The following is a 133,601-nucleotide window of genomic DNA, read 5'->3' on the forward strand; positions in this document are numbered from 1 at the left end:
CGTTGCCCTTGCAATGGTCTGCAGGAGGCGTCATCCTAAGGATATTCTAGAGATGACTAAACACCTTTGGTGGAATGGGTATATGCGTGACTACGACCCGCCGGTCGACTTTTCTCGGCACGAACGTGATAGAGGTGAGGTGATGCGGCAGCAGATCGATGGCAATGAGAACGATGGCATCTTAAACTTGCTAGATGATCTTCGGGATGCCGACATGCCGTAGTTACCATGGGACGAACAGTCCGAACCGGAGGAACCGCCCGAACCGGAGGGACCGCCACAACCGGAGGAACTTCCGTAGGAGGAACCCGAGCCAACCGCGAGGGCCTTCATTGATATGATGGCCTCAGCCTAGGAGGCCTCTATACCCGGGTGCAAAAATGTCTCAACTTGATGGCATCACGCAGTTGCTAGCCGACAAGTGCATGTTTGAGAGTACTCGAGCATCCTTTGAAAAGACTCGAGCACGTAGGTAACATGTTGCCCGAAGGTCATTGCTTGCCCAAGACCATGTACGAAACGAAGAAAATCTTGAAAGCATTGAAAATGGATTATGTAACATATGATGTCCGTCCAAAACTTTGCCTTTTGTTTTGGAAAGACTATGCGGATGACAAGTACCGTGCCAAGTGTGGTCACTCTAGGTATCATGAGGTAGATGTAGGCAATGGTCGAAGAGGCGGACAAAAGTAGCCATAAAGATTCTTCGTTATCTCCCATTCATCAAAAGAATCCAGACGGCTTTACATGTTCGAGGAGACTGCCAAGCAGATGACATGGCATAAGACCGGGATAAGATTGCAAGACGAGCAGAAACGGGTACCCATGGTACATCCATCTGATGGTCAATCATGGAAGCGCTTCGATCAAAAGCACCCAAATGAGGCAAGTGAGGCTCGGAATGTTAGAATTGCGATAGCAACCGATGGATTCAACCCATATGGTATGTCGACCGCCGCGCACAGCCTGCTGGCCCGTGTTTGTTATTCCGCTCAATCTCCCTCCCGGAGTCGTAATGCAAAGGAAGAACATATTCTTGTCGATGATCCTTCCAGGGCCCGAATATCCAGGGAAGAAATTGAGTGTCTTAATGCAACCACTTGTGGATGATTTGCACCACTCGTGGCATCACGGTACATTGACATACGACCGAGCATCAAAGAGAAACTTCATCATGAAAGTTTGGTTCCACTATTCGATGCATGACCTACCCGGGTACGCCCTATTCTGTGGGCATAGTACAGCTGGTAAGTTTCCATGCCCAATGTGCAGGCACGAACTAGAATTCAGGCACCTAAAAGCCGGACACAAATATGTTGCCTTTGACAAACACCGCAAGTTCCTCGATCCAGGGCATCGGTTCGGATCCGACAAGAAAAACTTCACGAAAGGCGTAGTTGTGCTTGAACATAAAGAAATACCAAAGTTCAATGGTGCAACCGTTGATGCCGAGCTACGTGCTCTCCAGCCTAGTAAGGAACCCGGCCACCAATTTGAGGGATATGGTAAAACGCACAACCGGACTCACATAGCGTGCATAACGTAGCTCGAGTATTACAAGGACCTTGAACTTCCCCATAATATCGATATGATGCACACCGAAAAGAATTGTGGGGAGGCATTCCTTAACACCCGCCGCAACATACCAGGCAAGTCAAGGGATAATGTTTCAGCCTAGAGTCGATATTGAGGAGATATGTGACAGGGTGGCTCTACACATGCAGCCTCCTGAGGGCAATCGAAAAGGTTGGTTAAAGCCGCATGCCAAGTACTGTCTTGATAGCGCCGACAAGAAGGAGGCATTTACGTGGCTCAAATATGACGTGATGTTCCCTGATGGTTATTGTTCGAATATGAGTAAGGGAGTCAATCTTGCTACAGGAAAAATAAACGGGCTCAAGAGTCACGACTATCATATATGGATTGAGCGGCTGATGCCGGTGATGCTTCGAGGGTATCTCCCCGATCATGTCTGGCGAGTGCTTGCGGAGGTGAGCCATTTTTTCCGCACGGTCCGTGCTAAGCGTATATGTACCGAGGTGATTGAGAAGCCGCAGCAGCAAGTGCCGGACATGCTATGCAAGTTAGAGATGATATTCCCCCTGTGCTTCTTCACTCCGATGTTACATCTCATCGTGCATCTCGCCAACGAGGCACTCTTGGGGGGACCGGTGCAGTATCGTTGGCAGGTTTGTATTGAGAGGGAGTTCAAATATATTCGGTACAAATGTGGAAACAAAAATAAGATTGAAGCATGCATAGCTGAGGCAACTCTCCTCCATGAGATGGCAGACGCCACGACAATGTACTATGCCAATGATGTGCCCACTAAGCATAACCCGGTCGCTCGGTACAATTCCGATGAGCCCAACCGTGACCCAAAGCTCTTGCTCTTCAAATATCCCGGTGGCAAGGCCGGTGCCTCAAAAGTGGAGAACATTTCGCCGTAAGAGAAGGATTGCATAATGCTTTACGTGCTTATGAACATGGAGGAAGTGGTCGATTTCATGAGGTAAAATGATGAACCAATTACTTTGCAACCAGTAACTTGGTTTTGGTCTAATACGTATTTTCTCCTTTCAGCCAATTCCATGATGAAATGTGGTCGGGAAGAAATGGTCCCACTCCCACGCAAGTGGTACACTCTTCTCGAAAGAGGGTGCCCCGCCCTTAAATAAAAGCTTCGTGAACTCGGTTCCATGAAAAAGTAATTTCTCAAATGTTCCTCTTACTTTGCAATCCGTGACTTGTCTTATTACACGTAACTAATGCACAAAATAATCTGAACCGAACTTGTAGGGAGCTGATCCCAACGTTGAGATGACAGATGAGTTGAGATGCGTTTCCCGTGGTTTTAACCGTAGAGTCCATACGCATGAGAAGTATGATGTAAATGGGTATCGCTTCCATACGGAGTTTCACCGAAGAACCGGCCTAATGCAAAAACAATAAATACCGGGGTCTACACCCGCGGAGCCGATAATCTTGATTACTATGGAAGGTTACAAAAGGTATACGAGTTGACGTTCAACAACGCAAACATAGAACTCAAGCTCTTTGTGTTCAAATGCCACTCGGTTTGACCCACACGGTGGAATGAGAAGCACCCCTTCCATTGGTTTAGTTGAAGTTAGGCCTACAACCACCTACAACTGGATCCGACGTCTATGTTGTGGCTCACCAAACCAAGCAAGTTTATTATTTGTCCTACCCATGTCGAATGAGGAACTCATCGGGCTGGGAAGTCGTGTTCCGTGTATCGCCACATGGTAAGCTACCCATCCCCTCCGAGGACGATTACAACAACATTGACCCGGTAACATATGAGGGAATTTTCTATCAAGAGGAAGAGCAGTTCGGGGCTCTTCAAATAGACATAGGTCTTCGGGATCTCCACAACGATGTACAAATGCGTGGTGAGACCGTGGTGGACTCGAAGGACATAGCTATGCTCACCAAGCGCCATGCGAGCAAAGACAACATTGTCGAGACTCAACCGGAACCCAATGCCGACCATGAATACTCATATGATACTCGATTTTGATAGTGAGGCTGAGAACCCAATGCCTAGAGATGAGAGTGGTGATGAATGGTGAGGGTCTTTTATGCTTAGTACCTACATTATCATTATGCTTAATACATACATTTGTCATTATGCTTAGTACCTACATTATCATTATGCTTAATACATACATTTGTCATTATGCTTAATACCTACATTTTTCATTATGCTTAGTACCTATATTTGTCATTATGCTTATTAATTTTCAACATGCTTATTAATTATTTTCTCTTTTTCTTATGCAGTGTAATTGCCCAATATGAGCGGACGGAAGGCATCATCGAGATCCTTGCTTGATCGGATGCATCGGCGGAAGCCGTGGCCGGGTGCTTCCAGACGGAGTGCAAGACCCATTATTCCCACCCGGCGTTACGAAGACGCAGACGGAGGACGGGGAGGACGAGGGGGAGGACGAGCTGGAGGACGAGGGGGAGGACGAGCTGGAGGACGAGGGGGGAATGCACAGCTCCTTCTAGCTGACATTCCCTCTGCTTCTGGCTCAGTGGCTTCACAGTCGCTGGACGAGGAGGAGGACACTAGGGAGGAGGAGGAGGACACTAGGGAGGAGGAGGAGGAGTCTAGGGACGAGGAGGCTTCGACGGAGATGGCTCCGAAGAAGTTGCGGATTCGTGGGGAAGCGCAGGTTCCCGATGAGAGTAAGGAACCTGCTACGGAGGATGAGAAGTGGCTCCTTGTCCCAGGAAAGACAGAGTAAGTAGTAAGGTGATTTCATTTTCGTTATGACACTTAGCATTTTCTAATGTTTGATAATTGTGCAGGAATTTCACATACACGGGGAATGTCCGCGTGCCAGGGAGTCTGATTGGAGCTGCTATTAGGAAGTACCGGCCGGGGATGTACACTCCGGTCCTTGGGGGCGAGTCCAAGCTAGCCTACACTTGGGAAGACTTTGAGATAGCGCCTTACCCTGGCTTTACTTCCGCCGCCGACGCCGTGATCAAGAAGTTTTGGGTACGTAATGCATACTCTTTGGGTTTCGTTCATATGTAGTTGATAACCCCACCGTGATAACTCATGCCTCTCACACTTTCTCGTTATGCTTGATTGCAGCGCAATTATAGGGTGGCGACTGAGCATAAGGAGAGGGCGGACGTGATCCTCCGTAGCATGTGTCGGAAGTTGACACGGCAGCAGTGGTACAACCAGAGGATCACGTGCATCGGCCACTTCTATGCTGAGCAGGGCGTAAGGTACACAAAGCCTGAGATTGTGCGGGGACTCGCCCGGCTATGACGATAGAGCAATTCATGTCGGTAAGTAATTGTCAATGCGATTCTATGTACTGCGGCTAACTTGCAACTATATTGTTTGTTCTTCAAATGAGTTTTGATTTTGCGAGGTTGTACCACATTGGGCTGATAATAATAAGAGGGCCGCCTTCATGGAGTTGGTCAAGAATTGGGTCGGCGAAAACCCCGATTTCAAGGCCGTGAGCGACCGGAACAAGGCCAACCGTGGGAACCGGGGAACACACAGTGCGGGGAGCAGCAGCACCGATCGCTATCGGGAGCGTTCGGTACATATAAAAATGGAACAAGCTGCATTTTTTGATTTTCGATGATATGCATAACATTTGTTTTGTGATGCAGGGGAAGAAGCTCGGGAGGGAAGTTGGTGAGATGGAAGCGTGGACGCACATGAAGCCGGTGACGCCCGGTCCGAACGAGCCTCGGCCCGCGCCTCGAGAGGTACTACGGCAAGGCCAAAGAGAGCAAGGAAAGATACCGCGAGGAGTACGCCAAGCTCCATCCGGAGGTGGAGGACCCGATGACCGAGCCGGTCGACGAGGTGGTGATGATGTCGGCGGGTACGGCCAGCCGCATGGACGTCCCGCTCCGCCTTGCTCGGGGGTTTCAAGCCTCGGAGGAACTTCACGCAGATCAAGGCTACCCTCCCCCCCGGCAGCTACGCTACCTCCTCGCGGACTACATGCCGTTCTCGGGTAGAGGTAGATGTAAGTCATCCACACTTTCATCCTCTGTTTTGACTCTTGTTCCTGAATGGCTATGTTGATGAGACGCATTATTTCTGAAATTGTAGACTCAGCTCGAGGAGGCATATGCAGTAGCTTACGAGGAGTATCTCGAGAAGGTTAAGGAGCATGACCTTGTGAAAGATGCCTATGTCCGGTGGACGAGCAACCGGATGGCGGTAAGTTTCAATCTCTATGGTTGCAAAACATCATAAGTCCCCATGTTTGAATCTCGAGCTATCTCTCCCGTTTCTTGCGAGTTTCACTCGGTTCATGATGACCGGAGTGCGAGAGGAACCACTCCCGCAGCCACCTCATCCGGGGCCGACGCCGGTGTTCCCGTCCAAGGAGGAGTTCTATATCATGTACAAGCGTCGGCGTCGCTTGACCCCGGTAAGTTGCTAACTTGGCTAAGTTGCTAACTTGGTGTGACATGGCTAAGTTGCTAACTCCCTCCAACATGTAGGGATTGGGAGAATCCGGGAACGACACTCCTTGTGGTACGCCGATGCACCCCGGTCGCCATTCTCCTGGTGCTTCGCCGAACCTCGGCATTTTTCTCGGTTCCGGTGGCTCTCGTCGTGGTTCTACCTCCCCGAGCACCGTCGAGATACGGCGGCCTCACTTCACCGACTCGGAGCTAGCTCGTCCACTGTAGCTAGATCGTCACTCGGGTGGTGCACCACCATAGTTTCTACATTGTACTAGCACATGATGACACGCTCCATCTTTGTAGTGGATCCGGTGTATGTACCATGGTCTTGTATGCTATATTTGTGCTATTTGTGAGATTTGATGCTATATTTGTGAGATTTGGTGCTATACGGTGATATCTTTGTGCTATATGGTGCTATATATGTTACTGCATATTCAATCCTATAATATGTGCATTTTGTGCGATTTTTCTGAGCAAATGAGGCCAAATTGGCAAAAAACAGAAAAAATCTGGGCACTGGCTGTGCCGACGGTGTCACCGTCGGCACAGAGCCCGTAGCTGTGCCAAATGGCAGGGTCCGTGCCGACGGTGTCACCGTCGGCACAGCCAGGCCCGGTCTCGCGCGATTTTCCGGTTTGAACAGCCACCGTTTTGCCGCCATTCCGGAAAAAAAAAGAAAATTGTGCCGACGGTTACACCGTCGGCACAGCTTGGGACGTTGACGGCGCCGGCGTGACGGCTGGTTGGCTGTGCCGACGATGAGGCGGCCGACGGCCACCGTCCGGCCGTCGGCGTACGGCTGTGCCGACGGTGAAGTTCTCGTGCCGACGGTGCGCGCGCAGACCCCGACGCCGACTGTGCCGACGGGGAGACGCCGACGGTGACCGTCGGCAGAGACTGTGCCGACGGTGATCATGGTTGTGCCGACGGTGCGGGGCCGTCGGTGTAGCTGTTCGTCCCCGTAGTGTAGTATAGCTACACAAAGTTACATCTCCGAAAAATTCTAGTATTCGTGATTCAAATTGAGGATGTAAAAAATAGTAGCGGCGGATGTAGAAAAAAGAAAAAATTACATCCAGATCTATGAAAACCTACTATTGTTCTTGGGAAACCTTGGTCCATTCAGCATTTTAGATGTAGAAAAATAATAAAAATTACATCCAGATACATAAATTCCACCTAAATTTAAGGAAAAACACATGGAAACTTGCATCAATCTGGATGTAAAAAAGGGTAGGAAGTACATCTAGTAACAGAAACTGCACCCAGAATTGGAGAAAAAATGCTATACTTACATCCATTGTAAATATTACAGAGAAATTGAGGAAAAGAAGTAGATAAGTACAGCCGGATACAAAAATTACAGCCTGCTTATTACACCATCTGAATCCTCAAGAGAGCACACAGCAAAGAACTAGATTATTCAGGTGCGGCAACAAGCGGCACTGGGCTGGAGCGGAGAGCAAAATAGAGCAGATGCTACATGCTGGTTCCTGGACCAGAGCAAAACAGAGCATCAAACGAATGCAGAGCACATATGCCTTGGGTCGGATACGAGCAACTGCTGCTACTAATACTGGACCAACACCACACTGACCAAACAATTGGATGTAAAATCAAATGCGCATCTAGCAAACACGCTGGGGAAAACCAAGCGAGACCGAATCTTTTACCAGCAAGGCGTTGCCTCGAAGCTACCAGTGCGGCCACCCAGGTCGGGCGACTCGATGGGCGAGGACGGGCTGCAAAAACTCTTTGCACGACTCCTCTGATGCCGGCCGTCCGCCTCGCCGGCGTCGAATCGCGGGACGCCGCCGCCGAAGAACCCCTCTCATCACATCCACCCTCCTTGGATGCATCGATCCCCCAGTCCGTACTGTAGAGAGTCCGCCTCCACTGTTACCACCAACCAGGACAATCTCTAAGGGCCTTCCCGCTGGCACGCTCGCCGCCGACGAGGAGAATCGCAGGAGGAGATCGGGGGAGGGGAGAAGCTAGATGCGGAGGAGACAGGAAAGGGGAACGGGGAGATGACGAACCAAACGAAAAAGTCGTGAATTATGGGGGAGCTTTCCGCTGTCGTTCTTTTGGACGGTAGCGCCGCTTGGTCCAGTCCGCTTGATCGTGATCGAACGCGCGAGAAAGGTGGGCACCGTGTAAGACTAGATGGTGCCGTGGCATGAATTAGATTAAGGGCAATATATAGTACCAGCATGTACAAGTAGAAAATAAATACACTAAAGATTTTTGGTCTGCTAGCTTCTCTTTTAAGTTGGCCAAACTTAAGTGAGTTTGAATTAAGTCAAAACTATTAAAACAACGATTAAGTGTTGGATTACATGACTACTTTATATATACAAGAATGTGCAATAAAAAACATACTACTATTTCTACAAATCCTAGACCTGTACCGTTCTTCCCCATGAACAAGATCGGAGTGCCCACGTGGTTGATAAGAGTCTCTTATATTAGACATCACTTGCCGTTTAGAGAAGGAAAAAAGAACATGTTACACAATGGCTTATTTCTTAGTGATATATATAATATATCGTTAATAATTAGTATTTGCATGCTTCTAAGATCATAACATGATTAAAAAATATAGTAAAAAAATGTAACTAAGAGCATAGCTAAAACTTTTCTTTCCGGCGAAGTGGGTTCCCGTTTTTGTCTCCACAAAATCTGCATAAGCATCGGAAATATTAATCATTGTTGCATAAGCCACTATAGGAAACCGATCATATGCTGACGGCACCGTCGGGACATGCCTATGCCGCTGGCAGCGTATCGCCCTCGGCAAAGCCCCTTGACGACGCAGCACAAACACCGTCGGCACAACAGATCTATGCTGACGGCTTTGCGCCCTGTTAGCATCTTTTTGGTTGTCACTGTAACAATCTAACAGACGGCCAATTGATGGCGCAGGACCTATGCCGATGATTAAACCGTCGGCATAGGTGGACATGCGCCAATGATTGGTGTGCCACGCCAAACTCTCGGCGTACAAGACCTATGCCGACGGTTAAACATGCCAGGGCCCGAAAGCCGTCGGCATACCTCTGACGTGCCAGGGCCCAACGGCCTTAACGGCTGGAAAGTTATGCCGACGTTTATACCGTCGGCATAGAACAACGCGCCGCCAGTCGGAGGACCGCAGATCCACGTGTCGCACGCTAAACCGACGATAGGAGATATGCCGACGGCCACCGTCGGGTACCTCTATCTATGCCGACGGCCATTGTCCAGTCGTACCGTTTGGTGACTACCCAACGGCCCCGAACTTTAGCCGTCGGCATAGCTCCAGGCCGTCAGCAATTAAGCGTTTTCCTGTAGCGAGCATAAGCATCACAAATACTAATGACTAACAATAGACGTGTGATAAACCTTGTTTGAACTGTAGGCTGCTCATGCACAATTATTAGGAAATGAATGGCTCATTCTTTTAATGATGAACAATTATGACTTATGAGCAACACTAAATCAAGTGCCTATCTTACTCTAGTTCCCACTGAGATATGCGTTCTTGATTCCGTGCAGCATTGCAGCCACTTCTTGCATGTTGAGGCGCTCGTTCGGGGACAGCTTGGTGCAGAAAAGTCCAATGTACATCATGTTCAGGGCTGAAATTGAACAACCCAGGTCGTTTTCCGGTCCACCGGATTTTCTTTAGGAAACTCACGCTGATCTTGCAGTAGTTCAGGTTTAACAAGAAAATGCCGATGCCGCGCTCGCCGCCGCCGTCGCGCATAGCAAATAATCCGTACAACGCATTCAGCCAGACCGTCACGCGTCAACGCCGGTTTATTGGTGGCTGGGGACGGGCGGCCGGGATCTACCTGCGCGTGTTCAAGCTAGGGATAGAGTTTGAAAAGGATATAATCGTGCGGTCTAGTATTAGCCACCGTATCCTACATACGGAGTATATATGGGATTGGAGGCTCGTATATAGTATGACGTATCGCAGGCGCAGCAGTTAACCCTATCTGCTCCAATCTGCTACCCCTCCTCATCTCATGGAGATCAACATTGTAGTAAGTAGCCCTACGATCCTTGTTAATTGGTCCATCTACGATCTTTCATCTTCACAAGAGCTCTACTAATCAATCATCCTCTCTTCTGTGCAGCAGCATGCAAAAGGTGGGGATGATGGAGTCAAGAAGAATCTCGACAGGTTCAGCGCGCTCCCTGACGACGTCCTCCTCGCCATCCTCCAGCTACTCGACCTGCGAGCCGCCGTCAGGGTCGGCGCTGTCGGGCGACGACTGATGCGGCTCCCCCGTCTGCTCACTGATCTCGTCATCGACGTCGCCGACCTGGTACCGCACTCCACGGATTTCTCTCCCCACACGGTGGACCATGTCATGTCGGCATACGCCGACGCCACCAGGTGGTTCCTTTCGGCTCCCGCTAAGCAGCGGAGCATCAAGACCCTGCGCCTCGCCTTCTACCTCATAGACCCTCACCTGCGCTCCATCGGGGACGCCGTCGCTGAGACCGGCGGCGCGGAGCGCCTGGAGTTCGCCATACGGGCACACTTGTACCCCATCAACAGGGTCAGGGATGTGCAGGACGACGTGTTTGCACGACGCCTCTGGGCATTCGTCGCCGCCTGCCCCGTCGCCTTCGGCTGGCTCACCAGACTCACGCTGCAAAACATCAGCTTCAGCGACTCGGACATGCTACATCTTCTCAACGCCTGCAACCGGCTAGAGCTCCTTTCCTTGATCCGTTGTTGTGCCGTCTCTAACTCGAGGTGCTCCATCCTACGGATAGACGCTCCCAGATCGCCGCTCCTGGCCTTGGAAATCCGTGAGTCCTTCTACCCAGGAGTCGAGCTGACAAGCCTCCCGAAACTGGAACGGGTCTTTTGCGATGACAGATTAGATATCTTCATCGGGGTCTTCCCGGTGCGGTTTGGCAATGTTCCTCGCCTGCACCACATAAACCTCGCGGCGCCACATCTGATGTATTACTCCTATAGGAATCCAGGACAGCTCTTCCCGGCGCTCAGTAACCTGAGAGTTATTCATCTCAGCAACCTAGACATTCAAGAAATGTTCTGGACTCTTCACATCCTCCATGGCGCGCCTTTGCTCAACACACTATCCCTTAAGGTACGCAGCCTTTTACTTCCTTATTACAATTTTCTACAAATCTATGCACTTTAAGCCCTTCTGCCTGCAGCAAGAAGATTGATATCACTCTCTCAGCCCAAAATAAATGGATTCCTAAGTCTGTCCTGTCCAAATTAAGTATATCTTTGATTTGACCAAACTTATAGAGAATAGTACAAACATCCACAATTAATACCAAATAAATACACTATGGAAACCTTGAATTTTGTTTAAGATAGTTTGCCTTAGGTCAAAACTAAAAAGCCCATCCATTTTGCTTCAGAGAAAGTCATGGAGTTGTATAACTACTTTATACATACAATAATGTGCAATAAAAAAACTTACCGGTACTATTAACTTAGGGCATAAATATGTATATAGTGATTGATAAGAAAGTTTTATCTTAGACATTGCATGTCGCGCCATTTAGTGAAAAAAAAAATTATATATAGAGAGAAGTTTCTCTTAGTATGTGTTGCATCTAATAATTATGTTTGCTTCTAAGATTGTGGCATGATTAAAAATATACTTGAAAACTAAGATAAGACATCTCGTATAAGTGACAAAATACCTTATCTTATGACAAAATCATCTCTTAGCTGAGATACGGTAGAGACCTCTTTTCTCTGTTTCTTTCTCCTCAACTCAGCAACCAGCTTAGTTGGAATTGATAGGAGAAAAATACCATACATGCCCCTATGATCACCAGTTTTATGATAAAATGTATTGTTACCCTTTAATTAATGTGACATATATTATGATGTGACGGGTCTTATTTTTCTTCTTTTTATTTATTTGTCCCGTGAAGGTACTTAGTCCTCGCTGTTACCTGACCAATGTGGTGGAAGAAGCACAAGATTTTGAGCACCTGAACTTGAGTCTGCTGGAGATCAAAGGCTTTGCTGGACTTAGAGCCGACTCTGAGGTGGTGCGGTACATCCGGATCATCATGGAGCATGCTGTCTATTTGAAGAAAATCCACTTAGTTGAACAGCACCCCTTTCTTAGAAGTTGTGGTGGTGTCAGCTGCTCACGCTGCCAGGTCATCGAGCAACAAACAAATCTATTAAGCAAGCTATTTGTTGATGCCGGTAGGGCACCGGAGATAGCCATAGATTTGATGTCCGGTGACACTGGTTTCTGAGTTTTTACGGAGTTTGTAGCTCATGCAAAGGTGCTCATTGATATGATGAATCTAGTGATATTGATTTGATATTCTAGATGTTGATAAGTTCTTGTTTAAATTTGGTCAAAGTTAACATGGTTTGACTTTGAAAAAAACCTAATACGCACTATATTTAAGCATAGAGGGAGTATCGAACAATCAACATATTCCATCCATAGAAGGTATATCCTTCAATTTATATGGAAAAATCCAGGGCTGGAACTCAATCCGTCGACAGAAATGGAACAAAAAAGGCTGCTGAATTGGTCGTATTTCTCACGCATACCAATACCCCAAAATGAGTAAACGTTCTGAGAAGAGTTTGAACAAATGTTGGTAGCTAATGCACATATTTCATCTGTATATTGCCATGTGGAAAGTATATACCTTGTATGGTTCTCTTGGTGCTGGAGCTCCTCCTTGCTCAAGGTTTCTGCTTTCTTCAGCTTTACTTGCTACTTAGTTACTGGACAAGATGGACCATCCCTTGATTTATATACTACTCCATCCTAAAGCATAAGTTTTTTTTAAAAAAGTCAACCCTAAAGTTTGATTAAACTTTTAGAAAAATCTATCTACGTGAAACTTGATATAGTTTGACTTTTTAAAAATAATATAAGTTTAAGCTTTGAGATGGTAGTACACATTTCCCTATCATCTGCTTTTCCATAGATTTGAACCGGGTAGCCTTTTCAAAATATCAAACCAAGACAGCTTTTAAGCTAGAGAGAATTCGTGCACCTAGATATTCACCAGTCGGCTAATAAAACATGGTCTTTTGGTACCGGCGTCATTTTCTAAGCATTCAATGTTAATGCTCATCCCACCGAGCTTTTTTTTACGGTTAATTGACACCCGCAAAGGTCAGCGGCATTTTATAATTATAAGCATCCCTACGCTAAGGGCATGTACAACCTGAAAGCTGAAGCGCTTATAGGAGCGCTTATAAGCACCCCCTGCGCTAAGGCCACGCGTTCTTTGCTACGACGGAAGCCTCTAATTGAGCCGCCAAGCATGATTCCTTTTTTTTCCGCTGGACAGCGCCCCGATCGTTGGGAAAAAATGATCTGAACGGAGTAAATCATGGAGCGGCCGACGTAAACTCAAGCCTCAACGCAAGGAGCAAACCTACAATCGATCAGCAATGAAGCAAAACTGCCAGGATTTATTCCCTAGCGTCTGCTGCTAGCGCTTCCACTGTGGATGCCCTAAGGCGCCTCGCCAAACATTGCAACTCTCATGTAAAAAAAAAACATGAAACTCATTACACGTTTAACATCACCAACAGTACGTAGTTGATCGATGCGGCAGCATTAGTTTTAATTTAGCTAGTCGATATGTTCTGCCTTGAATGTCTCTGTGCTCATTTAGGGTTCTGGAAAAAAGGTTAAGTAGTTCGTTTGGGGTTCAGGGCTGCAGGCAAGTAACTCAGAAGGTGCATTCGGAAAGTAAAAATACAGAAAGAAAACACGTGTGAAAAGTTCTATTTGAGCTCCTTCCAAGAATCATCTAGGTCCCGACTCGAGAATCGTGTTTGGCTAGCCCATTCTTTGACACGGCGACCTGATTCCATTAAACTTGTTTGGTAGCACGGCTGGAAATCGCATACCACGTGATTCCGGCCACCCTCCACCTTAAGAAGACCGCGTTACCAGAACACTTTGAGTGAATCGAGCGACGACTCGTGCGAATCCTCCGCCATATCGGCCCCCTCCGCTTGTTGTTTTCTCTGTAAGTCTAGGTAGCACCAATCAGGTCTTGTAATTCAGCAAGGCACTCATCAAGTTCTTTATACTCCCCTGTACCTACGAAGTCCATTGCCTGCATAACATAAGATCTTACAGTTAGTTGTTTTGGGGAAGGAAATGAAACATAAGAACAGCTGATGTTCTCAATATTTTAGTATCAGTTTAAAATTCTCAACTCGCAGTAGTGAGATAAATAGGCCAGCTACTATAAATGGCGTGGTTTTCTTTTCGTCGTGTCAACTCGCAGGTTGCTGATGCTATGTGTTCCACATGTCCATAAACTAAGCTTTGTAGTTGAAGATAACTAAACTCTACATCCTTGCCTTCACTCAGGAATTAAGAGTAAATATTGGAAAACCACAACTGTTGAGGTATCCACATCACTTCACCACCAATCTATGGGCAGCCTGTGTCTGAAAGCTGAGATTTCACACTTGGGGGCTCTTAACAGCCTTACTGACCGCTTGCTCCCATATGACAGCGCTGACGAGGAAGAGAAGCACCAATGAGTATAAGGCGGATGGACGGATGGATAAATCGTGGTTTGAGCCTGACCTAGGCAGTATAAGGCGCAACCTCACAAGTCGCTCGAACTCAGTTCAGCCCACTTCACCTTTCAACTCAACCAATTACAAAGCAAATCTCCAGTGGGGATCAAACCCTCGGTCCTCAAATTTTAAAAAAGTGCGGAGTGAAAAAGATAAACAGCGGCTAAACTTTCAGTTGCACATGCAAACTGCCAAACCAGGTTGATAGCAGCATAATTCATCGTAGTCGTCGTAACAGCGTGATCCCACACTGTAGGATAGCACAAGGCAATGATCCTATGCAGCCGTACCATCATCGGTGCCATTGCTTTGAACCACACCTCAATGCTTAGTGGTGTTCACACTTCACATGGACTTGTTTGAGAGCTGCTTCAGTTCCTTGGCTACTCACCAAACATTATCCATTCTTCACCGCTCCATTATGGGGTGCTCGGATGAGGCGGACAGCAGTAACAACGGCAGCAACCAGAAAGCTTTCTTGCAAGAAAAACAATAGCAGGATGGCGAGAAGGGGCGCGCGAGACTGTGAGAGCATGCTCTATACCAGCTGGTCAGCCTCAACTCGTGCTGCGTTCATCTGCTACATGGCTGAGTTACAGAATGTTTCTTTGCCTCATCAGCATTGAAATGTGGGTGCGGGCGGTTACAAAGGCTGTGAAGAGCCCAAGGGGTAAGATTTGGGTTTCCGACACACAGTCCACTATCATGGTGGTTATATGAACTTTCTTTTTCAAAATTAGCTGTTAAGCGATATAGGTGCTGGAATGGTTAAGATTTTACGACTTTTCCTCAAGAACTAGACATAGTGGGCAGTGAAACAAAAAGTCAGGTACCTGTTTCAAGGAGCTTTTAAGATGCATCTCAGCTAACAATAGTTTCCGTTTGCTTCTAGTCGTGGAAGAAATTTCCATGTAGACCTTGCAAAGCTGCACAGAAGCTTGAGCAAACTTCGTGAACTTCTTATAGTCATGAAATAATTCTGATCCCTGTGAGGACAGCAATCACTAAGATGATGAGAAAAGATAAGGGGTAACAGAACACAAACAATACGAGACACAAGCTGTTATAAGTAGAAAGTAACAATGAAATAGGATTACCTGGAGTCAACAAGAAAATAACAGTCAGCTCTTGCAGCATTCAAATTTTCAAATACTTTTTGTACGAATTAATGGCTATTGTATCCATCAAAGTCAGTGCTACTTAATAGATAGTGGACATATACATCTAACATTAAGGGAGCAATTCAATATTTGCCCAGTACAAATGTGTGTACCTTACGTGAATAATCACATACCTGCAATTGCCTAAGCAGCCTACTGGATAGAAATAATATGTACCATAATTATAACATTAAAACATATATAAATCAAGAAGAAAAGAGATAAAAGAGTATATAATCATATTAAAACATTAATTCATTCGGTGTGGACTTAGTTTATGAACCTGGAGATATTGAACTTGCGTGAACAAAGCATTAGAACATTTCGTGAGGTTGCCCTTGCTTTGCTGGCATCTAGCATATAATCCCCATATCTCCGGATTGCTAGCCCCACTTTCTACAATCTACAAACACAACCAATCAGATAAACTGCAGATCAATGTGGGAATAAAGATGAAATCCAACTAGTAGCTTACGAACCTGCTCAAGGATGTTGCCAATTATATCAAACAATTGACTCGATTGCCTGGTCTCTTTATTTGAATCATCTGAAGTGTTACCTCCGGATTTTTCGTCTTGAGTATCATTCAGATGTGTACCTTGTTCTTCGAGGGTGGTCATCACCTTGTCCAATAAATCAACATTGAAGTGCTTGTTGAAGGACAAATTTAATACCATTTTAATAGCTTCAAGTGTCTGCACAGGATACTATGCATTATTTTATGTCATTCTACAACACATTATATCTGGCGTCTAGGCCTGAGATATTCAGATATTCAAATGAGAGAACATGTCCATCCCACAGGGAGACATGGAGGAAAGCTATCTACTTCATGAGATTAACAAACTTGGTATAATATGGACATCTACTATTAACCTCTTGAGTACCATCGTTTACAAATGGCATTACACTGAACAAAGGAAAAAAAACCATTACATATCTGTAAGTATGATAATACAAGCCAAGTTTCCAAAGGCCACGGGAAGAGCATTGCAGCAAGTCAGTTTTGACTTCACCCAGTGGCGGGAGTAGTTTCTTATCTATTTTTGTAATTATCTAGTATAGTACAAACCTATTTGCTTATTTAGATATATTATACTAACAGCAGGGTTCTCATGTGCCCTATTCCCGTCAACAAAAACAAAATATAATTAAGGAGTATAAAGTCAGGATCAGATCGCATAAAGGTGGGTGTACTGATGTGTGTGACCAGCTGAAATTATAACTGCCAGCTTCAACTGAGAAATCTAGAAATCTTGAGATCAATATATTTCTTACCAGTTGAATATTGCCTGTGTCGAAAGCAACCTTACTGTAATTTTCCCAAAGTTCCCAGCTAGTCCTCCTATAAATGATTTAATTTTAATAAGAAACAATTTACTTAAAAAACATATGTAATAGGAGCTGATACACACTTGAATTTAACAGCCTCCCTGAATGCCTGGACTGACGCTTGACTCTTTCCTCTAATCATGTGCCTGGAAAATTGACTATATTAGATAATGATAAGAGAAAATCTTGTGAGAAAATTAAACCTTGCTTAGGATTTAATCTAGTAGGTTTATTTATTGTCATTAGTAGTACTTAATCAAGATGTAAACCTAAGAACTAAGCTATGGTACCATTAGCAAACTTTATTTTGTCATCTCGGTTAGTAACTAGCGGGCTGTCAGGTCCAAACCGACTTACCTATGTACTGATCTTGTATCCTATATACCACTATGCAATACAAGGACTGAGGCCTTTGCAGCACACGTAAACCATCTAGCCACGTACCAGCGTACAACAGGAAGAAAGAATTTCCAACAAATCTATGTCACAAAAATAAAAATTGTGGTGGTTTCATAATAATCAAAATATCACGAATGTTTCTTGACTCAACAAGTACACAAAACCAAGAAGAGTGGTTCTTCCTTCTCCAGAACATGTAACCCCACCTTAGCATTACATCTTATGTAGCAGCTTTGACTTGCATGTTGGTACACTATAATTTCCAAATAAGCCTATACACAAGTCACTATGTGCCTTTTTTATGAAAGCTGGCTATTCTTAGATCAAGATGCAACATAGCACTATCCAATAAGGTGAACATGTCAAAATGAACATTGTTCTGACGCTAGTTTGACCTGGTGAACTGAAGTGTTCAATTGAAATAAAGAAACATCAACAGTGCAAAGGGAGGGAAGCGAAGTGCAACTATGAGGTGAATGAAATGAAATACGGACATAGGACACCTGAAGCCATCACCACTACAACATAGTAATGAAGGAATAAATATAGAAGGGTGAGCATACAGGCATGCTATATTGTTCCATGCTTCTCCATTTTCAGGATCTATCTGCACAGCACGACTAAAAGCATCCACAGCCTTCTCAAGATCTTTATCCTGTATGAACAAAACAAGACAACAGCTGATGCCTGTTCAACTTGGTTTTTTTTGCAATAATGAATATAAAGAATGTTCATCTGTTATGATATGAGCAACCAAATATATTGAAGCACCTGCAAAGGAAAAATCCAGACACGATGAAATGCACACAATTATTACGGTGGACAGAAGTTCGCGACCAGGCAGAAGGATAAATGGTGAGAACAGAAAAACATGTTGTCTGTGGGCACAATCAACATTAAGGCAAGCACTGCATTGACTAGCCCTGCAAGATGTCACTTTTCCAACTCAATTTTTCGATCGCTTGATCCAGAGACATGTAACCTAGCATATACATGGGCTTACCCTAGACTGGCCCTAAGCTACACACATACAATGTATATAATTCTAACAGAAGAAACCTTCGTCTGGCATTTTCGCGGATTATGATAATCCCGTTCGCCTAACTAGCATCTTCCTATCTTACAGATTAGTTAACAAAAAATCCTGTTTTCGTGGCTATTTTTGTGCAGCAGGTCATAAAATATGTTCGCAAGTCCTCCCTCATTCATCAAAGCAAATAACTATAAAATAAAATTATCTCATGATGCATGTCCCAGTTGATGCCACTGGCAAAGAAAAGATAATTGTGCAAGGGCAGAAATACTATAATATGTGTCATGGGATCTAAGAAAATAAATTAGAGCACAATGAGGGGCGTGGGAACCTAAATCAAAGTAAGAAATTGCACAGTACTGGCTATACTCCCAACAGACAAATCTCTGATAGTAGAAGAATACATTCTTGTAGTGACTTACTGAATAATCACATATCCATATCACCCGGCAAAATATATTTATATATAGGTAGTAAGAAAACATCCATACAAAACTGTTTCAAAAAAGTTACCTTCCATGCGGATGTACCATAGGCAAACCAGCCATCTGGATGCAACGAATTCAATGCCAATGCAGATTCCCTGCCCAAAGCTCTAAAGTAAGTGATTTTCAAGCAAGTAACAACTGTAAACATACATGTAGCTTAAATGTATTATTTTACCAAAAAAATTTGGATGCATAGAAGTCATTTTTGTTGTACGCACTACGAGCCAGAGAGCGCTACACCAGAAGACAAGAGAATGTAAGACCACTTCCCATGAAATTATGCACTAGTAACACAACAAGAGGCTGGTGAGCAAAACAAGAGAGAAGAATACCAGAGCTCGAGCGGATTTTTTATTTGAGACTTCCAATGCTTTCTTATAATGATCGTCGTTATTTGTAGCATCACCAAGTGAACACCTAAATAAAAATAAAGCTATTCAACAACAAACAGAAATTACCTATTTGGTGCCAAGAGAAATACAAAATAGCACAAGCTTGAGCAGAATCATCCCACATGGAAATAACCCTAAGTTACCAGAAAGGCGCACATGACCGCATGGCACAACAACAGGACATGGAGCAAGATGACGACGGAATGAAGCAAAGAGAGGCCACCGAGTCAAGGATGGATCCATGGGGATGAATGATGCATGTTTTCACTTCCCACTTGTGGGGTGACTGATGCATGGTGAGAAAAGTATCTATAAAGTGCATAAACAGGGACAAGTCTGCCACCATACTAGTAATAATATCATTTCTGTTCTTTTTTGTAGTGGAAAATCAAGAAAATCAAGAAAAAAGTAAATAAATACAAAAGCTGATTTAAGCATAGCAAACTCTGGAAGAGGGGATGAAAAATATTATCTGCAACTCTTATTAAAAATATAATATATCCCACCCAAATAAATCCAAAATAATCTCCAAATCTACTTACCATAATCTTGGGTCATTGGGTGTAATCGAGAGCCGAGTATTTATTAGACTAACTGCATCCGCAAGTTTGCCCGATAATCTGCCAAATATCGAAGACTAAGTTATTACAGGGCGGTTTCAGCTGGAAGAACTTGAGCTACTTTGCACGTGGAAATTCATACCGATAGCAATAGATGAGATTATCCCACAATTCGAGATCTTTGAAAACGTTCAGAGCTTCTCCAAGTAAACCACAACTTATCAACAGTTCCCCATATTCTCTGAGTTCACAAGGTGCAAAATAAGTCACATTTAGTGACTGGTGTTACTGAAATATGTAAGAAGGCTTGGGCATGTCAATACATACTTTCTTAATGCAGGGAGAGTTGGCATATGGACTCCAAAAATCAACCTGGCTCTTTCTGAAGCCACAGGAAATTCTTTGCTGATATCTTCAACCTAAGGAATGCATCAAGTTTGCATGTTAGTAGCAGCATATGTATCGAACATATTAGCACGCAGACAAATACTTTGCCATAACTTCTTTGGAATAAGATCCAGCACTTGTTATGATCAATGGACTAACACTCAGACAAATCTAATCTGGTCATACCTGGTGGTCCTAATTAATACATGCACTACATGGCCTACAGTAGTTTGAGCTAAGTAGTTTGGCATACAGTAGTTTGCACTTCATGACACTACATTAGTATATTATCTAACAATAATATGATAAAAGAAAATACTGGCCTACAGTAGTTTGCGCTAAGTAAATAGTATTTTCAAGGAAATTCAAATGTACCAAATGTCACAAGTTAAGACATGCAAACATCCAATTCTTTTTGTGTGGTTTAACGCTTTTGTGGAAGTTCCGTTCCTTCCCCATGTAAAAAAAACTTTGGTCTTCTGGAGAATCAAAATTTAATTTATTTCTCGGGGCACAAATGTGTTCTTGGTTCATGGAAATTTATAAGTGCTCAGAACACATGAGTTCATCTGAGTCTCTAGGATATAAGGGCATCTCCAGCGGCCCAACCCATATCGTACACCAAAAGTGACAGTTCTGGTCTGTTCGGGTCGTGTCCTCCCCATTGTATGCAGCTAAACCTTTTGTTAGACAATCAACGATCTGTTGCCCTCTGCTCACATAGTTGATCTGATAATTCTAGCATCTAACTTCTCTTTAATGAAGAATCTGTGAATCTCAATGTGCTTTGTCCTATCATGCTGGATTGTTTGCTATGCATGTTGCTGACTTGTTATCACACCATACGCACACCATATGTTCAAGTGTCCAGCCTTTAAGATCTTCAAGTCACTCGGAAGGTTTCTTACCCATAGCTTATGTTGCAGGATACGTCCCATATATCGGTGCAGCATACTGCACCAAGACGGGGATACACAAGAAAACGTTTGGGATACGCGTATCCTAGAGTATCCCGTATTTTTGAATAAAAATAAAGAAAAAAAATCAAAATTCGGCCGGGACACGCAGGTGATACCTTAGGGATACGTACGACCGGGCCTGTTGCATATACCATTCGATCCAAAGCCCACCTCAAGACCTCATGTTGATGTATATACAACGAGTTGGGACTAGGAAAGGAAACTACTCCTTCAGATCACCACGAATGAAAAAAGATTGGCTATTTCATTAACATTAATTTTCTCATCCTCTAAATATTGGTTACCGGTCGTGATTTCTAATGAAATTATGCATATACTCGCCGTATCCCGTAAATCTATTTCAGAAAATGCCGTTTCGCTGTATCGATGTATTCGTATCCCCATATCTGTATCCCCTGCCATGTAACATAGCTCATAGCATCTCACTTAATCCTAAAGACATGGCTATGCTGCTTTTGCAGTTGATCTTGATACTAGTGGTTGTTTTTTGCTTCTCCATGCTAACAAGTTAACCCCAACAAATACACAATAACCAGAGGTTGACCTTCTAAACAGTTTGCCCAGTTGGCATCACTATAACCATCAACTGTTAGATATCCATTTGCTTCAAACCATAAACCTTTTTCTGGAGTTCCTTTCGAATATCTTAGGATTCGATGAACAACGTCCATGTGCCATTTCTTGGCTCATGCATATATCTGCTCACTACACCGACTACATATGTAATATCTGGTCTTGTGTGACATAGGTATAACAATCTTCCTACCACTTTCTAATATCACTCATTGTCTATGAGTTCGCCGCATTGAGCTATTACCTTTTGATTTTGATCCATGGGTGTTGGAGCTACACGGCATTCCATCATCCCCATATCACTTAGAAGGTCCAAGATATACTTGTGTTGTGATAGAACTATTCCCTTCTTTGACCTTGCCACCTCTATTCCAATAAAGTATCTAAGTTGCCCTCGATCTTTGACTTCAAAGGCTTGGCTTAAACAATTTTTTACCCTTGTTATTTCTGCTACATCGATATCATCTCCTATGATTATAATGTCATCCATGTAGACGGCTAGAATTGTTATTTTCTGATTTGAATGTCTATAGAATACAGTGTGGTCCCCACTACGCTGTCCATATCCCATCTCGCACACAGCTCTTCTAAATCGATCAAACCAAGCTCTAGGAGATTGTTTTAATCCATAGAGCGACTTCTTTCGCCTGCACACTTTACCTTCGGTTTCAGCTAATGCTAGGCCCGGGAGAATCTCCATGTAAACATCTTCTTGTAGATCACCATGTAGGAACGCATTTTTCACATCCAGCTGGTGTAATGGCCATCCAAAGTTTGTTGCACATGAGATCAGGACCCTTACTCTATTCATCCTTGCCACAGGTGCGAATGTTTCATCATAGTCAATTCCGTTTTATTATATTTTACAGTATAGACCCATTTACAAATGGTTGCATTCTTTCCTCTAGGAAGAGTAGTCAATTCCCAAGTCTTGTTCTTCCTCAATGCCTCTAGTTGTTCTTTCATAGCTACAAACCACTTCAGATCCCGCTTGGCTGCCCTCCAATCTGTTGGAATTGCAAGACGCAACAAATGCCTTATATGACACTGTTTTACAATATATACCAATCTCGCTTTGTACCTCTCTATCTTTCCTTCAGGACACTGTTTTACAATATATACCCATTTACAACTCACTGCATTCTTTCCTTAGGAAGAGTAGTCAATTCCCAAGTCATGTTCTTCCTCAATGCCTCCAATTATTCGTCCATAGCTGCAAACCACTTCTGATCCCGCTTGGCTGCCCTCCAATATGTTGGAATTGCAATAGACTAAAGAGACGCTACAAATGCCTTGTATGACGGGGATAAAGCTTCATATGATAAATAGTTAGTGATGTTGTGTACCAAGCCATATCTATCTATTTCTTTCAAGGTAGCTGCTCTTGTCCCCTTCCTTAAAGCAATAGGCAAATCCAACGATTCCATTGTATTGCCAGCTGACCTCAAGAAAATCAGCATGTCCCCCCCCTACGGTTGTTGTTCCCCTTGTTATTATGCATGGTACTCCACCTATTCTTATATCCTTGGTCCCCGTGAGTACACACGAAGATCATGCTCTTCATTTGGCTTTGGCCAACTTCTAGCTTGTGGCAATTCTTGTATAACAAGTAGTATTGACCCAAATATCAGAGGTTGTTACTCCACCCGAGGAGAGATGTTGTTTCTTGCACTGCCGCCACATGCACTCTCCCCCTCTTAACCAACAATATTTAGTGGCTAGTCAAGCCCTTCAAATATAGCACTCAAATCTGTTTTTTCACCATAAAAGGGGTCATATTCCCAGAAAGTAACATCAAGGCTTACAAATGTGTGCCACTTCAGAGGTACTCCAACATTTATATCCTTGTTGTCACGCAGGATAGCCAATGAAGATGCACTTAATAGCTCTAGGGTCAAGTATTGGCACCGAGGGCCTGTGATCACGAACAAAGCCAGTGCAGCCAAACACCTTGAAGGAACCACAAACTTATTCTCTCCTGGTAATAGTTCAGAAGGATATTTCATATCTAGTATTCTTGAGGGCATACGATTGATAAGAAATGTGGGACATTCATGGTATACATCAATTATCGAGCTTAATGTTATTTAGATGCCCATTTATTCCACAATTGCAGCAATCACGTGCCTCCTGCTTATTTGACACATAGCAAGCTAGTTTAGGTACTAGCTCCACTTTCTCCATTTGTTTCAGCCTAGTTCCTTCTTGTGCCATGGCTGCAATTGCCTCTTCCAGTGTAGGCAACTGAGGAAGATGCAGATGCATAAGCGCAACCCTCCTCCCCTCAAATGCAAGATTTAGTCCCTTAAAAAATTTCATCACCCTTTTGTCCTCAATCCACTTCTTCAATGACTGCCACACATTCAGAATGAGGCAACACCAAGGGGGCAAGGTGATCCAGATCTTCCCATGCACGTCTCAACTCTCCCACGTAAGTCATTATTGATTTCTCACCTTGAGTCAAATCATGTATTGTGTCATCAATTTGGGGGACCAGCATGACATTTCCCTTGCCCGAATACATCTTTGACAAGGCATCCCATACCTCTGTTGATGTGGAAAGAGCATCCACTGATGTTGCAACAACAACAATAGGTGTCAAAGAATTCAGCAGCCAAGTGAGAACTAGTGAATCCGTAGCATTCCATTTCTTCCATTCATGTCCCTCCTTTTTCTTTCTCTTCAGGCTCAAGAACCTTTCCTAACACGTACCCCTCCATCGACTTCGTCCTTAGAATCAGCATGTCCCTCCTGGACCACCAACTCAGATAACTTCCAACCCCATCGAGATTGATCATATTTGGCATGACCTCAAGCTTATACTACATCTCCCTGTGTGGGGTTGCCTGCCCCCAGAAGTAGCAGAAGATGCCCCATCTGTTGTCTTTGCACCTTGGCCATGGCTAGATCATCCTCCATCTCCAATCATAGCAACAAAACTTCACCACAAGCACCACTGCGTTCAACCTCCTTTGGATCTGTTGCCGAGAGATCCCGCACCACCCCACGCTTGCCCTTTAGAAAAGCCACAACAGGAGCACCATCATCGCCACCCTGGTTGTCGCCGGCACAGCCACCACCGTCGCTAGTGGCTCTGATACCACGTAGAAGAGGAAGAGTGGCTCACCATTGGGGCAGCAGCCAACAGCTGCTATGTTCTATCTTAGGGTTTCTTACAGACCAGCCTCAGCTTATATACCATCCCATGCCACTTGGGCTAATGGGCCCCATGGGCCAGAATAGGTAGCTAGACCCATATATTGTCCAATAACATTATTCATTGATGGAAAACGCCATTTATATGGAGAAACAAGAGGAAGAACATTATCCGTTCATCTAATTTAAAAACTAGTACGTAGGCTTCATCGCCTGGGCTGGAGCCCGTGCTGTCAGATGCCACTTGCAGCCCCCTATTTTTCCTCGTCGGTGTCAAGGGTGTCGATGCCGGCGAAGCAGCTGTTTGGTTGCCAGGTGTGCCCGAGGAATAAGCAGGGCACACACGAGTGGTCCGCGGCGCGTGCGCCCACGCACGCATTCCCATCCCAAATTTGGGCTCGAAATGGGTAGGCGTCGATGCCTCGACCCATTTGCGTCAAGCCGCTAGGTGTTAGTATCTCTAGCCTCACTTTCATGAAGAGGATGACACTAGGAGAGTTGGGGCAACTTTTGTTGGTTTATTTCTCACACATCTCACACAATGCCATGACCAACCTGAGGGTTGGGGATACAGATATATAGCTGCTAGCCAGCCACGAATATGCTAAGATGCTAGCCAGTCCTTGATGCCCCTAAAAGCAGTCAAGGGTGCTGCTAACTGCTAGTCCTTGATGCCCCTAAAGGCAGTCAAAGATACTTTCCTATGCTAACAGCAGTCCTTCACAGGACCATGTATAGTGCAACCAGTCCTCCAAAGGACCATGTGCAGCAGCCTCTCCACAGAGACCAGAATACAATGACTTATTCATCATTCTCCCCCTAAGTCTTGTACGCCGTCTTGCGGGAGCGCTGAGCCACCCCGATCCGGGAGCAGAGCTCGAGGAACTTGATCCTCCCAAGAGGCTTGGTGAGCAGATCTGCGAGCTGATCCGTGGTGTTGATGTAGCTTGCCTTAATGCTCCCATCCTCCATGTAACCTCGGATGAAGTGATGTCTCAACTAAATGTGCTTGCTCCGTTCATGGAAAACGGGGTTCTTCGTTAGGGCCAGAGCGGACTTGCTGTCCACCATGTGCGGCCGTGTGTGGGCGAGATAGCGAAGGCTCCCCACAGGACGTCGGTATTGTGTGGCATCCAATTCCTCCGTCGTGCTGTCGCGGCTCAATTTCAGCCTCTCCTCCATCGGAGTGAGGGTTGGGTTGCACTCGAGTGAGCCCAGCTAGCTCAAAGATGCGCTTGGCGTAGGCGGTCTGCCGAAGCGTGATCCCGGAGTGGTCCTGGTGCAACTCGATCCCCAGATAGAAGGAGAGGAGCCCCCGATCAATCATCTGGAAGGTGGCCTTCATCTCTTCCTTGAATGCTGCCACCTCTGCATCCTTGATGCCAGTTATCACCAAATCGTCGATATAGACGCCCACCAACAGGGTGTTTCCTCCACTGCCCCGTCGGTAGACGGCCGCCTCGCGCGAGCTTTGCTTGAAGCCCATTGCCTTCAGCGTGGAATCCAGCTTGGCATTTCACGCCCGTGGTGCCTGCCGCAGGCCATAGAGAGCCTTTTGCAGGCGGAGTACCTTGCCCTCCTGGCCGGGAATCGCAAATCCCGGCGGCTGCTGCATGTAGACCTCCTCCTTCAAGTCACCGTTGAGGAAGGCAGACTTGACATCCATGTGAGGGACACGCCAGCCCTCCTGGGCAGCGAGCGCAAAGAGTCGCACGGACTCCATCCGTTCCACGGGAGCGAAGGTGTCGTCGAAGTCGACCCCCTCCTGCTGCAAGAAGCCTCGTGCCACCAAGCGAGCCTTGTGCTTGACGATGGCGTCGGCTTCATCCCTCTTCAGCTTGAACACCCATTTGAGAGTGATCGCGCGGTGACCACTAGGGAGGTCAGCAAGCTCCCAGGTGCGGTTCTTCTCGACCGCATCCATCTCCAACTGCATGGCAGCACGCCATGCTGCGTCTCTCTCAGCCTCTGCAAAGGACTGAGGCTCGCCGTCATCACGCGCAAGCTGCAGCTGCGCCTCCAGGTCGCGTGGCACCTGTCCCGGCACCAGCTGGTCGCGGAGAAGGTACCGCAGCGGCTCGCCGCCATGACACGCGTCGATGCGCTCCCCGTCGTGAGAGAGCGGGTAAGCGAACTCCACCAGGCTGTGCTCAACATGAGATGGTGTAGACGTGCCCGGAGGAGTGACTGCCGGTGTTGGAGTATGTGGCGAAGCTGGCTATGGTGGTGTAGCAACCACCGGGGTCGATGGAGATAGGCGAGCTTATTGAAGAAGAGCTGCCTACTCCCCCGGCTGCCTCGAAGTGGACGTACTCGACAATGAAGTCGTCATACGTCAAAGTCGAGTTGTCCTCCACCTCCTTGCCCCATGCCCATCCTCGCCCTTCGTTGAACACGACGTCTCGCGACATGCGCACGCGCTGTGTCTTGGGGTCGAGGATGCGGTAGGCCTTCGAGCCCTCCAAGTAGCCAATGAACACTCCCAGAGTGCTCCTGTCGTCGAGCTTGCCGATGTGGCCTAGCTCCTTGGCGAATGCGAGGCAACCGAAGACCCGCAGGTGGGAGACTGCCGGCTTTCGCCCATGCCAAGCCTTGTATGGCGTCCTACCGTCGAGCACCTTAGTAGGCCAGCGGTTGAGGATGTAGACGGCTGTCAGCACCGCCTCTCCCCAGAAGACAACCAGCATCTCTCTCTGCTTGAGGAGGGCCCGAGCCATCCCCACAACCGTATGGTTGCGCCGCTCGACGACGCCGTTCTGCTGCGGGCTGCAAGGCGCGTAGTGGTGTTGGATGCCTTCATCAGCGCAGTACGACGCGAACTCAGTCGCTGTGAATTCGCCGCCGTTGTCGGTACGCAGCACGCGCAGCTTGCGGCCGCACTCCGCCTCCGCAGCAACCTGCGAGCGCCTGATGGCGTCCGCTGCCTCTCCCTTGCTGCCGAGGAGCACCACCCACATGTAGCGGGAGAGGTCATCGACGAGCAGCAGGAAGTAGCGTTGTCCTCCTGGTGTGGCCGGTGTCACCGCGCCACACAAGTCCCCGTGCACGAGCTCCAGCTTTTCCTTGGCTCTGAAGCTCGCCCGCTGGGGAAAGGGGAGTCATCTCTGCTTCATCGAAATGCAAACGTCGCAGAACTGCTCCACATGGTCAAGGCACGGCATGCCTCGCACCATCTCCGTGGTACTGAGCCGCTTCAGGGCCTCGAGGTGAAGGTGCCCGAAGCGCTCGTGCCACTGCCACGCCTCGTCCTCCCGACGAGAAGCGAGATAGAGGGGTTCTGCCACCTGCACATCAAGAACATAGAGGTGATTTGTGTCTCTGCTTACCATGGCAAGCAGGCGACGGTGGCGATCCCAGATGCGCAGAACTTCGTTCTCGATCAGCACGCAGGAGCCATTCTCATCCAGCTGTCCCAGGCTAATGATGGAGTTCCTCAGCGCGGGGATGTAGTAGACACCGGTGAGCAGCCGGTGCTCTCCAGTCTTGGCGGCGACAATGATGGAGCCAACACCCTTGATCTCCACGGCGGAGGCAACCCCAAACTTGACGGAGCCTCGCACGTCGGAGTCGAGCTCGGCGAAGAACTCCAGTCGGCCGGTCATGTCACTACTAGGAAAAGGCCTAGCCGTAAGACTGCCATCAGTGGCGCACCATGGCTGCCGTGCGCCACTACTACTTAGCAGTGGCGCACCACAAAACGGTGGGCCACTGTTACAAAAGTAGTAGTGGCGCACCTTGATTCTCGGTGCGCCATAAGTAAGTGGTGACAGGAGGCCGGATCCTCCCCCAACCTAGTAGTGGCGCACGTCTCCGTGGTGCGCCACTGCTACATTCCTTACCTATGGCGCACGTTGTAGAGGTGCGCCACTCGCTAGGAGGTGTCCGAGAGACCGTTTAGAGATGATAGGCTTAGCAATGGCGCACTCGCCGTGGTGCACCACTGCTACATAGGTTACCTATGGCGCATGTCATTAGGTGCGCCAGTGCTAGGGGGTGGCCAGAGCCCCTTTTTAGAGATGAGAGGCGTAGCAGTGGCGCACCACTTAGTAGTGCGCCATTGCTATGTCTTAGCTTAATAGGTAAGTAATGGTGAAGCTTTCTTAGCTTAATACCCTACTCAATCTCAACTTTTTACCTCATCCAACACTCTAGGTCTCGCCGTATCGGTAACTTTGTTGGTTTTATGCTTTGTGTGTGACCGGTTCCGATCGTCTTGCACACACACGTATGTGCGCATGCGCGAAAAGCGTCTCGATCACGTGCATGTGTGTTGTATGCGAAGCCTCCACATGTGTTGTATATGCAAAGCCTCCGATCCACACATGTGTTGCATGTGTTTGTTTGCAGGGATTTGAAATGCAAAGGTCACCGCGAAATATGAGCCATGGGTACTAGCTTCCCAAGTGGACCAATGCTTCTTCATTACCGACCCGCAAAAGCCCAGCCGTGTTGTCGTGAGGAGAGGCAAAAGGAGCATCATCGGAATGGATGGAGCCGCCAATGAGCTAGACTTTGACCAGTACGGCGATCCGAAGATGGAAGATGACGACGACGATGATGAAGAACCATACACAACAAGAAGAAGCAGGACCACCCTACCTAAAGGCCGTCCATTCAAGAGAAGAAGTCTAGGAGTTCCGGGGCTAAATTATTCAACCGCGAGAAAGAAGGGCAAGAAGATTGTGAAAAGATAATATGTATCATTTTCTTGTATGAATAATGGATGTCATATTGTTAATCTACACATTGTACCGATCAAAATAGACATATAATTTATATTTTTGGATATTTTCTAGATTCTATAGTATTTTAAATATTCTACATAATTATAATTATTTATGCCTTTTATTTTGGTGTATTATGCTATTTTGGATGTTTATTATAGTGTTAAATCAATTTAAAAAGAAAAGGAAAAAAATTGGGGCCGCCGGGGTTCGAACTCTGGCCGGCAGGGGTTTGGCACAAACCAACCAGGGACAGAGCCGGTGCGGTACTAAGCGGGATATGTCAATCCCCCGCGCGTTATTCTTTTGACCCAGCCATAAAGAGCGGTGGCGCACCCCTAGAGGTGCGCCATTGCTAAGCTTCATAGTGGCGCACCCCGAGAGGTGCGCTATTGCTAAGGCGTCAGGGGACTTAGTGAAATTTCCCTTTCTTCCCCCGTTCGACCAGATCCCACCTGCCCTGAGCGACGCCGCCGTCCCTCCCTTCCCTGAGCGACGCCGCCGTCCCTCGATCTGCCTCGCGCTGCCACCCCTCCCCTGAGTGACGCCACCTCCCACCGGCGGCCGCCACCCCTCGCCTGAGCAACGCCCCCTCCTCGACCCCGGCGGCCAGATCCCCTCGACCTCGATCCCCTCCTCCCACCGGTGGCCTCACCTCCTCGATTTACCGCCGGCGACCGCCTCTCCCACCTCGTCTCGCGACCTTGTCCTCGACCTCGCCGCGGAGGAGCAGCACCTCGTCCGCGACCTCGTCCCCGACCTCGCCACGGAGGAGCAGCACGCCACGCAAGCGTCCTGGAGCAGCAGCGGGAGAAGCACGCCGTGCCGCCCTCGACCGCTGACGCCACCACCGCATCCTTCCAAGGTAGGTTTCTTACTGCTGCTGCTCCCCCTCCTCTGCTGCTAGGATTTTTTACATGCACCTAGCACCTGCCTTGTGAATCTGTTCTCCTGTGTGTGCACTAGAGCCTGTTTGGCATGAGCTTTACAATCCACGATAGTAGCACTCGTATGCTCGTATTGCTGTGTGTTATCAGAAGAAAAATCAAAGGTAATGGACATATTGATGCTTATCACCAAACATGATCTAAGCACAAAAAAGAAAAGAACTCGCTGCTCCTTAGAGGAGAACCTGTGAAGTGGGTCAATATATTTCAACAGCGTGTTAGGCCTAGATGCTGAGAAGTGGGTTGGCGTGCATGCTAAAACTTAATTTGCGGATATAATTTTCCTTAGAGGAGCAATACTGCTAGCATTACATTAGGATAAGGTGAATATATGACTCTGTTTAAGGTATTTTACATTAATATATCAAGCAGTATTGAGTGATTATTGAACTTGTATTCTACTATAAAAAATAGGAGGAAAAGGTGAAACCATTCTTGAATGTGGGCATGTTCATATCTAGTTTTGTGGTTCTGTTCATACAAATAGCACACTTGCTTCATTTGGCTGATCAAAGAAATTCATGGTAAATATGTAGTTGGTGTTGTGTCTGTATTTGGCTGCTATAGTATATATCTTGCAAGGTTTTGTTTTGGAATGAACACCGTAAACTGCAGCATGTTTGTGAACTTATATATATGGCTCTATCGTTTTCCGCACTTGATTTGGTCGTTAATTTTGTTTGCATATGCCGATGATTAGAATGTTCGGTCAACTGTACACTCCGGGGTGTCGCTAGTGAGCCTGGTGTGATGACACAAATATCAATCTCTTGTGCATCCTACCTGGCCTCACTAACGCCATCCCGGGATGTTCATATTTGTTTCGACCAACAATGTATGAGGCCCTTGTCATTCTTCCATTTGCTTTGGTATCTCAAAATGCCAATGATTAGAATGTTGGTCACCTATACACTTGGGGGAGGGGTCAGTGAACCTGGTGCGATGACACAAGTATCAATCTCTTGTGCATCCTACTTGGTTTCACTGACGCCTTCCCTAAATGTTAATATTTGTTTGGACTGACAAAGTATGAGGCCCTTGTCATTCTTCTATTTGCTTTGGTATATCAAAATGCCGATGATTAGAATGTTGGTCACCTATACACTTGGGGGAGGGGTAAGTGAACCTGGTGCGATGACACAAGTATCAATCTATTGTGCATCCTACTTGGTTTCACTTACTCCGTCCCTAAATGTTAATATTTGTTCCGACCAACAATGTATGAGGCATGCCTTTTAGTTCATACTACTTGGATCGTTTTTGAGTTTGCTCTTATTCGTTGCAAACATCTATGAGCGTGCACTAATGTTTCTTTGGCTTGTGCATATGTACGCAGATATGACGTGGTATGTCGTGTACAAGGGCAAGGTTCCCGGAGTCTACAACGACCGGGAGGAGTGTCGGAGACAGGTTCACCGTTTTAGCGGTAACAGCTACAAAGGGTACACCACTAGAGCGGAGGCCGAAGACGGATACGCACGCTATCCGGCGGGAGAGAGGACGGAGCGGAGGAGGAACCGGATGAAGACCACTTTCATCGGGACGGTGCTAGTAGTGACTCTAGCTCTCTTCTATGTGATGCTAGTTTAGATGATCGACCTTGTGCCACTACTAGCTCATTTGTGACTTGTAACACCGTAACTTGCATTGTAACCTCTAATGTGAATGCTTGTGAATCATGTGGGGCTAATGTGAAGAACTATGTATGGATAAGCTGTGCTGTTGTTTATATGCTGTTATATATCCTGTATTGTGCTATTGTACTGTCATATACAACCTGTATAAATACCTGCCAAGATACAAAAAAAAAAATTCGAAATCCTAGCAGTGGCGCACTAGTGGACCATCTGTGGCGCACTACCACTAAGTAGCAGTGGGGCACCGCTATCGATCCAATGGGCGCACTGCCCGTGATCCTCTCCGAGACTAGCGGTGGCGCACAAGGATAAGTAGCGAGTGGCGCACGTCCCGGAGAGGGCAGTGGCGCACGTACTAACGCAGCAGCGGGCGCACCTACTAGCTGGACCGGTGGCGCACGCAAAACCGTAGCAGCTGGCGCACCTCTTCTACACGGTGGTGGCGCATCGCCTCCGACCAACAGTGGCGCACCACTTTGGAGTAGTAGTGGCGCACCGGTGGGCATGTCAATGGCGCACCAGTGCAGTGCGCCAAGGTATCTAGGCTAGTAGTGGCGCACCACTAGTGCGCCACTACTATGTGTTAGCAGTGGCGTGATAACAGTGGCGCACCACTAGTGCGCCACTGATGGCTATATGTGGTGCGCCACTGAAAGCCTTTTTTCTAGTAGTGTGTGTTGGGTGGCGCTGGTGTCGAGGCACCACCCGCCAGTCTTGTCGTTGCCGGAGCAATTGCCGAGAAGGGTGTGTGCTTTCAGCTCGTCAAGGTGGAGGAGAGTGGTACGATGGAGAGCCACTACGGTCGGTGCCGCTGGAGACGGCTCGATGCTGGCATGCGCCATGAACAGAGCTGGCTCCTCCTCCCCCGCCAGTGCGACGTGGGCCTGGCCACGTCGTGGCTGTCGGCACTCGTTGGCCCAATGTCCAAGCTTGCCGCAGTTGTGGCAGGCGTCGTCCTTTGCCGGCTTGGGCTTGCCGGCGGCACCTCCGCTGGCATCACCTTGCGCCTTGGCATGGCCATCCTTCCGCGCCTTGCGTGGCTTGCCGCGGGAAGTAGGCTCCCCTCACCGTGGCCAGCATCCCACTGCTCCCGAGTGAGGAGCAGCTTCCCGCGGGTGGTGATGGGCCCCGGCGAAGATTGTGGCTCGTCGGTGTCGACGACCTTGAGGCGACCTATCGCCTCCTCGATCGTCATGGTGGAGAGGTCCAGCAGGGACTCGATCGAGCGAGCCATCTGCTTGTACTTCTCGGGGACACAGCGAAAGAGCTTCTCGATAGCTCTCTCCTCGTCGTAGGCGTCATCACCGAACTGCACCATCTTCTGCAGCAGAGTGTTAAGACGGAGAACAAAGTCACCAACGTCCTCACCTGGCTTGAAGGCTAGGTTCTCCCACTCCTTGCGAAGTGCCTGCAGTGTGGACTTGCGAGCACGGTCGCTGCCGATGCGTGCCGCGGCGATGGCGTCCCAAGCCTCCTTGGCAGTCTGCTTGTGGGAGAGCGAGAACTGCATCTCAGCCGGGACTGCAGCGATGAGGGCGTTCAGCGCCCTTCGATCCTCATGATGGTCGACGTCGCCGTCGTGGACTGCCTCCCACATGTGTCGCACCTGGAGCCTGATCTTCATGATCGTGGCCCACTCGACGTAGTTGGTTTTGGTGAGGGTAGGCCACCCAAGACCGGAACCCACATCCCTGACCACCGTCCGGACCCCGTAGAGGCCGCGGTCTTGGTCATCCCAGTCGCCACCGCTGTGCGCACCTCCTTTGGGAGCGCCATCCCGAGGTGCGCGGGCGTGCTCGACTGCCCACTGCCCCGCCCGCTGCGCCGCCTGCTGCGCCGCTCCATCGGCGCTACCATCAGCAGAAACGGAGCACATGCTGCCTCCGCTGCCGCTGCTGCTTCTACCTCCGCTCGGGCTGCTGCGAGCTCCGCCACTGCCAGCCTCGACGCCCTTGCTGTCGCCGCAGCGGCTGCTGCAGCCACTCGTTCACGCTCCTCTGCCGCGGCGCGATCGGCCTCCTGCCGACGCCGCGTGCTGGAGGTAGCCATGTGCTGAGAGTGGCCGTCGGACATGGCTCGCTGCTGGGGGGCTGAGCGTTGCTTCCGACGAGCTGCTTCTCGACAACCCGGACGGAGGGAAGTAACCAGGGGCAGTTGAGGCTATTACTGGCTGGGGCTGCTCCCTTCCCTTTGAAGGGGAGGAGCAGGAGATGCTCAGGCTGCAAGGCAACCTGGCTCTGACACCACTTGTTAGTATCTCTAGCCTCACTTTCATGAAGAAGAGGATGACACTAGGAGAGTTGGGGCAATTTTCGTTGGTTTATTTCTCACACATCTCACACAATGCCATGACCAACCTGAGGGTTGGGGATACAGATATATAGCTGCTAGATAGCCACGAATATGCTAAGATGCTAGTCTAACTGCCAGTCCTTAGTGCCCCTAAAAGCAGTCAAGGATGCTGCTAACTGCCAGTCCTTGATACCCCTAAAGGATCCTAACAGTAGTCCTTCACAGGACCATGTATGCTGCAGCCAGTCCTCCACAGGACCTGTGCAGCAGCCTCTCCACATAGACCAGAATACAATGACTTATTCATCACTAGGTTGGTTTTCCCTTGCCATGCAGACCAAAACGGACCGCTTGAGTCCGTTTGTGTTGGACCGTTGAAGATGCCCTAACCAAGCTAATGAACTGCCCATCCGCAGACCCACCCTACATGTTACAAATAACAACATAGATATCCAAGTGTTCACAAAGCTCATGTTAACGGTTGAAAGGCGTGTCACGATCTACCAAGGACAAGCATCACACCAAGATGACACCACGAGATTAGTTAATAAGGTTCGGCGAACACGCCTGCATCCCCAAGCATGACTTCATGCACTCTTCCCCATGGATTCAACACTGAGCGTCTAATGTTATTTGCCATCTTAAGTTACAACGTGTGGTAGCTAAATCACTGGATATTTAAAATATATAAAAATAAATTACCAAAAAAGTAGGAGAGATATTTAAAAAAAGAATTGATTCACTAGTGGAGAAGAGGCCTTTGGTCCCAAGCAAATGTCCCAGTGCTGAACCAAACCGGGTCCAATGGTGGCATTGGTCCCGGTTCGTTTCTGCCCAGGACGACCCCACCCGCTGGAGCTTGTCCGGTAGTGGCCTTTGGACCCGGTTTGTAATACAAACCGGGACTAAGGGTCCACGGCAGGCGCGGCAGGCCGTGTCAGGCGTGGGAAACCTTTAGTCCCGGTTTGTATTACAAACCTGGTCCAAAGCCCCACCCTCTGGACCCGGTTTGTGTTACAAACCGGGACAAGGTCCCCAATCTGGCTATATTACCTTGCCCTGCCCAAGTGTGAGCCACACTTGGCCATTTTTTCACTTTCTTCACAAGAGGGGTGTATTGCTCTCCTCTCTTCTTCACATGCACAAGAGGTGTTTGATGAAATGCTTAAGAGGATTTGCCACTTGAGTTTACACAAATCAAGCCACACTTAACTTGTTTTTTTCTTCTTCATCGAGGTTAACAACTTTATCCTTTTCATCCGTAATTGATATAATGCATGTGTATATATACATCGTGATGTTCTGTAATGGTTTTGATCAGCTAAATTATATCATGCAGATGAATCGGCAATGGATGTACATTGACCGACGGTTTGACGAGTTCACTTCGGGCCTGGATAATTTTATGGCCGTGGCGGAGACAAAAAAACATGGTGGCTTCATGTATTGTCCATGTGTGAACTGCAAGAATACCGTAAATTACGCTCACTCGAGTCTCATTCACAGCCACCTTCGCGATCCGGTTTCATGCCCAGTTACTATTGTTGGACCAAGCACGGAGAAAGAGGGGTTATGATGGAAGACAATGAAGAAGAGGAAGAGGATGATGATGGTTATCCCAATTTCCCTGAATACGATGATACTGCAGAAGGCAATGAAGACAATGAAGTAGAAGATCAAGAGGCACCGAGATGAGCCTGCGATGATGATCTTGGTCGGGCCATTGCCGATGCAAGGAGAGAATGTGAAACTGAAAAGGAAAGGTTGGCCTTCGACAAGATGATAGAAGATCACAACAAATTGTTATACCCAACTTGCGAAGATGGCCATAAAAAGCTAGAGCGGCACGCTGGAATTGTTGCAATGGAAGGCGGAGAACGGTGTCACCGACTCGGGATTTGGAAAGTTGTCGACAATAATTAAGAGGAAGCTTCCAAGGGGTAACGAATTGCCCGCCGGTACGTACGAAGCGAAGAAGATTGTCTCGCCCTCTAGGATTAGATGTGCAAAAGATACATGCATGCATTAATGACTGCATCCTCTACCGCGGTGAGTACGAGAATTTGGATGCATGTCCGGTGTGCACTGCATTGCGGTATAAGATCAGACGAGATGATCCTGGTGATGTTGAGGGAGAGCGCCCCAAGAAGAGGGTTCCTTCCAAGGTTATGTGGTATGCTCCTATAATACCACGGCTGAAACGCTTGTTCAGAAATAAAGAGCACGCTAGGTTATTGCGATGGCACAAAGAAGACCGTAAGAAAGACGTGATGTTGAGGCACCCTGCTGATGGATCCCAATGGAGAAAAATCGATAGAGAGTTCCCAAACTTTGCACGAGATGCAAGGAACTTAAGGTTTGGTCTAAGTACGGATGGCATGAATCCTTTTGGAGAGCGAGAGCTGCAGCCATAGCACCTGGCCTGTGACTCTTTGTATATATAACCTTCCTCCTTTGTTGTGCATGAAGCGGAAGTTCATTATGATGCCGGTGCTCATACAAGGCCCGAAGCAACCCGGGAACGACATTGATGTGTACACGAAGCCATTAGTCGAAGAACTTCTACAGCTGTGGTCCCTAGCAGGTGTACGTGTGTGGGACGAGCACAAGCAGGAGGAATTTGACCTAAGAGCGATGCTTTTCGTAACCATCAATGACTGGCCTGCTCTTGGTAACATTTCAGGACATTCAAACAAGGGATACAATGCATGCACGCACTGTTTACATGAGCTCGAAGGTGATTATTTGGAAAAAGGTCAGAAGGTCGTGTACCTGGGGCATCGTCGATTTCTTAGGACTACCCATCCCGTAAGAAAGAAAGGCAAGCATTACAACGGTGAGGCTGATCACCGGAGGAAGCCTCCCCATCGTGATGGTGTTGATATATTTGGTATGGTCAAGGATCTAGATGTAATATTTGGAAAGGGTCCCGGCGGACGGTCCGTTCCGAATGACGATGCCGGACACGCGCCCATGTGGAAGAAGAAATCTATTTTTTGGGAGCTAGAATATTGGAAAGTCTTAGAGGTCCGCTCTTCAATCGATGTGATGCACGTGACGAAGAATCTTTGCGTTAACCTGCTAGGCTTTATGGGCGTGTACGGGAAGACAAAAGATACACCAGAAGCACGGGAGGACCAGCAACGTTGGAAAGACCCCAAAAAGCTGCATGAGAGAGTTAAAGGACGTCATTTATCCAGCTACGCTCTTACAAAAGCAGAGAAGGAAATATTTTTTGAATGTACGCGCGTATCAAGGTCCCGTCCGGCTTCTCCTCCAATATAAAGGGAATAATAAATATGGAGAAGAAAACATTCCGAACATGAATTCTCATGACTCGTCACGTGATAATGACACGGTTGCTTCCGATTGCATTGAGGGGGCTTCTACCGGAAAATGTTCGACTGCCCATTGTGAAGCTATGTGCATTCCTCAATGCAATTTCTCGGAAGGTAATAAATCCAGAAATTCTACCGAGGTTGCGGAATGATGTGGTCCAATGTCTCGTTAGTTTTGAGCTGGTGTTCCCACCATCCTTCTTCAATATTATGACACATCTCCTCGTTCACCCGGTCGATGAGATTTCCATTCTCGGTCCTGTGTTTCTACACAATATGTTCCCCTTCGAGAGGTTCATGGGAGTCTTGAAGAAATATGTTCATAACCGTGCTAGGCCGGAAGGAAGCATCTCCAAGGGCTATGGAACGAGAGGAGGTCATTGAATTCTGTGTTGACTTTATTCCGACCTTAAGCCGATTGGTGTTCCTGAATCGCGGCATGAAGGGAGACTAAGTGGAAAAGGCACGCTAGGAAGGAAATCAATGATATGTAGGGACGGGATTTCTTTGACTCAAGCACACTACACAGTTCTACAAAGTTCCACCATGGTGGCTCCGTATATCGGTGACCACAAGAACTTTCTACGCTCCCGGAACCCGGGCGGTCGAACGATTGGATTAGACGTGAACACATGTCGACTTTCGGCGGTTGGTTGCAAAAACATCTCCTGAATAACGAAGATATTGAAGATCAGCTGTACTTGCTGGCCCGGACACCATCTTCGATCGTAGTGACTTTCCAAGGGTACGAGATAAATGGGAATACATTTTACACGATCGCCCAAGATAAAAAGAGCACCAACCAAAACAGTGGTGTCCGCTTTGATGCAATAATGAATGAAGGCCCAAATGACACATATTATGGTTACATAGAGGATATATGGGAACTTGAGTATGGACCTTCTTTTAAGGTCCCTTTGTTTAGGTGCAAATGGGTCAACAAAACAGGAGGCGGGGTTCAGGTAGACAAGTTGTATGGAATGACAACAGTGGATCTCAACAATCTTAGGTATAGAGACGAACCATTCGTCCTAGCCAAGGATGTGGCCCAGGTTTTCTATGTGAAGGATATGTCTAGCAAACCAAGAAAAAGGAAACATAAGGAAACAAATACATCAAACGATGAGCCAAAGCGCCACATAGTTCTTTACCGGAAAAAGAAACATCGTGGGAGTGGAGGACAAGACGGACATGTCGGAAGATTGTAATAAGTTTGATGAAATTCCACCCTTCGAGTGAACATTGATCCAAGCATCAAGTTAAATGATGAAGATGCTCCATGGTTAAGGCCGAAGAAGATTAAATGATGAAGATGCTCCATGGCACAAATGAGTATCTCAACATGGCAATCAATTTCCCATTTATTTTTGCACTGTATGTAAGATATGAAAAGTGGAGATGCGCCACGGGAGATTTCCCAACCCTTTCCCCAACACTGTTAGATGAGATGTAGTCGTTCAGGGGCTTGCAGGAAAAAATTCCAAGGCGCAGTTTCTGAAGATGCCGTAGGGCGTGTGCACCAACGACATCTTCGAGAAACTGCGCCACGGGAGATTTCCCAACCCTTTCCCCAACATTGTTAGATGAGATGTAGTCGTTCAGGGCCTTGCAGGAAAAAATTCCAAGACGCAGTTTCTGAAGATGCCGTTGGGCGTGTGCACCAACGACATCTTCGAGAAACTGCGCCACGGGAGATTTCCCAACCCTTTCCCCAACACTGTTAGATGAGATGTAGTCGTTTAGGGGCTTGCGGGGAAAAATTCCGAGGAGCAGCTTCCGAAGATGTCGTAGGGCGTGTGCACCAACGACATCTTCGAGAAGCTGCGCCACGGGAGATTTCCCAACCCTTCCCTTCATCCATGGGAATGAAACTCTGCTTGGCTTGTTGATCTGCTTGGCAAGGCGTATCGATGCTCCTTTTATAGGCACGGCACCTCTTCTACTTTGTCTTGTTCCTTCGACAGGGCGTCGTGCGCTACATGCTTTATCCCATCGAGCAGTGCGTCCACCCATGCGTTCTTATCCTGCCGACATCTTTAGTCCCGGTTGTACCCACCAGCCGGGACTAAAGGTTACCCACACGTCCTTATCCCACCGACAGTTTTGTTAGATGACACAAAAAGGATCTTTAGTCCCGGTTGTACCCACCAGCCGGGACTAAAGGTTACCCACACGTCCTTATCCCACCGACGTTTTTGGCGCCACTGCGTTCCCGCCTATTTTTCTTCCCGCGCTTTCCACTGCTTCCCGCCTCCGTCCTCCTGCCATTTTTTCACTATATATATGTTGGCTTGGCCTCCATTTACATATCACATCTAGACTCATATCTGCAAACCTCATCACCAGGTCACATGGCTTCCATCGTATCTCTAACCCTCCGGGAGGCGGAGGCGCTTTGCGCGTCGAACTACCCCTGCCCGCCGGGCTACCGCGTCCCTACCGGCTGGTTGCTGAGCGTCGGAGGGGTACCGGTCCCTCCTGTCCCTCTAGGTGTGGCGCGCGAGATGGCCATCACGAACCACTACTACTTCCAGCTCACGCCAGAGCAGCGGAGGAATCCCCGGTGGCATCCCGACTACAGCCCGACTTGGGAAAGCTTCTTCATCAATCGGCGTGAGAGGGCGCTCGCCGAGCACGAGGAGGGCGGCCCGCCTCCTTCGAACTTCAACGAGGCCGGCCGTCGGCTGTGGTGGTGCGGCCGGACTCTCCAGGGCGTCATGGCCTACCGTGGCCCCCGCCTGCGCTACCCTCGGTCCCGGCCCACGCGTGCTCTCCCGTCGAGGTTCGACTACCGCGACCCCGATGCCGGCGACGATGATGACGGCGACTACGACGACTACGGTGGCGAGTACTATAGGGCTAGGCACGAGTATGACCGAATGACTAGAACGAGTCGAATCCGGCGATGTATCTTAATTAATTTTCGGTTGAGCTCTGTACTTTAATTCCATGTATGTGGCGGGAAACTTTTCTCCGAGGAGCTCTGTACTTTAATTTCAGTTCAATCGTAATAAATTTCGTGTCAACCACTTTATTGAACAAAACCAACCGACATCGACTTTATAAACTAAATTTAAAGTAATAGAACCGACAACGACTTTATTGAAATTACAATAAAATAGATAAATTAGTAGTCTAGTCTCTACTCGTCGTCGGAGGTTGTTTCCGTCCAAATGTCCTCCCACCGAGGGTCGTTTTCGGTCCAAGTTGTATTCGGGTTCTCGAGCTCGAAGGCGGCGACGGCCCGACGGTGGCGCCTGTCGGACATGCGTTGTGCCCTAAGGTTAGCAAAGAACGCGTCGGTGTTGTCGGCATCGTTGGGGAACTGCGCCCTCCACTGGCGCATCAACTGCTCGTCGCGCTCGGCGATGGCGATCCTGCGCTGCACCTGGCGGTGCCGGCGACGGTCCTCGTCGTCGATGAGGCACGGCGGCGGCGCGAGGAACTCCGCCTCCTCTAGCGATTCAACATCCGGGAAGTTCATGTCTCGCCCTGGCCGCCGAAAGCGCCACGCCGCCGCGTCGTAAGCGCGCGCCGCCAGCTCCGGCGTGTTGTACGTGCCGAGGGTGAGGCGGAAGCCACCGGCGCGTATCTCGGCGGTGAACCTACCGCTCGGACGCACTCGAACGCCACGGAAACCGGACGCCCCTCGACGACGTGGAGGCATCCCGGAGATGAATGAGCGGAGGCGGTGGCGACGTGTGGTTGCGCCCGCACTCGTCGCTCTATATAGCGCACGCGGGGCATGGCACGTGTAAGCCACGGCTACAGACGTCGCACGCCGGCGTCGGCGGGGCGAGGCACGTGGAAGCGGTGGCTACACGTCGCACGACGGCGTCGACGGGTAAGCGACACGTGTGGCACGGCGGAGGGACATGTGGCACGGGGAAGGGACACGTGTGGCACGGCGGAGGGACACGTGGCACGGGGAAGGGACACGTGTGGCACGGCGGCGGTGGCCAGTACACGGCGGTGACGGTGGCCATTACACGGCGGTGACGGTGGCCAGTACACGGCGGTGACGGCGGCCAGTACACGGCGGTGGCGGTGACGGTGGCCAGTACACGACGGTGGTGGCCAGTACACGGCGGTGACGGTTGCCAGGACACGGCGGTGGCGGTGGCCAGTACATGGCGGCGGCGGCGGTGGACACGTGTGGCACGGTGGTGGCGGTGGCGGCGGTGGACACATGTGGCCGGTACACTGCGGTGACGGTGGTGGCGGTGGCCGGTACACGGCGGTGGCGGTGGCGGCGGTGGCCGGTACACGGCGGTGGCGGTGGCGGCGGTGGCCAGTACATGACGGCGTCGACGGGTAAGCGACACGTGTGGCACGGCGGAGGGACACGTGGCACGGGGAAGGGACACGTGTGGCACGGCGGCGGTGGCCAGTACACGGCGGTGGCGGTGGCCAGTACACGGCGGTGGCGGTGGCCAGTACACGGCGGTGACGGTGGCCAGTACACGGCGGTGACGGTGGCCAGTACACGGCGGTGGCGGTGGTGGCGGTGGCGGTGGCCAGTACATGCATGGCGCGGGCGGCGGTGGACACGTGTCGCAGTGCGGTGGCTTTTTTTTCATTTGAAATAAGGCGGGAATGAAACTTTTTTAAAAAAGTGGACTTTGGACCCGGTTTGTATTACAAACCGGGACTAAAGGCCTTTTTTGCGCGCGCAGCGAAAACGCAGCAAAAAAGACCTTTAGTCCCGGTTTGTAATACAAACCGGGTCCAAAGGGGTGCCTTTGGTCCCGGTTGGTGCCACGAACCGGGACCAAAGGGGGGGGGGTATAAGTGCAACCGCTTCGTCTCCGCGGAGATCAATCCCGCGGAGACGAAGCCGCAGACGCGCAGACGAAGCCGCCAGGCTGCTCCGCCACGCGCCCACGCCGCCGCCGCCCAACTCCGCGCCCGCGCCGTAGCCACCGCCGTTCGCCGCCACCGACGCCGTCCTCCGCCACCGCCACCGCCGTGCGTCGCCCCTCTCTCCTCTCTCCCGAGCCGCGCGCGCCACCGCCGCCGCCGCGCGCCTCCGCCGCCTCCGCCTCGCGCGCCACCGCCGCCGCCGTTCGCCGCCCCTCTCTCCTCTCTCCCGAGCCGCGCGCGCCACCTCCGCCTCGCGCGCCACCGCCGCCGCCGCGCGCCTCCTCTCCGTCGGCAAGGTGAGCCCCCCGGCCGGCCACCCCTTTTTTAGATATATTTGTTAGATGTATCAAATTTGTTAGTACATTGTTACTATAGTTAATTCGAAAAAAATTAGATGTATCAAATTTGTTAGTACTTATTAGTATTGTTAGTACATTGTTAGTATTGTTAGTACATTGTTAGTATTGTTGTTAGTATATATTGTTAGTATTGTTAGTATAGTTAGTATAGTTAGTATTGTTGTTAGTACATTGTTAGTATAGTTAGTATAGTTGTTAGTACATTGTTAGTATTGTTAGTACAATGTTAGTATAGTTGTTAGTATATATTGTTAGTATATAGTTGTTAGTACATTGTTAGTATAGTTAATCCGGTAGTGCGGGCGCCCCTGCCGGTGCCGAGTCCGTGGCGGTGCCCCTACCGGCGCCCGTGGCTGTGCCGAGTCCGTGGCGGTGCCACCGCGACATAGTGCCGACGCCCCTGCCGGCGCCCCCAAAATAGAGTATATATGTAGTGCCGGCGCCCCCCAAACGGTAGTATCGGCGCCGACTAACATATAGTGAAGTTATTTTTTAATTTATGTTAACGTTGGTATATATATATGATTTGTTCTCGTAGCTACGATGCCGCGATAGCCGCCGCGCCGTGGTCTGACTCTTCTAGAGGAGATGGAGCAGATGGGGGAGGTCCGGGACTGGGCTCCGCCGGGGTGGCACTGGGAGGTCTTAGCTTCCGGGTCGCGCACCTTGGTGCGGAATCCGGGTCCCGTTGTCGACCCGGATATTCTTTGGTGGAGGTCTTATGGGCCACGGTCGTTTCAGAGGGAGCCGGCCCCGCCGGAGGAGGTAGCTCAGCGCATTGAAGTGGAGGACCAGCACATTCGCCGTTACATGTACGCATTAGACAACATGTATAGGACCGGATGGAGCGTTATGCGGGGATCTCATGTTAGCTATGCTCCCGTTGTTGTTCCGTGGCTTTGGGGGTACACCCAGCGCGGCTCGAGACCCGGTCGGCGCCCTCTAGGACCCGGTCTGCGCGGTTGAGTGGTTGTAGTAGTGATTGATATGTATTAGGGTTAAATAAACATGAACCCGATCTATGTATGCATGTAATCGCACTATCTCGCTTTCAGCACTATATTATCGATCCTTAGTTAAGAACTACATATGTAACTCCATTTTCAGTTTTCTGCATTATCCTTAATTTGATCATATGATGGTTCCTATGTATAGCTTGCAGGTCGTTGTAGAAAGCATGGACAGAGATGAATTTCAAGAAAATTTCATGGAGAACCTCATAGCAAACGGTACTCGGATGATCGCGACGACGACGTTATTCCAGATGATGGCGGTGACGATGTCACCGCAACTTATTTGAATGACTCCGGTGAGGGAGCGGAGAATATTGAGGAAGAAGATCTAGTGGCGCCGGTGAGGAACAAGATCATCATAATGGCTCCCGAACTGTAGTTATCACCGAGGTATATAAACTAATTAAGCCGCTGTTGATCGACTAGATGCATTAACTAATTAAATTGTACTGACTATGAATTATTTCTTTTTTAGCCCTCCGGATCGAGCACTTCTTCTGTAAAGTCGAGGAAGCGAGGCCCGGCCAAAAAGTTGGATGACGGTGTTAGGCACGACATCACCCACATCGAAAAGGATGGTAAACCGATTGCTCCAGAGAAAGGTGCAAAGGCATTTATAGCTCAATGCGGAGTGCTTGTTAGGGACCACGTCCCGATCACCGTTCGAGAATGGCACAAGCCGAAGGGACTAGTGCTGTCTCGCAGAGGAAGAAGGTCAAGGTCTTTATATCGATGATGTAGCCAAAAACAGCATTATGGACAAGCTCATGTCACATTTCAACATAGTACCCGAAGAGGGGGTGACGCTGAAAAGGCCAAGATGGAGCAGGCCCTCCGCGAGTTTGGCAAGAAGAAGATGGCCGAACTATTCAAGAGCCACAAGAAAAGATTGCGCTGCCTTATCAAGATAAAGAAGACTCCGGACAATGAGAAGGTAAAAAATCACTGGGAAGAATTCGTGAAGTACAGCACGGAGTCAGAAGAATTTAAGAGAAGGTCGGAAATAAATAAGGCAAATGCTGCGTTGAAGCTATATCACCAAATTCTGGGTCCAGGTGGATACATGGCTAACCGTCCTAAGTGGCAAGCAGCTGAGGCGGAACTGACCAGGAAAGGGATCAGATTAGGGACACACGGTTGGATCGAACGGTGCAAGGAGTGGTTCTACGGGATTGGGGGAACGTTGGATCCAGAAACAGGGAAGTGCATCTATAAGAAAGCTCATCTGAAGGTTCCCATTGATGCCCTGGAAAGAGCACATAGGGACGTGGAGGCGGGGTTGTTCCAGCCCGAAAGAGAGAACGATGAGCCGACACGCGCCCTTGGGAACAAAGAACACGGCGGACGAACACGAGGCACGAAGGCTCCGTTCCGTGGAAGTATGGCTTTCTCGCGGAAAGGAAGAGATTTCCCGATAAAAGCCATGAGAGGAGGAAGGCAAGGGAAACAGACCGCCCGGCTAACTTAGAGGAGGGTATGAGCACCATGAAAGCCCAATTAACCATGGTAACCCAAGTACTTACATCTCAGATGGCTCAGGGGCAGGCTGTAGATCCTGTATTGCTCAATGCCCTCACCCCGCTGCAATCTCAACCACACCGGAAAAGTAGCGTGGCTTCCTCTCAGCAGGTGGATAATGATGATGATGATGACCAGGTGGTCGAGCCTCCTCGCTACCCCCCCGTGGATGATCTCACTAAGAGCCGTCCTTGTGAGCTGCATGTTAAAGTTTTCAACCTATCCTTCAAGGCGGCGGTCGGCATCCTCTTACCTACAAGGTCTTACCATTGCCGAAGAAGATGTTTATTCGACCGCAGACAGTGAAGCACTTTGCCGAGACGAGAATGAAGAGACCTGAGCTGAGAGCTGATTATGACCGCTCTCTTGGACAGTCCTCTAGAGCGAGCAAAGAAGCAAAAAAATCGCCCAGCTTGGACAGACAGGACATTCAGAGCCGCACCCCACTTCATCGTGGAGCCATATCATGATCCAGAGACGGCATCGATGATCGAACGGGCGGCTAGAGCTCAGGGAGCATCAGTTGAGTACGAAGATTACTATCCAACGGCTCAAGTGGTAAACAAGTATAGATACGGAAAAGATCTCGTCAAACCTGGTGAGCTCGCGCGTCTAGGAACTCAGATGCGAAGGTTCCATGAATGGTACCTGAAAGCCTGTCGAAGATGTGAAAGCTACCTCACGGTGTATCTTAGAGATGAGCATTACTTCCGGGGGGAAGACGAGATAAACCTTGAGTTAGAAGAACTGTTTCGGTTATTCAATCAAGACGCCCTCGACAAAGTCGTCATCGCTTGCTACTGCTCGTAAGTGATTTATTTGTGTAATTAAGTTTGTAGCTCATTCATTTGCACTAACAATTATCCTCATTATATTCTTTGTGTACGCTATACATTTAATTATGCAGAATGAAGAAGCTGGAATACAAAAGAGGCAAGCTCCTACCGCTGGGGTTCATAGACCCAAACACAGTTCATGAAGTTACGGTTCGACAAGTACCCCAAGGACACGAGAGGACAACATCGTAATGTTTTTAGAGAAGCAAGCGGACAAAGAGGATATATTCTTTCCCTACAACTTCAAGTGAGTGTTATATATAACATACATTATGCTTGTGCACCTTCCACTTTATTCTCGTAATCATTGAGCTATGCTTGTGCAGATTCCACTTTATTCTCCTAATCATTGATCTTCCCCTTGGAGTTGTAAAAGTCATGGACTCGAAACGTAAAGAATATGCGGAATGGGCGGACATGGCTGCCATCCTCCGGAGGTAGTTTCAATCAATTTCGTATTGGCATCTTCATCCGTTCTAATTCGAAGATATCATCAACTAATCAATTACTCATTTACTCATTATTTTTTGCCGGGCAGGGCTTGGAAACGGTTCATCAATACTCGTTCCGGTAAATGGAAACCGGAGCTTACATTTGAAGATTACCCTGTAAGTAGTACTATATATATAGCTATGTCCGTGAAACTTTATATATGATATTTACTTTCAATACGATGCTTGATTATTAGTTTGATCGAACTATTTTTTCGTAAAGTGTATGAGGAAGGAACCAGGGAATAACTTATGTGGATACTACGTCTGCACCTTCATGCGTGACATGGCCTGTCCCAAGGGTGGGGATGCCCGTATACACCACACTCGTGTACGATAACAAAATTTCACAATTAATCTTAATTAGTACCATCTATTGTATTGAGTTCCATTCATATATTGATCTCCCTTTTTAAATATAGATGACACGCCTGCGGAACACTCTCATAACGGAGGATCAAATAAAAGCAATTCAAGAGGAAATCGCGGGATTCTTTATTACCGAGGCCCTTACCCCAGGTGGAGAGCACTATCGGCGGATCGTGACGGCGGAGGAAATTCGTCGAGGAGATGTTGTATTGTAAATATGCATGCATTACGTGTACTGTTGACGATGTCGTGTACTATTGACGATGTCTATATATATTCATGACGATTTTTTGTGGTTTCTTGAATGATATATATGCATTGCTGAAACTCTGCAGCGGCAGAGAAACGCCCTGTTTCTCTGCCACGGCAGAGAAACGCTAGTACAGCCTAAACCTGTGCCGCGGCAGAGAAATAGCAATTCTCTGCCGCGGCAGAGGAACCTAGGCCCGGTTCGTACCACGAACCGGGACCAAAGGCCTTCCACCGCGAGCTCCCTGGCCGCACCACGTGTCGAGGCCTTTAGGCCCGGTTCAACTTTGAACCGGGACTAAAGGGTACCCCCTTTAGTCCCGCCCAATTGGTCCAGGTTTGGGAACCGGGACTGAAGGCCCAAATGGACCGGGCCTACTGCCCCTTTTTCTACTAGTGATTCAAACATTAAGACTACCAATTGTTAGATATCATGAAATAATAATATAATATGGTGTGCATTCTATGCATTCTTGGACACCACCTCCAAATAACATGCTTTAATAGTTCCACCACCACCTTCGTTCGTAAGTATAAATACTGTTGTGAAGTGTATAAGTGAATTGTACTAGCACTTTCCAACAGTTTGGACTTTTGGTTCCATTGGCTAGTGCATGAAGCTTGACATGGTATTAGAGTCTAGGGTCTCGAGTTCTAGTTCTGGCTTTTGCTATTTATCCTAAAATTGTTGTTGCTCCCCTCTTTGTCCGCGTAGATGCTCATTCATATGTACGCTCTTCTTCTATTCACGTGTTGACTTTCTCTTCTCCCATCACACGTGAGAGGGGGTGTCGTGAAGTGTATAAGTGAATTGTACTAGCACTTTCCAATAGTTTAGACTTTTGGTTGCGTTGGCTAGTGCATGAATCAAAGACTACAAAGCCAATGTAAACTGCTAAACCGAATCTTTACTATCATTAAGAGAATAAATACCAATGATGATACAGAGTAATGAAGGAACTGAAGACAGTCTGGTAACAAAAAAGCAGAATCTATAAAGAGCTGAAGAAAAAAAAAATCGTTCTACAAAGATGAATGTAGTATATCTGCAACATTGAGGAATTTCACTGTAGTGTGGGGAAATGATATTGCACTTACCAAATTCTCCATCAGTAACAGTGCACGCTGTTTTGTCGACTGCGAGTGGACTCCCACCTAATACGCAGAACATCACACAAGCTCCTGACCTGAATGAGACAAAGAGCAGATCTGAGGTAACTGCAGTCAAATATTTTACTGACTTTGGTTACGATTTCACTTACAATATGTCTACAAAATTAGTATAAAGATATATGACATTGAAGTATTTTCCAAGACAAATACAACAGTATCATTCTATATGCCCAATCTATATATTTTGTATATGTTAGTGGTCAGTAAGTGCACTGAAGATCGTGAAAAGGCTCATTTATTTCGGAAGGAGGGAGTAAGAAATAAAAACTAAGTTGCATACAGAGCAAAATCTCCAGCACACAAATGAGACCAAAATTGGGAGACAAAGCAATATCTCCAGCACACAAATGAGACCAAAAATTGGGGACAATCGTTTACCTATTTGTGTGCACATGTTTCCAAAAAATAATTAAGATGCAGTTAAAACATACCACAAAGCACGAATCATCTTGAGAATCAATTGACTCTATGTATGGTGCCATCTCCCATCCTATGTAAAAATAAAATGCATGAACCAAGAAGAATCAGTTTTACATGCTAAACTTTAAGCAAACACATAGATGAACTACTAATATTATATGAAAATATACATATTGAGGCATAGTAGTAGTATTGAGAACAGGTCAAATTAACTTTAAAACAGATTGAAGTTCAAAAAATATATACGTGATAGCATGTATTTGCTGAAGAGTACAACTTAGCTCTGTTTTAAATTACAGAATAACAAAGATAATACTGTGAAATACTATAAAACAAAATGCTTTGACCATAAAAGCTTGTTTCTTCCCATTTTGCTTTTTCCAATTCCTTCCAAGTATGTAAAACAAACTAAACGTCATTTGGAAATGATGCATAGCATTTTCCATGTATACAACTTTGCTTGGGACAAAAGGCTATGATGTTGTTGTTGTTGTATTGTGAAAACAACCATATCAAACGACGACAAAATAACCTCTAGCATCCTACATTATGCTTTTACACTCAAGAATTTCAGCACCTTCACCTTTTAACTAGTATGTACAATTTTATAATGGTGAACCGAGGGAGTACATATTATAGATACATAATTGCGGTATGTTAGATTCTATCTAGACTGTATGAAACACATGTCGGTGTACCCACATCTCATACTACTATATAGTATGTATACTACTTTAACACTTCTAATATAGTCATATATTATTTCTAAGATATTAGGAAGCAAACTACATGAAAAGTTGCAAGTGAATACATACTTTTTAGTATATTTAAGAAATAATTTTATAGATGTAGGTATAAAGGAGTGCCAAGAAATAGCACATACTACCTATAAAAAGGAATTATGCTACCTAAATATTCTTGTATCATACATACTGCAGCTACATACTCTCTGGAATGGAAGATACTGCTAGTTCTTATGAAACACATGTGGGTGTAACTTGAGCCGGTAGTAGAAAAAAAGGTTTAAACACGTGGGTGTAACTTCACCCGGTATGAACTAGCTAGATCCTATATATACACAGTAAGCTTAGAATAGCTTATCCTATACCCCCTAGTTAAACAGTTCAAAGTATAGTAGAATATGCACAAAAATGTAGTGATTTTGAAATCTATATTATTTACTATCCAAGTCACTATTTACTACATTGTTCCGAAATCACTACATTTGGTACACTATTTTAGGGCTCCTTTGATTCATAGAATTGGCATAGGAATTGTGTAGAATTTGGATCCTATAGGTAAATTTCCTATACAACCAATTTGATTCATAGGAACACATCCTATAGGAATTATTCTTATAGGAATCCTATAGAGCAAATCCTATAGGAAAAAAGCATTAGCTCATACCTCATAAAAAAATTCCTTTGCTACAATCAAAGACACACCATATTCCTATAGGATTCAACTTCGAATGACATTCCAATCCTACACCTTTCCTATTCCTACACTCTTCATATTCCTATGAATCAAAAGAGCCCTTACTATATTTTGTAGTGTTTTACTAGGGGCTGTAGAATAAAATATTCTAAGCTTAGGCTTAGTGTAGAAGGATCATCAAGACCCAAACAAAAGAACAAAGGAAAACCACAAAAGAGAAACAGCTAAAAGAGAACTAAGACATAATCAACAACTGGATCCTGTCCAACCATATCATGCTTTAACATTTCGCAATTTTAAAATCCTTACTGCAAAATAGGAAATTTTTCTGACACAGTAGTACATCACCCTATTAGAGAACTGAGATAGAAAATTTTGGTACCGATCATATGTTACATAGTTAATATTTAAAACAGAACAAATGTATCTTGTACTGCACAGAACAAATGAAAATATGAACGTACCAGACATTTCATCACCCCGACTCCTCCGACTCACATGTAAACATTGTGCAAGTACAGCAGCCTGTTGGACAGGAGTTAGTTGTATCTGTGTGCTTTCACTATTCGAGTCAGTCGCATTTTGTGCTAGTGAAGGCGTTCTTAGTATATCACAAAATTCATCACTTTCATCAGGAACAGAGCTCCTCGTCTTTTTCAAAGCCACAACATCACTCTGAGCTCTTGTTAGTTCTGCTGATTGTACCACATCATCTGCTGGTTTAGTGGTCTTCGGAACAAGTATCATTTGGGACTTCGCGTCCACCTATACCAAGGAATTGATCGTTTACAAAAAATAAAGGGACAATGATTCGTTATATACATGTCATGCAACAGCAACATGAATGATACAAATCAAGTAGCATTTAAGTTATATTGTGATCGATACATCATTGTTTTCTCATTTTCTAACAAGGTCATCAAAGAGCAAGACTATGAGGGAATTAGGTGTTTTGTAAAACTATCTTTAGAAAAAGAAAGTCAATACGTTCATCATGTCTTGCGAAATGAAATGGTCCCTCTATCATCAAGCTCCATAAGCTAAAACAGAAACAGGAAGTGCCACGAGGTCCAGCACAATATACCTGGTGTATTGTTCGAAAACCAAGAATCCCCGTTAGAGAAAGATGAATCCCACATGCCTCTTGAGCACTATCCAGATGCAACCTATACAAATATAAATGCCATAATTCTTTTAATAGAGTATTATGCTCAGATTGGATACAGATCTTCTGGTCCCACTGTCATTCAGCATACGAGTTGGCTAAATCAGCAAAGCTGAGGTACCCTATGATAGTAAATCAGGCACATATATATCTAGAACTACAACACAGACAAGATATCGAACATTCATGGAAGATTCTTGTATAGCGAATATTTGTTTCTAAACATGTCCTCAGATGTGTAATAAACTTTTTACAGTTATTGGCCCATGCACTAAGTTAGTCTATAGACTGTTAGAGTAATCCTTGCTTTAGATTTAAGCTAGTACTTTCTAGTAGGACTAGCAGGTTCTAGTAGTACTATAGGTGCTAGTATGTTCTAGCGTATTCTTGTAGTACTGTTCATATGTAAGTCTTATCTGGATAACTCTAGTAGTAGATAGCTATAAAAGGATAGCAGTAGAAAGCTCTAGAAGGCTTTAGAAATCTACATGTTGTATCTAGCTTGTATATCCTATAAATACCACTATGCAATACAAGTTGCACAAGCTTTTGGCAGCATCACAAACAGACTACTTCCCACACACACTACCTGTGAACTAGCAAGGCTAACATAGACATGGTATGCACAGCATTTTAACTTCACGACAGCTTCTGAACACCGCATGTATTGAGAAATAATATTTTGAGTGTCTAACATACAAAACATTGACTTCTTATCAACTTACTTGTACACTAATTTCATTTGCTTAAAAGCATCAAGTTTTCTCCATTTTAGATGTAACCTAAGAGAAATTAACTAGTGAGATCATAATAGCAACAATGGGGCATCACTGTCTGACATCTATATGTACATGTCTTGATACATTCTTACTAGTATTATACTGTTATTCAGTTTACCACTAGTGATCTTGAATAATTGCCTTACAGCAAGTATACTCCAGGAATTGCAATATGATTTCTTACCTTGAAGCATCAACTAGACCGTACATATTCTCTGCAAGTCCAGCTTCCAAAAGAGCAGCTGAGACTAAAGAAGAGCCTTCTCCGTCAATTAAGAAAGAACCCCAGTAGCTAGAAACCGTTTCAAGTTCACCAAAGTGGGTCAACATTTTATTTTTGTGTACCTGTACTTCATCAAACAAAGAGGATGATAGCTCATCTAAAATGTTCTGCTGGGACATGGATAATCTGCACAGCCACCATGATACACTCCACAAATCAGAGTCTAGACTCTTTATGCTTGTCAACAGACATTCCGCAAAGACAATAAACTGCAAAAAAAAGATAAAAGCTAAGAATGCTTTTTTTACCGAAGGCAAGAAAACCTGCTTTAAATTAATAAAGCCGTGCAGCCGAGAGATACAAGAATGCTGAAACAGCTTACAACACAACACCCAACTCAAACACACAAAGGTAAACCAGAAACGTGGGTTGAGCCGGCGATGTCCTCCTCGCAAGAATGCCATGACAGTAGCAGAAGCAACAACAGGTAAGCAATGGCGTTGAGGGTGGCACACAGTGATCACCAACCGGTGTCAATGAAGGAACACCTTCCTCCTCCATCGCCCAAGAGAGTCTGAACCCTCTCTCCCTGGATTGCAAGGTGCCGTACCGTCGGCAGGTGGAGATGTTCACCCTAGAACAAGGAGAGATGCATTCCAAGAAACCAACCGGGCAATCCACGCAGACCACCTCGCGCCGACAGGCACATCGGTGCCACGAACAGCTTCAACGAGGACACCCAGGAGAAGAGAAAGCTTGGGAGCAGCCGTAGAACTCGAAGACGCAGCGGAGCCGAGCACAGCAGCCATGCCACCGACAGAAACCCATCGACCATGGCACCGCTCGCCGCTACACCACCGGTCCGAAGACGGCGCCTCCAAGGAGGGAACGACGCCTGTTGTGGATATACTTCATAGGTGTACCATCGACAGTGCCTAGATCCAGCAAGCCCGGGTGGCCCACAAATGGTGGTGGTGGCATACGGCCCACCTGGCGGCCCAGTTGCTGTTGATCAAGATGGAAGATGTCCAGACCAGGAACAAGGAGCTGGATCTAGCCCGACCTGCGCCACGAGTCGGATCCGGCGAGGCCAATGAAGTTAGCCGGATCAAGTACGACAGTTTAGGTATAGGCGGATCCTTGACATGCACGGCAATGTAATATTCCGTAGTTAGGCAAGATCGTATTCCAGCTAGGGCTCTCCGTAGAAACCCTAGATCCTGGCGCCTTTATAAGCCGGATCTCGGGAGCTCTAGAGAGACAACCAAAACTCATTGTAACAACGCGAAAGCGCCCATATAATTCCAGACAAGCAGTAGGCCCTGCCTCCGTGCAGCGTTGTCACGACCTCTCTCTGATTTGATCGAGATCGGACGGAAATGGGGAATAGGTGAGGAAGAAGCAAGCAAAGAGATGAGCAACAGAGGCTAGAAGATGAGAGACGGCACAACAATCAATTCCATTCGTATCCTTTTCGGTTACAGCGCTGAGGTCTATATACCCCGACCCTTTACAACGCCAGCCCAGATAACATGTCTTTCGTCCCAACACACACACATGACACACGAGACACCAGTTCAGTTATCAGCGTTATCTGACGAAGTGTCGAGTGTGACATTGCCTCCCCCTGAAGATGAAGCCTCTCCCCAAATTGCAGCATCAGGGAAACGGTGACGAAGAACCTCATAATCTTCCCAAGTGGTGGCATCAGGAGATAACGTACCCCACCTGACTTGTACCTGGAGCACTGGAATGTCGCCTTTCTTCCTGAGACGCCGGTCAAGGATAGCCGTAGGCCGCAGGTCAGTTGATGCCAAGTCTGGAGGTCGAGGTAACTGACTGAACACAGGAGTATAGCTGGGAATAAATGGCTTTAGCTGGGACACATGAAACACTGGGTGAATCCGGGCATCTGATGGTAAAGCCAACTTGTACGCCAACTGTCCAACGCGCTGCTCCACTTTGAACGGTCCATAGAACTTGTACGCCAACTTGCGACATGGGCGATTTGCCACAGTAGTTTGAGCATATGGTTGTAGTTTCAGTAATACCTCATCACCCACCATGAACTCTCGTTCCCTCCGATGGCGATCAGCCTTCTTTTTGAACCGTGCTTGAGCTCGATCCATGTGAGTGCGCAAAAGAGCAATGTGTGCCGGCCAATCAATATCAGCTGCTGTTGAAATGGCAACAGATCCTGACAACATTGTTCCCTGGTTTGGTTCTCTGCCAAAGAGTGCCTTGAAAGGGGAACAATTAATCGAGGCGTGGTGACTGGAATTATACCAGAATTCAGCTGCTGGTAACCATTTACGCCACTGCCTCGGTGTCTCATGAACAGCTGTGCGAAGATACATTTCCAAACACTGATTCACCCGCTCTGTTTGGCCGTCTGTCTGAGGATGATATGATGTCGAATAAAGCAATTTTGTTCCTGCTGCTGATAACAAATCCCTCGAGACCGTGCTGGTGAAAATCTTGTCTCTGTCCGACACAATCGTGAGTGGTATGCCATGAAGTTTGATCACATTGGTCCCATAAAGCAGTAGCCACTTGCACAGCTGTGAACGGGTGTTTGAGAGGAACAAAGTGAGCAAACTTTGTCAACCGATCCACCACAACCATTATGACCTCAAACCCATCTGACTTTGGCAAACCCTCAACAAAATCCATCGATATGTCTTGCCAAGGTAATTCAGGTACAGGAAGTGGTTGTAACTTGACAGCTGGACTGGTGTTCTCATGCTTGGCGTGTTGGCAGACCTCACATTGCCGCACAAAGTCTTCCACCGCCGCTCGTAGTCCTGTCCAAGCAAACAGTTTCTTGACTCGTTGATAAGTAGCTGTGATCCCTGAATGACCACCTACAGCACTATGGTGTAAAGCACTGATCAGTTTGGTTTGCAATGCAGTATTAGCGCCAATCCAAATGCGATTGTGCAGGCGAATAATTCCCTGATTGAGAGAATAACCCTGCTCATCTGGGGATGATACAACCAGCTTGGTCAGCAAATTTTGTGCGTGTACATCAGTTTCATACGAATTGGCCACCTCCTGTATCCACTGTGGCTGGCAAATTGATAGTGCATTGCAGTAAAGCAAATGTCCCACTCGTGATAAGGCGTCTCGTCGCACCATTATCAATACCTTTCTTGTACTGGAATCGAAAATGTAAACCCACTAACTTGGACATAGCCTTGCGCTGCAAATCTGTATCCAACTGCTGATCCTCCAGGTTGCACAAACTCTTGTGATCTGTGATGATGACAAAAGGACCCCGCTGGAGGTATGCGCGCCACTTATCCACAGCCATCATGACTGCCAGGAATTCCTTCTCATAAGTGGAGAGCTGTTGGTTACGAACACCCAATGCTTTACTGAAATAAGCAATTGGATGATTATCCTGAACCAGGACTGCCCCAATTCCTGTATCACACGCGTCCGTCTCAATTGCAAAAGGACGATCAAAATCAGGTAAAGCCAGAACAGGTGTGTTAACCATTGCCTTCTTGAGCTGCTCAAAAGCGTGTTGTGCCGTGTCACTCCAAGCAAACCCTTTCTTGGTTAATAGTTGTGTCAGAGGCTTGGCAATTATACCATATCGTGGCACAAACTTGAGATAATAGCCCGTTAGTCCCAGAAATCCTCGCAACTCCGTGGCAGATGTGGGAACTGGCCAAGCATTCATCGCTGCCGTCTTCTCAATGTCTGTGGCCACTCCTTCCCGTGAAATAATATGTCCCAGATACTCGATGCGGTCCTGAGCAAATGAGCACTTGGATTCCTTGGCATATAACTCATGTTGACGAAGTAATGCCAGTACCACTCGCAGATGATTCACATGATCCTGGAGAGTAGCACTATACACGAGAATATCATCCAAGAAGACAATGACAAACTTACGTGTGTGCTCGGCGAAAATGGAGTTCATCAAGCACTGCAAGGTAGCTGGTGCATTGGTGAGGCCGAAAGGCATCACCCGGAATTGGAATTGACCGTGGTGAGTCTTGAAAGCTGTCTTCAGCTCATCTTCTTCCCTCATTCTAATTTGATGATATCCCGCTCGCAAATCCAACTTGGAAAAATATCGTGCACCAGCCAACTCATCAAGGAGTTCATCCACGATAGGCAAAGGAAATTTACTTTTAATTGTCACCATATTTAGTCGTCGATAATCCACACAGAAACGCCAACTGCCATCCTTCTTTTTCACCAGCAACACAAGCGCAGCATAAGGACTCATGCTGTGAGTGATCATGCCCAGCCGCAACATCTCCCGCACTTGTCGTTCAATCTCATCCTTTTGAATTGGAGAGTAACGATATGGTTTCGCATTTGGTGGTTGGCAGCCGGTTTCCAAGGTGATAGCGAGATCATATTGACGATGAGGTGGTAGTCCTTGTGGCTCCGCAAATACATCAGTAAACTCCTGGAGCAGTGACTCGATTTCTGCCGGCACCTCAGAGTACTAACTTGGCTGTAAGAAGTATCCAACACAGCCATCGCCAGGATATCGTTCGTTGCTTGCAATTGGAGAATGCCATCCATGTCCAGTTGTTCCATTGATGGGCAAACACCTTTCGTCAGTCCCTGAAGAGTTACTTGTTTGCCTTGATGCTCAAAAGAGATCGAATTGCCTTTCCAATTACAGTTCATAGGACTGAAACGATCTAGCTAGTCCTTCCCCAACACTTCATCGTACGCTCCCAACTCCAACAGCTCGTAAATCGTAGAAAATGTGTGTCCCCGGCAGGACCACCGTAATTGGGCAACCATTCTATCACACCGCACTACATCTCCATTAGCTAGCTTCACAGAACAAGTGTAATTGGTACCGTCCGTGCGGCAATACTGTCGGCAAAATTCTTGTTAATAAAACTGTGGGAACTCCCCGAATCCAACAGCAGTAACATCACCTGATCTCCCACCGTAACGGGTAATCGCAAGGCTGCTGGTGCTTCTCCACCTGATAGAGCATGGGCTGAAACCATACAGCACTCCACTTGGTCAACCGGATCATCCAGCAACTCCAGTGCACGCACCGCTTCATCCGACAACATTTCTCCATGATCACCGAGCTGAATTGTCAAGAGTTGCGCTGGTTGTTTACACTGATGCTCCCATGAATACTTATCTCCACACTTGAAACACAAATTATTCGCACGCCTGTAATCACGAAGCTGGTGCTCACGGGCAAACTCATCGCCACCCCCTCGCTATGCTACAGGCTGCCTCGGATGACCTGGGGCAGGAATTGGTGGTGGCCGCTCGGCTGGAACAAGGCGAGCTCGTGGACGATTGGCGTCCAGCCTGGATGCGTGCCAGCACCGTAGCTCGTGTGATACTCGCAGGTGTCTGAGCGCGCACAAAAGCTCTAATATCTGATTTCAACCCCAGTACAAACTGTGTGACGAAAAACTTGATGTTCAGAGATGGATCAAGAGCGAGCAGGTGATACATATGCTTTTCAAACCGAATCTCGTATTCCACCACAAGCACCAAGCCGACGAAGTTGTAACAATTGATGCATCTGCCCTTCAAACTCCTCTAGTCCAAATTCGTCCTGCAAGGCACGTCCAAACTCCTCCCAACCCACTGTTCTGCGTGTCTGACGGAAGGCTTGCCACCAAAGCGCTGCACGGCCGTCCAAATACAGGGACGCCGTGGTCACCCAATTGTGAACTGGTGTGTGGTACAGCTCGAAGTACGAACCACAACGATCCAGCCATAGATTCGGTAACTCACCGTCGAAGCGAGGAAAATCATGCTTCGGTGGCTTGACGAACTCCTCCCTATCCTCATGGTGAAGTGGTGGAACATTCGGTCGAATAGGTGGTGGGTGTGGTCGCTGCAAGTCGGGCGCGGTGGAGATGAGAGGCGGGCCGTCGTTGGCGAGGTGTGGAAACCCGGCCGCACCCAGACCGACCGCCGCCGCACGGTGTTCCCCAGCTTGCGGTCTCCCCATCGCCGGTGCAGTCACCACGGACGCCGCGTGACGCGCCTCGTCCACATCGGCCTGCGTGAGGTCGATTTGCTTGCGCACGGCCTGCAGATCCTGAGAGACGACGGTGTTGAACGACGCCTGCTCCTCGTAGAGCTTGCTGGCGAGCGCGGCGCTGTCGTCCAGCCGCTTGAGAATTTGATCCAGAAGGATCTTCGTCTCCGCGCCACTCGCCTCCAGGGCCATCAGCAATTGTTGCGTCTGCGCGGTGTTCTTCGGCGGTGCCGTTGCTGCTCACGCCAAACGGATCGAACCGAGCTAGGGATTTCGCGGAACTCGCCGGAGCGATTTCCACCCTTTGCCTGGATTTACGGATCAACGCCAAGCGATTCGCGAGCGCAACGACGACGAGAAAAATTTCCGCAGGAATTTCCGGCTCTGGATACCAAATTGTCACGACCTCTCTCTGATTTGATCGAGATCGGACGGAAATGGGGAATAGGTGGGGAAGAAGCAAGCAAAGAGATGAGCAACAGAGGCTAGAAGATGAGAGACGGCACAACAATCAATTCCATTCGTATCCTTTTCGGCTACGTCGCCGAGGTCTATATACCCCGACCCTTTACAACGCCAGCCCAGATAACATGTCTTTCGGCCCAACACACACACATGACACACGAGACACCAGTTCAGTTATCAGCGTTATCTGACGAAGTGTCGAGTGTGACAAGCGTGTTCCGAAACTGGGTAAATCCCGTACCACCGTCCCGATGGCGCTCCGTCCTTTGGCCCCCACTTCTTCCCCCCTCCGTGAGGATCCCTCCTCCGGGGTATTGTCGAGTAGGAAACGACAACACCCATGGCACCGCCGCCATCCAACCCAAGCGGATTTTGGACTTTCACCCGGGACAGGGGTAGGAGGTAAGGGGATGGGACCTCACGAGGTCATGGCGCCCCAAAGGCGTCGCCGCCACTGTGGTCAAAGACGAAGGATTTCTCCCAGCCCCGGCATCCCACACCCGCTCCCCAGTCATCAATCACTGGTATGAGAGGTATTTTAATTTGTTGAGACAAGACTTTGACCAACAGTAACTCCATTTATCTTCCATAGCATTGTCTTACCTAGGGGTGTAAGTGAGCCGAACTCGAGCGAATATACCCTGGCTCGGCTCGAGCTCGATTTACTCCACGAGCTGAAATTTTGGTTCGAGCTCGGCTCGCGAGCTGGTGTCTAGGCTCGTCGAGCAAACAAAGCTCATGTATTTTAAAATTTTGATATTAAATAGCAGGCCGTTGCACTTCTACAAGAGAAGGGAACTAGCGCCATCCTTCTGTTGCACCCCGCCTGGGATGTTTGTTTTATCGCAAAATCTATTTCTTGCCTGAGCTCCGTGGTGTCATACGGAGTGCGCGCTGTTCCGCTCCGTCCGATCAGCTTGCCACATGGTAGGGACCACGTTCTGTTCCAGTGTATTTACGGCATCCAGCCAGAAAACGTGAGGCTTGGCGATTAAAGCACGGCATCCACTCATCTTCAATCCCCAACCCACCCGCACTCCGCCATCACCACCCATGGACTCGAGCCCAACAGCAAGGCCATCTCCGGCCGCCGTGCTCTGGTTCGCCTTTTCCTTGGCCATCCTTACACCTTCTCCAGACCCCATCAGGATCCAGATCCCGGCGGAGAGGCGGTGGTGGTGCCCGCGCTCCAGATGAGAAGGGGTGGCGGCCATGGTGGTGTCGTGGTGGTGCCGACGAGGATGACTAGCCACCTGCGCCCGAAACCGAAGCTGCTACTGCCAACGCCACCAAGCGGCGCGGCTCCGACGGCGGTGAACGAGCATGGGGGAGGATGAGGAGGGGCTACCTCCGCCCTTCCGTCGGCGTCGCCAGCGGCTGTCCCGTCTGCGCGTGCGACAAGGCCGAGCCCGACGCCACCCGGCCGGCGTCTTCCTCACCGCAGCAGCGAGCCAGCGAATGTATATTTTTGACCTTTTCTACATCTAGAATCTGATTTGTAGGTACTGTCCCGATTTTGGATGTAACAATAGATGCTTCTCCATATTTTGGGATGTAATATTTTTGAACCTCTTTTTTTCTACATCCACCGAAGATCTTCATTCGTAGGTTCTTTCCCGATTTTGGATGTAATAATAGTACTCTAGGTAGATCTGGATGTATTTTTTTATCTTTTTTCTACATCCCGCAACAACTTTTTTACATCTTATTTTGAATCACGGACACTAGTTTATTTACCGGGATGTATTTTTGCTTAGTTAAACTTCAATTTCTTACATGCTAATATTTGTTATGAACTGGAGAAGAAAATGCGATGGGTCCTTTTTTTTGTCCAGGTATTGACATTGATCAGAGGCTCGGGCGCACACTACCTGGCACATATGGTCCCGATTTCTATTTTTAGTAACTGTCGCTTTCAACTACTGGGACCACTTTCACTTTTTAGTAAATATCCTCTTAAGACAAGGTAAGCACTCGGTAAGACTAACCAGTAACCGGGCATTGTGTAGCCACGCCCTTGCTTTATAGCTGGTGGTCATCCTTCGCTCTTGTTCGGTAGCGAGGTGGTACTAAATGAAGTATTGGGCCACAGTTACGATGTTAAGCTCTGATGGGCCATTGCCTAAGACGCAAATTTTAATGGGCCAATACACACAACGACCAGAGGTGATGAGGTGCCCACTCGTGGGCATGTGATACTACTTTTCCTTATATATTAACCTATGGAGTATTGGGCTGGATGTCTTGCTGCAACCTAGGATATTCCCACGATGAATGAGCTGGACGACATGCAAGGCTAGGTGCGCATCGTGACGAGCTTATGTCAAACTGCTCTAGCTCAGAAAAAAAAAAAGCTCGCGAGCTTAGATCGACGTTTGAGCTCGGTTTGTTAAGTCATCGAGCAGAATACGAGCCGAGCCAATAACGAATCAAGCTCACACTGTTTGACGAGCCCGAACTTTTTTGACAGCCCTAGTCTTACCGAATCAAAACATGCCTCGCATTTGGGATGGAGGGAATACTGCATCAAATTGAATTGCTAGACACTACAGTAATAGTACATATGCCGATTTGTAAATCAAAAGGTACCGTAGCCTGCTTAGCACTTCTTTGCATTTCCATAGCCACATCACTGTACGTGTAGTGTCATTATAAGTATAATGTGTCAATGCATTATGTGTTTCATGTTATGTACACAAAATTGACTAATTGGGACAGGTCAAGCTGCACCTCGGATGGTTTAATCCGTAAAGTGAGCTAACCAGGGGCGGAGCTACACCCCGGGCAACCAGGGCAACGTCCCGGGGCGCAGCAACTTTTTTAGCCATGTACCTATATGAAATTTGGGTTTTGCCCTAGCTACATATCCCAGTACTCGCCATCTGCACATCACGACCGGTGGAAACAAATGAATGGGCATTCACATCGAGCGGCCAGGGAAACGCTCGATCCCTTTCTCTCTGCCCGGATAGGTCTCCTCAACTGATGCGGCTAGACGTGCGCACCGCCTCGTGCCCACCCCACTCCATCGTCTCCGGCCGTCCGGCTTGCCGCTCGGGTCCGCATACTCCACGGACGCGCTGGAAGCCATCTTTCTCTGTGGCAGCTTTGCCCCTCCCCCTAGGATGCTCGTCGTTGGCCCGCCCTCCCGCGGCTGCGCCCTCCTCTATAGGAGCCAGCTAATTTCGGTTAATCTCTTATTTGATTTATTATGTCACTATTTGGTTCATTGTTCTGTCCCTTTCCTGTGTTAGGAATAGAAGATTTAGAGATTTAGACGTGAAAGTAAGAAAAACATGGAGTTCACTTTTTTTCATCTCATTTGTACTTTTTGGATCATTACCAATTGAGTTGAAATTAAATCCTTGCAATCGTACCAAAATTTTGGGCTGTTACATGCGGTTTTCTAAGGTTTTTCTTTCGCTTAGTTTTGGCCCGGGGTTTGTTTCAATCCTGGCTCTGCCACTGGAGCTAACAATAGTCTATTATAGCTCATAAAGAAACCTATCATCCCAGTGCATTAACAAATTCTGAGTTATTTCAACGTAAAGCAACTGTCTGCAGATAGATCATATAAAAGGTGCAAGCATAATAAAGAAATAAAAACTGAAAGAAACGCCGGTAGAGTAAAATTACAATGAGTGGACAGATAAATGAGCAAACCACTTGGAAATATATACCTGCAGGAGCAAGAATTTCCCATGAACATGGGAACCAAAAGAAGCTAAGTGATCAGAAGCCCATGTCTCCCATTTGCATCCAGGATCACTATACCACCCTTCATCAAATGATGAAGTCCAGAAAGGAAATGATGAATATTTTCTTGAAGGCCTGCAAATAGTTATTAGCCACATTAGCACCGACTAGAGAATTATTAGCCACATTAGCATCTACAGCAGGATTTCCAAATGGCAACGAGTTAATAAATTGAATATAAAATCTCTGTTAGATATGGAAATTCTGGAGATAATCATAGTAGGTCAAGAAGGATACAAAAAGTTTATATAAGAAATACAAATAAAGTATTGGCCGTTAGCATAAGTCTAGAAATAATGATTGATATCGAGCTAAAATATCAGAAAACAAATATCCTTCCAAATTAACAGAACCATATTTCAACAGTACACATATTAATTCTAGAAACAAATGAAGTACATACATACACTCTTTAAAACACTCAAACTCAACTGAAGGAAAATGCTTTTCAAATATCAAAATGGCAAACGCATGCTTGGTGTTTCCATATCTGTGTAGATTATTGATGTAATGTATTACTGTCTAACCTTATCTTGTGCCATCCACCCCCCGCATGCACCCTGCACTAATTTCTCCATCAGATGAACCAGATGTGTCTCACAAGAATCCATAGATAGTAGACAGTTCCCACAAATTACGTATGACTTCACTACATTCCCTCACACATAATTGTCATGCGTTCATCCCTCGTCGTGCCAAGTGTTACATCTTTATCCTGGCAACACCAGATGTGTCCCCCATTTAAAATAGCCATACCACATTCTGGAATGCCACTTGATAAAATCTCTATTTTGCGTGTCAACATACATAAACAACTTGTAACAGTGTACATCTTACTTGGGCCATCTGTCGTCAGATTATTTCAGGGAGGACTGAATTGAGCCTTTACGATATCAATCAAATCTCCATCAGCTCAAGTTTGGATGCTTAATGAGAAGGATGGATCACGCCTGGGAAATTTGTTAGAGGAGCTCAAAGCTACCCTCTATGGCTCTACGGAGACAAGGAACCGTTACTCCAGAAGCTAAACCCTAATCAAAATAGGATTGCCGCCGAGTCGTTCAACCCTAATCAAACTTTACAGGCCACGCAACCATATACTGAACAGGAACTAATAGCACATACTGTTGGATTATTAGGCAATTTCCATGTGAGTTTAATTACCGAAAGCAAGATTACAGATGCACAAGCATACTTAACCACGCACATCAGACTAAGCACATGCATCAGATCTGAACATGGAACAAGTAGCAGTGCAAGGTAGGAGAGTAAAAGCACGTACATCGCGACCGGGAAGGTCGCACCAGAAGCAGCACCACCACCACCATGGGAGTTGTTGATGTCGCCCATGGTGTAGTCGGATCTGTCGATGAAGCAGCCGAACCGTCGATGAAGAAGACGAACAGCAGCGAGCAGTCGCGTCGAGACGCTCCCCAAAAACCTTATCGCCCGTCTCCCGGTGCAGGATCTCAACGGACGGGGTTTCGGAGGCCTGCTCTCCCGGACGGCTGTGCACGCAGTCGCCGGGATGGGGAAGACTAGAGAGTAGCACAGCAAAAGGAACTTCGCGAGAGAGAGAGATCTGAGAGCCTTTTTCTCCAAATCTGATCGGTCTCCTTGTATACCCTGGGAGGATAGCCGCCCCGACCGCGTTGACACGCGTAGGAAGCCAGGGACACGCGGCGAGCATGCACATGCAGGTCGACACGTACCCAACACAGTTGGTGCACCAAGCAAAAAATTTAGGCTTCCTTGAGTGTGTCTCGAACTCGAACTCGAGTCACGAAACGCGACGTGCGTGCGTGACGTGTCGTGACGTGCCGTGCCGAGCCGAGACGGGCGGGCGGAGGAGGAGGAGTGCGCGAGGGCTTCTTCTATTCTCACTCACTTGGAATGACTAGAACAGCAGCCCTTGTATACCACTCCAACTCTCTCCCAACTAGCAATGTGGGACTAAACTTTGTCCCCCAAGGCTGTCCCAAGCTGCCAACGTGATGGGCCTTGAGATTTCGGGAATTGTAGACTATATGGGCTGCCTTACTTGGGCTGCAGCCCATCTACATTTAACAATCCCCCACCATATCTCATATGCACATCGAGATGACACATTAGTTCCATTTACTTGTTTAATATACCTGCACTTCGGTGGAGACTCGTTAAGTTGAACTTCCACTTAGGCAAGGTGCTACGCTTGACTACAACCGAACAATGGACTATGCCTTGAATTGTCAGTCTTTGTGCAGCAAGTTTCGCTCAATGCCGGCACGGTACTAGGCTACCTTAGCCTTCCCCTCGGGTGGAGCTTATAAGTCATACTCCTCGGCCCTTCATGAGCTTACTATAGATTCACCCATATCTCCCACACTATGACCAGTAGTGTCACTCATATAGGTGTGTTCTTCAAAAGATCGCCCTGTAGGACGGCGTCTTCGCTCATCAAGAGCCGCTCAGAACAAATTAAGACATTGTCAACCTGCCTTACAATAGCTATGAGAGAATTGCATCTGCAGCGGAGTGGGAGTATTAAATTTTCTCTCAACTCGGTTGCTCCGAGTTTGTTTTCCCGGGTCCTACTTCACGGAATTTCCGATCACATAGGTTGGGTTACCCCTCGGCAACTCAAGTGGGTCTCAAACCCATCTCCCTCGATGCAAGGTCTATCATATTTCTTGATAGTCCTTTTGTGAAAGGATCTCGCGATTTTTAGCACTTTGGACATAATCCAATGCTATCACTCCGGAGTTCTTCGGTTTTCGACGGACTTCAATCTCCTCTTGATATGTTTGGAACTTTTCATATTATCCTTAGAACTTTTCACTTTGACAATCACAGTTTGATTATCACAGTTCATGAGGATAGCCGGTATTGGTTTTTCAACCATAGGCAAGTCCATCAAGAGCTCACGAAGCCATTCCGCTTCGACAGTAGCGGTATCTAATGCTCGTGAGTTACTGCTTCCATAGTTGACCTCGTTAAGATGGTCCGCTTGCAAGACTTCCGGGAAACGAGCGCCACCACCAAGAGTGAAAACATATCCACTTGTGGCTTTCATTTTAGCATCGAAATCCAATTGGAATCACTATACCCTTCAAGTCCTCTTGGATACCCGGTATAATGAATTCCATAACTCATGGTTCCCTTTAGATAGCGCATTACTCTCTCAAGAGCATGCCAATGATCATCTCCGGGTTGGCCACAAACCGGCTAAGTTTGCACACGAGCAAACGAGATATCGAGCCTCGTTGCGCAAGCTAAATACATGAGTGAACCAATGATTTGAGAGTATCTCAATTGATCTTTAGTTGCCTTTTCATTCTTTCGAAGCAAGACACTAGGATCATAAGGTGTGAGAGAAGATTTGCAATCAGCATATCCAAATCTGCTCAACACCTTCTCAACATAATGAGATTGCACAAGTGTAATCCCATTATTCTCATCTCTCGATAGCTTGATGTTCAATATAACATCAGCTTCCCCAAGATCTTTCATCTCGAAACACTGAGATAAGAAGGTTTTTACCTCCTCAATCACTTTGAGACTTGTCCCAAAAATTAGTATGTCATCCACATACAAGCATAGGACAACTCCCTCACCCCCACCATGGCGGTAGTACACACATTTGTCGGCTTCATTGACAACAAAGCCCACAGATGTCAAAGTTCTTTCGAACTTCTCATGCCATTGTTTGGGTGCTTGTTTGAGACCATACAAAGATTTCTTTAATTTACACACCTTTCTTTCTTGACCTTGCGGTACGAAACCATCGAGGCTGTTCCATGTAAATTTCCTCGTCCAACTCTCCATTTAGGAAAGCCGTCTTAACGTCCATTTGATGAACGAGAAGACCGTGTGAGGCAGCCAATGACGGTAGTACTCGAATAGTGGTCAATCTCGCCACGAGTGAGTAAGTATCGAAGAAATCTTCGCCTTCCTTTTGGGTATAGCCTTTGGCTACAAGCCGAGCTTTGTACTTCTCAATAGTACCATCAGCTCGAAGCTTCTTCTTAAATACCCATTTACATCCTACAGGTTTGCACCCGTAAGGACGCGCAGTTAGCTCCCACGTTCCATTAGCCAAGATGGAATTCATCTCGCTTTGAACCGCTTCCTTCCAGTAGTCTGCATCAGGAGATGCGAGAGCTTCTGAAATGGTAGTGGGAGTATTATCCACAAGATACACAATGAAATCATTACCAAAAGACTTTGCAGTCCTTTGTCTCTTACTCCTTGTGGGAGCTTCATTGTCATCTTCATCAGAATCTGAACTCTCATCATCAGATTCCTCATCAGACTCCATAGGAGTTTCATGTATTGGATCAGATTCCCAACTAGACATGCCATGCATATCTCTCATAGGAAATATATCCTCAAAGAATGTAGCATCTCTTGATTCAAAGATGGTGCCAACATTCATATCATCCACTCCAGATTTCACCACAAGAAATCTATAAGCAATGCTATGGGCAGCATAGCCAAGAAAGACACAGTCCACGGTTTTTGGTCCAAGCTTTCGCTTTTTGGTGACTGGAAAATTCACTTTAGCCAAACATCCCCAAGTTCGTAGGTAGGAGAGTGTTGGTCTTTTCTTTTCCCATTCCTCATAAGGGGTAATCTCTTTATTCTTGGTTGGAACACGATTTAGGACATGACACGAAGTCAATATAGCCTCCCCCACCATTCCTTGGATAAACCCGAAACATCTAACATGGCGTTAACCAAATCTATTAGAGTACGGTTTTTCCTTTCCGCAATCCCATTGGATTGTGGGGAATTGGGAGGCGTCCTCTCATGGATTATACCATGTTCCACACAGAATAAATTGAACTCATTAGAAAAGTACTCTCCACCACGATCGGACCGAACCCTTTTTATCTTTCTTTCAAGTTGATTTTCAACTTCAGCCTTATAGATTTTAAAGAAATCAAGAGCCTCATCTTTAGTTTTGAGGAGATACACATAACAGTACCTAGTGGAATCATCAATCAAAGTCATGAAAAATTTCTTTCCACCTTTTGTCAACTCACCATTCATCTCACATAGATCTGAATGTATGAGCTCTAGTGGTGCCAAGTTTCTTTCCTTCGCGAGGCTTGTGAGGCTTGCGAGGCTGCTTTGCTTGCACACAAGCATGGCACTTAGAGCCTTTGACAAAGGTGAATTTCGGAATTAAACTCATGTCAGCAAGCCGCGTCATATAACCGAAATTAACATGACAAAGTCGTGAATGCCAAACATTAGTTTCATTAACACTAGTGCTTACATGGTTCACAACATTATCACGAAGTCTTCTAGAGAGAAACGCAACATTCCCTCACATTCATATCCCTTTCCAACAAAAGTTCCATATTTAGACGAGTACAACTTTATTGGACTCAAACACCAACTTAAACCCATCTTTCATAAGACGGGAGCCACTAACGAGATTCTTCTTGATAGAAGGGACATGCGAGCACGTTCTTCGGTTGCACGATCTTTCCCGAAGTAAACTTCGGATCTACCGTGCCAACACCACGAACGAGTAGCATGTAACCCATTCCCCATCATTACTGAGGAACCTCGGGTCTGATAAGAGGTAAACATGGAGATGTCAGCACACACATGAACATTGGCACCTGTATCAACCCACCATTCCGTGGGCTGAAACACCGAAAGAACAATAGGTAACATATTACCATACCACGTAGTTCCTTCCTCTGTGTTGCCAATGACCATGCTGACGGAATTTGAGTTACGTCCAGCTGACATTTCTTTCCTTTGCGTTGTGGACAACGATTAGCCCAATGGCCAGTCTCGCCACACACCCAGCAAGGATCTTTCTTCTCCGTTTTCCCCTTCTTCTTGAAGTTGGTAGTTGTGATGACCCAGCGTACCACTGCATGGTGTAGTACACAAGTCGTTGACATAACACAAGTGAAACACCGTTCCACCCATATTACATCTCTCAGAGTGGTACAACAGAAACATATGCGAGTCCAAGGTATGTCTATAGAAGTACACACGAACAGTTTACATAAGATCCACACACCCTCCTACTTTACAGTGAGGTAAAACTTCAAATAAAGCTCCAGAAGAACGACTCGTAATCTATCTTATTGCTAGCTTAAGTTTAAGAGCTACTTGGCTTGCTATAGAAATCTAGCTACTTAGGTGCTAGGATTAGGGAAAGATTCCCTTCTATTGCTAGTCTAGGTTTCCATTATAACTGATGCAGGAGTTGACTCCATTGACTTCGTTGATTGGATTCTTCATCTTGTTGCGAGTTGACTCCTTTGTCTTCGAGTTCCACGGTAGTTTCTCCTTCGGTGCATTGCTCTAAGAAGGGGGTTCAAACGAGATAGAATGAGTACGAGCGTACTCAGCAAGTTCATATTAGGAAATATGTGTATCATGCACTAGCTACAGCCATAGACCAGAAAGTCATAGGCCAATGCAAGTTTTTGTAAACATTTCTTCAAAAGGTTTATTTTATTCTGAAAACTATGCCCGTCAGTCTTCACGAGTTGACCAGAACTTCGTGGAGTTCCTTTCCTGCCGCGTTCGCAGTTCCTTCCCGGAACAGGGAGTGACAGTCACAATTCAGTATCCTCTGCAGAGGTGCGTTACTTTTCCCATAAGAGAACTTATCCTTGATACCAACCGGGTGATCGTTCCCGTCCACACTTCCTTGGTGTGGGGCCGGGTGTAAGGTCCAAGCCAATCACTCGCCTTCTCCGCGACCACCGCAAACCCACCCTTTTGTCCAACCGTACACCTCCGGTAGACTTCCCCCGATAATACGGCTTTACTCATGGTGTACTCCGGACAATCCCTCATAGATGGTAGAGATTAACATCACTAATGGATGGGGATTTAAAAGGATATCCCAACCTATTGCGGCAGTGCCTCCAACACCCCACCGTCTCTACCAATCCGTTGGCGTGCAGAAGGGAAAAGATACAGCTGATTTCCCCAGAGCCATTATAGATCTTATGGTCAACGCGATATGTACGGCGCTAGAATCACTGGACGTCATTGGTAATTAATCCTAGGGTGATATAACCCATGCAATGGAACCTCCACCATATCAACACATACCATGGTTCCATTGCCCACCACATAGTCATATTCATAATTGTAAAATAATATTTGCTTTTCAATGCATGAGTGATAAGTATAGTACTTTGCATATAGTTTGATAAAAATAATCAAATGACATGAGCAAGCGATGAACTTGCCTTTCTTGACTGCAAGATTATGCGGGCAAAAGCTTCGATACGTGATAACTCCAAATTCTGAAATACCATCATCGTCCGGTAAGGACAATGTTTAAAGAAGCTGGCAAAGATGCTATAATGCATAGTATGAGATGCAATCGTCCCGAGCGTAACCTAACCTCGATGATTTAGGATGTATGAGTTGTAATGATTTCTTTAGGGTTGGTTGCACTTTTTAGAATGGTTCTCAAACAAGGTTCTTATTAGGGTTTGGTTATATTAGCATCATAACCAAGTGATATAAGGCATCATAATAATCATACACATAAATAATAGTGGTGGAATAATATGTAAGATCAGTTGTCAATTTTAAATTCTGCAGAACATGATTGATGATTACTTATACTATACTTCAAAAGAATAACTTTTGAAGAACATGTTAATTAAGAATTAATGAGTATTTCAAAGAAGGATTGGGGCTTCTAAGGTTTGATTGACACTTGTACTTCAAAAGAATAACTTTTGAAGAACATGTTAAAATAAGAATATGAACTACTATACATAGGAGCTATGGCTTTCTAGGGTTTACTATTGAATTCATTTAGTTTCAATAATAGGAACTAGTTGGTTCTTAACTTGGAATGGGTTTCTATATAACAAGTATTGGTAGGTTTATTGTTATGGTTTCTTCTAAGCATTATATATAAGGATGGTTATTAAGATGGTCCCATAAGTTTGCTATTAGGTTTACTATGGCTTCACATTTGCTTCATTAAGTAGTCACTAATGATTGCCAAGCTAAGTGGTTTCTCATTTCCGAGTAGGGTTGAGTGGAATAGGAACATGTGATGTGCATTACTACACAAGATTGGTATTAGGGTTTATCATTATGGTTTAATTAGGGTTTGATGGTTGAGGTTGATCCTAATGGTATGGTATATAGGATTGATGATCAATGGTGCTAACATGTGGTAACAAGCTAGGGTTTATACCTAGGTGATACTAGTGAATCATATAGATTTTAATTAAGAATAGGAACATGAAATGACAATTTCATGTGACTTGGGTTTATGCTAGTGGATCATAAGCATGCATTCATTGGTTTCTTATTAAGGTTCTATATGTCAAGTACATCTCACATGATCACATGTGACACATAGTTAGGGTTTTGGAATTGCTTCTAAGTGGTATGATCACATGAAATAATGGGATCAATGTCTTACTTAAATTAAAACTAGGGTTTCTAAGTTATGATACAATTCCTAACATAATAATTGATAATAGAGGTGTGGTAACTCATTACTTTGAATCAAAATTAGTATTGGTTTAACATTTTATTAATTTTCCACAAGAATTAATAATTAGGGTAACTCCTATTTTGGTTTAATTAAGAATCGGGGTTTAATAATTGTTATTAGAGTTTAAAATAATTAACTTGTTAACTAAAGAATGTTTAAGTAAATAATTGTTAAGCTACCAAAATGATATTGGCTTTTAATATTTTCTTGCTTTATTGCTATTTAAAGAAAATGGTAAATGGTAATTTGCAAATTAGGGTTTATGAATTACCACTAATAATTAAGTTAATGCAAATATGGTAATTAAAATTAATCTTAACATTTTACTTAGTTACTGAATAGTTAAAATTTAATTTTTATAACTTCACTAATTATTGAATTCAAATTGTATTTTAAATAAATGAAATGGCATAATTAATAAGATTAAAAATAAGTGAATTTTTATTTTGACACACATTTTTGTTTTATATTTTATTTGAATAGAGTTTATTTTTGTGAGCATTTTGGTATATTATTCATATTTTTATGAGTTGAAATGAATTTAATCTATTTCTGTAAAGTTTCACCTATTTTCTGGAATTTGAAATAAACAAAAAATACTAGAGGTACCGATCTGGATCTAACCTTAGTCACAGACAGGTGGGGTCGTTGACTAGGTCAGTTGCCACGATGGCAACGACCAGTCAACAGGCACACGGGACCCCACCGCCACGTTGGCGTTGCCGGCGGTTAAACGCCGGCGGCCAAATCACGGCGGCGCTACGCTACAGGGCCTCCCAGGACGCGCGAATAGGTGTATTCGAACGAGTACTGCAAGGCGAGACGAATGGTGGTGGTGGTTTCCGCAGGGACTCATCGGAGCATCGCCGGCAAAGGGATGCTCGCGGCGGTTTACTCCGGCGAGAATCGAATCAGATGCTACAGGTGATGCTAGGAAGCAATAGAGGGGTCCAAAGATGCGCAAACTCACCTTGAAGCTCAAGGTGTGGTCGGCTACAGTGATTGTCGATGGAGACGGCGAGGAAATCGCCATTACCGGTGATATGCTGCGGAAGGGATCGATGAAATTCGCTCCCGACACGGCTTCCCCGGATGCACGGCTATGCCAGGATGCTCTACACATCCAGGCGCTTCTCCCAGACCTCACGGTGAGCTCCGGGGTGGCCTCTATCGTCGGCGCCATGATCAACACCGGCGAGCAGTCGAGGAAGAAGTCGAGGAATAGAGAGGATCTGGGAAGAAATGGATGGGCGGCGAAGGATTAGGGTTCTACGGCGGAGCTACTGGACATATTTATAGAGCACGGCGAGGTCCATCTCGTCATTCCACCGGCGGCAATGGCCGAGATGCGACGGCGACTGTGAAGTTCATCTGGGCGCGAATCTAGATGCAAAAAGGATAAGACGGACGCGAGAGATATAGGGAGGAGTTCTAGAAGCTTCAGCGGCGTCCGGGACGTCCTTATCGTCGACGAGGGCGGCGTCTACTGGCGTTGCCGCGGTATCGGCCTCGGAGAAGAAGACGACGACGACGACCTTCTTTTTAATCGCGAAACGGTACGCGGACCGTTTTTGGTTGGGCTGGGCTACGTCGTGGCTTCAGCTAGGTAGGCTTCGTGGGCTGCGACGGCCTGCTGAGGTCCACCAGGTAAGACTCTCCTTTTTTCCATTTTCTATTTTTATTTTCTGTTTTGAATTTGAATTCAAATTTGAATTCTGTTTTGTTTTGCAGGTTCTAAATCATTTGAATATGAGTATAACTTGATAACCAAGCTCACTGTATAATCTTGTTATTTAAACAAATATTTAGTTTAGGATTTAATTAATATCTTGTGAGGCTTGAGTAAAATATAAATGGTTTAGTTATTTATTTCAATTCCCTTTTTAATTTAGGAACCAGATCTATTAAAATGATTTGAAATTTAGAACATGTGTATAGTAAACATGTCATTAAGTTTTGTTATTACTTAACAATAGTGATTGTTCCCATGCATTTTATATTATGGCTATAGTTTAAATTAAATGGTAATGAGGTTGGATTGGTTCATGATTTTATGTGAAGAATTGTTTTCAAAGGTTTAAGAAAATGGTTATATAACCTCTATAATCATCAATCAAGCTTTGACATAAAGCATTTAAGATGAATCCTATATTCCTCATGGTTAATTCAATTGCTTATGTGAATACTATTTTATTGGGTTCACTAAACAAGGTATTTGGATGGCAAAGTAAAATGGGATATTGATTTCATGCTACTCACCAAATGGCATTTAGTCCTAAGTACATATGGCTTAGTTTATACTTGTGATCCATGATGCACAAGTTAGGACATATTATTTTATGTGAATTGAATCTTATGTGAAAAGGTTTAGGGTTTTGCATAAGCTTCACTAAATTGAAGTATAAATAGGCATGAGGTATGGCAGGGTTCTAATTATAATCCAAGTTAATCCATGGGTTGGAATTCAAATGTAGTTTAGGGTTTAAGTAGTGATCACCAATGTGATACACAACTAGGATTAGAATATGAGCATAAGCTTTGGTTATGTTTCACTAATGAAACATGGCTCTTATCTACAAGATTAAAGGTTGGTTTAAACAAATAAGATGTAATACTACTCTAAAATTCTCTAGGATAGACATGGCTATGGTTAGCATCTATAATCTCTCTCACTTCTAAATGTCTTGTAATAGCCTAGGGTCCTACTCAAGATATGATGATATGATCCTCTAAATATATGGTTTGCCTAGGGATTCTACCTTGCAATTTTATGTAGCTTGTTCTTCAGGAAATCTGATAAACCTACATCTTGTGGTATGCCTCCACCTCCTAGCTTCTTCATCTTGATCCTAGCTAATTCACATGAAGTGGCTCTATGTGTTTTCTTACTTGTATCATGCTACAAGGTGAGCAAATGGATGAAGGGTGTGGCCTATTTATAGGCTTGGGCAAACTCTAGTATCATGACACATAGGTGGTGACTCTTGTGTTGGCTTTATGAGTAAGGTGCTTGGTTGTCATGCCCTCATCCATAGCAATCCTTTGAGCATGAGGTGGCAAAGCTTGGAAAGCAAGTCATGTAGATATTTTCATCCCATGTGGCATGATCCTTATCCCCTCATATGATTTATTTTTGGATAGCCAAGTGGCATTTGCTACTAAATATCTTGTGGATGGTTTTATTATTGTTGATGAGTCACTATATCATATTGGATTGGATTTATATTATAATATTGGTGAAAAGGTTAAAATTGAAGGTTATTCCTCAAATTTGGATAGTTGTTGTTTGATTTCACCAAGGCATGGTCATATGAGTTTCAAAGTACTCATAGTTAATTTTATTCAAATAGTTTGAACTATAATTCGTAATGTAAATGGATTTAGTTTTATGATATTCCATATATTTAATAATTTATGATTTAAATAAGAATGTGTAGCCTTTATGCACTTTAGACCACTGTGATTTACCTTATTTATTAATAAGTTTAGAAGTGAATTAAATTACACACAAAAGTAGTTGCTAACTTTGAAGTGTTAATAAGTTAGTGTTTGATTCTTAAAGAACGTGTTGTTGTAAGGAATGTCATGTTGAGATCCTTTATAAGATCTTATAGTTGACCCTTACTTAAGGTGTTGTTTGTTGTAAATCTACTTCTATTTGATCTAGCCCATAGATCAAATCATCTCTACCCAAAATAAGGTTTTAGCAAAGATCACAAGTGAAGTTTATAGCGCTTGACTTGATGATCTACTTCAATTCCAGCAAGTCAAGTGAAACTTCGATTCATCGTGATAAGTTTTATTTGAAGCGCGAAAATTCCCCGGATTTTCTATGCATGAATGCAATGCACACTTTGGTGTTCTCTCATTTTATTGCCTCTAAACCTGGGATATTACAGCCTCTCCCCTTAAACTGAACTTCGTCCCGAAGTTCGAACGCTTTCATGTTTCGGAATGTTGAAATATCTTGAACAGCATCACCATCCTTCAACTCCATGGTGATCATACTAGATATAATTGGATATATCCCTTATCCAGATCCTTCCTGGAATCTTCTAATGACTGGCACTGATATTTTCTTCAATTCTATGGTTTCTTCCAACACTCTAAGCTTATAGGCTTACTCTCCAAAGATTCTTGGATTAGGACATCTTATTGAGTTAATGGACTTTACTAATGGCTATGGTGACATCTTCCTATTTAGGTACTTAAAACTTGGTTCTACCAACTGCGGTAATCCAGTCTGCGATGTAATATGGCACTATGGTGTACCAAGCTGCGATGTCCAAACCTAATTCTAAAGGATTTGTTTAAAGTAAGGTATTGTTTTCCCTTACTACCATAACTAAAGTAATGGTACTTGGTAAGGTATTTACAATAGGCATGGTCCTGGTGGTTTATTCCTACGAATGGATTAGACTCATTTAGTCCATCCAATCATGGCTTCTAGTTTATACTAGTTATCCTTTTTTTGGTTTCTTTAGGTTCCATGAAAGGAATCTTTCTACTAGGCTTATGTTTTAGTATGGTCAAACTTCTTCGTATAGTATCTTCTTAAGCTTGGATTGTCCTCCGACATTTTCTTCATCCAACTTCATCATATTAAACTTACTTGAGTTCTCTTGGTTTCGAGTAATCACAATTACCCACTCAAGTTAAGGTCTAACCTTTACTTCCTCGAGATATGAACCTCGGCTTCTGGTCTGACAACCTCCTGAGAGTACTATTATATGGATACTTCCACCAATCTTATGAAAATAGGATCGGACTTCCTCTCAGTTCAGACCTTCTTCTTGGTCCGTCATACTCCAAATATTATATCTTAATACTTCTCATTCAGCCTTCCTCTCCCCCTTGGAGTTTACTAATGATCTTCCAACTTCCTTTCTTCTAATCATTAAACTCCAAGGTTAGGTAGTTGGTTTAAGTCTGGTTTATATTTTGTACCTATCTAAAGTCTCACGAGGAATTCTTTGCGGTGTATCCACACGAGTTGTGGATATCCGATGTGAATCCTCCAACTAAATATTTACCAGCTATGGAATACCAGTCTGTAAAATACTAGCTGCGGAATCCCCCTTCCTTTTAGGGTAAAGAAATGTTCAAGTTGTAGGCTATCCGGTACCAGCTGCAGACTACCTAGTACCAGATGTGGCTTATTGGATACCAGCTGTAGCTATGCTATGGTTCTAGTCAACATCTACTTACCAGCTTGTGGCTACTTACCTAGTTTTAGTTAAGATATACCTCACTTCACATACTTTCTCTTCATGATTATCCTATATCAGCTGCGGTCTTATTATGCCAGCTACGACTTCACTTGTCTATTTTGCTTCTTCCAGGGTTTGTTTTGCAAGAGAACCACTTGTTGACACTATGAAAATAGTATTGTAAGTGACTTCACTTGCATTACCTTCTTCCATAATGAATATGGCTCCACTTCTACTGCTCCATATTCACTATTTTTCTCCCTTCCATGGTACTTCCATGTTGAAGTACTCCTTGATTAAGGATAGAAGTGAGTTTTGATTAGTCCTTTCTTTAGAGTATTGTGGTTGCTTCCCACAATTTTACTTCCTTCTTCAAGTGAACCTTCATCTTATCTTCAAAATCTTCAAAATTCGTCACTTCCTTACGCGAATACCTTTACCCTCTAGACCTATAACATCAAGTAAGAGCTTGATATTGCAACATGCATTTGCATATCAAAGTCAAACTTCATGTATGGATCTAGTCAAACAATGAAAATCCAATAAAATCCAAGAAGATTCAGCTTTGTGTTTATAATACACATCCTTCTATGCTCGAATATAAAAGTTGGGTAAGACATCCCTAAACATCAGGTTCAGATGTGTAGTATATAACACCACATAAGATAGGTTTAGGTCGTGATACTTAGCACGAATACGTGAATTTCTACTATTTGCCTCAACATTTATCTCCATTGCACATTTGCAATGAGACAACTTGAAACAAAATGGCCTGGGATAATTGAAGTTAACCTAGTTTTCTTTGGAAGTACTAACAAAATAGTATACCCTATATATGTGCTATTGAAAACTACTTCCTATAATACAATTATTTCTAATATGTCTACTCTAAACACATGATTGTTTAGAATATACCACCTATAACTCTAGGATTTCTCTATGTGATATGCTCTAAATAAGCCTTCTTTAAATTAAGTACTATGGTTCTGGAATACTTGGCACAGTTATTAGGATTTTAAGGCCTAAGCTTTCGAACTATTCCCTAAATCCTTACTCCTTATCATTCTTTTGTTATCGTACTTATGATGTTCTACTCCCTCATACCATGATTCCCAAGTGATTCATATATGAGTACCTAGTTTATTATTGAAAGTAGACTCATTTAACTCCTATCACTCTTCCTTACCTCCTATGATTGACTCATCATAGACATATACTACCTTATATATCTTATATTCCTCACTTAACATCATTCATCTTAGTGTTTTTTAATGACTTTTACTTAACCATAACTTGCATTGGTATACTTCTTCCAATAGGATATCTTCCTTGTGGTTGTATCCTCTCTTTGGACTACCATGTATTGTATACCAACTGTGGTCTACTACCACCCATTATCTTAAGCTCCAATGGTGTTCTATTTGTTTGGAATGAAGCAAGATAACTAACTAATTTTACTTAAGAAAGATAGATAAGAAAAATTGACTCAAGTGTGTCAGGATTATTCTCAAGTGAATACCCATCTCAAGTCAAAAGAATAGTTGGTTTAGCATAGTTGACTTAACTAATACACTTCCTATAGACACTACCAAACCTATAGGTCTCCTTTAAAGGGTTTTAATCCTAGGGTCAAAGCATTTGCTCTGATACCAGTTGTGATGACCCAACGTACCACCTGCATGGTGTAGTACACAAGTCGTTGACATAACACAAGTGAAACACCGTTCCACCCATATTACATCTCTCGAGTGGTACAACGAAACATATGCGAGTCCAAGGTATGTCTATAGAAGTACACACGAACAGTTTACATAAGATCCACACACCCTCCTACTTTACAGTGAGGTAAAACTTCAAATAAAGCTCCAGAAGAACGACTCGTAATCTATCTTATTGCTAGCTTAAGTTTAAGAGCTACTTGGCTTGCTATAGAAATCTAGCTACTTAGGTGCTAGGATTAGGGAAAGATTCCCTTCTATTGCTAGTCTAGGTTTCCATTATAACTGATGCAGGAGTTGACTCCATTGACTTCGTTGATTGGATTCTTCATCTTGTTGCGAGTTGACTCCTTTGTCTTCGAGTTCCACGGTAGTTTCTTCTTCGGTGCATTGCTCTAAGAAGGGGGTTCAAACGAGATAGAATGAGTACGAGCGTACTCGAGCAAGTTCATATTAGGAAATATGTGTATCATGCACTAGCTACAGCCCATAGACCGGAAAGTCATAGGCCAATGCAAGTTTTTGTAAACATTTCTTCAAAAGGTTTATTTTATTCGAAAACTATGCCCGTCGGTCTTCACGAGGTTGACCAGAACTTCGTGGAGTTCCTTTCTGCCGCGTTCGCAGTTCCCTTCCCGAACAGGGAGTGACAATCACAATTCGGTATCCTCTGCGAGAGGTGCGTTACTTTTCCCATAAGAGAACTTATCCTTGATACCAACCGGGTGATCGTTCCCGTCCACACTTCCTTGGTGTGGGGCCGGGTGTAAGGTCCAAGCCAATCACCGCCTTCTCCGCGACCCCGCAAACCCACCCTTTTGTCCAACCGTACACCTCCGGTAGACTTCCCCGATAATACGGCTTTACTCATGGTGTACTCCGGACAATCCCTCATAGATGGTAGAGATTAACATCACTAATGGATGGGGATTTAAAAGGATATCCCAACCTATTGCGGCAGTGCCTCCAACACCCCACCTTCTCTACCAATCCGTTGGCGTGCAGAAGGGAAAAGATACAGCTGACTTCCCCAGAGCCATTATAGATCTTATGGTCAACGCGATATGTACGGCGCTAGAATCACTGGACGGCATTGGTAATTAATCCTAGGGTGATATAACCCATGCAATGGAACCTCCACCATATCAACACATACCATGGTTCCATTGCCCACCACATAGTCATATTCATAATTGTAAAATAATATTTGCTTTTCAATGCATGAGTGATAAGTATAGTACTTTGCATATAGTTTGATAAAAATAATCAAATGACATGAGCAAGCGATGAACTTGCCTTTCTTGACTGCAAGATTATGCAGGCAAAAGCTTCGATACGTGATAACTCCAAATTCTGAAATACCATCATCGTCCGGTAAGGACAATGTTTAAAGAACTGGCAAAGATGCTATAATGCATAGTATGAGATGCAATCGTCCCGAGCGTAACCTAACCTCGATGATTTAGGATGTATGAGTTGTAATGATTTCTTTAGGGTTGGTTGCACTTTTTAGAATGGTTCTCAAACAAGGTTCTTATTAGGGTTTGGTTATATTAGCATCATAACCAAGTGATATAAGGCATCATAATAATCATACACATAAATAATAGTGGTGGAATAATATGTAAGATCAGTTGTCAATTTTAAATTCTGCAGAACATGATTGATGATTACTTATACTATACTTCAAAAGAATAACTTTTGAAGAACATCTTAATTAAGAATTAATGAGTATTTCAAAGAAGGATTGGGGCTTCTAAGGTTTGATTGACACTTGTACTTCAAAAGAATAACTTTTGAAGAACAGGTTAAAATAAGAATATGAACTACTATACAAAGGAGCTATGGCTTTCTAGGGTTTACTATTGAATTCATTTAGTTTCAATAATAGGAACTAGTTGGTTCTTAACTTGGAATGGGTTTCTATATAACAAGTATTGGTAGGTTTATTGTTATGGTTTCTTCTAAGCATTATATATAAGGATGGTTATTAAGATGGTCCCATAAGTTTGCTATTAGGTTTACTATGGCTTCACATTTGCTTCATTAAGTAGTCACTAATGATTGCCAAGCTAAGTGGTTTCTCATTTCCTGAGTAGGGTTGAGTGGAATAGGAACATGTGATGTGCATTACTACACAAGATTGGTATTAGGGTTTATCATTATGGTTTAATTAGGGTTTGATGGTTGAGGTTGATCCTAATGGTATGGTATATAGGATTGATGATCAATGGTGCTAACATGTGGTAACAAGCTAGGGTTTATACCTAGGTGATACTAGTGAATCATATAGATTTTAATTAAGAATAGGAACATGAAATGACAATTTCATGTGACTTGGGTTTATGCTAGTGGATCATAAGCATGCATTCATTGGTTTCTTATTAAGGTTCTATATGTCAAGTACATCTCACATGATCACATGTGACACATAGTTAGGGTTTTGGAATTGCTTCTAAGTTGGTATGATCACATGAAATAATGGGATCAATGTCTTACTTAAATTAAAACTAGGGTTTCTAAGTTATGATACAATTCCTAACATAATAATTGATAATAGAGGTGTGGTAACTCATTACTTTGAATCAAAATTAGTATTGGTTTAACATTTTATTAATTTTCCACAAGAATTAATAATTAGGGTAACTCCTATTTTGGTTTAATTAAGAATCGGGGTTTAATAATTGTTATTAGAGTTTAAAATAATTAACTTGTTAACTAAAGAATGTTTAAGTAAATAATTGTTAAGCTACCAAAATGATATTGGCTTTTAATATTTTCTTGCTTTATTGCTATTTAAAGAAAATGGTAAATGGTAATTTGCAAATTAGGGTTTATGAATTACCACTAATAATTAAGTTAATGCAAATATGGTAATTAAAATTAATCTTAACATTTTACTTAGTTACTGAATAGTTAAAATTTAATTTTTATAACTTCACTAATTATTGAATTCAAATTGTATTTTAAATAAATGAAATGGCATAATTAATAAGATTAAAAATAAGTGAATTTTTATTTTGACACACATTTTTGTTTTATATTTTATTTGAATAGAGTTTATTTTTGTGAGCATTTTGGTATATTATTCATATTTTTCTGAGTTGAAATGAATTTAATCTATTTCTGTAAAGTTTCAGCTATTTTCTGGAATTTGAAATAAACAAAAAATACTAGAGGTACCGATCTGGATCTAACCTTAGTCACAGACAGGTGGGGTCGTTGACTAGGTCAGTTGCCACGATGGCAACGACCAGTCAACAGGCACACGGGACCCCACCGCCACATTGGCGTTGCCGGCGGTTAAACGCCGGCGGCCAAATCACGGCGGCGCTACGCTACAGGGCCTCCCAGGACGCGCGAATAGGTGTATTCGAACGAGTACTGCAAGGCGAGACGAATGGTGGTGGTGGTTTCCGCAGGGACTCATCGGAGCATCGCCGGCAAAGGGATGCTGCGGCGGTTTACTCCGGCGAGAATCGAATCAGATGCTACAGGTGATGCTAGGAAGCAATAGAGGGGTCCAAAGATGCGCAAACTCACCTTGAAGCTCAAGGTGTGGTCGGCTACAGTGATTGTCGATGGAGACGGCGAGGAAATCGCCATTACCGGCGATATGCGGCGGAAGGGATCGATGAAATTCGCTCCCGACACGGCTTCCCCGGATGCACGGCTATGCCAGGATGCTCTACACATCCAGGCGCTTCTCCCAGACCTCACGGTGAGCTCCGGGGTGGCCTCTATCGTCGGCGCCATGATCAACACCGGCGAGCGGTCGAGGAAGAAGTCGAGGAATAGAGAGGATCTAGGAAGAAATGGATGGGCGGCGAAGGATTAGGGTTCTACGGCGGAGCTACTGGACATATTTATAGAGCACGGCGAGGTCCATCTCGTCATTCCACCGGCGGCAATGGCCGAGATGCGACGGCGACTGTGAAGTTCATCTGGGCGCGAATCTAGATGCAAAAAGGATAAGACGGACGCGAGAGATATAGGGAGGAGTTCTAGAAGCTTCAGCGGCGTCCGGGACGTCCTTATCGTCGACGAGGGCGGCGTCTACTGGCGTTGCTGCGGTGTCGGCCTCGGAGAAGAAGACGACGACGACGACCTTCTTTTTAATCGCGAAACGGTACGCGGACCGTTTTTGGTTGGGCTGGGCTACGTCGTGGCTTCAGCTAGGTAGGCTTCGTGGGCTGCGACGGCCTGCTGAGGTCCACCAGGTAAGACTCTCCTTTTTCTCCTTTTTTCCATTTTCTGTTTTTATTTTCTGTTTTGAATTTGAATTCAAATTTGAATTCTGTTTTGTTTTGCAGGTTCTAAATCATTTGAATATGAGTATAACTTGATAACCAAGCTCACTGTATAATCTTGTTATTTAAACAAATATTTAGTTTAGGATTTAATTAATATCTTGTGAGGTTTGAGTAAAATATAAATGGTTTAGTTATTTATTTCAATTCCCTTTTTAATTTAGGAACCAGATCTATTAAAATGATTTGAAATTTAGAACATGTGTATAGTAAACATGTCATTAAGTTTTGTTATTACTTAACAATAGTGATTGTTCCCATGCATTTTATATTATGGCTATAGTTTAAATTAAATGGTAATGAGGTTGGATTGGTTCATGATTTTATGTGAAGAATTGTTTTCAAAGGTTTAAGAAAATGGTTATATAACCTCTATAATCATCAATCAAGCTTTGACATAAAGCATTTAAGATGAATCCTATATTCCTCATGGTTAATTCAATTGCTTATGTGAATACTATTTTATTGGGTTCACTAAACAAGGTATTTGGATGGCAAAGTAAAATGGGATATTGATTTCATGCTACTCACCAAATGGCATTTAGTCCTAAGTACATATGGCTTAGTTTATACTTGTGATCCATGATGCACAAGTTAGGACATATTATTTTATGTGAATTGAATCTTATGTGAAAAGGTTTAGGGTTTTGCATAAGCTTCACTAAATTGAAGTATAAATAGGCATGAGGTATGGCAGCGTTCTAATTATAATCCAAGTTAATCCATGGGTTGGAATTCAAATGTAGTTTAGGGTTTAAGTAGTGATCACCAATGTGATACACAACTAGGATTAGAATATGAGCATAAGCTTTGGTTATGTTTCACTATTGAAACATGGCTCTTATCTACAAGATTAAAGGTTGGTTTAAACAAATAAGATGTAATACTACTCTAAAATTCTCTAGGATAGACATGGCTATGGTTAGCATCTATAATCTCTCTCACTTCTAAATGTCTTGTAATAGCCTAGGGTCCTACTCAAGATATGATGATATGATCCTCTAAATATATGGTTTGCCTAGGGATTCTACCTTGCAATTTTATGTAGCTTGTTCTTCAGAAATCTGATAAACCTGCATCTTGTGGTATGCCTCCACCTCCTAGCTTCTTCATCTTGATCCTAGCTAATTCACATGAAGTGGCTCTATGTGTTTTCTTACTTGTATCATGCTACAAGGTGAGCAAATGGATGAAGGGTGTGGCCTATTTATAGGCTTGGGCAAACTCTAGTATCATGACACATAGGTGGTGACTCTTGTGTTGGCTTTATGAGTAAGGTGCTTGGTTGTCATGCCCTCATCCATAGCAATCCTTTGAGCATGAGGTGGCAAAGCTTGGAAAGCAAGTCATGTAGATATTTTCATCCCATGTGGCATGATCCTTATCCCCTCATATGATTTATTTTTGGATAGCCAAGTGGCATTTGCTACTAAATATCTTGTGGATGGTTTTATTATTGTTGATGAGTCACTATATCATATTGGATTGGATTTACATTATAATATTGGTGAAAAGGTTAAAATTGAAGGTTATTCCTCAAATTTGGATAGTTGTTGTTTGATTTCACCAAGGCATGGTCATATGAGTTTCAAAGTACTCATAGTTAATTTTATTCAAATAGTTTGAACTATAATTCGTAATGTAAATGGATTTAGTTTTATGATATTCCATATATTTAATAATTTATGATTTAAATAAGAATGTGTAGCCTTTATGCACTTTAGACCCTGTGATTTACCTTATTTATTAATAAGTTTAGAAGTGAATTAAATTACACACAAAAGTAGTTGCTAACTTTGAAGTGTTAATAAGTTAGTGTTTGATTCTTAAAGAACGTGTTGTTGTAAGGAATGTCATGTTGAGATCCTTTATAAGATCTTATAGTTGACCCTTACTTAAGGTGTTGTTTGTTGTAAATCTACTTCTATTTGATCTAGCCCATAGATCAAATCATCTCTACCCAAAATAAGGTTTTAGCAAAGATCACGAGTGAAGTTTATAGCGCTTGACTTGATGATCTACTTCAATTCCAGCAAGTCAAGTGAAACTTCGATTCATCGTGATAAGTTTTATTTGAAGCGCGAAAATTCCCCGGATTTTCTATGCATGAATGCAATGCACACTTTGGTGTTCTCTCATTTTATTGCCTCTAAACCTGGGATATTACAGTAGTCTGGGAGACTCCCTTGTTCTTTCCCTTGGACTTGTGGGCATTTTTCTGTACCATATTGGCAGCAGAACATCCCTCGGTTCCTCCAGTGTGTTTGTCTTTTGCCCTCGCCTTCTCCTCAACATCCAGAGAGCCCATGATATTCTCAACAGAAAACTCATGCCTCTGATGTTTGAGAGAAGTGGCAAAGTTCCTCCATGAAGGGGGGAGCTTAGCGACAATGCATCCCGCGACAAACTTGTCCGGTAGCACACACTTGAGGAGCTCAAGTTCCTTTGCCATGATCTGTATCTCATGAGCTTGTTCTACTACGTATCGGTTCTCAACCATTCCGTAGTCATTGAACTGCTCCATAGCATACGGTTCACCTCCGGCATCGGCAGCACCAAACTTAGCGTCCGAGTGCATCCCACAGTTCCTTCCCATTTCGTATGTGCGGATAAGCATCAACCAACTTGTCTCCAAGCACACTTAGCACGGCACCCACAAAGATTACGGTGGCATCCCCGAACGCTTTATCCTCGTCGGGAGTAAGCGGACCTCGCGGGAGTACCTTCCGCAACTCGGTGCACGCCCATAGAAGTGAGCCACAAGAGGGTCTTACTCTGCCATCTCTTGAAATGAGAACCCGTAAACGGGCTCGGTTTAAGCGCAGCAGCAAAACTAGACGGTGAAAATTGCCTATGCATATAAGGTTTTTGGATTGTTGGATTATTAGGCAATTTCCATGTGAGTTTAATTACCGAAAGCAAGATTACAGATGCACAAGCATACTTAACCACGCACATCAGACTAAGCACATGCATCAGATCTGAACATGGAACAAGTAGCAGTGCAATGTAGGAGAGTAAAAGCACATACATCGCGACCGGGAAGGTCGCACCAGAAGCAGCACCACCACCACCATGGGAGTTGTTGATGTCGCCCATGGTGTAGTCGGATCTGTCGATGAAGCAGCCGAAACGTCGATGAAGAAGACGAACAGCAGCGAGCAGTCGCGCCGAGACGCTCCCCAAAAACCTTATCGCCCGTCTCCCGGTGCAGGATCTCAACGGACGGGGTTTCGGAGGCCTGCTCTCCCGGACGGCTGTGCACGCAGTCGCCGGGATGGGGAAGACTAGAGAGTAGCACAGCAAAAGGAACTTCGCGAGAGAGAGAGATCTAAGAGCCTTTTTCTCCAGATCTGATCGGTCTCCTTGTATACCCTGGGAGGATAGCCGCCCCGACCGCGTTGACACGCGTAGGAAGCCAGGGACACGCGGCGAGCATGCACATGCAGGTCGACACGTACCCAACACAGTTGGTGCACCAAGCAAAAATTTAGGCTTCCTTGAGTGTGTCTCGAACTCGAACTCGAGTCACGAAACGCGACGTGCGTGACGTGACGTGCCGAGCCGAGACGGGCGGGCGGAGGAGGAGTGCGCGAGGGCTTCTTCTATTCTCACTCACTTGGAATGACTAGAACAGCAGCCCTTGTATACCACTCTAACTCTCTCCCAACTAGCAATGTGGGACTAAACTTTGTCCCCCAAGACTGTCCCAAGCTGCCAACGTGATGGGCCTTGAGATTTCAGAAATTGTAGACTATATGGGCTGCCTTACTGGGCTGCAGCCCATCTACATTTAACACATACTAGTAAAATGCGGTAGAAAACAGTTGAGCTTTACCAACTCACCCTGTTACGTTCTGCTGCGTGAATGCGAGCAGCGCGGCCACCGCTGCGGAGAGAACAAGCGCGCACCTGCACTCGAACCCCTCGTTCGCGGCACCTCCGACGTCCCCCCGGAGGAACACCTCGGTAGCGGCAGCGAGGTCGCCGTAGAACTGCGCAGGGGAGTCATGGATTGAGGCGGAAGTGCAGAGGATGTGCGGGGCAGCGGAGGCGAGCGCAGCCGCGTAGTCCCCGAGCTCGACGGCGGCGAGGGCGGAGGCGGCGACGGGGCCGAGCGGGTGGGCTGGGGGAGGTGAAGGGGGCGGTGGTTGGGAGGCTGCGGCGGGAAGGGTGCAGCGCAGGAGGCGGAGTTCGGCCTCTCGTAGGAAGGAGGCGCTGGATGCCACCATGGCGGCGGCGAGCCAAATTTGAGTTTACCTACTGTCAACGCGAAAAGGGATCGGTGTCCGTTCTACAGAAGGAAGAAAATATCATGCTCTTCTTTGCCGTTGGATGGGAGTTCTTTGGAACATGGAATTGGGAATGACCACCACACCATAACACGCGGGATTTTCGCTACTTCCTCTTCCGGATCGGTAAAAGTTTTAATCCCGATTTAAATAGAAATCAGGATTAATGTGTCTTATTAGTTCCGGTTCAACCTAGAAAGGGACTAAAGGGGCGGCAGGCTGGGCAAAAGCCTTAGGCCCGGTTCTTAGGTTTTTTTCGCCTCTCCAAGCACCTCCACACACACCCCCTCCATTGCCTTTTTTAGCTTCGTAAACCAAAAGAAATGGATAGAAAATTTTAAAAATAAAAAAATTTGAGATTCTTGTATACTATGCAACCCACTAGGGGAAATTAATAAATTTGAATTTCAACTTTTTTGCATAAAAAAGTACGAAGTCGGAAAAAACATATATTATATCTAAAAGATCGTGGAAAAAAAGTTACATCCAAATTCACTGGGTTTACCCGGTTAAAAAAAGTTACATCCGAATTCACTGGGGCTTACCCGGTTATAAGGTAAAACGGCTCTCTTAGCAGGATGGCCTGGCCGGGTCATACGCCGACGGCCACGACTTTTGGCCATCGGCATCAGCAGGCTGTCGGTGCCTTGTGTCATTCATGTAGTGTTTGGCAATAAGAGCCCATTGTAGAGGTGGATCCTCTGTCCTCTATGGAATGGAAAGATAAATAATCTCGGGATGAATTTTTCGGCTTTAAAACATGCTACGCTATTTTCCTTGCTCTAGATGGAGCGTGGTCGAAGAAGCTGTCAGAGGCTCAACAGGCTTTTTATGGTCAAAAATGCATGTTTATTTAACACACATGGCGATGGGTGCATGTACTCTACTTCATTACCAAATTTCGGTGTCAGTGCTATGATTTGGAAGACCGACTCAGATTTCTAACGCGATTGATCACTCGTCTGCATGGGAGTGGAGACAAATGTCCCGATACAGCAGCACTGTTTACCATCCGACAAAATGCTTTGTCCTCCAGCAGCAGCACATCCGGCGCATCAGTTTCTGTCACTTCATTTGACAAATATGACAAGCAATAAAAGTAAGCAGCACGAGCATACGAACATGATAATACCACGCTAAATCAAAATAAGAACCACCATGTCCGGAATATCTTAGACGCCACAAGCCGGCTAACCTCCAAAACCTATCGCAGTAGGCAATTAAGGTTGAGAAAATTAACCAGCTAACAACACAAGTTGTTCGACATAACATAACATAAATTAACACGATAGCCGTTGAAAAGCTTCCGCCACTCGGAAGATACCAATTATGATCAGAGGCCAAGCATCAGAGACTAAGTAGAAGATGAAGTTCCAGGCAGGGTGTTCCTCTTACCACTGTGGTCATGTTATTGGGGAATACCAGATGCCTCCGCAACTATCTTTGCACCAATATCCTTGTCTAACTTTTTCCTCATACCAGCAAAGAACTTCTTGAAGCGTTCATAAAGAGAACCACAAGCATGCTTCTTAAATGCCATGTACCCTGGAAGTTGATGATGCCCCATCACAGACTGAGTAAAGGCAAAGGTTATCGATGCAAAATATTCAGCGCAGGCCATTGCAGCAGCGACCTCAAGTTGTTCTTCTTCGCTTAAAGGATCTAAGTTATAAGGTTTTGGCATTCCGTGATACTTCCAAGGGTTTGCTTGAATCTTCCCTGCCATTGCACTAACAATTGCGCCGTTGAATTTAGGCATATGATCTTGTATGGATTTCCAGCAGTCCAGAGTCTTCATCTCTTTTACAACAGCATGAGTGGTTGTGACCAGGGCTTTACCAGCAGGGGCTACTCTGGTTCGCAGAGCAAAAACAGCAGGAACTGTGTCAACCCCAACCTTTCTCCGAACGACCTTCATAGGCATCTCGACACCAATCCATTGCAGAGCAGGACCATAGAGATCTTTACCTGTCAGGTAAGACAGAGCCGGACAAACCGATTCAGAACCAGCAAACTTTCTTGCTCTACCTTCATATTCTGTTGCCTTGGAGGAATTCCATGTGCTACCAATGGTTCGAAACTCGAACTCGTGGAAAAACGGCAGGAAGCAGACAAGCTTCCAAGCATCAGAAAGATGCTTCTCAATAGCTCCAAGGTCGTTGGCATAAATCTCAGCTGAGTTCTTTGGAGGCGAACAAAGCCTTGAATATTTCTGTGCATGGTACCAGCCAGCAGAAAATGCCTGAGTTCGTAAAACAGCCCACTTAATTTGCCTGTCCCCTGTAATGCCAAGCTGCAGCGCCTGTGCTTTAGCAAGGGCGTATACCTGTGAAACTAGCTTCCTATCAGGTTTCCAATACGCAGGTCCTCTGCAAATGTTATCAACTCCACATGGTTCAAACTGTATAGTATCTGGCATTAGGAAGTACTCTGCTTTCGTCAATGAACCTAGGGCCAGGCTCTGTGCATCATAACACGGATCACCATTTACTTCGTACATGATCTCGATTGCCTCCAGTAATTCATCTTCAGTTATGAACTCTGGGTAAGTAGCAGGTGTCTTGGATTTACCTTTGGCATCTACTTCAGGGTGACCTATCCTGTTAATTTCTTCGCTACAGAACTTGGGCCTTTTAGCAACCCATTGCTGGAGTGAACTGGAAGTACCAGAAGTACGTACTAGATCTTGGGGGGTAGGATTTTCTGAGCCTCTAGGATTCTTTCTTTGTGCACCAGTGTCATCAGAGGTGTGGCTTTCATAATCAAAATTGTGAGTTGGTGTGCTGCCAGGTACATACGGATCAGCTTCCTTCAACTGTGCTTGTGCCTCACCAGTGAGATATGCCTTGTGATATTGATTAATGTATTCAAGCGCCGGTGGTGGTATTGGGTACCCATGAGCATTAGCGCTAAGCAGCCTTCTCACACGAACTTCTCTTGTCTTCGTAAGGAACTCGAGCCCTGCATTGTTCTCAAGGATTGTGGCAAGCTTGGGCGCGGTAACGTACACAGGAACAATCATGCTGGACATCCTGGAAACAAAATAAATTCTAAGTTGATGAAACAGAAAGGGTGCTGTGATTAGAGGTAAATATAGGTGATATGCCAAAAAAAAACATGAGGTAAGGAATATGCAAATAGCCAATTATGAGGTGCACCTTTTTGTTTTCATATTGTTTTGGTGCAAATAATAAATTAGAGAGCCGTCAAAGATGTGATTGGCAACATAAGAAATAATGTTACGACAAAAGGCTAGCCAGCTAGTTTATTATTCATTAATATCCATGCGCACGATTTGCATAAATGAAAAGAGGGCAAGAAATACTACTTGTTGATTGAATAAGGAAGCCCGAATAACCACCAAAAACAGTATTCAGGGAGCACAACTGAACAGGAAAAAAGACAGCAAAATGGCTTTGATTCTAGTTTTCTGGTTACTTGACCCCAATTTCACTGGTTCCAATGTAAATACAACATTGCTCCTACCGATTTCCACAGCGTCCTCTGTCTGACTAAAATCCATTAGGCGTATCTGGTTTCTGTGCTGAGAAACGCTAGTTAAGATTATACATTATTTACTTAACATCCACCAAACAAAACCCAGGGGAAAGCGTATAATAAAGAACTAAACATTCAAACGTTGGGTAAATTAATTGAATGATACTCACGCAAATCCACGAGAAAAATCAAGAGTTGTGCCCTATGCGAAAACAAATACAATTTTGCCAAAATGTTTGCTGGATTAAAAACAGATATATCATTTTGCTTTTTTAGCATTCACAATCCTTCATGAATTTAAAACGGTTGTTTTAGATCCATGCTAGTGTTTTTTTTGAGGGAGGCACGCTCAGATAAATTTAAATACCAAGTGTTGTTTATGGTGTTTGAGCATGCTAAGTAAAGTTAACATACTACTGATTCTGCTTCTTCTTACAGTCGATCTGGTAGGTTCACATAACTCTGTTTTTCAGTTCTATTTTTTAGTTCATTTTATTATGAATATCTTTCCGGGTCCAAAGCTGAAAGTTTGTGACCATCGAGGCAAGATTCAAAATATTCAAATAAAGGATTTGAAATGCAGATCTTTTGAGTTGTATATGGAAAAAAATCTTACACAGTTTCAGTTTATACAAAGTATGGTTTGTGAATGGAATTTTAGCTCAAGGTGGGAAAGAAACAATGACGACATGGAAAAACCAACCACTCAAGCTTGTATCAAGCTTTCTAGAAAAATTGTAACTGTAAATCATGTTATGAACGCGCAACAGTCAAAATTGGTGCAAAAATATGGATAATTGTTCTAACTTCTAGAAGGAAAAATTGGAGATGAAGAACTAGTATAGCAGTTATATGAAAACTCCAAATGGGCTCAGGTTATAGGGAGCCCGGTTTTAAGAAGAAAAAAACCTTTCAACATTGGAAAATAAATCTGAAAAAACATACAAGTACATATAGATGTCTAGCATGTATGTCGAAATTTTCATCGAAATATCTTCTGATTTGTGATCTACAAAAAATAAAAAATCTGAAGGGGAAGATCGAGTTATTTTTGCCTGTTTAGAGCCACATTTTTGTCTAGGCCAAAACTCACAGTTATATTTATATAAAAAAATGTAGAGATATATCGCTTTCAATATATGCCATGTGAGAAGGGAAGCCAATTTAGCAGCTCAAAAGCTAGCATAATTTGCTTGCCTAATCCAGAGTGTTCCAGGATACATCAGTTGCCGGATAAATCCTTCTGTGTACTGAACAAGATTGTAATTAATGCTGATGTTAATTTTCAGCTCTTGCGTGACTCGCAAAAAAGAGTACAACACATCATACTGCAACTGCAGTTACAGTATGTCATGCTCTAGAAAAGAAAATGTAAGTGTTCGTGCATGGTCTGAAAAAGAAGGTAGATGAATAAGTACTTTCCGAAGATATGCTCTGAAAAGGTATTCAAAGAAGTAGTATAGAATCCACTCCAAATTACTGGTAGTTTGCAACTCCTTTGGAAAGAAGTAGATCAATCATGCTGTACTTTATTTTTACTAATTTCAAAAGAAATGCGCAGGATGAGTTTTCCAGAGGGACTGCAGACGAAGGCTTAATTTGAGTTCCCTCCGTTTCCTTTCTCACCAAATCCCGGGTAAAAATTTGGCAGCAGCCAACTTTTCCAGATCTCGCCAAGAAAATAATTAAGCACAAAAGTGAGAACAAAGCATTGACGGCCACGCATGCATCTACTAGCCCCGACCGCCGTCTCAGGGGCAGCCGCCATGACAACATCCAGTTTAGCCGCCAGCAAGAAGAAAAAACAACACAAGAATATAGGTAGATGAGCTTCGTGAACGTACGCGTGCGCGGTGGGGGAGGTGGACGGATGCCGGAATTCCCCTGCTCTTCCGATGCAGAACAGAACCCTCTCTCCTCCGCTCCGCCCTCTGCTGCTAACAGGGACTGGGAGAAGTAATGTGTGGAGGCGGAGTGGGAGAGGAAGCCGAGGAGACAAGCCACGATGTTGAAATGAACCCGCAAAGGCGTGCGCCCTTTCAGCTCGATGGCTTCACATTATATAGCTCCGCGTGTGGTTTGGGTGGAATGGTAAGAGCATCATCAATCATCCTCAACGTGGCTCCACGGTAAGGATGCCAATAGATATAGAGCAATATTATGCTCATATTTGTATGGTTCGTGGGTATAAAATTTCAGTCATACTCGTATTTATGGACATGAAACTTTACCGACACCTATGCCCGACGGACACTTGTACCCATCAGGTATGTAGTGGGTTATTGATACCATATTTGACAGAAAAAAAGTTCAATTATCACAACTCAATAGAAGTAGTTGAGTAATGACAATTATCGAAATTTAGAATCGCAATGTTCTACTCATAACTCATAAGTCAACAAGAGTAGATGAGTCACATGATAAATTGAAAATTGATAACAACTTAAACATGTTAACAATCTCACGACAAACTGCACAAAGTAACATATGACTTGACAAATAACAAACATCATGCCCATTTGGTGGGTTGTTCTACCACTCGTAAGTGAGTGAAAATAGGAGTGCTACAAGCGCACTCCTCCTCCTCCTTGCTCGCTCGTCACATTGCGTCGTGGTGAGTGGATTGAGCCTCGAGCCGAGACTTTCCTTTCTTTTTACAGTTCAAGAAAACGAATAGAGTCCTAGACGGACGCGTCGTAGTTAGTTGGTTCGGGTCTTTTCTGGATTGTGGGCTATCTATTACCGACTCGAAACGTGCGACGTGAGCGTGGCCCACGTTGTCTAGGGTTTCCTGAGCCTGTATAATCTCTTGCCTGGCTACCGCAGAAATTATCTGATACACGAGTTAGGGTTTTACCACCTCTCTCTGCTTGCATCGCCATCGCAACCTACTCCACCCCGTCCGCTGGCATGCACCGGCGAACGGGAAAGCAGGTCTCCGGAACCGCTCGCCTTTGCTATCATGTACGGGAGAGGGAGAATTAGGTTTTTGGGAAGCGCGTTGCGCGACTGCTCAAGCTCTTCATCACGGGTCGTTTTCCGTTCAAAATGGGTGGTGTTGCCTACCGTCGCCTTCAACGCTGTCTACTTCAACCCGTCGTCAACAACGTTCTCATCAACAATGTTACTACTGCATTTAGAGGTCTATACACACTAACTTGGCTTGGTTCTATGTTCTCTTTATCCTGCAATTAGAGGTTCTTAGAGCATGAACCAACTATCACATGGCAATTCTCGATTTTTTTTATTTTTTTGCACAAAGAAGGGGTCTAGAAGAACCCGGAAGAACCTCTATTGCAACATGTGGCATGTACAAGTTTACAGACATACCCTTTTACAACACTCGCACGAAAGAACCAAGAATTTAAGGATACGGCCTCCCAATATACAAAAAAACACCCTAGAACTTAAGATAGAAACGCAATCGAGTCCATGGGTGCCTCCGCCACTAGACGTCGGCGTCCTCAAGGCGTCGCCGCCGAGGAACAGGTGATAACCCACAAGTATAGGGGATCACAGCAGTCTTGAAGTAAAACCCAAATTTATTGATTCGACACAAGGGGAGGTAAAGAATACTTATAAGCCTTAACAACTGAGTTGTCAATTCAGCTGCACCTGGAAAAGCACTAATAACATGGGTGATGTGAAAGCAGCAGTAATATGAGAGCAGTAGTAACAGTAACACAGCAGCAGTAGCAGTAATATGAGAGCAATGGCACCAGAAAATAGTTGATACTACTTCCAATGTCATGTGGAACAAGTATATGATGATGAAAGATGGACCGGGGTTCCCAGCTATCTACACTAGTGGTAACTCTCCAATAACAAGTGACAAGTGTTGGGTGAATAAATTACAGTTGGGCAATTGATAGGATTCAAAGCATTAAGTTAGAACATCCAGCTTATTAATCATGTAGGCATGTTTTCCATATATAGTCGTACGTGCTCGCAATGAGAAACTTGCACAACATCTTTTGTCCTACCAGCCGGTGGCAGCCGGGCCTCAAGGGAATCTATCTGGATATTAAGGTACTCCTTTTAATAGAGTACCGGAGCAAAGCATTAACACTTGGTGAAAACATGTGATCCTCACATCACCGCCATCCCCTCCGGTTGTCCCGATTTCTGTCACTTCGGGGCCTTTGGTTCCGGACAGTGACATGTGCATACAACTTGTAGATACAATTTAAGCAATAATTATAGAGCTTAAATCTAAGATCATGCCACTCGGACCCTAGTGACAAGCATTAAGCATAACAAGATTGCAGCAACAATAACTTCACAAACTTTATAGATAGACTAATCATAATGTATCATCCATCGGATCCCAACAAACACAACACCGATTACATCAGATGGATCTCAATCATGTAAGGCAGCTCATGAGATCATTGTATTGAAGTACATGGGATAGAGAGTACCAACTAGCTAATGCTAGAACCCGTAGTCCATGGGGGAACTACTCACGAAGCATGATGGAGGCGATGGCGTCGATGGAGATGGCTTTCGGGGGCACTTCCCCGTCTCGGCAGGGTGCCGGAACAGAGACTTCTGTCCCCCGAATTGGAGTTTCGCGATGGCGGCGGAGCCCCGGAGTCTTTCTCGGAGTTTCGTCAAAAGGTATCGCGTTTTTAGGTCGAAAGGGCTTATATAGGCGAAGAGGCGGCGCAGGAGGGGCGACAGGGTGGCCTCCCCCTAGGCCGGCGCGGCCGGGGGCAGGCCCGCGCGGCCCTATGGTGTGGGGGCCCCGGGCCTCCCCTCTGACTCCCCTTCGGTGTCCTGGTCCGTCTCGGTGAATTAGGATCTTTGGTCTTCGTTTCGTCGAATTCCGAGAATATTGCCCGAACAGCCTTTCTGGAACCAAAAACAACGGAAAACAGGAACTGGCACTGTGGCATCTTGTTAATAGGTTAGTTCCGGAAAACGCATAAAAACATTATAAAGTGCAAGCAAAACATGTAAGTATTGTCATAAAACAAGCATGTAACATCAGAAATTATGGATACGTTGGAGACGTATCAGCATCCCCAAGCTTAGTTCCTACCCGTCCTCGAGTAGGTAAACGATAAAAAGAATAATTTCTGTAGTGACATGCTACTTACATAATCTTGATCATACTATTATATAGCACATGAGATGAATGAAGTGACTCAAGGCAGTGATCTATAGCTGCTAACAAATAGATAACATATAGCAAAACTTTTCATGAATAGTACTTTCAAGACAAGCATCGAAAGTCTCGCATAAGCGTTAACTCATAAAGCAATAAATTCAAAGTAAAGGCATTGAAGCAACACAGAGGAAGATTTAAGTTTCAGCAGTTGCTTTCAACTTTCAACATGTATATCTCATGGATAATGGTCAACGCAAAGTAATATGATGAATGCAAATAAGCAAGTATGTAAGAATCAATGCACAGTTTGACACAAGTGTTTGCTTCTAAGATGGAAGGAAGTAGGTAAACCGACTCAACATAAAGTAAAAGAATGGCCCTTCGCAGAGGGAAGCATTGATTGCTATATTTGTGCTAGAGCTTTGGTTTTGAAAACATAAAGAGAGCATAAAAGTAAAGTTTTGAGAGGTGTTTGTTGTTGTCAACGAATGGTAGTGGGCACTCTAACCCCCTTGCCAGACAAACCTTCAAAGAGCGGCTCCCATTTTATCTTTATTTTTGTGTGGCACTCCTTCCAACCTTTCTTTCACAAACCATGGCTAACCGAATCCTCGGGTGCCTGCCAACAATCTCATACCATGAAGGAGTGCCTTTTTATTTTAGTTTTATTATGATGACACTCCTCCCCACCTTTGCTTTCTCAAGCCATGGCTAACCGAATCCTTCGGGTGCCGTCCAACAATCACATACCATGGAGGAGTGTCTATTTTGGTTAATTAATTTGGGACTGGGAATCCCATTGCCAGCTCTTTTTGCAAAATTATTGGATAAGCGGATGAAGCCACTAGTCCATTGGTGAAAGTTGCCCAACAAGAATGAAAGATAAACACCACATACTTCCTCATGAGCTATAAAACATTGACACAAATCAGAGGTGATAAATTTTGAATTGTTTAAAGGTAGCACTCAAGAAATTTACTTTGGAATGGCGGAGACATACCATGTAGTAGGTAGGTATGGTGGACACAAATGGCATAGTGGTTGGCTCAAGGTTTTGGATGCACGAGAAGCATTCCCTCTCAGTACAAGGCTTTGGGCTAGCAAGATTATTTGAAGCAAACACAAGTATGAACCGGTACAGCAAAACTTACATAAGAACATATTGCAAGCATTATAATACTCTACACTTGTCTTCCTTGTTGCTCAAACACTTTTACCGTAAAATATCTAGACCTTAAGAGAGACCAATCATGCAAACCAATTTCAACAAGCTCTACAGTAGTTCTCCACTAACAGGTTTAAACTACATGAAAAAACTTAATCATGATCTACTTGAGAGCTCAAAACAATTGCCAAGTGTCAAATTATTCAAGACAATATGAGGCATTTTCTGTTTCCAACCAAATAACCATAAGTGATGTAGCTTCCAACTTTTATCATTGAACATTAAAAGTAAAACGAAGAACAAGTGTTCATATGAAAAAGCGGAGCGTGTATCTCTCCCACACAAGGATTGCTAGGATCCGATCTTATTCAAACAAAAACAAAAATAAAAGCACACAGACACTCCAAGTAAAGCACATAAGATGTGACCGAATAAAAATATAGTTTCAATAGAAGAACCTGATAAGTTGATGAAGAAGGGGATGCCTTGGGCATCCCCGAGCTTAGACGCTTGAGTCTTCTTGAAATATGCAGGGATGAACCACGGGGGCATCCCCAAGCTTAGGCTTTTCACTCTTCTTGATCATATATCATCCTCCTCTCTTGACCCTTGAAAACTTCCTTCACACCAAACTTCTCATAAACTTCATTAGAGGGGTTAGTACTCAAAAAACTTGAATCCACCTTGGTCCTGTAGTGACACATTGCAAGAACTCAATAAAACATTAGCTACAGCTCTCCACGTCTAGAAAGCCTCACTTAAAGTCCACAAGAGACAATGCAAAAAACGAGACAGAATCTGCCAAAACAGAACAGCCAAGTAAAGACGAATTTTAAAGAGGTACTTCCGTTGCTCAAATCAGAAAACTCAAAACTAATGAAAGTTGCGTACATATCTGAGGAACACGCGCGTAAATTGGCATAATTTTCTGAGTTACCTACAGAGAAAACAACCCAGATTCGTGACAGATAGAAATCTGTTTCTGCGCAGAAATCCAAATCTAGTATCAACCTTCGATTAGAGGCTTCACTTGGCACAACATTGCAATAAAATAAAGATAAGGAGAGGTTGCTACAGTAGTAACAACTTCCAAAACACAACAAAACAGTAGCAAAATAAACACATGGGTTATCTCCCAAGAAGTGCTTTCTTTATAGCCATTAAGATGGGCTCAACAGTTTTAATGATGCACTCGCAAGAAATAAGAGTTGAAGCAAAAGAGAGCATCAAAAAAAAAGTATGAAACAAATTTAAGTCTAACCCGCTTCCTATGCATAGGAATCTTGTACACAAATAAATTCATGAAGAACAAAGTGACAAGCATAAGAAGATAAAACAAGAGCAACTTCAAAATTTTCAGCATATAGAGAGGTGTTTTAGTACCATGCAAATTTCTACAACCATATTTTCCTCTCTCATAATAATTTTCAGTAGCTTCATGAACAAACTCAATAATATAGCTATCACATATAGCATGCTTTTCATGATCCATAAACACATAATTTTTATCAAGCTCAAAAATAGTGCGATTAAAACTTTCAAACACACTTTTATCAATAATATAACAAGATGGTTGATCAATCTCAAGAGATATGGGACTCATAGATAATGTCAAGACCTCTCCAATCCCATTTTCATTAGTAGTACAATTAATATTATCAAGTAACATAGGACCATCATCAAGAGCTTTATCATAAACATTTGCTACGCAAAATTCTTTAGTACCATGCATTTCGACATCAGGCACAAACAAAGCATTATCATAAGATTTATCAAAGTAGCATGGATTATCATAAATAACAGTAGCATAATTATTTTCACAAGTTTTACTCATAGGTAATACTTCAAGAGAATCCACAGGAACATAACATTCAACCTCTTCCGGTAAGCATGGAGGACAATCAAATAGTGTAAGAGATAAAGAGTTACTCTCATTAGAAGGTTGGCATGGGTAGCTAATCTATTCTTCCTCCTTTTGTTCATCACTCTCCTCTTCTTTTTCATCCAATGAGCTTTCAGGTTCATGAATTTCCTCCTCTTTTTTATCCAATGAGCTTTCAGGTTCATCAATTTCTTCTTCCACTGGTTCCTGCAAATTGTGAGTGCATTCTTGTGCATTAATGAGTCTCTCTTTATAATCAATGATGTAAGGATTATCAGTGTAACTTTCATTGCAAAAATTAAGAATAGAAGAGACATAATCTTTAAGGTCCTTACAAACAACACAAGTTTCATAGTTTTTAACCATGAAGGATTCTATCTCGGAGGCTCCCATAAATATGACAAATTGTTCTACTTCTTCGAACCCAAAATGAATATAGCTATTCCGATTATAGTTCTCAATTAAAAATTCCTCACTAAAGCCACATTGAAATTTAAGATGTTTAGTGTCCTGTTGAGAGCAACAGTTTATATCATGGCGTTTAAGCAAGATTTTAGCAATTGTATTCAATTTTTCTATCACAACACTCATCACTTTTCCCGCTCTTGATTCTCTATAATTATTATAATATTCTATAAGCTCCAAGTAGGTTGTTGGTTCTCCCATAACAGCAGTTTTTAATTTTTAGGTTTTTCAAATTTTTATGGATTTTCGGGTATATAGGAAAAATAAAACAAGACAAAAACAAACTAGACAAAAGTAAACTAAGCAAAATAATACTAGACAGAAATAAACTAAGCACAAATAAACTAGACAAAAGTAAACTAAGCAAAGCAAAATAAAATAAAATAAGAACAGAGATAGAGGTAGAGTGTACTCCCCAGGTGAACTTATGAGTAGAGCTATGCCTCCCCGGTAACGGTGCTAGAAAACAGTCTTGATAACCCACAAGTATAGGGGATCGCAGCAGTCTTCGAGGGAAGTAAAACCCAAATTTATTGATTCGACACAAGGGGAGGTAAAGAATACTTATAAGCCTTAACAACTGAGTTGTCAATTCAGCTGCACCTGGAAAAGCACTAATAACAGGGGTGATGTGAAAGCAGCGAGTAATATGAGAGCAGATAGTAACAGTAACACAGCAGCGATAGTGAGTAATATGAGAGCAATGGCACCAGAAAATAGTTGATACTACTTCCAATGTCATGTGGAACAAGTATATGATGATGAAAGATGGACCGGGGTTCCCAGCTATCTACACTAGTGGTAACTCTCTGATACGTCCAAAACGTATCTACTTTCCCGAACACTTTTGCTATTGTTTTGCCTCTAATTTGTGTATTTTGGATGCAACTAACACGGACTAACGCTGTTTTCAGCAGAACTGTTCTGGTGTCTCGTTTTTGTGCAGAAATCCAACTTTCGGGAAAACCTCGGGATTTTGACGAAAGGGCCTATTTTCCCAGAATAATGACGGAGCCGAAGGACAATTGAAGTGGAGGCCCGAGGGCCCCACACCACATGGCGGCGCGGCCCGTGGGGGCCCGCGCGGCCATGTGGTGTGGCCCCTCGGCCGGCCTCCGACGCCCCCTTCGGACTACTTATTCGCCTCGACCTAAAAACGCACGGGGAGAAGTCGAAGTCGCCGAAACCCTCCGTAACGCCGCCACATCGCGAAACTCCGTCGCGGGAGCCAGAAGTCTCCGTTCTGGCACTCCGCCGGGACGGGGAATTGGAGGAGATCATCACCGCCATCACCGCCAACGCCTCTCCATCAACCAGCAATGTTTCCCCCATCCATGTGTGAGTAATTCCCCCGTTGTAGGCCGAAGGGGATGGTAGGGATTGGATGAGATTGGTCATGTAATAGCATAAGATTGTTAGGGCATAGTGCCTAGTGTCCGTAGATGGTACTTTTATGATATTGTTGCAACTTGTTATGCTTAATGCTTGTCACTAGGGCCCGAGTGCCATGATCTCAGATCTGAACATGTTATTGATTCATGAAGATATTCGTTGTTTATGATCTTACCTCGCAAGTTGTATACACATGTCGCTGTCCGGAACCAATGGCCCCGAAGTGACGTAAATCGGGACAACCGGAGGGAATGGCAGTGATGTGAGGATCACATGTGTTCACGGAGTGTTAATGCTTTGCTCCGGTACTCTATTAAAAGGAGTACCTTAATATCCAATGAGTTTCCCTTGAGGCCCGGCTGCCACCGGCTGGTAGGACAAAAGATGTTGTGCAAGTTTCTCATTGCGAGCACGTACGACTATAATTGGAACACATGCCTATTGATTGATTAGTACTTGGATACCGTTTTATTATTATCTCGCAAATGCCCTCGCTATGATTGTTACATGAGTTTCTCTCATCCATGCAACGCCCGTCATCCGTCCCCGTGCCTACGAGTATTTTAATCCTGCTGTTTACTAAAATCACTACCGCTGTCTTTGTTACTCGCTGCTGTTATTTCACTACCGCTACTACTATAAAACTCAGTTACTATCGATAAACTCTTGCGAGCAAGTCTGTTTCCAGGTGCAGCTGAATTGACAACTCCGCTGTTAAGGCTTTCAAGTATTCTTTGTCTCCCCTTGTGTCGAATCAATAAATTGGGTAATACTTCCCTCGAAGACTATTGCGATCCCCTATACTTGTGGGTCATCAAGACTATTTTCTGGCGCCGTTGCCGGGGAGCATAGCTTTATTTGGAAGTTCACTTGGATTAATATTGTTCGCTGCAAATTCTCCATCATGGGTAAAACTCGCGATACTAAGGTCGCCATATTACCATCCACTACAAGAAAAGGTACAACTCTGAGTACCTCTCGTTGCTCTTGATTCACCATCTCGTGATTGATAAAGTTGTTTCACCGCCACATGCTTCAAATGCTGGTACTTCGCTGAATCTGAAAACTCTCATAATATTGATAATATTTCTGCTGTGCTTGATGATAGTGGTTCATTGGGAACTTTTCTAGATGCTAAAATTGCTAGGTCTAGACAAATTGAAAATGCTGAAACTCCCGATGTTACTACACCTGTTAATTCACCCGAACTTGAATACTCTAGTGATGATCTTGATGAAGATTATGTGGAACTTGATGATGATTTTATTGAAAAATGCCATGCTACTACCGATGCAAGAAAAATTAAAAAGTTGCTTGCGTAACATACCGTTAGATATAGACTCGTCTCCCGATCCTAAATTTGCCACATCTCCTATAAACATTAGGGATAAAGATTATGATTTTTCTCTTGATCTATCTCATATAGCTATTGTTGAGAAAACACCTTTTTGTGGTACCGAAAAAGAAAGTGCCGTTGAACACATGACCGAGTTATCTACTTTGAGTAGCTTGTTTTCTCGATGATGTTAAGAAGCGTACCTACTTTGTTGCTAAAATCTTTCCATTCTCATTAAAGGATGACGCTAAAACTTGGTATAATAGTTTGCCACCTGGTTCTATTAAAAGTCCAAAAGAATTACTTGTCGTTTTCTTTCGGAAATACTTTCCCGCTAGTGCTCAACATGCCGCTTGCGGAGAGTTTATAATTTTGATCAAGGAGATGAAGAGAAATTGCCTGAGGCTTGGGCGAGATTTTGCTCTCTTATTAGAGCTCTGCCTGATCATGATTTAGAAAAGCATGATTTACTTGATATATTTTATAGTGGACTAACCATTGAGTCTAGGGCATACCTGGATAGTTGTGCTGGTTGTGTTTTCAGGAAAGAACTCCGCACGACGCCGAAGAATTATTGGCTAAAATAGGCCGGAATTATGATGATTGGACTACGCCCGAACCAACTCCAACGCCAATAGTGAAGAAGAGGGGTTTAATTAAATTGAATGATGAAGATATGAGGGAAGCCAAGAAGTCTCTCAAGGAGAAAGGTATTAAATCTGAAGATGTGAAGAATCTACCTCCAATAGAAGATATATGTGAGATAATTCCCCCTTCATCCATGATTGAGGTAAATTCCCTTCAACGCTTTACTAGGGAAGATATTCCGTATTCAAAACCTCCTGCGCAATGCTTAGATGAGTTTGATAATTATATTGTTAAGCAACAAAATTTTAATATGAGAGTAGAGAATCATCTAATGGAAAATTCTCAAGCTATTAGTCAATTGCATGATATTGTGGAGAGAACCTCCAATGATGTTAAGATGCTTGTTAAACATTTTCATATGATTCAAACTCAAATTGATCAACTCACTAAAGTGCAAAATGATTTGTTAGGAAATAATGCTAAAGAAAAACAAGCTTATGAAGTAACAACTAGAGGTGGTGTCTCTACCCAGGATCCTCTATATCCTGAAGGGCATCCCAAAAGAATTGAACAAGATTCTCAACAAACTAAACCTAGAGCTCATTCTAAGAAAAAGAAGAAGAAACATAAAAATGTTGTAGAATCCTCTGAACCTGTTAATGATCCTAATAGTATTTCTATTTCTGATGCTGAAACTGAAAGTGGTAATGAACATGAGAATAGTGAAGATAATGATAAGAATGATACTCCTGATAAAGAAGAGGTTGAAAAAGAACCTGAAAAGCATGCTAAAAATAAAAAGTATACTAAAGAAGATTTTATTGCCGAGAAACATGGTAATGAAAGAGAACCTTGGGTGCAAAAGCCAATGCCTTTTCCTGCTAAGAAACTAAAATCAAAGGAAGAGGAACACTATAATAAATTCTGTGATTGGATGAAACCTTTATTCTTGCAAATCCCTTTGATCGATGCTATTAAATTGCCACCTTATTCAAAGTATATGAAAGATATTGTTACTAACAAAAGGAAAATCCCCAATGAGGAAATTTCCACTATGCTTGCTAATTACTCTTTCAATGGCAAAGTTCCAAATAAGTTGGGCGACCAGTATACCTACTATTCCTTGTTCTATTAAGAATAATTATGTTAAAACTGCTCTATGTGACTTGGGAGCCGGTGTTAGTGTTATGCCTTTTTCTCTTTATAAGAGACTTTACTTAGATAAGTTGATACCTACTGATATATCTTTGCAAATGGCTGATAAATCTACTGCTATTCCCGTTGGTATATGTGAGGATGTTCCCTGTTCAAGTTACTAATAACTGCTTGATATTAACTGATTTTGTTGTGTTGGAAATGCCTGAAGACGATAATATGTCTATTATTCTTGGGAGACCTTTTCTTAACACCGCAGGGGCTGTCATTGATTGCAACAAAGGAAAGGTTACTTTCAATGTTGATGATAATGAACACACCGTCTATTTCCCCAAGAGGATTGAAAAAGCGTGCGGAGTTAATACTATTTCTCATGTGAGAACTATCAAAGTGGGAACTATTGATTGTCCTATATATGAGCCTAAAGAAGAATATCAAACTCTTGTGATTGGATCCATATCAATACAATTCAAGGTAACATGATTGATTTGAGGTTTATTTCTTCATATGCTATGTAAAATTTATTTGGTGGCAAGACTTGATCAACCTTGTTAACAAATACCTTTTATATGCATAGAGGAGGTAAACAACATCTCTTTCTTCCTCCACTTGCTTTAGTTGCTGTAGCATTTTTAATTTGCAAAGTTTCTTAGTTGATTTGAGATTTCAAAAATTTTCCCGGCCAGTAATAATAAACTTAATACCCGTAAAATGTGCATTTTTCAAAGTTTTCAAAAATTCGCGAGAATTATACCGTTGGTCCTATTTTTCGACGAGGCACCTGGGAGCACCAGAGGATGACCCGTGGGGCACCAGAGGGCGCCAAACCACAGGCCGGCGCGGCCAAGGAGGTGGCCGCGCCACCATGTGGTGTGGGCCCCTCCTTGCCCCACTTTGTCATCTCTTCCTCCCAGCACCTTCTCTCTCCCGAAAAAACTCGAACCAATTTCCTCTCACTCGCGTTTTTGCTCAAGAACTCCAGATTTCTCGATCTCTTTGCTCAGCTCGGATTTCCTACTGAAATTTGGCACATTTGCTCATTGGTATGTGACTCCTCCACCCATCCAAGTAGAATTTTGTTTGATTGAGTATATCTTGAATATTTTGCTGCTGTAGGTAACATGTTTAGTGAGCTTGCATGCTTGTTCTAATTGGTAGAAATTAGTTTTGATGCATGATTAGTACTCTAGCAAGTTCCTATGGTAGTTTCCCTCAATTATATGTCACCAAATCAAGTTTTATATTGTTTGTTGAAAATTTCAGAAAATGAAGAAGTTCAAATTTGGAGAATTGTTCAAGAAGGGAACAACCAGCACCGGGAGGCCTTCTAGGACCGCCACCCAAATTAGGCGGTCGTACAACGAGGACGTCATCGCGCCTAGCTTCGCGCCCGAAGAGGACAACGGGCCTCCTAATGCTTCGACTTTCCCATGCTATGATTTTCTAAGGAATGCAGGGATATTGGAGGATTTCTTCACCCTTGTCAACAGGGCGGGCTTAGCCACCTACGTTGGAGATGAAAGGGAGCAATACCACATGCTCACCAAGATTTTTGTTGAGAGCTTCCAGTTCCAAAACGCGGAATATAATCCGACAGTTGCATTCAAGATCTATGGTACTCCTGTTACTATGGAATTGGATGAATTTTGTCGTGCATTGGATATCGCCCCGTAGGTACAGCAAGGAGGATCGATAACAACCCTCGGGACTTGTTGGAGCTCTATCGAGGGATCACCAATGATGACTGCCGCACCATTCAGCGGGGCAAGATAAGGAACATTCAACTCCCCGCCATTAAATATTTTGCATATTACGTTGCCACTAGCATACTTGGTAGGGAGAATACTAGCAATATTTCTAGTTACCATCTTGCTTTCTTGAATATTGCACTTACTGGACAGACGTCTTATCATCTTGGTTCTCTTATTGCTCGCCGCTTGTCTACCAAGGGGCCTATTTTTGGAGGAACTATTGCACTGCGCATTTTAACACATCTAGAGCTTCCTGTTGATCCTAATGATGTGCCATTAGCCCCTAGGAGGCTTGATATCATTGCTATGAAAAGCCATCAATTTGTTACTACTGAGTCTACTTTAGATAATATGGCCTATAGAATGTTGTTTGCTGACGGGGATGAGAAAGAAATCCCTCTTCCCCAACCAGGTTTGTTTGATATTGACAGGCAACCATGGTCCCACACTAAGGAGGAGGTGGATGAACATATGAAGATACAAGATTTCCATCAGCAACATGACTCCGAGGACGCCGAGCCCTCCTACGATTACACCGTCACGTATCCGGGTGCTTCTTCTAGCACATATCCGGAATATGATCCATCTTCGTCGTACTACGGAGACACTACCTCATGGGATCGATGGAATTGAACTCCACTTAGGCCAAAAGCCTAAGCTTGGGGGAGGTATACCGGCATCACTCATTCTTTGCATATTATGATTGCTGGATACTTGTATATACTTGTTTAGTCTCTTTGAGTGGTTTTCTAATGAGAGGAAGATGATATTTGGGGAAGTGCTGCCTGAAAACAGATTCTGGGCTGTTACCGTAAAAATTCGTGCGCCCAGCCAGAACAGTATTTTGAGTTGCAAATTTTTGTGCATGTTCCCCAGGTTGTTATCTAACTTTCATTAGTTGAACACTTTTCGAACTGAGCAACGTAAGATTTTTTAAAAATCGATTTCTGTACTGCTGTCAGGTTTTGGCAGATTTCTGCCATCTCGCTTTTCTGTGTTTCTTTTAGTTTGCTATTGCTTGTTTTCACTTTGTTTCTTTCCCAAAACACAAAAAGACCAAAAATATTTCTGTTGTTTCTCTTCATCATTTGTTTATCTTGGTTTTTGCATTTGTTTCGCTTTATTTGCTATTGCTAGTTTGCTATAAGAAAACCCAAAAAGATTTTGCTTTGTTTGTTTGTTTCCTTTTGTTCTTGCTCTCAAATTCGAAAACACCAAAAATATTTGCTGTTCTTATTTGGTTTTGTAAAGTTCATTTTGAGTTCAATGGTTTTCGGTGGCTGGAGCGTGGTTTTCATTTCATATTATCCAAGCTACACAAGTGAAAGGCAATAATGACGATCTACGACAATCTGATTGTGGTGAGAGGCTGGTATGAACTCTATTTGTTTTCATTTTTGTACATATACTCATCCATGTGAGCATGCTTAGTTGGTTCATGTGAGGTATATGTTATTTGAGAAAGTTTAGTAGTTCATGATCTCTCATGATTAGCTCCAATCTATTAATATGAGTAGCATGTCATGGATGTTTGCTTGCATTGTTTTATTCATAAGTAAGTATGGCATTGTGGTATCCTCCTATGAATAATTCATTTATATCGACTTGGCACATGCTCACGCATGCATATGACTGAACAAAAGTCAATTAAGCCTCAATGATTTACATTGCTTCAGAGTTCTTGTATCACTTTTATGCCTCAGTTTAATTTATTTTGCCGCAAGCATGATTATGACAAGCATCGCTCTCTTGATTTGTCGCTCCCTAGTCTTTTTGCTAGCCTTCACTTGTACTGAGCGGGAACGCTGCTCGTGCCTCCAAACACATGAAAACCAAGTTATTCCAGAGTGTCCACCATAAATACCTATGCATGGCATTTCAAACCATTCCAAGTAAATTCTCATGCGCTACCTTTAAAATCTTCAAAATGCTTCTTAATTTGTGTTAATGTTTCATAGCTCATGAGGAAGTATGTGGTGTTTAGCTTTCAACCTTGTCATTTACTTTTGACGGACTCTCATATGGAATAGTGGCACATCCGCTTATCCAATAATTTTGCAAAAAGAGCTCGGCAATGGGATTCCCAGTCCCGAATTAATTAACTTAAATAGACACTCCTCCATGGTTTGTGATTGTTGGACGGCACCCGAAGGATTCGGTTAGCCATGGCTTGTGTAAGCAAAGGTTGGGGGAGTGTCATCATCATAATAAAACTAAAATAAAAAGGCACTCCTTCATGGTATGTGATTGTTGGCAGGCACCCGAGGATTCGGTTAGCCATGGTTTGTGTAAGAAAGGTTGGAAAGAGTGCCACATAAACATGCAAATAATTCATGGGAGCCGCTCTTGAAAGTCCGGTTGGCGAGGTAGTTGGTGTACCCATTACCATTCGTTGACAACAACAAACACCTCTCAAAATAATTTTACTCCTCGCTTTACAAATGAAAAGCTCTAGCGCATGTTAATCCCTCGCTTCCCTCTCGCGAAGGGTCAATCTTTTACTTTTATGTTGTGTCTCCATCCTTTCTTTGAGCACTTTCTTGAGAGCACAACTATCATTCTTAGTATAATATGCTTGTCTCAAAATATGATTGATTGTGGTATAACTTTGATACTTTTATCTTTGACGATCACTACTTCTAGTCTTTCTATAAACTCCAGAGGTGCCCGGGCATTTATGTTTTGCCAATCAAATACAAGCAAGCGAGATACCACTTTATCATACTCTCTTATGAACATTGCAATCCTGCTTATATACATGATTCATGATGCTTATTATTAATTGTTGGTACCTCTTCATGATTGACATAGCTGTTAGATGATCTTATTTGCATATACCTTATTATGAACTGCTCAAGTATTAGCCATATCATGAGAATATATACATCATATGAGCAAATGTGTTCGTGAAAGTTCTTTTATCGCTCGCTTGTTAACCGAATTGCTTGAGGACAAGCAATAAGCTAAGCTTGGGGGAGTTGATACGTCCAAAACGTATCTACTTTCCCGAACACTTTTGCTATTGTTTTGCCTCTAATTTGTGTATTTTGGATGCAACTAACACGGACTAACGCTGTTTTCAGCAGAACTCGTTCCGGTGTCTCGTTTTTGTGCAGTAAATCCAACTTTCAGGAAAAACCTCGGGATTTTGACGAAAGGGCCTATTTTCCCGAATAATGACGGAGCCGTAAGGACAATTGAAGTGGAGGCCCGAGGGCCCCACACCACATGGCGGCGCGGCCCGGGGGGCCCGCGCGGCCATGTGGTGTGGCCCCTCGGCCGGCCTCCGACGCTCCCCTTCGGACTACTTATTCGCCTCGACCTAAAAACGCACGGGGAGAAGTCGAAGTCGCCGTAAACCCTCCGTAACGCCGCCACATCGCGAAACTCCGTCGCGGGAGCCGAAGTCTCCGTTCCGGCACTCCGCCGGGACGGGGAATTGGAGGAGATCATCACCGCCATCACCGCCAACGCCTCTCCATCAACCAGCAATGTTTCCCCCATCCATGTGTGAGTAATTCCCCGCTGTAGGCCGAAGGGGATGGTAGGGATTGGATGAGATTGGTCATGTAATAGCTTAAGATTGTTAGGGCATAGTGCCTAGTGTCCGTAGATGGTACTTTTATGATATTGTTGCAACTTGTTATGCTTAATGCTTGTCACTAGGGCCCGAGTGCCATGATCTCAGATCTGAACATGTTATTGATTCATGAAGATATTCGTTGTTTATGATCTTACCCGCAAGTTGTATACACATGTCGCCGTCCGGAACCAATGGCCCCGAAGTGACGAAATCGGGACAACCGGAGGGAATGGCAGTGATGTGAGGATCACATGTGTTCACGGAGTGTTAATGCTTTGCTCCGGTACTCTATTAAAAGGAGTACCTTAATATCCAGAGAGTTTCCCTTGAGGCCCGGCTGCCACCGGCTGGTAGGACAAAAGATGTTGTGCAAGTTTCTCATTGCGAGCACATACGACTATAATTGGAACACATGCCTATTGATTGATTAGTACTTGGATACCGTTTTATTATTATCCGCAAATGCCCTGCTATGATTGTTACATGAGTTTCTCTCATCCATGCAACGCCCGTCATCCATCCCCGTGCCTACGATATTTTAATCCTCGCTGTTTACTAAAATCACTACTCGCTGTCTTTGTTACTCTGCTGCTGTTATTTCACTACCGCTACTACTATAAAACTGTTACTATCGATAAACTCTTGCGAGCAAGTTTGTTTCCAGGTGCAGCTGAATTGACAACTCCGCTGTTAAGGCTTTCAAGTATTCTTTGTCTCCCCTTGTGTCGAATCAATAAATTGGGTAATACTTCCCTCGAAGACTGTTGCGATCCCCTATACTTGTGGGTCATCACTCTCCAATAACAAGTGACAAGTGTTGGGTGAACAAATTACAGTTGGGCAATTGATAGGATTCAAAGCATTAAGTTAGAACATCCAGCTTATTAATCATGTAGGCATGTTTTCCATATATAGTCGTACGTGCTCGCAATGAGAAACTTGCACAACATCTTTTGTCCTACCAGCCGGTGGCAGCCGGGCCTCAAGGGAATCTACTCGGATATTAAGGTACTCCTTTTAATAGAGTACCGGAGCAAAGCATTAACACTTGGTGAAAACATGTGATCCTCACATCACCGCCATCCCCTCCGGTTGTCCCGATTTCGTCACTTCGGGGCCTTTGGTTCCGGACAGTGACATGTGCATACAACTTGTAGATACAATCTAAGCAATAATTATAGAGCTTAAATCTAAGATCATGCCACTCGGACCCTAGTGACAAGCATTAAGCATAACAAGATTGCAGCAACAATAACTTCACAAACTTTATAGATAGACTAATCATAATGTATCATCCATCGGATCCCAACAAACACAACACCGATTACATCAGATGGATCTCAATCATGTAAGGCAGCTCATGAGATCATTGTATTGAAGTACATGGGATAGAGAGTACCAACTAGCTACTGCTAGAACCCGTAGTCCATGGGGGAACTACTCACGAAGCATGATGGAGGCGATGGCGTCGATGGAGATGGCTTCCGGGGGCACTTCCCCGTCCCGGCAGGGTGCCGGAACAGAGACTTCTGTCCCCCGAATTGGAGTTTCGCGATGGCGGCGGCGCCCCTGGAGTCTTTCTGGAGTTTCGTCAAAAGGTATCGCGTTTTTAGGTCGAAAGGGCTTATATAGGCGAAGAGGCGGCGCAGGAGGGGCAACAGGGTGCCCTCCCCATAGGCCGGCGCGGCCAGGGGCTGGCCCGCGCGGCCCTATGGTGTGGGGGCCCCAGGCCTCCCCTCTGACTCCCCTTCGGTGTCCTGGTCCGTCTCGGTGAATTAGGATCTTTGGTCTTCGTTTCGTCGAATTCCGAGAATATTGCCCGAACAGCCTTTCTGGAACCAAAAACAACAGAAAACAGGAACTGGCACTGTGGCATCTTGTTAATAGGTTAGTTCCGGAAAACGTATAAAAACATTATAAAGTGCAAGCAAAACATGTAAGTATTGTCATAAAACAAGCATGGAACATCAGAAATTATGGATACGTTGGAGACGTATCAACAGGGCGCGAGCGCCTGAACACCCCTTTTCGGCGTAGATCCGTCGCCGCTGGACGCCTTGAAGCCACCGGGAACGTACCACTTGGTAGCAGCAAAGCGCCGAGCTCCAGCAGCTAGGACGAAGCAGGGCCTCCGATTTGGAGGTTGTCGCTAATGGGCCGCCATGCCGGACATGGATAGCAGAGGCAGAGATACCTCTAGCTTGGATGCACATGTCGAAGCAGAACCACCGCCACCGGTGAAGGTGCCGCCTAAAGATGAGCAGAACTCCTCTCTCTCATCTCCCCCCGCCACCACGACAGGACAGCGACAACAACAGCAAGAGAGCACAGCCCCCCTTCTCAGACCACCCCCACCACAAACACCGGCTTTATTGAAGGAGACGGTGCTCCTCTTTCTCTCAAGCAACTACGGCCATCGGAGCAACCAGACGAGAAGGAGGAACCCTAAACTACACCGGATCTGGCCGGACCTAATGGCATAACGCCAGGCTCCACATGGGTAGACCACCTAATCCTAAAGCTATATAGGAGAGAGGGCCGGCCTCTCCTCCCCCACCTACTCCGGCCGGCAGAGCCACCGGAGGAGAGGGGGAGGAGCGCTGGGGCGACTAAGGACGCTCTCAGACGAGAGGGGTGGAGAGAGAGAAATTGCAAACATTTCTGGAAAGGAAAAGAAAGATCACCAGCCCAACAAGATGCTTCAATTATGATTGCGGGACTAAATTCTAAAACTTCTGTAGAACTTATTCGTGTGCAAACCTGTAACCTCCTTGTCAGGTAGAAGTTACTCGGAGAAAAATATCAATCACTATGCCCGTATGAATTGAACTGTACGAACTAAAATCTGCATCTTAAATACTTCGTTGAAGATTATGTTGCCACTCTTGGTGTTGTGATGTTCTCTTAAAACTACACAAAGTTCATGTTCTAATTTTGTATGCACAAGAAATGTCATGTTCACAACATAGTCTATGAATCATAAAGGTCGTGAAGAAAATGAATTTTGCATTCATCCGGATTGCATATGTTATATTATGCCCAAATTTCAGCACTTCAATGAAAAGGAGGCTATAGATGAGATGAACAATAACAACATGAAAATGAGCTCATTAAAAGAGGAATGAAATTCAAAAGAACAGTGTGTTAGAGCATCTCCCATAGACGCGCCAAAAGACGCCCGCGCGGTAAAAATCGCCATTATAACGCTCCCACGTCGAAAAATTTCGCTCCAATAGGCACGCCAAAATAGCGCGCACACTGAACTTTTTGCCACCCGCGGGAGATTTGGTGTGCGCTCTTCCGCGCGCGGTGTAAAACGGCGCACGCGACGCGTCTTCAACCGCCGCTGAAACTCCCTCCCGCCACGCGCCGCCCTCTCGCCTTCCACGCGCCACTTCCCTTTCCACGTGCACCACCGCCGCCATGCCCCCCCCCCCCGACACAACTCCTCAGCTTTCGTTAGCGTGCGCGCCCTGCCCGAGCGGCACGTTCTATGCGGAGATCCGCACCGGCGGTGCTCGCCTCACCCTCGGCACCTTCGACATCGTGGAGAAGGCGGCGCACGCATATGACGCGGCGACATGGCGTCTCGGGCGCCCCCGCCAACAGCTCAACTTCAAGGACTGTGGGTCGCTCGTGGAGGCGGAGTTCTTGGTCGGCTTCGACAGCCTCGTCACCGTTGTGCAATGCCACCGCTGCCAGCAACTTCTTGGGTGGATTTGGTTTTGACCGAGCCGTCGGAGTCGTCGGCATCGGACTTCGACTTCTTCGATTTTTATATGTATTGTATCCGTTTAATTATCGTTCTTGTCGTCGTTTTAAAACATATTTTTTAGCTGTGTGTTTGATCTTATTTTCAACCATATGTATGCAAAATGTCTGGTAAAACGCTATTTCCGTGCTGTATTTTTTCACGCGTCTGGAAAACCTAGAGACGTGCCCGCGCCCAAAAAAACGAAATGTATAAAGATTTTAGCCCGCCATCTATTGGAGATGCTCTTATATATCTATAATATCTATAAAGTTGATCCCCACTATCTTCATTTAATGTTTGCAAGCTCTTTCCACAATAAGCCACATCATCTCTATTATCTCTAGCTATTAGATTGTAATCTAACCGTAGTGTGGTCCTACAAGCTCCTTCCTTGCTTTGCCCAACCCTCTTGGCTACATGTTGGACGCACCAACAGAGTAGTAGTCTCATTGGTTCCTCATCGCTTCATATTCACATCATTAAGGGATCAATTTTCCTTCCACTACGGGTCTTCCACTATTGGAAAATTAATCCTTTCATTAGTGCCACTAAAAATCATAGCTTCATTGCTTCCATGTAGTCTAACGAATCAATCCTCCCTTTTTTATATAAAAAAACATCTTCCATCACATCCCAGTTCGGTTTCTTCTTATCCTAGCCCTACTAATCACCATGCACGAGCCATGTGAAGGAACCCACTATCCCAGTGCTAGCGGAAGGAAAAAAATGGTTTGCTCTCGCATGCACCCAAAAAGGCCAGGTACCCGGCCTCTGATGTCCCATATTGCTAGCATGTGCTTTCATTTTACGTTCAATCGGAACACTAACCGTCTGCTTGCGCACCATCTCTCGTGCTGCAATTTGAAGAGGCGTTGTAATGATTTTAATGGCTTCCTGGCTACCTGTTGTTGCTGTACTCTCCCTATTTGAACCCCTTTGATGGCTTCTTCTCATCAAACAACCTGCTCAGAATTTTGATATTGTCACCTCCTGGTGTTGCCTGATGTGAAGAAACTTCCCACATCCGTCGAACCTCTGGACGAATCTGATCTCTTGCTTAGTCCTCCTCCTTTTGATTTCATCTTCTACTTATTTTACAAGATTTTAGGGGTGGTTGAATTGCATTTGTTTCTAGAGCTCTACAGGTTACAAGTACTTCTTTACTGAAATTTAACACTCATCTTCAGGTACGAGAAAGGCCTTCATCTCTTTGTTTATCATCTACTTCGTTTTCTGCAGCTCTGTTTGTATCATTTGAGTTTCAAGTTGAAGTCCACATTCTTCTCCACGTATTTCAGATTGTTTTTTTCCAAAAAAAATATGCATCATTAGTTCATTACTTATTTTCCCGTAGTAGTACAATCTAACACCCATGCTATATAACAGTTGGATTTCTTAAGGTACTAGTTGAATGCCCGTGCGTTGCTACGGTCTGACAGATTTAGATATGTTACATTGGTCAAAATATTTTTAATTAATTTCTCCGTCCAAGAATAACTGACTTGGATTTGTGCAAGTTTAGACAAATCTAAGTCATTCTTTCGGACGGAGGAAGCTTTTTTGGGACGGGGGAAGCATAATACTCCATTTAACATAATGTTCGTTCTTAAATTTCACTGGTCAACCGGTCAACCATTTGCTAATTTTACTATAATTTGTGCTTATAATGTCCACAAAATTTATACAAATATATATGAAATGAAAGAGATTTGCAAGACGAATACACAAATTCAACTTAAACATTCTAACATATATTTTGGTACATATTTGCGTTCGTAGTCCTGCGTGCAGAAAAAAAACATGCCTTATATTTTGGGACACAGTGAGTACTTGCATTATGGCTCTGTTGCAACCATTATCGCCCTACGTCTACTTGCTCTGGACGACTATCATCTCACCCTTTTCAAATTTCTTCTCTCCCGCACATTTAAAATAATGCACATAAAAAGATGGATACACATGCTTGCGTAGGTTTTGCCAATTGCGACCTCAATGTCTATTCCTTTTATTTTGCTACATAGTCAAATTTGGGCCGTGCTTATGAATATATATGATGTTCCCTTCTCATACAGATTCCCATACCCTTGTAAGGATAATTGGTTGGGTAAAAAAAATGCAAGACACAATAAAATCCTTGTTCCATGAATCAAATATGTCGAAAAATAAAAGCGACGGGACCATTAGTAGATTAGTGTGTGAAATACATAAGATAAACATGGAAATGCGATCAAATAATCGGTGCAAATGGGTTGCACAAGGGTATCACATCCATCACCACACGCAGAGAGCTTATTATGAAACATGTGTTGACACATACATAAATCAATTCATCAATCCACGCCATCCAGGGCAGATTTCATCATTCACTACATGGACGCGCAATTCATCAATCCATGCGAGAAATAAAAGAATTAATTTTCTCATCCGGAAATCATCATTACTTGTACTGTTTGAAAAACTGGTGTTGTCTATACCGTCTTCTTTTCTGTTATAAAACGATTCATGCATCATCCAATATATCAATAATAGTAGACCAGTACTGAATCTACTATACTACCAACTTGCGGACTAAAAAATAAAACCACAGCCAAAGATTTTGTTATTCACCTCTGTTCTCAGATTGAAAGGATGTTGGATCTGTTTTTGCTATTCGGTTATTCCAGATGCTCAGTGACTCAAATGACTGTTAAACATAGAGGACGTACCCAGTGCTAAGAGCTCCCGCACTGTGCGGGGTCTGGGGAAGGTGTTAGTGGCAAGCCTTACCCTCACGAAGTGCAATGTGAGGAGACCGCGACTCGAACCTGGGGCGGTGAGGCTCTACCGCTGCACCAGGCCCACCCTTCCACTGTCAAACATAGAGCAAATAAAAAAAATAGAGAGGATTAGATAATTTATAATAGACTTAAGAGCAGAAAAATAGGTATTAGGTTCTACCAGTCTGTCCCAGCAAAAATCTAAAAAAAGTAAAGAACTTTGATCAATACAATTCCTTCTTTTCATTTGCCCTTTACTTAATTTGGACAACATGGCCTCCCGGTCGACAGAGTCTTGCCTCCATTCGAAGTTCATTTTCCTCAATGATGCCCATTTTCGTGATGAAATTGCCAAAATATCATCAAACTATATCTGAACAGAGCGGAAATTCAGAATTGAAAGCCAACCAGTAATTGAAATTCAGCCAAAACCATACACTTTGTTAACTCTTTCAATTTAGTGAATTGCCTGCTGGCAGGCATGTCATGCGTTTTGGAAGTGCAACACATATTTTCAGGTTGTAATAATCCTGTGCTAAAATTGCAGTAATGCACGGAGTGATGATAATTAGCACTTCATATATTTTATCCTGAACAAAAAAAAAACTTGATTGTCCGTGCAACAAGTTGTGTTAGTCTCCCGTCATTGCAAGAGTTGCTGCTTCAGGACTGAAAATACTGTTGTGCTCCCTAAAGAATTGCATGCTCTGTCCTCCCTCCAACTCCTACGGATATTAAATTGTCCCGAGATTCAGTCGTTGCCACATAATTGCCGGAAAATTTATAGAAAATTTAATTACATTGCATAGATTTATCTCTCTTTGGTATAGGTAGCTAGCTAGCAGCAAACCATATGAGCAATCACAATTCTTAAAGTACTGCCATTCCTAATCAATCGCACATGTATACTATGAGACCAAATTAACGGTGGGAATAGTGATCATAAATTCAAACAAATTTCTGCTAAGATCAGTAATATCAACCATGCTAAATTTCTCAAATGAATGTAGTCCCTTAAAAATATGAAATGATAGCATTTGCGTGCAGCCTGTAAGATGGAGCCAATCAGTAAAGAGGACAAATTCACTACATGGTATCATTATGAAACTGTATGCCTGTCTTTCTGTCTAAATGATATCACTTACGGAATCCAATCAGTCAAATAATATTCCCGATATCATTATCTAAGCCCTGTGTAGTAATTTCCAATATAATTTTGCAAATAATATTTCTAGAGCTTATATGTACAACCAGATGCAATCAGTTGTTATGTGTTCACCAATTCAACTAAGTACACTTCAGCGAGAGAATCTAATTCTAGAAGGAAGAAGTCTACAATAGCAGAACAATTCAGAACAAAATAGTCAACTCTTTATTCCATTTATCTGGACAACTTAAAAAGGCTGAAATCAACTACAAGCAAGAGGACCAGAAGTTTCTTTATGCCCTGGCTCTGAATTGGGATATAGGCGAGGAGTGTGCAAGCTGAGCTCATCTAGGTGGAAAAAAATGAGCATGATTATGAAGTAAATGCTGATGAGATAAGTTCATCGGCAGACATATCAAAAGTAGTACAAGTACACAATTTTACCTGACCAGATATCAAGACATCTTGTCCGACCACTACCAAGCTGGCTTGCTGATCCATTACCAGTCCCTTCATGTCAACCTAATTCAGCTACTTAAAGTTAGTATCATATATACATTTTCTTAGTCAGGAATTCAGGACGTGCAGGAACAAGCCATTGATGGTGCATGTGTTTTCGATGGTGTGCTTTTGAAGGAGACGGCTACCTTGCCCATACTCATGTTGGTAAAGACATTGATCATCATTTGTATAATGGTCAGAGGGAGGATCCTTGTGTGTTGCATCGCCAATTAAAAGAGAAGTTCATTCATCAATGATGGCGTCGCCGCTGCGGCCGCCGCCGTATTTCTCATTGAAGCGCCATTCTAAGGAGAGGGGGAATCGGTGCACAATTGCTAGCCTCTAGAAGCATGCATGAGAAGGAGACAGTGCCATGGGATTGATCTGCATTGGAGACTATATTTCAAATGATACCTTGAATGCTTATGGCACCGCTGCACACTCACGCCGCCACCCACACCCCACATGACTCTGAGTGTAGCACGATCATCGCCTAACTCCAAGCCATTGTTGTCTCCGTTATATGCAAATGCAACTGTTCGACTACCAATAGAAGAATTCAGTCGAACATAAACAAACATACTTAAATAAAACAATGGCACTGAAAAATTAAATTTGGGAACAGTAATGGAAAGGGGATAACTCACAAAAAGTAAATATAAATACAAAGACTGCACTATAATATCAATGATTGCATCATGAATTTCTGCCATAATGGCGGAGTGTTTTAGCATGATCAACTTGGCATAGGCATTTTTTCAAATACCTTGTAGGCAGAAGGATTGCCGATGGCTGGGACATACACCTCTTCAATATTTAGCAGGGCCTACGCAGTCTTGTAAGCAGTCAAAATCATGATTATTTAGGAAAATCTTGAACAGAAGCAAACATAAATCAAGCTTACCTCATCACAAGTGGTGGAGGAGATCTGGAGATGGCTGGTATGGAGCTGCACATGACGATGGGAGAGGAGATAAAAGTGAGATCGATGAGCGCTTGTAAATTGGACGTAAAAGAGGATCCAACCGTTGACAAGAATTACCTGCGACCTAAAAGTGAGATCGATGAGCGATCGGCAAGGTGCTCGAGCTGCCGCACCAGTCAAAGGTAGAGGATGTGGGTAGACCTCGGCACCCCGCCGCCGCCGGGCCAGTGGCTTCTCTAGGAGGCGGTGCAACGAATTTATCCCCGTGATGAGGAGCTGGTCGAGGTGCTCGTCGTTGGTGGCACCGCTACCATCGCAGCGAACCAGCGCCCAGAGAGGCGGAGTGCCGCCGGACCAGCACGAAGATCCAGAGGATGGGCAGTGCACTCGGGTAGGTCTGGGTCAGCGAGCAGCAAGAGCATGATGAACTTCCCCGATTGAGCGCGGTGGATTCCCGACGGCGGTCGTTGTGGGGCTCTAGCTCGGATTCCATGCGCTGGGGGTGAGATGAAAGGTGTGGCGGCGCTCGGACCTGATCTAGGGATCCATGGGAGGAACCGAGAAAGTCACGATGGCTTACCCTTTTCTTCTCGGTGGGTATTGTAATCTCAATCGCTAAATTTCATCGGTGACAGGGAAACATAATTAGCAGAAGATCATAGGAAGGACGAGTATCGTGCAATGAAGGAAGGTACCTTGCAATTACGTGGGAATAGGAAAGTGTATTCCTGGAGGCTGGAGCATATCTTGCAATTCGCGACTTGCCTAGTTATTTTGTACGTGATTGAGGAGAATCAAGTCTGGAATAGGAAATATCTTCTCATGCCATAGCCTAGAGAGTAATTGATGTTACCATAGTTATTCAGTGTTGACCGTCTGACTTGATTGGATGTGAGATATCGTGATTGATTTTTATACCATAATTAATTTGTGCGTGGAGATATTTGGGGTGTGATTTGATCGGACGAAGCGGAGATCGTGAGATTGATTGGACGAACAGGATGCTTCCAATGACGACCACCAAAGTGCGTTGAGTGTCAAACGACCAACTCCCATTTAATAGTAAAGATAAACCAGACCCGAAGACGTGTTGGGCTACATGATCATGACGAAAAACGGTTGCATGAGAGCTGCAGGTGCAGAAAGACTGAACTAAATAGCTGGAGCGCTTAAAGCTGAAGCCCCCATTCTTCTCAACATATTTGACTGGGCGATAGGATGCTAAAAGTTCATATTCGGATAGAAGCAAGCTATTGCATGCTTCTTTTTTGTTCCTTTTCTGTAATTGTTTCCCAAGGGCATGCAATATCGTGTTGATCTTTTAGCAGCTCACGGTGCACCGTACATGCATGGACAAAGGTAGCCCTGAATATTGGCTAACCTAGGTCCCATGATTTTTGTATATGTTATTGTTGACGTGGATTATGCAGGGAAATCGGTGGTAGTGGAATGAAGATAGGGTCATTCCATCTAAAAAGGAAAACAACAATATGCATGGTATACTTGATACTACATACCATAATCGTCATTTCATTACATGCTATTATATTCTTATATTGTTCATTCATTTTTTTTAAGTACATGATAATCATCTGATATGACCGCTGCAATGCGCGGGGTATCCACTAGTTTCACTAGAGACGTTACACGCGTAAACAAACAAATCTTTTTTTGACAAACAAAGTACAAACGTAGACGCTCATATTCACGCGCATACACTCACCCCTATGAAGGTATACACGCACACCCTACCCTATAAGCACCTTCGGAAGACTGAGTTGGCGGATTGGATCTTGAAAATTGACAATGTCATCACACCCTACCCTATAAGTACGAACGTCGTCTCCTACTAAATAAATATTCCGTTTTATGAGACGTGTTAAGGGGTACAAGCATTCTCCTAACCCCAACCTCAGGCTGGTTCCCAAACAAAAAAAATCTAGGAGGAGAAAGTAAGGCTGCATGTAGGAAACATTGTTAATCCCTATTGTTCCGTTCCTAATTGCACGAAATGGATAAACTTGAGGAGTTGAGAGTAGCAAAGGAATAGGTCTTATTATTGAAATCTAACTTAACCAAATAAATAGGATCCTCGTGTAGAAATAAAACAATCAGTCATTTTTCTTAACTTAAAAATTGCACCAACATTCACGGATTTTTTCTAAATATTATGTAGGCTACACCATGCAAACTGCAGAGCAAAATGACGGGCTACGACTCGATGCAGACCAATATATAAACCTGATGGAACCAAACGATGAGGAGTTATGCATCTGCCGATCAAACGCCTCAGGTGACCCTGCCGTTGAAGATCTCGATGGTGTCTCCGCTCTTCACGTCGTGCCAGCGCAGCGTGCGGTCCTCCTCCATGACGTTCTGCTTGTAGATGAAGAAGTACCCGCCGTCGTTGGGCAGGAGGAGGCGCGGCGTCGCGCTGCCGAGCTTCGCCCGCAGCTCCTTGACGGCGTCCATGTCGCTCACCTCCAGTGTCGCCGTCGTGGCGCCCCACTTCACCTCCACTGACATCCGCTGCTGCTGCTTACTACTATTAGTCTTGGCGCCCCCGTTACTGCAGACCGGCGGCGACGGCGGCTGGCGCACGACGACGCGCACCTCCATCCCTTGGGCCGGCGGTTCGAACTCCGCTAATGTCTTGTCGTCCTCCATCTCCGCCTTGCCGTAGAACACGCTCAGCCTGGCGGCGGGCAGCGCGCCGTCCGTGCGCTCCTGGAGCGCCTCCTTGAGCCGGGCGACGTTGCAGGAGGCATCCAGGTCGAGGGCGACGCTGCGGCCGAGCGATGGCGCGGATGCGACGATGTGGACGACGGCGGCGGCGCTGGCGGGAGCGTCGTCGGGCAGGACGATGAGGACGTGGGAGCCCTCGAGGATGGAGTAGTGCTCCGTGTCGTGGTCGTCATGGAGCTCTTTGCCCTGGAAGAAGAGCCTCTGCGACTCCACGGGGATGTCCTCCTGCTTCAGGATGTGCTCCTTGATCGTCCTCACGGTGGAGAAATACCAAATCTCGACGGTGAACCGGCGACCCTGCGTCGTCTCGAACGTCACCTCCATCGATCGAACACGGGGTGCCACCGGGACGGGTGTGTGGAAATGTATGGGCATTTATGCACACAATATAACAATATATTCAGTCATTTACTCGATGATGATATCCTCAGATTTGGGTGAAAATTAATCTCACGATTCTGCAATCAATCTCCAGATTTACCATCCTCCCTATTTTCCAGCCGCATGCAGATTGCAAAAAAAGAACGGCCACACCCAGCCTTTAATTGCGGGAGAGAAAAGAAGTGATTGTTAACGTGTAGCACATTAATAAAGGAAATTTAACCTTTTTTTAGATATAAAGGAAATTTAACTACCTCCGAATCTATATTCTGGATTATCTGAAAATACTGATGTAGTAATTCTCAGATACGTACAATCGTAGGGAAGATGTGGCTTCCCTTAGCTTCCAAGTCACCAAAAGAAAACAATATAGTAAATAAGTGATACAATGCATTATCTCCGAGTATTATCATTGTAATATTAAATAATTATTTTTTAGTATGAAATTAATTCATTAATTGAAGACATATCGTACTATGCATCAAATAGTTTTCACTTAGCTAAGGAAAGATAACATTCTCTTTCTAATTTTTCTCTTCAACTAAGCAAAAATCCAACAAGGCAATTCTAAAGAAAGGTTAACATCACCCCATTGTACATGCCGCCACATTTATTATCATATTTATTTGTGGAAACAGACACAAATACATAAAAAAACATTTACAAATATTGAAACATGTATTGTTAGAAACATATAATAATACTATATATAAAGGCTGACAACTTTTGCTAAGCTCTCGTGCCTTTGAGCACTCTTCATGCGTCCATGAACAGTGCCACTCTTTTTTAAAAAAAAACTCTTTTTTCGCTACCAGTAATTTTCAAACCTTTCCGTAATATTTTATCGGTAGAAGTATTCTAGAGAAATTTAATTATTTGCCGGTAAATTTTCACCAAAGAATAATTCTTTAGCGACAATTCTAATTCGTCGCGTTAACTAATTCACATTAATTTTTCGCGGAGTTTAACTACATTTTTTTCTCTCAAAAGCAATTTCTCGGTAGAAATCTTGTGGGTCAATAGTAATTTAACGATGTTAACTATGAAATAAGTCGTTATATACCTAATAGCTATTCTTTCAGGGGCCATATTTCTGCGACGCCAATTACTCAATGGCGCACAATTGTGATCATTTTTACACAAATATTTAATCTCAACCATAGTTCCGTACACTAATTACTACTCATCATAAATTATTCACCGGTACATAATTCTTTAGTTGTGGTTTTGAGGAAAATCCAACATTCGTCACCTCTTTTACCAGGAAAAATTAATGCTCTGTTCTTCTACGGTACCATAAAAAAGTATACTTACCGTGCTATATGTGGCTTCTTTCAGTTGGAAAGAATACTATTACCTTTTTTTCGGCATCTTTACACTTACTCTATCACACACTGCCTCTTTCAACCCGAGAAAATACTAACTCGGGGAACAAAAATACTCCACCTTCCACCACTTTCCATGCTATCCTCTTTGTTCACCGCTTCACGATTATCTTTTACATTTTTCTGATTTCTTCCCTTTTATCATCAAAAATACAAATTCTAATAACAAAGGTTATTTTTAAGAATTTTCTAATAAGTAATTTTATACTTTTATCCTCCATGTCTTTCCCAGATAAATGAGTTTGACCCTTCCATTTCCATTTCTTCTTCCCGCAATTAAGATTTCTATTAAGAAAGAATATCTTACTCATGATTTCTTTGCGAGGAAACCGATTTACTTTTTCCAGCGATAACAAATACTAGTTTAGTAGCCAAGGGTGCGGCGTGTCACCGCGGAAAACTTCCTAGTACATATGCATGCAGATTGCAAAAAAAGAACGGCCACACCCAGCCATTAATTGCGGGAGAGAAAAGAAGGGATTGTTAACGTGTAGCAAATTAATAAAGGATATTAACTACCTCTCAATCTATATTCTGGATTAACTGACAATACTGATGTAGTAATTCTCAGATACGTACAATGGTAGGGAAGATGTGTCTTCCCTTAGGCGAAAACAATATAAATAAATGACGCATTATCTTTTATTATCATCCGTAGAAATTAATGTGAAAAAATTAATTCGTTAAGGGAAGACAATGCATAACATATTTTTCTATACTTTCTAAGAGACCATCCCTTAGCTAAGAAAAAATAACCTTCCCTTTCTAATTTTTTCTCTTCTCCAACTAACCAAAACTAACCTTCCCTTTCTAATTGATGAGGCAACTCTAAAGGAAGGCTAACATCACCCCATCGTACGTGTCCTAACTAAGTACTACCACATTTATTATCAGATTTATTTGTGGAAAATACACAAATACATAAAAAAAGATTTACGAATATTGAAACATATATTGTGAGAAACATATACATATCAAATATGGTACGGATACAAATATGGAACCAGATGATGGGTGGGCGGTGCCACCGTAGCGGCGTTCTAGTGTGCGTAACCCTAGGTTGTGCAGGTGCTCATGCTCGTTTGTGAGAAGGCTGGAGGGATTATGTGATTATGTGATTATGTCATATAATTGATTCGGTTGAGCCTTTTTCACGGAAATTGGCAAGGACTTGCCAAAATAGGCCAAAGCACAACCATGGCACCCACATTGAAAAGGAAGAAAAGACAAATTTTTGTCATGTGGCTCTTTAGTCTGAAAAGGACATTCTGTTTCCACTTCTGCTTCCACATAAAAGTTTCCTTTTCCGTCCCATAAAATTCCGTTTCCATTTTTCACGAGAAAATCAGAACTTCCCTTTGCAGCATGACAATATACCATTCTGTGTAGGAGTAGCAATGCTTAAGAGATCCTTCCTCTTCATGTAGCATTATTTTTCTTAATTGGTGACATTATGAATTTGCAGATGTTGTTACAAGAAAACGCAAGAGAATTGCATGTTATATTGAAGAGCATGATGACATTCTATTCAATAGGAATTATGGGCATTAGGAGGTAACATGGATCTTGTAATTAAACATGTCACTTGCTGCTAGGTGTTTTGGTTTGCTACGCATGGTGCTATTGTTGGCTTTTGTCGATAATAAGTCTTCGGATTTGCTAAAAATCAGGCGCATAATACTTAATAAGTTTAAGTCGAGCGCTTGGAGATTCCTATCGTGTGCTTGTAGATTCATGCTCTGACTTTTGGGCTGTTTGTGTGTGTGTTTGTGTTGTTGCTGGTGCGACGCGTCAGCGGGCTGACTTGTTTTTTACGGGCCTCGTGGAGTGGGCTTGTGGAGTGGGCTCGCGGAGTGCGCTCGTGGTGACAATTCCTTTCTACAAGGTTTGTTTCTCTCTTCCATGGAACAGCTTACGCCGCGCATTCGTTGAAAGAGTGGGAAGAGGAGTGGTTGAGGCAGAGAATAGGAGCAGAAGCGACTCGAGTTCTCAATCCCGGTTAGGGTTTGTTGTTAGGTTAATTTGTTTTTTAGTTTTCGGTGTGTTTCCTACTGATTGAATCTCATTTTGTCTTGTGTCTTTTATCGGTGTTGATCTTGATGTCTTCGATAGGTACGGGATATAGGAGGACGGAGCACGGATTTGTTGTTGCTTTCCATATCAAGTAGAGGGTGGTCAGAATGTCTTGGCTGGTAAGTGAATCGAAGCTCCCTCCACATTTTGGTCTTCTCCGGTTATATTTTTGTTGATTTTAGCGGTAGATCCATTCTATTTGTTTTGGGGGATTTCCCTGCCAAACATTTATGTTCCTTTGTTAGGTGTTTTGTTAGGATATTCAGGGGTTTGGATTTATCAGACGTAGTTCATAGTTTTGTCAAAAATGCTACTGGAGTGTTAGGGTTCGTAATATGGTTTGATATGTGATTTTATTGTCATGTCCCCTACTGATTGTACCAGTAGTGTTAGGGTTAACTAACACTCCAACTGATATACTAGTAGTAGCGGCAGTTTAACTAGGTCCCCTACTGATTGTACCAGAGTTCAGGATCTGGAACATACAAATGTAGCATGTTTGTTGTTTAATTTGGATTTTCCAACCTTTACAATCAAATAATTTATTGAAGTGGGAAGTTGAACTATTCTAATGGAAGAAATATAGCATGTATGTGTTTTTTCTTGTGTATGTTGATGTGTTGTTTTAATTGAAAATTTTGAAGCAGATAAGGCATTCTTTTTTTAGGCACACTTTGTACTCTTACTTATGTATCCATATTAGCTATCTATACATATTTTTGATCTGTCTAGCTATTTTTTGGAGGTGTGTGCATGTTTGAAGTACTTCCGATCTGTACAAAAGGTTCTTCTGATATTATATAAGATAGTTTGCAAATGTGCTTCCATATTTGATATTACACGTTTGTTGCAGAGTGTTAGTTTCGATTCAGAGCTAGCACATCCACTCGCTGTAGTAGTATCATTCAAGTTTCCATCACTTGAAGTATTCAATGACACTTCTTGATAGGGCAAATGTGTCCGATCATTCGATGAGATGAAGATAGATCGATTTGTTGGTGGAGTTCGTGCTTGACGATCCGACTACATGTGCAAAGCTCGTGCGCCAATGCGATCGCTAGGACAATCTCCAGGAGTTACTGATCTCGCGGATGCACGATCAGCCTGACCAACGAGGGTCTTAATTCCTACCTGAAATCGAGAACAAGTAAGAACTAATGATGCAATCAGAATATTGTGGATGAAAGATGAAAGCTTTATTGAATAAGGTGGGATTCCGAATAGTCGGTCTTGTTCTGGGCGTTGGCCTCAAAAGAAGTACACGAGAGTTGCAGCAATGGCTAACTTTTAGTCTAATCAAAATCCGAGTCTTAACGTGACGGCTATGGGGGTATTTAAAGGAGGAAAAGGTGGGGTTTCGGCCAGCCATACGTATGGTGGCCGAACCAATCACTAGAAGGCCTTTCCCCCTTCAATACGGACTCTAAAAAGTGGCTGACTTAATTCCTGCGAAAATGACATGGCCTGGCCCAAAACTAAAGGTGACGCAGCACCATAATATGCTATGGACGAAATTATGAAGTGGAAAACTCTATATTTCGTTCATGTCTTTATCTTTTCTTATGGTGGCTCCAAAGTTCTGAAATCTCCACTTGCGGCGTCATCTTCAATCCTCAAATGTTTGCTGCCATCTCCTCCATGTGTGATCATGCTCCAATGCTTGTCCTCCTCGTCCATGCTTGGTCCATCATTCCTAAGAGTAACAAACATATCTGATTTAGGCAGCATCATATTCTCATGTATGTGAGGAATAGTTCCAAGAAACGAAAGTACCTGATAGTTAAGTTGTTTGGCACGAGCTCGAGTGATTGGTCATTGTATTTGTGTGGCTGTAGGTACAGCGGTTGTATCAATAGATGGGATGTTCTCATCATGCCCCCCTTCTTGAATTGAAGTCGTCCTCGACGAAAGCTCCTCTTCTTCACCAAAGTAAGGCTTCAAATATGCAATGTTAAATGTAGGACTAACCGGACCCAATTCTGCAGGAAGCTCAAGTTTATATGCATTATCATTTCTTCTCTAACACCTTAAAAGGACCAGCAGCGCGTGGCATTAGTTTAGACTTGCGCAATTCAGGAAAATGATCTTTACGCAAATGCAACCAAACAAGATCACCAACATCAAACACAACATGCTTTCTTCCTCTATCCCCAGCAATTTTATACTTACCATTCATGCGTGCTATGTTGTCTTTAGTAGTCTCATGCAATTGTAATATCAATTCAGCACGTTGTGTAGCATCCAAATTATTTTGCACCAATCGTAAAGGCAATAAATCAATAGGTGCACGTGGAATAAAACCATAAAAAATCTCAAATGGGCACATCTTAGTGGTAGAATGCAACAAACGATTGTAAGAAAATTCAACATGAGGTAAACATTCTTCCCACAATTTTAAGTTCTTCTTCAAAACAGCCCGCAGCATAGTAGACAATGTTCTATTTACTACTTCAGTTTGTCCATCAGTTTGTGGATGACATGTAGTACTAAACAGCAATTTAGTCCCAACTTAGCCCATAAACATCTACAAAAGTGGCTAAGAAACTTAGTATCACGATCAGAAACAATAGTATTTGGTACACCATGTAAACGAACAATTTCGCGAAAGAACAAATTAGCAACATGTGTAGCATCATCAGTCTTGTGACATGGAATAAAGTGTGACATCTTAGAAAACTGATCCACAATAACAAAGATACTATCCCTCCCCTTCTGTGTACGAGGCAAACCCAAAACGAAATCCATAGAAGTATCCTCCCAAGGTACACTAGGAACAGAAAGAGGCATATATAAACCATGTGGATTAAGTCGAGACTTAGCTTTTTGACATGTAGTGCAGCGTGGCACAAATCTCTCAACATCTCGACGCATACGTGGCCAAAAGAAGTGTGCAGCAATTACATCCTCTGTCTTCTTCACACCAAAGTGTCCCATCAATCCTCCTCCATGCGCCTCCTGCAACAACAAAAGATGAACGGAACTATCTGGGATTCATAGCTTGTTAGCACGGAACACAAATCCATCATTGAGGACGAATTTGTTCCATGTTCTACCATCTCTACAATTCAGCAACACATCTTTAAAATCAGCATCATGCAAATATTGTTCCTTTATGGTTTCTAATCCAAAAATCTTGAAGTCAAGTTGAGATAGTGATGGCGTGTACAACACACGTCCGTTGGGAACCCCAAGATGAAGGTATGATGTGCACAGTAGCTAGTTTTCCCTCAGAAAGAAACCAAGGTTTATCGAACCAGGAGGAGCCAAGAAGCACGTTGAAGGTTGATGGTGGCGGGATGTAGTGCGGCGCAACACCAGGGATTCCGGAGCCAATGTGGAACCTGCACAACACAACCAAAGTACTTTGCCCCAACGAAACAGTGAGGTTGTCAATCTCACCGGCTTGCTGTAACAAAGGATTAGATGTATCGTGTGGATGATGATTGTTTGCAGAAAACAGTAGAACAAGTATTGTAGTAGATTGTATTCAATGTAAAAGAATAGGACCGGGGTCCACAGTTCACTAGAGGTGTCTCTCCCATAAGATAAATAGCATGTTGGGTGAACAAATTACAGTCGGGCAATTGACAAATAGAGAGGGCATGACCATGCACATACATGATATAATGAGTATTGTGAGATTTAATTGGGCATTACGACAAAGTACATAGACCGCTATCCAAGCATGCATCTATGCCTAAAAAGTCCACCTTCGAGTTATCATCCGAACCCCTTCCAAGTATTAAGTTGCAAACAACGGACAATTGCATTAAGTATGGTGCGTAATGTAATCAATAACTACATCCTCGGACATAGCATCAATGTTTTATCCCTAGTGGCAACAGCACATCCACAACCTTAGAACTTTCCGTCATCTGTCCTGCATTTAATGGAGGCATGAACCCACTATCGAGCATAAATACTCCCTATTGGAGTTAAGAGTAAAAACTTGGCCGAGCCTCTACTAATAACGGAGAGCATGCAAGATCATAAACAACACATAGGTAATAGATTGATAATCAACATAACATAGTATTCTCTATCCATCGGATCCCGACAAACACAACATATAGAATTACAGATAGATGATCTTGATCATGTTAGGCAGCTCACAAGATCCGACAATGAAGCACATAAGGAGAAGACAACCATCTAGCTACTGCTATGGACCCATAGTCCAGGGGTGAACTACTCACTCATCACTCCGGAGGCGACCATGGCGGTGAAGAGTCCTCCCGGGAGATGATTCCCCTCTCCGGCAGGGTGCCGGAGGCGATCTGCTGAATCCCCCGAGATGGGATTGGCGGCGGCGGCGTCTCTGGAAGGTTTTCCGTATCGTGGCTCTCGGTACTGGGGGTTTCGCGACGAAGGCTTTAAGTAGGCGGAAGGGCAGAGTCGGGAGGGTCACGAGGGACCCACACAGCAGGGCCGCGCGTGCAGGGCCCAGGCCGCGCCGCCCTGGCGTGTCGTCGCCTCGTGGCCCCACTTCGTGATCCTTTCGGTCTTCTGGAAGCTTGGTGGCAAAATAGGCCCCTGGGCGTTGATTTCGTCCAATTCCAAGAATATTTCCTTACTAGGATTTCTGAAACCAAAAACAGCAGAAAACAGCAACTGGCTCTTCGGCATCTCGTTAATAGGTTAGTGCCGGAAAATGCATAAATACGACATATAATGTGTATAAAACATGTAGATATCATCAATAATGTGGCATGGAACATAAGAAATTATCAATACGTCGGAGATGTATCAGCATCCCCAAGCTTAGTTCCTGCTCGTCCCGAAGGTGTAAACGATAACAAAGATAATTTCGGAGTGACATGCCATCATAACCTTGATCATACTATTGTAAGCATATGTAATGAATGCAGCGATCGAAACAATGGTAATGACATGAGTAAACAAATGAATCATAAAGCAAAGACTTTTCATGAATAGTAGTTTCAAGACAAGCATCAATAAGTCTTGCATAAGAATTAACTGATAAAGCAATAAATCAAAGTAAAGGTATTGAAGCAACACAAAGGAAGATTAAGTTTCAGCGGTTGCTTTCAACTTATAACATGTATATCTCATGGATATTGTCAATGTAAAGTAATATAACAAGTGCAATATGCAAGTATGTAGGAATCAATGCGCAGTTCACACAAGTGTTTGCTTCTTGAGGTGGAAAGAAATAGGTGAACTGACTCAACATAAAAGTAAAAGAAAGGCCCTTCGCAGAGGGAAGCATTGATTGCTATATTTGTGCTAGAGCTTTTATTTTGAAAACATGAAACAATTTTGTCAACGGTAGTAATAAAGCATATGTATCATGTAAATTATATCTTACAAGTTGCAAGCCTCATGCATAGTATACTAATAGTGCCCGCACCTTGTCCTAATTAGCTCGGATTACCGGGATTATCATCGCAATACACATGTTTTAACCAAGTGTCACAAAGGGGTACCTCTATGCCGCCTCGTACAAAGGTCTAAGGAGAAAGCTCGCATTTGGATTTCTCGCTTTTGATTATTCTCAACTTAGACATCCATACCGGGACAACATAGACAACGAGATAATGGACTCCTCTTTAATGCATAAGCATGTAGCAATAATTAATGTTCTCATATGAGATTGAGGATATATGTCCAAAACTCGAAACTTCCACCATGATTCATGGCTTTAGTTAGCGGCCCAATGTTCTTCTCTAACAATATGCATGCTCTAACCATTAAATGAGTGGTAAATCTCCCTTACTTCGGACAAGACGGACATGCATAGCAACTCACATGATATTCAACAAAGAGTAGTTGATGGCGTCCCCGTAAAACATGGTTATCGCACAACAAGCAACTTAATAAGAGATAAAGTGCATAAGTACATATTCAATACCACAATAGTTTTTAAGCTATTTGTCCCATGAGCTATATATTGCAAAGGTAAAGAATGGAAATTTTAAAGGTAGCACTCAAGCAATTTACTTTGGAATGGCGGAGAAATACCATGTAGTAGGTAGGTATGGTGGACACAAATGGCATAGTGGTTGGCTCAAGGATTTTGGATGCATGAGAAGTATTCCCTCTCGATACAAGGTTTAGGCTAGCAAGGTTATTTGAAACAAATATAAGGATGAACCGGTGCAGCAAAACTCACATAAAAGACATATTTTAAACATTATAAGACTCTACACCGTCTTCCTTGTTGTTCAAAGTCAATACTAGAAATTATCTAGACTTTAGAGAGACCAAATATGCAAACCAAATTTTAGCAAGCTCTAGGTGGTTCTTCATTAATAGGTGCAAAGTATATGATGCAAGAGCTTAAACATGAGCACAACAATTGCCAAGTATCAAATTATTCAAGACATTTTAGAATTACTACATGTAGCATTTCCCAATTCCAACCATATAACAATTTAACGAAGAAGATTCAACCTTCGCCATGAATACTATGAGTAAAGCCTAAGGACATATTTGTCCATATGCAACAGCGGAGCGTGTCTCTCTCCCACACAATGAATGCTAGGATCCATTTTATTCAAACAAAAACAAAAATAAAAAACAAACCGACGCTCCAAGCAAAGCACATAAGATGTGATGGAATAAAAATATAGTTTCAGGGGAGGAACCTGATAATGTTGTTGATGAAGAAGGGGATGCCCAAGGCATCCCCAAGCTTAGACGCTTGAGTCTTCTTAAAATATGCAGGGGTGAACCACCGGGGCATCCCCAAGCTTAGAGCTTTCACTCTCCTTGATCATATTGTATCATCTCCCTCTCTTGATCCTTGAAAACTTCCTCCACACCAAACTCGAAACAACTCATTAAAGGGTTAGTGCACAATAAAAATTCACATGTTCAGAGGTGAAATAATAATTCTTAACACTTCTGGACATTGCACAAAGCTACTGGACATTAATGGAACAAAGAAATTCATCCATCATAGCAAAAGAGGCAATGCGAAATAAAAGGCAGAATCTGTCAAAACAGAACAGTCCGTAAAGACGGATTTTATTGAGGCACCAGACTTGCTCAAATGAAAATGTCCAAATTGAATGAAAGTTGCGTACATATCTGAGGATCACGCACGTAAATTGGCATAATTTTCTGAGCTACCTAGAGAGAGGCAGATCGGAATTCGTGACAGCAAAGAAATCTGTTACTGCGCAGCAATCCAAATCTAGTATTCACTTTAGTATCAAAGACTTTACTTGGCACAACAAAACACAAAACTAAGATAAGGAGAGGTTGCTACAGTAGTAAACAACTTCCAAGACTCAAATATAAAACAAAAATACTGTAGTAAAAATATGGGTTGTCTCCCATAAGCGCTTTTCTTTAACGCCTTTCAGCTAGGCGCAGAAAGTGTATATCAAGTGTTATCAAGAGACGAAGTATCAACATCATAATTTTTTCTAATAATAGAATCAAAAGGTAACTTCATTCTCTTTCTAGGGAAGTGTTCCATACCTTTCTTGAGAGGAAATTGATATTTAATATTACCTTCCTTCATATCAATGATAGCTCCAATAGTTCGAAGAAAAGGTCTTCCCAATATAATGGGACAAGATGCATTGCATTCAATATCCAAGACAACAAAATCAACGGGGACAAGGTTATTGTTAACGGTAATGCGAACATTATTAATTCTCCCCAAAGGTTTTTTTATAGCATTATCAACAAGATTAACATCCAAATAACAATTTTTCAATGGTGGCAAGTCAAGCATATTATAGATTTTCTTAGGCATAACGGAAATACTTGCACCAAGATCACATAAAGCATTACAATCAAAGTCATTGACCTTCATCTTAATGATGGGCTCCCAACCATCTTCTAGCTTTCTAGGAATAGAAGTTTCAAGTTCTAGTTTCTCTTCTCTAGCTTTTATGAGAGCATTTGTAATATGTTTTGTGAAAGCCAAATTTATAGCACTAGCATTAGGACTCTTAGCAAGTTTTTGTAAGAACTTTATAACTTCAGAGATATGGCAATCATCAAAATTCAAACCATTACAATCTAAAGTGATGGCGTGTATTTCACACGTTCGTTGGGCAACCCCAAGAGGAAGGTATGATGAGCACAGCAACAAGTTTTCCCTCAGAAAGAAACCAAGGTTTATCGAACCAGGAGGAGCCAAGAAGCACGTTGAAGGTTGATGGCGGCGGGATGTAGTGCGGCGCAACACCGGAGATTCCGGCGCCAACGTGGAACCTGCACAACACAACCAAAGTACTTTGCCCCAACGAAACGAGTGAGGTTGTCAATCTCACCGGCTTGCCGTAACAAAGGATTAACCGTATTGTGTGGAAGATGATTGTTTGCAGAGAAAACAAGTAAAAACAAGTATTGCGAGTAGATTGTATTTCAAGTAAAGAGAATTGGACCGGGGTCCACAGTTCACTAGAGGTGTCTCTCCCATAAGACGAACAAGCATGTTGGGTGAACAAATTACAGCTTGGGCAATTGACAAATAAAGAGAGCATGACAATGCACATACATATCATGATGAATATAGTGAGATTTAATTGGGTATTACGACAAAGTACATAGACCGCCATCCAACCGCATCTATGCCTAAAAAGTCCACCTTCGAGGTTATCATCCGAACCCCTCCAGTATTAAGTTGCAAAGCAACGAGACAATTGCATTAAGTATGGTGCGTAATGTAATCAACAACTACATCCTTAGACATAGCATCAATGTTTTATCCCTAGTGGCAACAAGCACAACACAACCTTAGAACTTTCTGTCACATCGTCCCGGGTGTCAATGCGGGCATGAACCCACTATCGAGCATAAGTACTCCCTCTTGGAGTTAAAAGTAAAAACTTGGCCAGAGCCTCTACTAGAAACGGAGAGCATGCAAGATCATAAACAACACATAAGCATAACTTTGATAATCAACATAACAAGTATTCTCTATTCATC

The 133,601-nt window shown here is 44.2% G+C and overlaps 1 protein-coding gene and 1 pseudogene across 1 annotated transcript; both read right to left on the reverse strand.

Annotated features, from left to right (window-relative positions):
* Positions 1–14,007: 14,007 nt before the first annotated feature.
* LOC124696707 lies at positions 14,008–87,036 on the reverse strand (annotated as a pseudogene).
* Positions 87,037–120,396: 33,360 nt separating this feature from the next.
* Positions 120,397–121,176, reverse strand: LOC124699706. Its single transcript, XM_047231964.1, has one exon. The coding sequence runs from the start codon at positions 121,174–121,176 to the stop codon at positions 120,397–120,399; it is 780 nt and encodes a 259-aa protein (XP_047087920.1).
* Positions 121,177–133,601: the final 12,425 nt, after the last annotated feature.

Source organism: Lolium rigidum, chromosome 3 (genome assembly GCF_022539505.1).
Source record: "Lolium rigidum isolate FL_2022 chromosome 3, APGP_CSIRO_Lrig_0.1, whole genome shotgun sequence".
Taxonomy (NCBI): domain Eukaryota; kingdom Viridiplantae; phylum Streptophyta; class Magnoliopsida; order Poales; family Poaceae; genus Lolium; species Lolium rigidum.

Excerpts from the sequence above, each read along its gene's own strand:
- LOC124699706 (XM_047231964.1), bottom strand. The coding sequence starts at position 121,176 with ATGGAGGTGACGTTCGAGACGACGCAGGGTCGCCGGTTCACCGTCGAG.